General features: G+C 38.9%; 3 protein-coding genes across 5 annotated transcripts; 1 reads left to right on the forward strand and 2 right to left on the reverse strand.

Annotated features, from left to right (window-relative positions):
• Positions 1–6,262: 6,262 nt before the first annotated feature.
• Positions 6,263–53,692, reverse strand: LOC146001292 (choline/ethanolamine transporter flvcr2a-like). Of its 2 annotated transcripts, none has more exons than XM_083138598.1 (8): positions 53,622–53,692; positions 44,269–44,552; positions 25,744–25,968; positions 23,161–23,302; positions 18,685–18,881; positions 16,585–16,688; positions 13,323–13,433; positions 6,263–8,036 (listed from the first exon to the last, which is right to left on the reverse strand). In XM_083138598.1, the coding sequence occupies exons 2-8, from the start codon at positions 44,542–44,544 to the stop codon at positions 7,736–7,738; spliced, it is 1,356 nt and encodes a 451-aa protein (XP_082994724.1). In that variant the 5' UTR covers positions 44,545–44,552; positions 53,622–53,692; the 3' UTR covers positions 6,263–7,735. The 2 variants fall into 2 exon arrangements, with proteins under 2 accessions (XP_082994724.1, XP_082994725.1); XM_083138599.1 differs by having other exon boundaries at positions 44,269–44,555.
• A 4,987-nt stretch (positions 53,693–58,679) lies between these two features.
• On the reverse strand, positions 58,680–71,012 carry LOC146001712 (pfs47 receptor-like). The gene is made up of 4 exons (XM_083139377.1): positions 70,849–71,012; positions 64,069–64,358; positions 63,105–63,248; positions 58,680–60,840 (listed from the first exon to the last, which is right to left on the reverse strand). Exons 1-4 carry the CDS (start codon positions 70,856–70,858, stop codon positions 60,739–60,741), a joined length of 546 nt encoding a protein of 181 aa, XP_082995503.1. The 5' UTR covers positions 70,859–71,012; the 3' UTR covers positions 58,680–60,738.
• Positions 71,013–84,464: 13,452 nt separating this feature from the next.
• On the forward strand, positions 84,465–139,893 carry LOC146001713 (choline/ethanolamine transporter flvcr2a-like). 2 transcript variants are annotated; one of them, XM_083139379.1, is made up of 8 exons: positions 84,465–84,511; positions 99,915–100,201; positions 110,253–110,477; positions 114,662–114,803; positions 115,608–115,810; positions 116,587–116,690; positions 136,336–136,446; positions 137,813–139,893. In XM_083139379.1, the coding sequence occupies exons 1-8, from the start codon at positions 84,478–84,480 to the stop codon at positions 138,102–138,104; spliced, it is 1,398 nt and encodes a 465-aa protein (XP_082995505.1). In that variant the 5' UTR covers positions 84,465–84,477; the 3' UTR covers positions 138,105–139,893. The 2 variants fall into 2 exon arrangements, with proteins under 2 accessions (XP_082995505.1, XP_082995506.1); XM_083139380.1 differs by lacking the exon at positions 84,465–84,511 and adding an exon at positions 89,227–89,320.
• Positions 139,894–144,179: the final 4,286 nt, after the last annotated feature.

Genomic DNA, 144,179 nt, shown 5'->3' on the forward strand with positions numbered 1-144,179 from the left:
TATCATCACTCATCATCTACGCGATTATCAAAAATTAGCAGAATAAGCGAAGTAAAATAAACTCAATCAAAAATTCTAAATCCGAAAGTTTTTTTAAAAAAATATTTTTGTAGTGGACCCTTTATTCCCATTTTATAAAAATAGTATTTCTTGAAAACCTGAAAAGGGGCATGTCGGAAGACTTCAACTGACATGAAGAAATCCCATCTGTTTTAATATACTATGTCAGGCACAGGCATTATGATGTAGTGTATCAGGCAAGTCTAATTGTTAACTTACTCAAAGTTTTATGCTTTGATATGGACAATGCAGGACCAAAGCTTTGCTTCCAACAATCACGTAATAATGAAGATATACAATTGTTTCGAACTGTATAAATGAATTTCCAAACTCTGTCTCTGATAATTTTAAACCAATTTACAATAGTTATAGGTATATTTCATTACTGAATATAGGAAGATACTGCACTGTGATTTTTTATTACAACACACATCCAAAAAACGGAGTGGTTAGCACATCGCGCTACGACGCCAGAGGTCCCGGGTTCGAATCCTGGCCTGGACAGGGATATTTGTGAGTGTCCATTCATCAATTTCATCATATCAACACTCATCCCCATCTTTGCAAATTAGTCAAAAGTGGCACAAAAAAGCGAAGTAAAATAAAGCAAGTCAATCAATCAATCAAATCCCAAAAATACATTTAGATTACATTGTAAACAATATTTATTTGTTAACTGTTGCCTATCTTCATTTAAAACAAATTTAAAGATTATAATAGAGTCCCTGGATGTATGTATATGACGTCAAAGTCCTACATCCAGGGACTCTAGGTCATAACTACATTAAACAATCGATTATCATCATTGTTGGTCTCCAAGACACAGTATGTTTGTTTTTACTTTTCTAATAATTGTAACAATTATCAATAATTAATCTGGTCAGTTAAAGCGAAATACGCGTCTAGGAAAACTTTACGGACTACTTTAAAATTCCGCACTAACGATGAAGAACAGGATAATATAATTTAGCGTGCTGGTGAGGTCACTGAGTATGTGTGCATGCGTAATGTGGCTACACTGTGCACCATCTTAAACCAGAAGTCATTACAAACCGTGCAGAAAAAAGCAATGACAATAATATCTGGAGCAGACAGATGTGTCCCAAATATCCATATTAAAAAAAATGCTCAACTTTGAAACGATATATGACTTCAAGCAAAGGGAAAAGCTCAAATTCTGGACAAAACAACCGCATCATCCGAATCCTACCATTCACATAGCCTAAGCTGTATTATCCAAAAATATATCAATTGCTCAGTTTGCACGGAAGTTGTGCGAAAGGGAAAATCGCCGTAAAACATGTGTCCCTACACTAATGAATAACACGAAATGAAATTTTACATTTCTTTCGTATCAAATTCATCATGCATTGCTCACTGCTGTTTTGTGACTGTAGCCAAATCGTAATTATCCGTTTGAATTCGTACCACATACAAAATTAAATCAAATGCTTTTTCCCCAACGTTTGGAAATTTACATTTCATTTTCTATTAAATGATTTCTAGGTTGTGTTTGGAAATTTACATTTCATTTTCTATTAAATGATTTCTAAGTTGTGTTTGGAAATTTACATTTCAGTTTCTATTAAATGATTTCTAAGTTAACCAATAACAAATATTAAGTTCACTGCTCCTAAAAAAAAAAATCATATTTAAAGGTATCGAAGTGCAATACACGCTGTTGGAATGACTAATAAGTCCTGTGCAATGTCAATTACATTTTGGTAGCACAATCTTGTACTTTTTCCTCTGCACTCGTTACTCAGGGAATTCAAATAATTTCGGAAAAGCAATCTTAGGGTAGCCTACACAAAGAACTCAAAACGTGTCATTGACAGATATACGTGGGTTATAAATAAAGTAGTGGCAACACTGTCAGGAAAAGGTAATGACACCGTGCATGTGCTATCAGGCAGTGAGCAATGTTAGTTTGGAGCCATGCTGATGTGTGGAGTGTCAAAAGTGGTAGGTGCAGCGAGTACTGTTGTGTATGTAGGAGGTTGAAATGAACACCATTTTCTGTACTGCTCTAAAACATGTTTACAAAGGTAGAACAGTGATTGTGGATCAAAATACAGGTTTGATCATGACAAAAATGCACGAGAATGTGATCAAAACTTGCATGAAGCCTGAAGCAACAATAGCCTTACCTGATGGTTGCACAATGGTAACAATATCGGGAACCCAACATAGGCGCCGACTCCATTGGGCTTGGGGGGGGGGGGCTCTCTTGTAAAGTTTACTCTGGATTGTGAAACATGAACTTAACTTTAAATACACATTTGAAATGTGCTAGACCATCAACTTTGTGGGGCTGAGACCGCTAAACCATCAACTTTGGGGGGGTCTATGACCGGAGACAGCAAAACATATGACTTATTACTATATACTAAGTATATAATTATGAGTATTGTAAACATTTTTACTAAAAAGTGTTTCAAAATAACGAGGTAATATGACAATTATACCAGTATGTTTGATGTTTAGTGAATTCTGAACAATTTGAAGTCGTAAACACAACTTTCAGGCAACATTGATATGTACGATATTTAGTTATCCTCGAAATCTCTTCCTCTAGTCCAAAGAATAAGGGGAAAATAATTCTAAAGTCTTTGAGTTTATTTAACAGTGGCTTGCAGTAAAGTACCCAAGGAAAGCTTATGAAATGTCTGAATTGCGAAAGCGGGAACGGCTATGATCAAATGCATTATTGCTAAAGCACGACGTTCTATGTGTTTTTTTATTATTGCAAAATTAAATTTAAAAAGTAAAATATTGTAGGAAGAACAAAAAAGTAAAACTATTTTCCTGCGATTTGTGTTAGCATTTATGTAAATAATTAAATAAACCTGTCATATATCGCAAATATTCGTTATTTTTATGGGTACGTCAACACTAAGGTTATTTGAACCTGTCACATGTCCTTTCTTTACAAGTTTGTTGCGGACATTAACCATCCGTAACCCACGCCTTTTCTAAAATTTTGAATTATTCTCCTTATCAGTGCAAGAATGGTCTGGAGAGCACTAGGAAACTTATGTACACTATTCCCACGAAAACAGAGGCGTTCCAACCTTTTTTTCTGGCGTTTTTCAGTTGTTTTCATGCCTCCAAAGTGACGGTCCCTCTTAGGCGGCACTCAGTACCGCGCGCGGGAACGTTCTTAAATCATATAATAGCAGTCCAGCCATGAATTTGGCTGATATAAGAAGAATAAAACGACGGTACGTTGTTCGGAATTCAAATTAATTGTATGCAGAAACCATTGCAGTACCCATACGAAATGTCGGAGTTGTCAAACTGTATTGAAAAGTGACACTATTGGGTCCGTTTTATTTGCGTTTGTATATCTCTTTTCACACATATCTTGTAAAATAAGAAGAAACAGATTGAGATTTGAAAATTTTAATATTTTGTAAGTATCGTCGAATTGTATTTTACTCATTTGATTGCTTTTTCAGCGAGTCAGCAAGATTTTGACTGAGAATTTTGGAACAAATTGTTCCTTTCTAAGCCCATATAGTTGTATGATTTCAATTCGTTTTGAAAAAATATGTTGAACGTTTTTGAAAACTACGTTGAAAATTTTGTAAATGATGAGTTCATTTTTTAGTTCCTTTATTATATGGTAAAATTATAATTACGCTTATTTTGGGAATAATATTTTGGTGAATTTTCTTCAAGAGTCTAAGCGTGTACTTCTGTGTCATTTCCTCTAATGTTTTTAGTTTATATAGTTTTAGTTTAGCTAATAAAAATGGACTGTTTGCGTTCATATATATATCGCCTGTAAGTGCTAGGGTAATTCAACATCAATTTGCATCAATATTTCATCTAAAGAACGTTGGTTTTGACAGGGCGGCACTGAGTGAGGGACATTTGTGCTACTATGAGGTCGCGGATGACTGAGGGTTAAAACACACCCATGCCCTCGACGGGACTCGAACATGAGACCTCCAGATCAAAGCGAGTTGAGTCGACCACCCAACACGCTCTGCTACCGAGGCCGGCATTAAACTGTTAGGTTGGTCTCTTAATGTAAATACATAGCCTACTTTTCAATAAAAATGTTAATTGTCATTAAAAAAAAAAAATCAGACACGAAATACATAAAGAGACTTTGAAACATTTTTCGTGTTACATTTCATTTGCATGAGGAATATAATAGCTGCTATACGAAGACGTAATTTTTATTTTTAAAAAAGGGAGGGAGGGAGTCATTCATTCATTTATTTCAGTGATCAGAGCCCCCCAAATAATTTTGACAAGTCGGCGCCCCTGGAACCCAGCATAATGCAATTTTCCTCATGTTGAGATTGTTCTCACGGACGCATCGCAACCTCCTAAAGACATGCACTTACCATTATGCAATCATCAGATATGGCTAGGTATTGTTGCTACAGGTTTCATGCAAGTCTTGCTGATATTGTCGTGCATTTTTTCCACAAGCAACCTGGATTTTGATCCACAATCACGGTTCTACCTTTGTAAACATATTTTAGAGCAGTACAGAAAATTGTGTTCATTTCAACCTCCTACATACACCACAACACTCGCTGTACGGACCACTTTTGGCACTCCACACATCGACATGGGCCCAAACTGACATTTCTCACTGCCTGATAGCACATGCACGGTGTTATCACCTTTTCCTGACAGTGTTGCCACTACATTATTTACAAACCACGTATGTTGACTCCAATAACACATTAACGTGTATGAACTGCAAATGATGCATTTTTTGGTGCCTCAAATTCGCACAGAAATGCATAAGAGGGCACTTTCATCAGATTTTGTTCCGTGCGATGCACTAGGAATGCATCAATTGGGAAGATCAGACAATATCATTTCAAGGGCAACAAAATTACATATTTAGCTGTGTCAATTGATGAATTGAAAGTGAAATTTTATTACCTTGTTATCAATTGACATGTTTTGGTTTCTGTGCGTACATGTTGTGGTTATCGCAGTTAGTTCCTGCATACTACTACTGCCTTGAACAAAAAATAACATTCAAATATTCTATGACAGTTACAAATTCGAGTGAGTGAATTGACGACTATCCATTATCAACTTAACAATTATGATAACAAATTTTTATATCTTGGATTTCATATTTTTGCAAATTACTTCTAAATGTGATTCTTAAGCACCATATTTTGTTTAGAGTATAAAGATTCAGGGATGAGGTGACAGGTTAGTGGAGAAGGTTACATAATTTAGAACTGCATAATTTGTATTCGTGCCCAGATATTAAAATAATAACTTACTAAAGGAGACTTAGATGGGCAGGCCATGTGGCACGAATGGGAGAGGAAAGAAGAGGATACAAGATTCTTGTTGGTGGTAAGAGACCTGTAGTAAGACCAAGGTGAAGAGGGAGAGATAATGTTGAGATAGACCTAAATGAAATCGGTAAGGATGGAAAAGATTGGATTGATCTTGCCCAGGATAGGGAAAGATGGAAGGCTTGTGTTGCTGCTATTCTACTTAGAATATTGCCTACACCCACGTTCCCTAAATGTGCCTTCATGGTACGATGCTACATGCACGGGGAACTGTACCTTACTCATCTTCCACTTACTTAAACAGTAACTAAGTTTACACGAGTTTTCAAAATATTAGTGAGAAGTTCAATTGCTTCGTTGCAGTAACAAATGTGCTTGGCAAATGCACACCAAAAGAAAATGGAATAATAAATCTAAAAAAAATTAAAAAATTGAAAATACTATTTCTCGTCATCCCGGGAGACAAAAAAAATTGTCCAGGAAGTCCGAATTTGATTCCGGGAGCGTTGGCAAGCCTACTCACGTGACGCGACATCACAACTCACTCAAATTCCCGCCCTCACCTGTCTTCTTCATGAGGGTAGCTTCCTGACGGTGATTGGTGAACCCCTTCAAAATGTGTCTGGGAAAATAAACGAAAAATTTCGTACCCAACATATCCATTTGCAATGATGCATGTGGCTCGTGATAACAGTATGGCTGCTCAAAGTGCAACATTTGAAACTTTGATTTTTTGTTATTTAGCGTCGCTTTCCTTCCACTTTTGGCCAGTCGAGGCGATTGAGATGAGTGATGATATGCTGAAATTGATAAGGGAGACTCTCAAAAAACAACCCATGCCCAGGCCAGGATTAGGGATGCTGTTAATGTACGCTGTATACTTAACTACGCAAATTGTTCGTATATTTTAAATACGCTAATTTAAAGAAGGGTTAGTTGTTATACTTTTAATTGTAAATTGGCAAACATGAAGGTACATAAATATAATTGCTAAAACTGGATAAAGTTAATATTTTTTTAAAAAAAAAATTACATTTAAGATTCAAAAACCAGTCTTTCATATTTAAATTTGATTCGGAATTTTGATCAAGAAATATGGGACGAATCATAAAAAGGCTTTATTTTTACTATACAGACTTAGTATTGAAATGTAGTTTACCCGGTTATATTTTGGATATTTAGGCCGTAATTATTATTTATAACAATTACAATATATTAATAAAATTATTTGTAATAATTATTCTGTTACGGATTTAAGTCTGAAAACACACCTTCACTTAATTGCCAAACTTCTGCGAGATGAACAGGCAAACAAGACAACTGCTGATAAGCAAGCTTCTATAAAATAAACAGTTGTTCTTGTTCCTTAAGTAGCCGTAATGTTTCTATTGGCTACATCACAGCAACAAGAAAATAAATACAAATACATGTATGTATGAGAAATTTTCATACGAACCTTGTAGTCAGTCAAAAAATTCAAGTGTCATGTATAACATGACGGACTTAATATACACTGAGAAATTGACATTTTAGTTAACTTTTCATGGACTTACCCTGTAGTAATTAGGTGCATTTGTTTATTAATAGATATATGCAATGAAAATGCATAAATTGTATTTAAAGCATTTACTTTGTTATCTGTATGGAATTATTCCAGAGGCATATTAACTTAAGAGCAGATAAACAAACATTATACTTATCTGTTAAATAATTTTGTTTCAAATGTTAATAAACTGTAGTTTATTATATATTTTAAAGTCCTTGAAATTAAAAGCATAACGCTAAATTTATTTTTTTAAAACAGTTAAGTGATCGATATTTCAAAGCACTTATTATTATTGTTGATTTCTTCGCGAATGCCTAGTTCTAATTTTGTGTGGATAACATATGAGTGTAATCTTCACAGAAAAGATTATTGTTGAACATGTCAAGAATTTGATTGAAGTGTGCATCCTTTTATACCTCTCTTTAGCTAGATAAGGTGCATAAAATTAAAATAAGGTGAAACCATTACTAAAATTGAAGAATGCTTCGCCATAAAGAACAGTATGAAGTTGGTACCCATATTACGTCGAAATAGCTTCTTCATGCTTTCATTCCATCGACATTAATACCTCAGATACGAGAGTGTGGTTAATGCATGTTACGGGACGGACTATGGTAGGGTTTGAGAGTTAACGTTTTTAAACACACTTGTAAATATGTTTTTCATTTTTCAGTACACACAATTATTTAAAAAAAATCGATATTGGCAATAGTTTGAGGATGGGTGAAAACTGTTAATCCTGCCAATACGCAAAATAGTCTAGCACTATCAATTCTTGATAATAGTAATTATCGTGCACTTCACGTGCCATTCTATATCTATGGCAAACCAATTTTCGCCATTAATAAATATCGTTCGCTTGTTTATCATGTTCTTTGTCATCCTTCTGCGCCGCCAATCGTCGCAGATCTGAGGTGATGAAAAAGGTGAGAAGTGTTCCAAGGCCCAGAGCTACGATGCTTGTTATATTGTTGGCCATAACGCTGACATTGTTCAAAAGCCATCCCCCCAACACCACAAGGACGATCCCGAAGATTTGGGCAGCCATGTTGAGGAGCCCGGACACGCTGCCTTCGGGTTCTGGGTACGTCACCTCCATTCCGAATTCGAAGCCAACAGACAAGTATCCAGTCATGAAGAACCTAGAACAGGATAACTTATCAGGAAAAGACGAGAGCATCAGAATGTAATACTATAGGCTAGTACAGTGGGATCCATGACTATTGCTCAGCAAATTGTCCATGACTATTTACGTTGGTTTTTATCTTCATCCTACATATTTTTAAGGACTTGGTGTTTTGTGTCAGTTCTTGAAACTCTCATTGCATAAAACAAAGGGAGTAAACGTGGACAACTTGCTTGGTGATATTTATGGATCTCACTGTACCAGGCACGTATCTAGAATTTCTAGAGGGGGGTGCCGAACCAAGTGTCTTACATGTAATAATAATATAATAATGTAATAATTACAATAATAACGCTTATAATCAATAGATTGATAAGATTAAAAGAATAATAATCATATTTAGAGGTAAATTAATTATTATTATTATTATTGTGTAAACAGATAAAGAAAGACATGTATTCTTTCGGCTTATTTGTAGTAAATATCATTAACATTTGTATAAAAACAGTTGTCCTACCATAGAAATTAAGTATTTTTGTTATTTCATTTTGGACTTGATTAGTCTTTCTGGGGGAGTCCGGACCCCATAAATACGTCTTAATGTCCATGGCAAGTACAATGGTATTCAAACTCCCTAGGGAGACGCCGAAGTTTTGTAGAGGAGGCGCGAGACCTTACGAAAAAATCTTCTTTCTTGAAAGTTCAACATTTATTAATAAAAATATATTAATATTTTATTCTGAATTATTGCAGGTTGTCCCGCAGCAATGTCATCCTCTGTGTTATTGAACTGAGACAGGATAATGTCAAACAAATATCAGAAAGTCCAATACATTTTACACAAACTACATGTTCTACAAGGAAATGCTGCCAACATTCTGCACCTATCAGACAAGGTTTCAACCTTCAAAAAGAAGTTGGTGATTTGGAAGAAAAAGATTGAAGATCATAACATTGCTGATAGCTTTCCTACATTGAGCATGTTGTCAAAAGAAATAGGACTACAATTAAATGAAGATATCAAGTCTGTATTCGTGGAATACTTGTCACTGCTGGCTTTGATCAAGTCCAAAGACAGATCAAGAGGAAATACCCAGAATGAGGTGCAATTTCCAAATATACCCCGATTCTATAACCTGTGTGACGCCCAAGCAAGCTAATTTTGTCATTATTTATTATTTGAAGTAGTGTTACACTTAAGCTTACAGTATTTTTACACAGATTAACTTACTATACAAACAGTTTTTTGCCCTACATGAATTAATTTAAGCTATAAAATTCTGTTAAATGTTTATAAATGTATAAAATATGGAAACATATAAATGTACCTATATAATTGAAACACGCAAGGAATAAAAACACACAAGAAATAGAAATTAAGTAAGTATATGCGAAGGAGGCAATGAGGTAAATGAGGCACGGTGTCTGTATTGATAGATTAACATCTTAATTTGTTATTTAAATTTGGCCAATATCCATCCCACTGACTTTGCTTAACATTGCAATATGCTTCTGACTGCCACAAAAGGAGAAAAACATTTTTTCCCTGGAGCCACGATGTTTTATTATGAGAATATAATAAAAACGTTGAAAGCAATATGTTTCTTAATAATGAAATGAAAACATTTTATGTTTAATTATTTTATGTGCATGAGTCATATCTAACTCACTCGATGCTGGAGTAAATTATTACGCTGCTATTACGTGAGTTATATTTGGCTCGCAGCATATTTATTGCTTTATTCTGAGCATTGAGTCTTTTGTTATTTTAACACGACTCTGCCGTATACTATTGTATCGACATCGTTCGAGGAGCTGGCCAGCAATAATTCAAGGCCAAACGCACAATCGGAAAAGCTTGAAAACAGTTCATCAGTGTAAATTGTTTTTTTTTGTTTACTTGTCAGATTTAAGTGACATTTAAAGACAAAAATTAATATAAAAGAGGTTAATGACAGGGCTGAGCCGATACTTTTACCGATTCCCTCCGATACCGAAACTTGAAAACTGCAATAATTGTTTCTATTTTTTCAAAATATTGATCAATATTGATGTGTAAATATTCTTCTCCGATTATATGCATCAATTTCCAAGAAAGTTCCTTTAGAATATTCAATAATTGCATCAGAATATTAAAATAGATATTATGTAATCACAAGAACATAGTTTTTCATGCAAAATAAAAATAAAGTTTGAATTTTGCATAATTTCCAGAATAATTAGACTCCGCGACATCTCGCGCGGCATTTTTGTGGACTCCGTGAAAGAGCAATATGCCGGAATCGGCAGATGAATTTCAACCGATACTTTCAGATACCGATAGCATTGGTATCGGCTCAGCCCTAGTTAATGTACATCTATTAATTTGATGCACGCTTTTTAAATTGTTTGTAATAATTGTAACAATAACAGCATCACTAAATAAGATTTTCACGAAGCATCTGCAAAATGTTGTCCACGGGGCCACTCTTCACGTAACATGTATGTTATAGCATCGTAGCGGGAGTTGCCTGTGCACCACGAGGCTCCAAACCAGTGATGTGCCGTACACTATAAGTTTGCGTATACGTGCGTTCAGTCCCGTACCCAGGATTTGTTTGAGGGGGGGGCAGACTCAGAGGCGAATTTTCATAAATTTTCTCTCATATTATACACTGTATATACACATATGTGGGGGGGGGGGAGAGGGTGGGTAGAGAAATTTGCTCAATTTGCTACGAAATGTTGAATAACAACATTTTCTAACCTGTATGTATGTAACCACGTGACAAATATTTGCAGTTGACACTGACATTTGTTTCTGTCTGAGAGCAAAAAAATATATATACTTGTAGACTACCGTACATGTGCGCAGCCTACGAAAAGCAACATGTGTGTGGGGGGTTGATAGATGAGGGTTCACGCCCATTTTGCAAAATCCCTGTAATGATTTAACATGCTAAAAATAAGAGTTACACTTCAACTTTATAAGTTAATCAAATGATGCACGTTCGTTAAACATTTTTGAAAATAAATTAAAAATAAAATGAAAGAACCTTTTTATAAGCAATATTAGGCTACCCAAAGAGGAAGATTGTTGGGAAGATAAAACGAAACGTGTTTCCGATTACAAATTCTGCCAAGCAAAAATCATTTAATTCCCGACTTTTCCACGTTTCGAAAGCTTTTTTAAAAAATCATTTGCTTCCAATGAACTCAGACCTAGCCTTGTTTTCCTGACTCCTCCAGTTGTCAAGGACTTTGGAGTCAGTGCGAACCCTGTAAATAAATTATCTGAAGGGAACGGCTAAGTGACTTCACCCTGGCAGTGTGTCTGTTGGCATAATATTGTTTCCATGGCGTGTTTTCGCTTTTAGAATCTTATTCGACAGTAAAAATAAATGACAGTGGCAACCAAGAAGCTATTAAATGGGGATCCATACATGTGGGATAGAAAATGCCATTTTCAACGGCTCGTAGCACCGAATTCTTTAGCCTTGATGTCCTCTGCACACTGTGAAAGTTGTCTGTTGTACAAGTAGAAAAGAAGAAAATCTGCAGTAAAACAAATTCCGATTGACAGAATTTAGTAAATAATAATGAACTTAATTTCTTGAGTGTTTTGGAGAAATAACAATATATGTTAAAAGTACTTCAGGCAATTTTTTGCCCCAAAAATCTAGCAACGATTCTGCTGTCAAGTGGATACTCCTATTTTCATAATATTAATTAACCCTAAGCCATTGAGTGGCAGAATGGACATCAGTTGCACAAAAACCCTGATGTTGGAGAAAAAAAAACATTTTTTTTATCCTTCTGCTCAGTGGTGGCGAAAAGGAATCACAGACCTTGCGGTGCGGGTGGAAAGCTAACTGCCCTTATATGGTTGGTTTTGTATTGCAGTCATTGAGGAACCTTTCTTCCGTAATATAAAGAGTATAGAAAATTACCCTCTATTCTAATTATGTAAAACATTATAAGAAACCATTCAATATTTGTCGAATGTCATCAAACAACTGTTTTTGACTCATAAAAAATTCAGACAATTTTAATAATGTGCACAGTATTCTACAGAAAGTCCTACATAACCAGTACAATATCTGTAGTGGCGCGAGTCTTTCTTCCCTTACAGCAAGTCGGGACATGGATTAAAAAAGGAATGGACTGTCCCGACTAAATCGGAATGTCTGATAGCGTTGCATCAATAGTTATAGAACTAAAATAGCACAATATTGCAGACTGCAGACTTCTAGAGCCTGCCTCTCTCCACACGCCTATTCATTTGTGCAAGGACAAATCGAAATTCATGCAAAATTTGAAAAATCATCAACGTAATTTTTGTAGGTTTTTTACGCTCAAATTAAAATTTTTACGTGGCTCGAGGGGGGGGCGTGGCCCCCTTGGGTACGGGCCTCCGTGCGTTATCTACACTTAATCTACGGGTATTTACATTCGGTTGTAGTTTACATAGACTACGTAGATAATCTAAAGCATTAAAATTAATTTTCAAGGCTTTCATGAAAGGAAAGTGACTTTTTAACTATATTGATTCCTATAACGAACTGAAAAGAATCCTATTTACAACAAAATTTCTCTTCTGTTCTCTCATCAACTGTGGAAGAAGATAAGTAGTATGCAAAAAACAACAGATGGCAGTCGTGAGGCAAAATTAGTATTTTTTCTATAAAACACTAGAATATTTCCTAAATTAGGTTTTTCCTAGGTGAGAAATTGTTTGAATTTGGAAGAAAGAACATGAAAAGTTCTCCTCACACATCAGCAACTGATACGCAGTATAATTTTGTTTTACTTCCACGGCTCCCTTTGCTAAGGTTTTGCCATGTTGTTTACATAGATTACGCCATCTACGTGTATAAAATAGTCTACGTGTAGAATGTAGACTATCGTTGTTTACGAGTAGACACACATCACTGCTTCAAACGTTGCTTTGCTTTGCTTTAGTTTATTTTACTTCGCGTTTTGTGCCTCTTGGCTAATTTGCGAAGATGGGGATGAAATGATGAAATTGATGAATGGACATTCACAAACTACCAAGCCCGACCGGGATTCGAACCCGGGACCCTTGGCGTCGCAGCGCGATGTGCTAACCACTCGGCCACAGGGTCGGGCACTGCTTCAAACGTAAAGAGACGTTTCAGTTAAAAACGCTTCACGAGACCCCGGGCGTAAAACTAGCGTGAGTTAAATACCACTCGCGTGGCAGTTAACGTGTTAACATCTATTATCCAGGTTTTCTTACTGCTCGTATTAATTCCTTTTTCTCACGAATGTCTTACCGCTGAGTCAACTGACACCAACTTACCCGAACGCTGCTGCAGTGGCGTATACGATGCCAATGTATCCACTTCCCAGAAGAAACGTGAAGAGAAGCATTCCTATCAAAGACATGCAGTATGTTAAGAACGTGATTACCCTGAAACGAGAGAAAAGTAATTTCTATTAGACTATGAATTGTCACTAATAACCAGAGAACGGATTTACATGTCAATGCAAATCTTCATATGATTAGGGTGATCGTAATATATTGACCCAAAAACGGGACATCTCTCCTGAAGAATCGGTTCGGCCTAATTATAACATTATTGTTATAATTAACGTATTATTATTATTGGAAATATTATCTCCCGTTGTCCAAAAGGTATTAATTATTATAATTTCTGTATGTTTCTTGTCCCTTGTGATCAACCTTTGATGTTAGTCCTACACCGAACTTGAGGAACGCCAGAAGTATTTATCAGAAGAATCAATCTTCTTGAGAGCAGCTTTATTCTTCACCAACCATTCATAAATCTCCCCGAAAACCTTACCTCTCATATCAGACACACAACACCAGATTTGTATTTTGAGTTTATGTCAAGAAGCGGTAACTTAAAATCCTTGTTACAATTCCATATTGAAACTAACTGCTTGAAATTCACTGCTCTACGAATAACGAAACCGACACAAAACAATAGAATATTTTTTTTCAGCATGAAATGTATCTCAACTTAAGACTTGGTTTTCAAGATAACGCCTAGACTTTTATAAAACGGGACAAATGGTCGACAGGACGATATGGACACGACTCTGTAACGGGATTGTCTTGATCAAAACGTGACGTATGGTCACCCTACATATGATGCTAAAATCAATGTTACTTTGTATTATCTTCCGAATTGTGGTATGCAAGCTCGAAAATACCTTTACAAACTCTTTATCTTCTTTAATATCGGCACCAGATATAACAATTATATTTATAATTTTTAGATTATTCCATGAAATTGGGGTAGACATTCTATATTCAATTTGTAATTAGATTCAATTATTTATGACACTTAGTATAGAGCTGGTATAACAGCTAAATCCAATGAAGAGAGAAAGAAATAACCATGTATTTACATATTAGTTTTAACACATATTTTAGTTATTTTTACATATAATTTTGACGACAACGTCATCACTGTTTTAAAGGCGAATTCTGACCAGAGGCGTCTGTCGAGCGTATGCGGTGCATGTGTCAATTGTGGGAAAAGAATGATTACTTTCTTTCACTTCAGATCCAAGAAATAATTCTATATTACATGCACCCCATGAGCTCAGCAGACGCCTCTGATTCTGACCCTCATAAGATTCCCCTAATCGAGGTGACTATTGTGTTGTCTTATTTATAGTTTTTCCATGAGCACAGTGTCCTTAAACAGCCTTCATGTTTAGAATGAGTAATGTAATTTTCTTCTACTATTTGCTAAAGAGAGCATTCATTTCAAATCAAAATTCTAATTCCAGGGTGATATTTTGGGTTCGGCGCAATTATCACTGGCAGTGGCGGTGATTAGGAGGGCGAGGGGAGTAGTGGCCCCCTCAATTTTCGCCACTTTTGCCCCCGTATTATGCTAAATTTTATCTACAAAGGGAAATATACTGTCTTTGCCCCCCTAGTTTTGGTACCTTGCCCCCCCAGTTTTGGGACCCAATTACCGCCACTGATCACTGGATACAATTATCAAACGCAGGTATACTAGTTCCATTTTTACAATCCACCGGCCAAATTAGGTGAACTATTATTCTATTACATGAGTCAAATGAAAATCTCAAAAGTCGGAAAAAGAATTACAGGACAGACTTATACAATCTCATAGCTGCATCACTGATCAAGTGAGCTTCAAAATGCCATTTTTGTCATCATAAAGATGACGCCTCCTCTACTCACTTGTACCAGTGAAAGGGAGTGTTTTCTTGCCCTCTGTCAGCCTAAATTTTACAAACATTTCTCTGCAAGTGATAATTCAACACCTCTGTGCATGCTTACCACACCAGCAAGTTTACTAATGGAGGAGAAAGTTTGACAGTGGCCTCAGTTCGCAGGCAGATGGGTGGAAACACCTTCGCAGTTGCTGCACGTGGATCCCAAAGACTTTTTCTTCTTAAGGTACACAAGCACTAACTCAAAGTTGAAACTATATGTAGATGAGCAATAGGTTTGTGCTAAAATGCAGCAAACTTGTGCAACCCTACATGCATAAATCTACTACAGAGCATTCCCCGACATTCGCTACGAGACTCTGCTACAAGCGGCCCGGCGTCAGCGCTTGTCTTTCCCGGTAAACGGGTCTGCGACAGTCGCACGCTACAGTCTGTTTTTTCTCTCTCCCTGCCTTCGCTCTCTTTCCCTTTCTGTTGACGTTGCAGACTGACGCCAGTATAATCCTCCCTCGGAAGTTGTGTTGTGTCGTGTCCGTGTGTTCAAGATTGTGGCTTAATATGGCACCACAAATGTTTACATTACAACAAAGGCTTTATCTTGTCGAGTGTTACTTCGGAAAGAGGAATTGTGGAGAAGTGCGACGACGTTTTGCAACGAAATTTCCTGGTGTTCCCGTTCCACATAGGACCACTATATTAAACCTCGTAAAAATGTTTGCAGTAACAGGGTCAGTTCTGAATAAAAGTGGAAAGAAAACCCCACGTGTACTTACTGATGAAAAACTACATGAGATAGGAAAAAAGTTAGAATAGTCTCCTCGGAAATCTATCCTCCGCCTCTCACAAGAAACGGATGTTTCAAAAACCACAGCATTTAGAGCCGCTAAAATTCTTAAATGTAAAAATTAAAAATAAAAATAATAATGATCTAAAAAATTAACTATACGAAGACAATCCGTGAGTTAAAAGAGAGTATAGTACGAGAAATCGGGAGAATTACAGTAGACGAACTTGCACATGTAAATGCCAATTTCCTTCGGAGATGCCAGGAATGTGTTGCAGCAGAGGGACATAATTTTCAACACCTTCTGTAGTCAAGGTTAGTACACGATATGAAAACTGTAATTTTAATAACCAACTGAAGCGACTGTCGCGGACCCCGTTCACCGGGAAATACAAGCTCTGACGCCGCGCCACTTGCCGCCGAGTCTCGTAGCGAATGTCAGGGAATGCTCTGTAGAAAAGAAACAAACCCAAATTAAGGTTCTCATTCGACTCTCGTATTTTGCACCGCTTTCGATTTGAACTCGTGACTTTTAGCTAATATTATTGATGCATGTAGGTAATAGAGGAAGTAGATTCATAAAAACTGAAGATCTTACTTGAACTTGTGCGTTTTGTCCAATATCAGTCCACCTAGGACAGATCCAACTAGGCCGCTTAGAACAATCACGAGTCCAATCCTTCCAGCATCTTCTTCTGAACCCTGAAAACAGTAAGACCTTGTTTATCAACGTGTAGGGTTATTCCCAATTTTACCTTTAACAGAAGAGAACACTTGCTTTCCAACACAGCATTTGAAACGCTTTTGAATGATTGGTTGGTTTGGTTTATTTTACTTCGCTTTTCTGTTACCTTTGGCTAATTGTGACGATAAGGATGAGCGATGATGAATCTAATGAAGGGACATGCACAAAGAATCCCATGCCGAGATTCGAACCCGGGAACCCTGACGTAGCGCACTGAGCTAATCACTCCGCCATGGACATCTGCTACATTTGGAACGTGTTCTTCAGGATAAGCAGTGCAAATTATGTGCGTCGCCAGAAATTTTTGTACGGGGATTACACAATTGACATAACATTAAATAGTAAATATAATAATAAATTACAATTTTTAATTTTTTATACATTTATTATAAACATATTTATAAACTAGTTTATTGAAAATATATTATATATATTCGGAAAGACTCTTCTACTGGTTATATAAGTTGAGTGAATATCCAGAACAAACACTTTCCCCCTCCCAAAAAAAAATCAGGGTTGTTAAAATTTACAAGTTAAGGGCACTTTTGTGAGCACATGAGTAGCAAAGTAATAAAGAGCAATATTTGTGATTCGCAGAAGTTATTTCGCAAATAATCCTGGATGCTATTTTCATGGGATGGAAAGCATGTCGATTGTGCCCCCTTTCCAAAGTTAAGCCCTAAGTTCGACCTCCCTCCCCCCGACAAAGTTAGATTCGCCCATGGTACATGCAACATATTGAAAGTAACGGGAACACTAAAAAAAAATAGTAACAAACTGTTACTTTCTTAACAAAGTAACTCAATTACAAGCGTAAAGAACCTTACTGCCACTGGGGCTGCTTCTACAGTTTGTAAAGGACCTTACAGGTTCGGGGGGATCTTACCATTGGGGGAAGCGGTAGCTCGTAAGCACTCGCTTTGGTGTATCCTTCATCTACGGAGGTATCTAGATAAACGTAATCTACACAACCTTTTAAATGAATGGCAACTCGCACATTTTCAGGTTAAAATGACCTAAAGACTGCATTGGCAATGTTGGCTTGAGAGAAAAGCATATTATTACTTGTCTGGTTCTTGAAGAGATGATCAATAAGAGTTTCAAAGTTAACTCAATCACACACACTGTTGTTAGTCTCTTAAAACTGTCTCTTAACTTCTATGCACTTCTCACCCGAACAAACTTTAGAACTGACGACAGAGGCGTCCCGTGAACGCATGCGTCAATTGTGGGAAAAAGGACAGCTTGCTCTGCGACGACATTCATGAGCATTTCTACATTCTAATTTCTTTATATAGGAGAAGTATTTATTTTACACGCGAGCGCTGAACTAACCTTATATTACATTTCTTGGATCTGAAGTGACGCATGCATCAATTGTGGGAAAATAATTATCACTTTCTTTCACTTCAGATCCGAGAAATGTAATATAAGCTTAGTTCAGCGATCTCGTGTAAAATAAATACTTCTCCTATATGAAGAAATTAGAATGTAGAAATGCTCATGAATGTCGTCGCAGAGTAAGCTGTCTTTTTCCTACAATTGACGCATGCGCAGCATGCACCGCATGCGTTCACGAGACGCCTCTGACTGACGATCACTTTCCATAATAGATATCGACTGTTTTTCAAACTAATCTTGTCTCTTTCTTTCACTCTCCCGCTCGTTTCTCCTTCAAAACCAAACCCCACCGTTCTAGTTCCGACTAACTCCTTTTCAAGCTAAACTTCAACTGACTGTTCAAGATTCAACTTGCATCCTGTCCACCTAAGCTCCTCCCACTTTTACCTCTGCAATAACTGGAAAATGCATTATGCTGAAGTTAACACATTCTTTGATGTTTCCTGCTGCTAGATGGCTAAACGTAACTCGAGAAATGAGAGGTACGCTACGACAGTTAGAAGTACACACATTTTCTTTTTGTAAACAAAATGAAGGAATTTGTGCACTTACCGGAAAATATGAAAGAACCACTTGGTTGAGAAGAGTCGAAATAGCGTAGAACACTCCTACGTTGATTCCGTACGTAAGGAAGAGAAGGATGAAGTTTCTGTTTTTGAAAAGTCGTAGGATCGACTGAGCGTAGTTGGTTTCTTCAGAAAGGGCCGCTTGAGCAGGGCTTGGTGGCACCGGAGGCGCTGCTTCAAAAACTGAAAGGATGTAATGAATTTAAAAAAATAAAGTTGATAAAAGATCGGATACGCAGGTGTTATACTTCCATCCAACCGAAGGGTTAAATCGCGCGCTCGCTGGCCGAGTTCGTTGAGTGGTCTACTTGCTATCAAGATTAACAGGACCAACAATTTTTATATCAATTTTTGGAATTAGATTAGTCCAACCATATATTATATATTATCCCTAGTTTTAAAATTATATTGATAAATTAATTCTGCTTTTATAGGAGCCTTGCTCTGTGCATGAAGGTGCATTCATGTCGTTTCCTCTTTGTTCTGTAGCTAGAGTGAGAAGAAAACGTGGTAACATGTATGTTTAGTATAGAATTGAGACATGAGAAAGATACGTTCAAATTTCAAGTTGAGCATTTCATCTTGCATCAACACACACACTGGCGCAGGTTTTTCCCTGAGAGGCCTAGATATGCATAGCTCAGTTTTGTCTTGAAGTTTGTTTAAAGACAAAAATTTGTAATAGGAGGCCATTTTAAAGCGCTGTGGTTTTTCCTAGTTTTTTACTGCTTTCATTCGAGAATTTTAATTTTCTCATAATTTATGGAGGGACTACATCCCCATCAGCCCCGTCTGCGTACGCCAGTACACACTCACACATATACATACATATACACACAAAATTGTGATCTTTCGGAAACTAGACGATATAGTAAACAATTTATTTTGTTCCGTTTGCAGGGTGAATCAAAATCACGCTAAACATGCAATCTTTAAGAGTGGTGCTATTGTTTTGTGACGGACTGTACATACATACAAACATATGCATGTATGCTTTCTTACTTTGCTTTTCTGCCACTTTTGGGCAATCTCGAAGATAAAGATAAGCGAGGAGATGATGAAATAGAGGAGGGAACCCTCACGAAGAACACCCACTCATCCCTGCATTCGAACCCGTGACCTCTGTCGACGTAGCGCGCTGTCATAACCACTCCACCACCGATATAGTAAATTGCCATTGCAATTATGTGATATATGAATATATTTCTACAAAGAGGCCTCCCCGATGACGCAGTGGTATCCTCGTCGCCTTGTAATCAAGGGGTCCGGGTTCGATACCCGGTAGGGCACATAGTGGTTCGGATCCCACTTTAAACTGTAGGTCCAGTCCTGATTAGCCTTACTGTGCATAAAGTGGACTCAAGACACCAAATCAATCCATATTTCTACAAAGTGAATCCAAGCATTATATTGATTAGGTTGACTATGTAATAGCCACTAGTACTTTTAAAACGGCCATGATCGCTTAGACTGCCAATTCTACAGTGAACCTTTTCCAGTGTATTTCATCCTCATCGTTGCGATTAGCCAAAAGTGTGAAAAGCTACGTAAAGTAGGAAAATACAGATTAAATTCTCGGGCATAAGAACATTTTGTAAAGAATAAACTGTAATTATTAGAGAAACAAGGTAACAAAATCAAATTTATTTTTCATGTCTGCTGTTATTTCGTGTCCTTCGTTAAATTATAATTGTTACTATGTGATATGTGGACCTGTATGTATGCTCTATAAAATATGTCCTCCCAATCATTTCAAGCGATATTACATACTACAAATTTTGTACTCCTCTCAAATCAACGCTTGAAGTGGAAATTGTTTGGTGGGGGATGTTTGCTTGGATCTAGGGGTTAGCCGGGGGATGCTCCTGTGTTATTTATAACATGGGTGCAATTGGACAGGAAGAGGGGTTGCTTAAATTTTCCTATCTGTGATAAGTACTTCTTTGCAGCCCCTTCCATTTAGAACACTGAAAAATATTCTACAAACATCATAACATTGCGACGGTATGATTATTTATGAACAAGTCTACTATGTTATGATAATAAAGCATTTCGTATACAATTAGTACTGACAATTTATTTCGATCGGAACACTGTCCAATTCCTATCACCAACATTTCAGTTTTGCTTTCCTTACATGAACTCAATATGTAGTACGCAGTGGTGCCCGTAGATGTCAGGCAAAGTCGATGCATTGCTTGTGACACCTGCAGGGAGAAGGGTGAACTACTTGAAATAATGTCAATGCATTCCTGTGGAATAGGAATACAGAACGACTCTTAGATAAATTATAATTGAAGTAAATATTGCATGGATCGTAGGCTAAGGGCGGTGAGGTGCAAGGATAAATTACCAATTAATGTGCGAGTAAATGGCTATGTTGATTGATTGATTGATTTGTTGCTTGAAGTCCACTTTATTCACAGAAAAGGCTAATCGGGACTGGACGTACAGTTTAAAGTGGGATCCGAACCACTGTGCCATGTGCCTTCACCGGGTATCGAACCCGGGACCCCTTCATTACAAGGGGACAACGTTATCACCACGCCGTCGGGAAGCCCTAAATGGCTGTTTTGCAGATCTTCATGTGAATTTATTTAAGCGATCTCCCAATAGGGAAACAGGGGCCGAATTTATTTTCGATTTCTAATAATTTAACTAAATGTGTGTGTGTGTGTGTGTGTGTGTGTGTGTGTGTGTGTGTGTATATATATGTTAGGGTCGGACGTTACGATTGATTTTTTATTTTGTTATTGTTTAGTGATCCTTTATATGCTTTCAATCTGAATTGCAAGTCTAAGTAACGTACAGTTTTCTTTTTACAGGGGTTTAACTGAGTGAAGTTGTGTCAATGTGCCAGAATGGAGAAAACTGAGGGGAGAGTGGTGATCAAATATTTTGTGAAGAAGAAGTGGACGGTATCCAAAATTCATGAGGACTTGGTGGATACATTAGGGGACAGTGTTCCTTCATACAGTATGGTGAAGAGATGGTGTCGTGAGTTTCATTGTGGGAGAGAGTCGTGTGAGAATGAACATGCAGGTGGAGCACCAAAAACTGTCATGACGACCGAAAACATTAACAAAGTCCACGATATCGTGCTGAAGGATCGTCGAGTCACTATCCGTCATGTTGCTGAGATGTGTGGCCTGTCATATGGCACTGTGCAAAACATAATTACCCAGGAATTGCAAATGAAAAAAAATGCTGCAAGATGGGTCCCTCGAAACCTCACCCCAGATCAGAAGCGCACACGAGTGCTCATCAGTCAAGAACTTCTTGACAAGTTTCGTGCTGATATAGACGATTTCCTTGCCCGATTTGTAACTATGGATGAAACATGGGTCCATCACTTCGACCCAGAAACAAAATCACAAAGCATGGATTGGAAACACCCACATTCTCCACCAACGAAGAAGTTCAAGGTGCAAACGTCAGCCAAGAAGGTGATGGCCTCAATTTTCTGGGACTGCAAGGGTGTCCTTCTTGTGGACTATCTACAAAGAGGCCAAACCATCACTGGCATATACTACAATGACCTAATCTAAAAATTACGTGATTCCATCAAGAAAAAGAGGAGTGGGATGTTGACCCGTGGTGCGCTCCTTCACCAGGACAATGCACCTGTCCACACCTCACGCATTGCGAGGGCCGCTATCGCAGATGCATCGTTCGAATTGCTGCCCCACCCAACCTATTCCCCAGATTTGCCCCCCAGTGATTTTCATTTGTTCAAACATTTGAAGAATGACATTAGTGAGCAAAACTTTTCTGATGATTCTGAGGTGATAAGGGCTGTGGACTCATGGTTGGAGGACCAGTCGGAAGATTTTTTTTTTGCAAGGTATCCACGCGTTGGAGCACCGATGGGAGAAGTGCATTGGAGTTGTAGGGGAGTATGTTGAAAAATAAAAAAAAATTGAAACCCTATTGCCGCTCTTTCTATGTTAGGGTTAGAGCAACCTGATCGCCCCTCGTGTATATATATATATATATATATATATATATATATATATAATATGTGTGTGTGTGTGTGTGTGGTGTGTATGCGCGCGCGCGCGCGCACGTGTGCTTGTTCGTCAGTTTTCTATATTGTACAGATTTTTACTTACGTAACACAGCTAAACCTCACTAACGTATTATAAATCAAAAAATTTGAATATACATCTAAGGATTACATGCTATCATAATCCAATGGCTCCAAAACAATTATTCCACAACACACGTATTATCTGCGACTCTGTATTGTGAACTATTCCATGAAGGGATATGTTACACCAATGTGACAAGCGACAGGTCGCATGCCGTTTGGGGGCAAAACAATCGAATGTAGGCTTATACAGCCTGTTGCCCCGCTACGGTATGAAAGGTCACCATAGGTTGGGTCGTTTTCAATCCTGAACGTGGTAGGAAAACAATACTCTATGCGAAAAGTCGCCCCTTTATCAACTATAATACTTACAAAAAGCAAGCAGAAGTAGTATCACCGACGCATAAATAGCATTAGAATAGTACATGATATTCAAATCATGTCCGATGTCCTCTAGGCTGTCATGGTTCTTCACTATAACGGGCGGAAGCAAGAAGCCCATTGCGTTTCCTATCTGGAATCATTCGTATGAATATCTGTTAAAAGAAAGCCACTGTCACATAGACATTAATTGTTTTTAAATTCGTATGAAACAGATGCAAGCTGGAATACATAGAGGTGGACCTGTCGGACATTCTTTTGTGTTCGCGTCTGGGAATTTTCGTGTGTTGTGGGTTCATATTAAGTCTCGAAAATTTGAAGAAAAAAATAATCCTGGAATGTCTCCTGTCCAATGAAGGTTTTAAGTACCGCATGTACTGAAAATTTGTTAAAATTATACTTCAGAAAATATAGAGCATTCACATAAATTTACTTCAATCTTTGTCGATCAATCCCGGACGAGCCCCCATTCTATGTATTCCACTTTGTACAAAACAAAGATACAGTCTGTTCAAAAAATGTTACGTAGCATTATGAGGGAACGTTTGTAATTATTTCCTTTTATTCCTTTTCTGCCATGGTTCTCTTGGAAGTGTGTTTTCCACGACGACTGATCTCAAGGAGGTTGTGGCCCTCACGGTCCCCGGTTGTAACACTTTCGTGTGGGGGGCACTTAAAGGATGTTTGTTGCCTATGCAACTTATCAGCACAGTATTGAGAATTTCAAGCGAACGTTTGGAACTGTGTCCATGCAATCTCACAGCAAAAATTTCAAAGGATGTTCAAGAACATCTTTCACCGTATCCTTTCGCGTGAAACACAAAATGGCGGCCAGTTCAAGCATTTACTGTGAAACAAATTGTTTCCTCATAAGGCTACGTCACTTTATTAGCACCCCGTACATTAACATTTACACAGACGTCTAGCATCATTCCGGAGAAACAATAGATCGTCACACGTAACAGTGTAGTGACCCTCCGTAGCTATAATCAACAATGAAAACATGACCATTTCCGGTGTTGCACTTGGTGTCTATGAATCACCTCGCTTAATTTCCAGATGTTTTACTGTTTTCCATCCTTAACCCAAATTTCACTTCCATACAGTAGTAGCGGATTCATTTCTTGTTTTAGGGCCTCCCCGATGGATCAGTAGTAGCGTCGTTGCCTTGTAATGAAAGGGTCACGGGTTCGATGCCCGGTGGACGCACATAGTGGTTCGGATCCCACTTTAAACTGTAGGTCCAGTACAGATTAGCCTTACTGTGCATAAAGTGAACTTAAAAACACCAAATCAATCAATCATTTATTGTTTTATATCCTAGAAAATTGTTCCTAATTCCAATTTTACAATTTCAAAACATTATCTCGTTTGAAGTAAATATTTTCCACAACTCAACTGGTCGATAGCCCGAGAAAATCTATTCATTATCTCGTTTATACCCTGTAGTTAATATTATACATATTATGTTCTTCTTGTACACAATTTGAAACTTATATTCTTGTTTTCTCAATTTGAATATCTACTTTGTGCTCAGATAAATTATTCTGTGTGTATATATACGATATTTAAGCATTTCGTTTACACTTGCGTAGGTCAGCGAGCGCTCCAGTCGGTGTGACCTTCCCGCTTGCGTCGAAAGGTAAAAAATATTCCTGGGAACACTGACGTATAGAGAGGGAGGACTGGTGGGCCTTTCAAACAAAAACAGCGAAGAACTGGGGAAAACCAGAGTGGTAACGCCCCTTAAAATGGCCCCCAATTGCCATTTCTTTAGAGTAGAAAGTTCTAAATACACGAAATATCTTATTGTGTATACCGTCCCTTTAGAAATCAGCTTATGTACTGTCCACCCTTGCAATTGCAACCCCCACCGAAATAGAAAAATCCTGAGTACGCCAGTGCCAATTTCGCGGAACCGCCCCTGTTTCTTCTGCCAAGATAACTGTTACGAATCAGATAGGAGAGGCTTTCCACAGCACTAGCGCGACCGACGAAGCCTCCTTCCTAGGTCACTCCCTCTTTATAACGCTACAGTACATGTTCTCGCTCTACAGTCCACACGCGCATACGACAGAGCTCTTCCAAAAATTGCTGCGGATTGGCCAGACCTAGAATACGAACTACTATGCAATGTGCCTCCACCGTGGATCAAACCCAGAACCCCCTTGATTACGTTACCACTGCTACATCACAGGGCCGTTTTCCGTTGTTCCCGAGTATGTTTAAACTCTCTCAAGTTTTCCATTGAAGGTTACATTTACAACTCAGAATTATCCCTTCTGTACAAAATCGCCGACCTCTGTGGCGTAGTGGCTACAGCGCCAGGGATCTCGGGGCATGGGTGTTCTTTGTGAGCGTCTCTTCATCAATGAATTAGCCAAAGGTGGCAGAAAGGCGACGCTAAAGAACAAGATAATTAAATCAAATCCCCCCCACAATAACACTACAACTGGCAACACTGGCACTGACCTACCATCGGTCGGGATACATAAATGTTTATGCCATCACGAAAACTAGAGGAGGTAAGGGGAAAGCATACGTGACCTTGCATAGCTAGATTACATAACTCACCTGGTTTCCGAACACTCCAATTGCGCACGCCGAAGACACCTCGTTGGGGCCGAACCACACGGCGGCCAGCTTCGGGGGAATCCCCAGGACGAACAGCTGTCCGATGGCCGCCACGGTCTGTCCGATGAACGTGACGTAGAATCTGTCCGGAGACACCGATCCTACTTTTATCCAGGCTCCAGCAAATGTCAGAACAGCCCCGAATAGCACCGACGTTCTTAGCCCCTGGAAAACAATAGCACTAAATAATAAACGGAAGAGTGGTATATTGCAGACATGTCATCAAATGACGACACTGCTCCAAACAAAGAAAAGATATATGTACTTTTAGTATAACTACACATATTTTGTGTAGCACATTGATATGTGTGTGTGGTGTGTGTGTGTTTGGAAGTAACTAGTAAGTAACTATTACTTTTGAGGAATTTAACTGTAAAATTTAATGGAAGTAACTGTAACAGAGTTACTTCTTTACAACAGAAGTAATGTTATGAACAGTTACTTTATGACACTTAAAATTGTAGACTTGATAGCAGGGTGCGAAACCACTGAAGACTGGTGGGGGAAAGATCTTAATCTACAAACTCATCCCCACACATATTTATAAATTATACGATATACATATTTATGTTATTAAATGTAAGAATAAATTACTAAATAATAAAAAATACATTATTATTATTATTATTATTAAATGCATATAAAGAAATTAATGTGTTACTTTTATACATAAGAGATATATATAAAGTACCAAACTAATTCCTTCACTAACTGTTTACATTAGGAAATAGTTGGTGGGTTTTTTTCTAAGCTTTTATTTAGTTTTTGCTTTATGTTAATATGAATCAATTAGATTTCATATTTATTATTTGTTTTACTTTTATTGTGCGTATTGATGTAGATTTGTTAATGATCTCGAGAGAGAGAGAGAGAGAGTGAGAGAGCATTCAACACTCACAACCACACTACTATGTGTGTGTTTTCGATATTATTCTTAGTAAAGCATATATTTGAAGTCAAAAGTAATTGCTTATCTTTTGTTTCTTATTGGTGGGGGGATTTTTGAGGCCAAGACTGTTGGTGGGGGAAATACCCTCTGCCCCCCCAGGATTTCGTACCCTGCTTGAAAGTTTGTAACGTGGGGAAAGAGCTAAATTTGGCAACTGTGTTTCCAACTGTCTTCTTTGGGTGCTAAGGTGAAAGGATTTCTGCGGAATCGCCTAAGGCAAGATAGTTAGGTTTCGTTGCATGCTAAAATTAGAACATCCATTGCTTTCTTGCAAATTCGTCATCCAAGTCCTCAGATGACACACCAAGCACTCCTCCTCACTGGTGCAAGTGTGTAGAGGAGGCGTCATCTTTAAAATGACAAAGATAATATGTTTTGAAGTGCTCACTTGATTAGTGTTGCAGTCTTGAGGTCATGTAAATTTGAGGCGTATACAGTCTGCATTACAATTTTTATTGGACATTTTAAGTTGTTGTATTTTTAATTTGATTCTCTCTCGTACAAAGTCTGGTATATTTTGACACCTTCGCCTTACACCTGGTTACAATGTTGATGATTTTCCAATTAATAACTTCATATTTGAAGAATTCGGGAAATGGATGTTCTGAAGCCATTAAATCACCATTTAATATTGCTATCGAGGACATTTACCGTTTGTTTGGGATGCTTTCAATGTTAGAGAATCGAGAAAAGAAATGTGTTTCATGTGGAATGGTGTTTCAAAATTAAATAATTGATCTGGTAAAGAGTAAGCATAAAAGGATTGAGCATTTGAAGATAAGTGCAAGTTCTTTGTTGTGATAGTATTCTTTCCAGCACCAGCCTCTGTACTTTGTCAGACATGTAACGGACATAGAGTTGTTATTCCCCAGCCGTCATCACACATGAACGAGTTTTGCTTTGCGTGTTTGAAACCAAAATATCTTAGCAGATAAGCAGTCCTGCTCTTCGAACAGTTGAGGGAAAACTGGAAAAACAAGGCTAAGATTTCTGTAATAAGTTTGAAATTGAAGAAAGGTTAGAATTTTATCAATCTGTGATACAAACACGGATATTAAGACGTGACTACCGGGAACTCTAGAGTTGCTTGAGAACAAACTAAGAATCCAGCAATGCACAAAGCCAACAAGACTGGACAAGTAATTTATTCCTTGGAAATGTTTATGCCGAGACCAGAACTTCAATTTTGCAACGATAAGAAAGTTATAAAAGGAAATTGGTAAAAGTTTACGTCAGAGTTGATGGCTTCAGTTTTGTGCGGCTGTAAAAGTTCCTTATCAAAATCTGTGTTGCTTCAAGCCATTGAAAGTATACGAGACGAGCCGATACATGTTGCGGTTTCAAGAGAGCTTTGAGGAACTTTGTCGGTGTCAGTTTTATCACTATCTGAAAATGTCGACGTTCAAATCAACACTAAAATGGTGGCAAATGTTAATACGAAGAAATTTCCTTTCTGAATGCAAAATCGAAAGTTGATATTTTAATGACAGTAAGTGATTTAGCTGAATGAACTTAAATTAATTCAGGACTTTAGTGGATGACGAAGAAAGGCAACTTTTGCTGTAATACCCCAGATTCTACAGAGAATTCGCTACGAGACTCGGCGGCAAGCTGCCCGGCATCAGCGCTTGTCATTCCCGGTGAACGGGTCAGCAACAGTCGCTAGAGTCGGCTATTAAAATTACAGTTTTCATATTGTGTACTAACCTTGACTACAGAAGGTGTTGAAAATGATGTCCCTCCGCTGCAACACATTCCTGGCATCTCCGAAGGAAATTGGCATTTACACGTGCAAGTTCGTCTACTGTAATTCTCCCGATTTTTCGTACAATACTCTCTTTTAACTCACGAATGGTGTGCGGATTGTCTTTGTATACTTTATTTCCCCATTTTTCTTTCCACTTTTATTCAGAACTGACCCTGAGTAGGTGGAACCGTACGTTCTGGCTGGGTCCTTTGACCTACTTTTCGCCTTACGACGTTTTACGCACTAAACTAACCTACAATGAGAGAAAAGAGGACAGAAAAAGCTCTGGCATCACTTTTTAAGCTATTTTTTTACCTTCAAAAAAAAAGAGAGAGGAGAGAGAGAGTGAGAGAGGGGGACGAGTTAAACAACCGACAGTGCTGCCAATTTTCTCGCAGTGTTGCCAACCGCTTATTCGAAAAAATCACCAAGGTTTTTGGTCTAACCTAACCTAAAACAGCAAGGAGTTGGCAATTTTGCTTGAGAGTTCAGAAAACCGGAAGTGAGGCTTGGTGAGGCTCGCAGTGTTGCCAACATTTTACTCGAAAAAAAATCACCAAAGTTCTTGGTCTAACCTAACCTAAAGCAAGAAGCTGGCAATTTTGCTTGAGAGTTCTGCAACCGAAAATGGGACTCGCAGTGTTGTTAACTCCTCACTCGAAAAAAATCACCAAGGTTTTTGTCTTGGTCTAACCTAACCTAAAGCAAGGAGCTGGCAACCTTGCTTGAGGCTTGCCTTACAGTGCATAAAGCAAAATTGCCAACCTACTGGTACTTTTGCCATGGCCTTTTACAAAAATGAGAGAGGAGAGAAAGAGGTGAGAGAGAGAGGAGAGAGAGAGAGAGAGGAGAGAGAGGGAAGAGTTAAACAACCGACAGCTGCCAACACCCAACCTAACCTAACCTAACCTAACCTAACCCACTCTAACCTAACCTAACCTAACCTACTCTAACCTAACCTAACCTAACCTAACCCACTCTAACCTAACCTAACCTAACCTAACCTAACCAGGTCTAACCTAGCCTAAAGCAAGGAGCTGGCAAGTTTACTTAAGACTTGCCTTACAGTGCATAAAGCAAGGTTGCCAACCTACTGGTATTTTTGCCATAGCCTTTTACAAAAAAGAGAGAGAAGAGAGAGAGGGAAGAGTTAAACAACCGACAGCCTACCTACAGCTTTTTTTTCTCTTGGTCTAACCTAGCCTAAAGCAAGGAGCTGGCAACTTTGCTTGAGGTTTGCTTTACAGTGCATAAAGCAATTTTTGCCAACCTACATATACTAAACAAGGAGAGCCGGCACTGCCGTAAAAGAGAGAGAGATGGATGGATGGGAACACTACACGGGTTCAACGTCATCAAATAAAAATCGCCTTAATGGTTTTTTCTTGTAAGGCATGATCTCTATTTTTCTGCAGTGTTACCAACTCCTACCTATATTTTTTTTTAGTTGGCAAGGGCTAGAGAGAGAGAAAAACTTATAGCTGGGAACAGTAATGAGCGAATGCGTCATATCGCAATTTTCCAACTCCGGCAATGTTTGTATATTGCGACCTTTGTAAACCTCTCTCTCTCTCGGGGGAACGATGTGCCACACACACACACACACACGCGCGCGTGCGCGTGTATTGTGATGCAAGCAAACAGACAAAATAATAATAATTGTTGTTTTTTTAGGATTCCTGGCCCCCATAACCCCGCCAGGGGTGCGTGGTGCCCAACCAAAAAAGTAAAATTTTCCTGTACGGCCTTCGAACGTAGAATTGATTGACGTGGGGGCGAATCTCTTCGGGGATGTTTTTCAATTTGACCTGCGAGAACAGGTGAGGCATGAAGTTGTCTATGAGTATCAAATTTGCTGCTGCGGGGAATGCGTATCTGCTTTTCTTCTTCACCATGTCGAATTCAAGGTAGAGGTCCACTCTATAAAAATAAACAAACCCGTCCCCTACGTCTACGTTGTATTTGATCTCTCTGTTCACTTTGTTCAAATTTCTGAACATAGGTTCTATTCATATTTTTACTCACGTATAGGCGTACATGATGAATCAGCAAACATATTTTTTCTAAGTCTTGCCGTTTCCAAGATAATCTTATTTCCGCTCGCCATTTTCGATTTCCGAGCATAGGTTCTATTCATATTTTACTCACATATAGGCGTACGTGACGAATCCGCAAACAGATTTCTCCTAAGTCTTACTGTTTCCAAGATAACGCCACTTCCGGTCGCTATTTTCGATTTCCGAGCATAGGTTCTATTCATACTTTTTCTCACATATAGGCGTACGTGACGAATCCGCAAACAGATTTTTTCTAAGTCTTGCCGTTTCCAAGATAACGCCACTTCCGGTCGCCATTTTGGATTTCCGAACATAGGTTCTATTCATACTTTTTCTTACGTATAGGTGTACATGATGAATCACCAAACAGATTTCTCCTAAGTCTTACCGTTTCCAAGATAACGCCACTTCCGGTCGCCATTTTGGATTTCCGAGCATAGGTTCTATTCATACTTTTTCTCACATATAGGCGTATGTGACGAATCCGCAAACAGATTTTTTCTAAGTCTTGCCGTTTCCAAGATAACGCCACTTCCGGTCGCCATTTTGGATTTCCGAACATAGGTTCTATTCATACTTTTTCTTACATATAGGTGTACATGATGAATCACCAAACAGATTTCTTCTAAGTCTTACCGTTTCCAAGATAACGCCACTTCCGGTCGCCATTTTGGATTTCCGAGCATAGGTTCTATTCATACTTTTTCTCACATATAGGCGTATGTGACGAATCCGCAAACAGATTTCTCCTAAGTCTTACCGTTTCCAAGATAACGCCACTTTTGGTCGCCATTTTGGATTTCCGAGCATAGGTTCTATTCATACTTTTTCTCACGTATAGGTGTATGTGATGAAACCGCAAACAGATTTCTCCTAAGTTTTACTGTTTCCAAGATAACCCCACTTCCGGTCGCCATTTTGGATTTCCGAGCATAGGTTCTATTTATACTTTTTCTCACGTATAGGTGTACGTGATGAATCTGCAAACAGATTTCTCCTAAGTCTTACTGTTTCCAAGATAACGCCACTTCCGGTCGCCATTTTGGATTTTTGAACATAGGTTCTATTTATACTTTTTCTCACATATAGGCGTACGTGATGAATCCGCAAACATATTTTTTCTAAGTCTTACCGTTTCCAAGATAACGCTACTTCCGGTCGCCATTTTGGATTTCCGAACATAGGTTCTATTCATACTTTTTCTCACGTATAGGTGTACATGATGAATCACCAAACAGATTTTTCCTAAGTGTTACTGTTTCCAAGATAACGCCACTTCCGGTCGCCATTTTGGATTTCCGAACATAGGTTCTATTCATACTTTTTCTCACGTATAGGTGTACGTGATGAATCCGCAAACAGATTTTTCCTAAGTTTTACCGTTTCCTAGATAACCCCACTTCCGGTCGCTATTTTCGATTTCCGAACATAGGTTCTATTCATATTTTTACTCACGTATAGGTGTACGTGATGAATCAGCAAACAGATTTTTTGCTAAGTCATGAATTGGAGGGTTCTATGACAACCTATATTAATTCTCGTAAGAGAACAGAACGTGTTCTACGGGGCAAGTTAAGGGGGCATGTGCATGGCCAAAGGGGAAGTTTCTTTGCGCGCTCAAGCATGATTTAATTTTATTATATTTTCAGATTGACCACAAAACAAGGTGTTGACAGGCAGTGTGTATATATATTGTAAGAAGATGTTTTATTATCAACCTCTACTTCTTGCAGTACATCCTGGACACAGCGTTGCAGGTTAACAAAGGACTTTTGGTCAGTATATATTTTTTTTCTTAAAACTGTTCGGTTACTCGCTCGTTCCTGACATCATGCAGAAAAGTTTTCTCCGCGATGAGGATGACGCTACACAGAGTGTCGGCAGGCAAGGCATAGTGGAACTCGCACACAATCTTGATGTTGGTGCGATCGTTAACAACCACCTGCCTTCTTTTAGATGTGTTGATGATGAACATGGGTCTGCGAGCTATGAACTCGTTTGGATTGTAGTACACGTCCACGTTACCGGAAGTCACTCGTTTGTAAGCTGTGTACGCCTCGTACAGTTTCAGGTAGTCCTCTTCTGCGATGTTTAGGTTGTAGTTCTCACGTGGGGAAACTTCGTTCCTGCCATTTTTGAGGTAAATGTTCTTAATCTTGCAGTTGTCGAACTGGCTTGAATTTTTCTCCTGATTGTTACCTCTTCCTGTCTGGAAGAGTACGACTGCAAACTCGGGCATGTCGTACCGAATGTTGTTGAATTGCGTGGTTACGTCAAATTCGAAATGATTGCCGGAAGCAGGTTTTTGCACACACTGGTAGCCATAAAACTGAATGGACACTTGAGGATTCTTCAGGATGTCGGCTTTGTACTTGAGAGCATAGTTTGATTCGTATTCTACCACTGGCACGCGCAGCTCCATGGACCTTACAATACACTTGGCAGCGTCGGGTAGTGTGTTGGGAAGCAAGGTAGTCCCGTCCGGGCCCAAAGTGCTGTATCGCATCAGCGCGTCGTTGTCGTTGGCAGCTCTGCGAAAAGTGACGCGCAAACCACCCTTCCACATGATCTCCTTGTAGTCCGAGAAGAAACCGGGCAGCAGACGCATGGGAAACAGTACTGTGTGACTTTGAGTTTTGATTTTTGTACCTGCCTCGAATCCCCCTGCCTGGTAGTATGCTGCATCGGTCTTGGAGAGTTTCAGTGTTCCCACGGCAGTCGAGGTAATCCCCGGGTAGTCAACCCTATCGATGACGGTGCCGTGCTTTCTAACTTCCACCTGTGAGAATAGGTACGGCACAAAATTATCTACGAGTCTTAGGTTTGCGTTGGCAAGAAATGCTTCGCCGTTGTCTCTCTTCACTACATCAAACTTGACGTACAAATCAGCTCTGTGAGGGTGAATGAATCCATCCCCGACGTCCACATCGTATTCTATCTCTCGATTCGCTTCGTTAAGGTTGGCAAACGTGCGACGGTTGGGGGGGAAGGACTGCAACTCGTAACTTTCGATTTGTTCCATGATGGCTATTTATTATATGTTAATCTCCACGACGGTAGTGGTCGCGGCTCCTGCAAAATCAACCACCTCCCTCTTCTTGTCTGTCACTGCTAATTCTATGTTGTCTATGCGATTACGAGATACAGGAAAGTATATCGGTGGGGAGGGTGTGTAGATAATTGGCTCCATGAATTTAGAGTTTGGTTTGAACGTAGCGATAATACCTGTCCGCTTGTGACTCCCTGGGATGCCGTCAGAGGATTTGGTGATCATACCTTGATCATTTTTTTACAGAGCAGTTCGGGTAGGTTGTTATTTATAGACCCCACCCCAATTTTTTTTTTGTTTTGTGTTCATGGCGATGGTCCTACCTAATGCGGCGACCCATTCGCCCAGCGAGATGTCTCTGCTGACGAGTCTCCCGAAAGCTGCGTGCTCTAACTTTCTGTCAGCATCATGACGTACATCGAGATCGGTATTGGTATTGTAGGCAATATCGTGATTCTTGCATGCAGCATCCAGGGGATTCACACCCTTGTCGCCTCTCTTTACTCGCTGTTCGAGTTTGGTACCGGTACGTTTCTCACAACGTTGCAACGTTTAGAAAGTCGTTAATTTTGTTTCTGTATTTTCCGTCGTTGGGTTTCCTCGTCATGTCGATCGTCGCGAATCCGAAATCGTCACTGTTCCAGCCAGAAGAGCAACGTTCCGAAAATTGATTGATCAACAGGCCGTTGAGTTTAGTTCGAGAAAAAACGAGGTTTTCGGATTGTACCCAACCATGGAACTCAACGAGGGGCGTGGTTTGGAAAATCGAAAAATCGAAAGTCACGTTCGAGGGTGACAACGTGAAAGTCAATTTGGGTGAGAAAAACAGCTGGAACAGGTATCCCGGTACGGTTGGACTGTGGGAACTCATCACCAAAAAAGCAGCCAAGAGATTACGCAGACGAAGATTACCAAAGTTACAAGGAAATTTTGATCATGACGGATGCCTTGTACCAAAACAACGACGCTACGCAGAATCGCGTCAAATCTAGCAGCGGCGAAAAAATACAAGAACCTCATCAAGCCAATATGGAACCAGGTCAAAACAGGCAGTGGCGTCAAACTCTACAACAACCTGCCCAAAAAGTTTGTGTGGGTTGACGACGTGCGCAAGCTCATAGACAGGTTGTTGGTTATTGCAGGAGAGGAGAATGCAGGCAACAGCAACTTTCGCAACGAGAAGGTAGGAATTGTGGACATGGTTAGCTCCAAGCTTGCCAACTTCATTGTGAATAACGACAAAGGCATAGGGTACCTCATCAAAATCAACAACACCCTACCTCCGAAATTTTGGAACGTGGCCGAAGGTCGAGGTCTCGTGAACGACAACATCAACAAGCTACCCTTCAAGATGCACTTGCCAGGTTACCAGTACCGCGGCCCGGTACCAAACTCGAACAGCGAGTAAAGAGAGGCGACAAGGGTGTGAATCCCCTGGATGCTGCATGCAAGAATCACGATATTGCCTACAATACCAATACCGATCTCGATGTACGTCATGATGCTGACAGAAAGTTAGAGCACGCAGCTTTCGGGAGACTCGTCAGCAGAGACATCTCGCTGGGCGAATGGGTCGCCGCATTAGGTAGGACCATCGCCATGAACACAAAACAAAAAAAAAATTGGGGTGGGGTCTATAAATAACAACCTACCCGAACTGCTCTGTAAAAAAATGATCAAGGTATGATCACCAAATCCTCTGACGGCATCCCAGGGAGTCACAAGCGGACAGGTATTATCGCTACGTTCAAACCAAACTCTAAATTCATGGAGCCAATTATCTACACACCCTCCCCACCGATATACTTTCCTGTATCTCGTAATCGCATAGACAACATAGAATTAGCAGTGACAGACAAGAAGAGGGAGGTGGTTGATTTTGCAGGAGCCGCGACCACTACCGTCGTGGAGATTAACATATAATAAATAGCCATCATGGAACAAATCGAAAGTTACGAGTTGCAGTCCTTCCCCCCCAACCGTCGCACGTTTGCCAACCTTAACGAAGCGAATCGAGAGATAGAATACGATGTGGACGTCGGGGATGGATTCATTCACCCTCACAGAGCTGATTTGTACGTCAAGTTTGATGTAGTGAAGAGAGACAACGGCGAAGCATTTCTTGCCAACGCAAACCTAAGACTCGTAGATAATTTTGTGCCGTACCTATTCTCACAGGTGGAAGTTAGAAAGCACGGCACCGTCATCGATAGGGTTGACTACCCGGGGATTACCTCGACTGCCGTGGGAACACTGAAACTCTCCAAGACCGATGCAGCATACTACCAGGCAGGGGGATTCGAGGCAGGTACAAAAATCAAAACTCAAAGTCACACAGTACTGTTTCCCATGCGTCTGCTGCCCGGTTTCTTCTCGGACTACAAGGAGATCATGTGGAAGGGTGGTTTGCGCGTCACTTTTCGCAGAGCTGCCAACGACAACGACGCACTGATGCGATACAGCACTTTGGGCCCGGACGGGACTACCTTGCTTCCCAACACACTACCCGACGCTGCCAAGTGTATTGTAAGGTCCATGGAGCTGCGCGTGCCAGTGGTAGAATACGAATCAAACTATGCTCTCAAGTACAAAGCCGACATCCTGAAGAATCCTCAAGTACCATTCAGTTTTATGGCTACCAGTGTGTGCAAAAACCTGCTTCCGGCAATCATTTCGAATTTGACGTAACCACGCAATTCAACAACATTCGGTACGACATGCCCGAGTTTGCAGTCGTACTCTTCCAGACAGGAAGAGGTAACAATCAGGAGAAAAATTCAAGCCAGTTCGACAACTGCAAGATTAAGAACATTTACCTCAAAAATGGCAGGAACGAAGTTTCCCCACGTGAGAACTACAACCTAAACATCGCAGAAGAGGACTACCTGAAACTGTACGAGGCGTACACAGCTTACAAACGAGTGACTTCCGGTAACGTGGACGTGTACTACAATCCAAACGAGTTCATAGCTCGCAGACCCATGTTCATCATCAACACATCTAAAAGAAGGCAGGTGGTTGTTAACGATCGCACCAACATCAAGATTGTGTGCGAGTTCCACGATGCCTTGCCTGCCGACACTCTGTGTAGCGTCATCCTCATCGCGGAGAAAACTTTTCTGTATGATGTCAGGAACGAGCGAGTAACCGAACAGTTTTAAGAAAAAAAATATATACTGACCAAAAGTCCTTTGTTAACCTGCAACGCTGTGTCCAGGATGTACTGCAAGAAGTAGAGGTTGATAATAAAACATCTTCTTACAATATATATACACACTGCCTGTCAACACCTTGTTTTGTGGTCAATCTGAAAATATAATAAAATTAAATCATGCTTGAGCGCGCAAAGAAACTTCCCCTTTGGCCATGCACATGCCCCCTTAACTTGCCCCGTAGAACACGTTCTGTTCTCTTACGAGAATTAATATAGGTTGTCATAGAACCCTCCAATTCATGACTTAGCAAAAAATCTGTTTGCTGATTCATCACGTACACCTATACGTGAGTAAAAATATGAATAGAACCTATGTTCGGAAATCGAAAATAGCGACCGGAAGTGGGGTTATCTAGGAAACGGTAAAACTTAGGAAAAATCTGTTTGCGGATTCATCACGTACACCTATACGTGAGAAAAAGTATGAATAGAACCTATGTTCGGAAATCCAAAATGGCGACCGGAAGTGGCGTTATCTTGGAAACAGTAACACTTAGGAAAAATCTGTTTGGTGATTCATCATGTACACCTATACGTGAGAAAAAGTATGAATAGAACCTATGTTCGGAAATCCAAAATGGCGACCGGAAGTAGCGTTATCTTGGAAACGGTAAGACTTAGAAAAAATATGTTTGCGGATTCATCACGTACGCCTATATGTGAGAAAAAGTATAAATAGAACCTATGTTCAAAAATCCAAAATGGCGACCGGAAGTGGCGTTATCTTGGAAACAGTAAGACTTAGGAGAAATCTGTTTGCAGATTCATCACGTACACCTATACGTGAGAAAAAGTATAAATAGAACCTATGCTCGGAAATCCAAAATGGCGACCGGAAGTGGGGTTATCTTGGAAACAGTAAAACTTAGGAGAAATCTGTTTGCGGTTTCATCACATACACCTATACGTGAGAAAAAGTATGAATAGAACCTATGCTCGGAAATCCAAAATGGCGACCAAAAGTGGCGTTATCTTGGAAACGGTAAGACTTAGGAGAAATCTGTTTGCGGATTCGTCACATACGCCTATATGTGAGAAAAAGTATGAATAGAACCTATGCTCGGAAATCCAAAATGGCGACCGGAAGTGGCGTTATCTTGGAAACGGTAAGACTTAGAAGAAATCTGTTTGGTGATTCATCATGTACACCTATATGTAAGAAAAAGTATGAATAGAACCTATGTTCGGAAATCCAAAATGGCGACCGGAAGTGGCGTTATCTTGGAAACGGCAAGACTTAGAAAAAATCTGTTTGCGGATTCGTCACATACGCCTATATGTGAGAAAAAGTATGAATAGAACCTATGCTCGGAAATCCAAAATGGCGACCGGAAGTGGCGTTATCTTGGAAACGGTAAGACTTAGGAGAAATCTGTTTGGTGATTCATCATGTACACCTATACGTAAGAAAAAGTATGAATAGAACCTATGTTCGGAAATCCAAAATGGCGACCGGAAGTGGCGTTATCTTGGAAACGGCAAGACTTAGAAAAAATCTGTTTGCGGATTCGTCACGTACGCCTATATGTGAGAAAAAGTATGAATAGAACCTATGCTCGGAAATCGAAAATAGCGACCGGAAGTGGCGTTATCTTGGAAACAGTAAGACTTAGGAGAAATCTGTTTGCGGATTCGTCACGTACGCCTATATGTGAGTAAAATATGAATAGAACCTATGCTCGGAAATCGAAAATGGCGAGCGGAAATAAGATTATCTTGGAAACGGCAAGACTTAGAAAAAATATGTTTGCTGATTCATCATGTACGCCTATACGTGAGTAAAAATATGAATAGAACCTATGTTCAGAAATTTGAACAAAGTGAACAGAGAGATCAAATACAACGTAGACGTAGGGGACGGGTTTGTTTATTTTTATAGAGTGGACCTCTACCTTGAATTCGACATGGTGAAGAAGAAAAGCAGATACGCATTCCCCGCAGCAGCAAATTTGATACTCATAGACAACTTCATGCCTCACCTGTTCTCGCAGGTCAAATTGAAAAACATCCCCGAAGAGATTCGCCCCCACGTCAATCAATTCTACGTTCGAAGGCCGTACAGGAAAACTTTTACTTTTTTGGTTGGGCACCACGCACCCCTGGCGGGGTTATGGGGGCCAGGAATCCTAAAAAAACAACAATTATTATTATTTTGTCTGTTTGCTTGCATCACAATACACGCGCACGCGTGCGTGTGTGTGTGTGTGTGTGGCACATCGTTCCCCCGAGAGAGAGAGAGGTTTACAAAGGTCGCAATATACAAACATTGCCGGAGTTGGAAAATTGCGATATGACGCATTCGCTCATTACTGTTCCCAGCTATAAGTTTTTCTCTCTCTCTAGCCCTTGCCAACTAAAAAAAAATATAGGTAGGAGTTGGTAACACTGCAGAAAAATAGAGATCATGCCTTACAAGAAAAAACCATTAAGGCGATTTTTATTTGATGACGTTGAACCCGTGTAGTGTTCCCATCCATCCATCTCTCTCTCTTTTACGGCAGTGCCGGCTCTCCTTGTTTAGTATATGTAGGTTGGCAAAAATTGCTTTATGCACTGTAAAGCAAACCTCAAGCAAAGTTGCCAGCTCCTTGCTTTAGGCTAGGTTAGACCAAGAGAAAAAAAAGCTGTAGGTAGGCTGTCGGTTGTTTAACTCTTCCCTCTCTCTCTTCTCTCTCTTTTTTGTAAAAGGCTATGGCAAAAATACCAGTAGGTTGGCAACCTTGCTTTATGCACTGTAAGGCAAGTCTTAAGTAAACTTGCCAGCTCCTTGCTTTAGGCTAGGTTAGACCTGGTTAGGTTAGGTTAGGTTAGGTTAGGTTAGAGTGGGTTAGGTTAGGTTAGGTTAGGTTAGAGTAGGTTAGGTTAGGTTAGGTTAGGTTAGGTTAGGTTAGAGTGGGTTAGGTTAGGTTAGGTTAGGTTGGGTGTTGGCAGCTGTCGGTTGTTTAACTCTTCCCTCTCTCTCTCCTCTCTCTCTCTCTCTCCTCTCTCTCTCACCTCTTTCTCTCCTCTCTCATTTTTGTAAAAGGCCATGGCAAAAGTACCAGTAGGTTGGCAATTTTGCTTTATGCACTGTAAGGCAAGCCTCAAGCAAGGTTGCCAGCTCCTTGCTTTAGGTTAGGTTAGACCAAGACAAAAACCTTGGTGATTTTTTTCGAGTGAGGAGTTAACAACACTGCGAGTCCCATTTTCGGTTGCAGAACTCTCAAGCAAAATTGCCAGCTTCTTGCTTTAGGTTAGGTTAGACCAAGAACTTTGGTGATTTTTTTTCGAGTAAAATGTTGGCAACACTGCGAGCCTCACCAAGCCTCACTTCCGGTTTTCTGAACTCTCAAGCAAAATTGCCAACTCCTTGCTGTTTTAGGTTAGGTTAGACCAAAAACCTTGGTGATTTTTTCGAATAAGCGGTTGGCAACACTGCGAGAAAATTGGCAGCACTGTCGGTTGTTTAACTCGTCCCCCTCTCTCACTCTCTCTCTCCTCTCTCTTTTTTTTTGAAGGTAAAAAAATAGCTTAAAAAGTGATGCCAGAGCTTTTTCTGTCCTCTTTTCTCTCATTGTAGGTTAGTTTAGTGCGTAAAACGTCGTAAGGCGAAAAGTAGGTCAAAGGACCCAGCCAGAACGTACGGTTCCACCTACTACCCTGTTACTCTAAACTTTTTTACGAGGTTTAATATAGGCGACTGTCGCGGACCCGTTCACCGGGAAAGACAAGCGCTGATGCCGGGCCGCTTGCCGCCGAGTCTCGTAGCGAATGTCAGGGAATGATCTGTATAATGGAAACACAAAAGATTACATATCCACAGTAGATTTCTAAACTATAATATAATCATTTTAAGGGTTGAATCTATCTATACTTTAACAAATTTTCTGTATTTACTGATAATTATTTTGGACATATATTTGATAGTTGTGTGATAATTTCCAATTAAATCCAGTATTAAATTTTAAGATCAAGCCTGCCATGGGCGTCCGGAAGGGGGCAAGGATGGCCGTCGACCCCCTGGAAAATTAAAGTCAACCAAAAATTATGTATTTCACACATATAATTTCATTTTAGCCACAATAATATGTGTTAATTATTGCATGAACATCATAAATTCAAATTTAAGCAATATTGTTTTAGGGAACAACACTTTTGTTGGGAGAAAATGTTCCTCGTTTTCCCCCCTGGAAAAAAATACTTTCCTTGCCCCTCCCTGGAAAAAATCCTGCGACGTCCATGAAGCCTGCAGAGCTTAACACCTTCGATTGCGATGAAATTTGATATATTAATAAGCGTAACCACGAGAAAACAAAATTAGGAGGTATGCTCAAAAATTAATGCAAAAATAGAATTTGGGCTAAATGAGGGACACCCTAAAACATACACAGAGAGTATGATACTGAATAATCAAAGTTTTAAGTCCACACGCGCTAATCATAATGGGCCTACAGTATAAAGTGAGATCCTAACCACTGTGTAATATACATACACGAACATTTCTGAATCATTGCTACCACGTTGGCTTTCAATGGGATAATTACAACCCAGAAGTGTCGGTGACTGTACCTCCACAGGGAATCGAACCTGCGACCCGTTGATTACAATGCGACAGCATTGCCACTACACCATCGGGGAGGCCGGTAATATATATATATATATATATATATATATATATATATATATAAATAACGGTACGAATAATGATAGTACTTCAAATTTCCTGAACGTTTCTCGAATACTTTGATGTCTTTTGCACTGTATTGAACAGAATAAAGGAAAGGTATTTAAAATTCTCCGAAGCGGATAGGTATTCTTGAATATAACATGCTGTATTCGTTCTCAAGGGCACAACCATCAATCATACTGTATCCTTAGATAAAAGTCACTTGTACTTCAGAAACGGACTGCAATTACCTGAACCAGTTTCGACATAATTACCTTTGATTTTACTACAAATCCGGTACGCTAGAAACCACTTCACGGCGCCCCTCTTTAGTGGGTATAGTTGAAGTCCTGATTCGAACGTCGTTTTACTTCAAAGATAGTTCCGCAAGATCAGTTTCTATCTGACAACCATATGTCAAGTTCACGTGGAGCACAGTGAATCTTACCTCAAACCTTTCCCGCCAATAGCGTCCGTTTGAGGAACTGACATTACTTGTCAAGAACACGTGGAGTAAGTGGGATGTTCCCAATTCAGTTTCTTTAGAGATTTCATAACGTGAGGCTGCGGCTATCTTTTCTAGGTTGTGTTAATGTATTGTGCTATTTTTTTACATATAATGTCGAGACCTTGAGAGTGTAACGTCATTGCAATTCGTGTTGGATGTCTAAACACTGCAGGTAGAAGTGACAACAGCGCATCTCACAATAACAGGTGCTGGCTAGAAATCATGCGTCCGGTCGGTTTCCTCTCGAGCAATGTCAAAGATACCAAACTGGCGTTCGAATCAGGACTTAAACTTTAGCAGAATCACTGGCCTGTCGATTCCCACAAAGTGCTAAAATATCTTCACCTGAAGATGAGAGAAGATATGCTCTCTCAAAAACATAGTGTTGGAATAAGCATAGGTAAAAAACTAGGCAATGGATAACGTCCAATTAATATTGCATGCTAATAAAATCGTGAGCCTTTATGCATTATTTTTTAGCTGTCATCACTATATTTTGTCAGCTTTGTCGTGATAACGTCGTTCCTTTTATTGCCGACTGGACCGAAGATTGATTGATTTGTTGTTTTAAGTCCACTTTATGCACAGCAAGGCTAATCGGGACTGTACCTACATTTTAAAGTGGGATCCGAACCACTGTGCTATGTGCCTCTATCGCGGATCGAACCCAGGACTCCTTGATTACAAGGCAATGACGTTACCACTACGCCATCGGGGAGACACGACTGGACCGAAGAAAAGTGGTTATGACTATGGGTAGAAAAATACAAGGCGACGGGTCGCCTAAAACATTCCGCCTGGTGCCTGAATTTTTCAAATTCAGTCTCTTTTTCTTTAATATTTGGTGTTTGGTGAAAATTTCTATTACCTTTCTTCAAATATCGAGAACAGTATGTTTTTTATGTTTGTGTGTTTCTGTATCACGTGTATCATTAAATCAGATTAATAAACATGTAATTATAAATTTTTGCACTGTTACTAGCCGAATTTTAAAATCCACAGCGATATGATAGAGTCGGCAATATATTGTTGATGTTGTTGATTTAGTTTATTTTACTTCGAGTTTTGTGCCTCTTGGCTAATTTGCGAAGATGGGGATGAGTGATGAAATGATGAAATTGATGAATGGACATTCACAAACAACCAAGCCCGACCGGGATTCGAACCCGGGACCCTTGGCGTCGCAGCGCGATGTGCTAACCACTCGGCCACAGGGTCGGGCGTCGGCAATATATTAAAATATATTGTATAGTTATCCATGCAGTTACCAGCACAACCATGTATGTAGAGCTCTTTAGAAAGGCCACCCTGTTGCAACAATTACTTACTTTTAATCCAATATTGTATTAATTAATAAATCAGATGTTGTAAGGTCACATTTCAAAATGTGTAACGTTATCTTAGTTAGATCCATGGCTTTCATAGACTGTATTTGCAAGTAAAACTAATGATAATAATATGTTTATTTTTTAAAAAAATCCTGGCTCCTGAGAAAAAGGGGCTGTCGCCTGAATTATTTTTTGTTTTTTCTGCCCCTGGTTAAGACTCACACTAACCTCCTGGGGTAACTGTTAAATGCTTATTTTCACTCGAACCGATATGAATATTTATCACTATGGCAATGATTTTCATGACTTAGCATATTTTCTTTTGGTAAGGGTTCCCTAAATATATAGAAATTCATATTATGAAGATACTAATTAATTTAAGGTGCTTTTTTAAGGGTATATTTGGACATATTTGGCCATTTCTACATGATAGAGCATATTTTGATAGATTTTCGGTCATATTCAGCTTATTTTTGCTTTCTCAAGGAATATACAGCCATTTTCGAAATGAATTAGTTCTTACTCCCATATTCACTCAAGTTGTTGATTTTTTTTACAATTATACGTCCCAGTTTATTTCCTGGAAAATGGTAAAAACCATTCTCCTTTTCTAATGAAATGAAATCGGAAAATGGACTTTGGCCCAAAATAATTCTGAGAAACAAATTGTATATAGTTATACAGAATATAGAAATTACAAATGTATGTAATTTTTTTAAAAAAAACATAAGTAGTAGTAGTAGTGATAATAATAACAATAATAACAAAATAAAACAATAATAATAGCAGTCATAATATTATTATTATTAATAATAATAAAAGCTTCTGTGACTGCCCCTCCTGAGAAAAATCCTGTGGGCACCCTTGATCCTAGCCCAATTTATCACCCAATTTTTGGAGTTTCATTGACAATGTTAATATGACAATCTTTGTCATAACTTGCGCGATTAATTTCACATGGCACATACCTTAACATTGAGGAACCAGGATGCAGGAAAGATGAGGGGGATGTAAACAGCCATGTAGATGAGGGAGAGCCAATCCACGGAGTAGCTTTCGACGCCATAGTATTTGGTGACGATGTTTGCGATGATGGCATAGTGGATCCAGTTGAAGGCGTTGCACATGGAGTTCAGGACGAAGAGAATTAGCATCACCCATCTTTTCCTGTAGACTCTCCACTCCACCTTCACCTCTTCGGGTTGTGTAGCTTCGCATGCTGGAGCGATTTTGTTGTCACGCATCTCCTCACCTGCTGGAGCCAAATGCAATGGAAAGAAACAAATGAATGGCCTTTTGGAGGCACTGGGGCTTGCTTCTTTTGTTTGTTAACGTCGTTTCCTACATACTTAAGTTATTTGTGATATTGAGAATGAATGATCATTAAATGAAATTACAAAAACCACACCTACTGTCGGATTAGAAATTATAGATATTACAGTTTGGAATCCAGTAGAAAATTAACGAGTAGACCTACAAAAATACAAGTTACATCAAAATTTAGCATATTGAATTCTGCATTAATCTGTGCTAACAATTTGTTTTAGTATGCTTTATATTTTTTATCGCTGTGAGAACAAAAAAGGCAGTTTTTTTTTTTAGTTTTACAAACGATGGCTCTTTTTGAAATTCTATAAATCAAAAATTGATTGTCCAATCATGAAATTTTATTATGGCGCAGGCAGAAACGTTTTAAACACAAATCTTAATTTTGACATTTTAAAAGTTTGTCAAAAAACAGTTATCATCAATTTCGCGAAACAACTCTTTTCTTAGTATTGGGTAGTCCTACAAATACAATATTGGTCTTATTTTGAAGCTCCTTGCATCTGTTTTTGAAATCCATTATCATTGTCAATGCACATTGCGAAACAGATTTTTATTCAGCGGAGTAAAGGTGAACGTGAAACGTGGCAACACGTCAAGCACCGACTCACAGTGCCAGCCCGCAGTTACCGCGGTTCAACGGACATCGCTGTGTGCGGCGTTGCCACGTTCCACGTACAGATTTACTCCACTGAATAGAAATCTATATGAAATCTGTTTCGCAATTTGACTTGACAACGATAATGGATTTTAAAAAACAGATAACTGGGTAAATTTCTCGTATCGGACAAACGGCTGAAATTTGCTAGTTCATTTAATTTGAATATTCGTACTTACGTATTCTGCATTGAGAAACATTGCTGAAGGTGGCATTTCGCTTATTTCACGGAAATGAGCTCTATTTGCGACATATCGAGTAAGTTTTCTTCGTTTCTTTTTGCCTTCGGTAACACGCAAAATGGCGGTCACAGTTTCACTACCGTACTCGGCATGCAGTGTTTCCACCCCACAGCACCCAAAAATACCTACGTAGCCCCACAAAGCATTGACGCATAGCCCCACGAACCATTCATACATAGCCCCACGAACCATTTCCGGTAAGGTTAGGTTAGGTAGGGTCACTATAGGTTACAATAGTGAAAAATTGGTTTCGAAAAAAATATGCGTAGCCCTACACACCATTCTCGCATAGCCCCACGAACCATTGACACATAGCCCCACGAACCATAGACACATAGCCCCACGAACCATTTGCGGAAATGTACCTTCTTCAGTTACAAAAACACGTGTTTGGAAACACTGACCGGGATTACGTCATCAGATACAGGCTACATCCACCTGGAAGTAAATGGATGCAAGAGCTTTCGTGCATCGGTCAGACATTTATATCGAAAAATAGATGATTTACCGGCAAAATTGAATGAACGATGCGAGAAAACACTTCCCCGAACTTCCACAAGTCTAAAGAAACTGCATTCGGTAAGTAATTTCTCCTGTAAATTTGAAGAAATCCGTTTGTCCGATACGAGAAATTTACCGATAACTGTTTTTTGACAATTTTTTAAAATATCGAAATTAAGATTTGTGTTTAAAATCTTTGTCTGCGCCATACTAAAATATCATCACGATTGGACAATCCCTTTTCGTTTTATAGATTTCTAAACTTTAAAAAAAACGGCCTTTTTGTTCTCACGACGATAAAAAATAGAAGGCATACTCGAAAAAATAAATGGTTAGCATAGATTAACGCTGAATTGAATAAAAGCTAAATTTTGATGTAACTCGTTTTTATGTAGATCTACTGGTTAATTATTAATTGGAGTCCAAACTCTAGTATCTATAATTTTTAATCCGATAGTAAGCTCTTCCTGGAACTCATAAGTAAGATCCAGATTTTTCAGGTGGATCGAACACTCAACTAACCCGACCACTGAAGTCCAAATTAGTGCTTGTAATTACAAAGCACCTACCAGCAAATGTAAACAAGCACAATAACCTTAAAAGCATCTCGACAATTTACAAAACAACATATATCGTACAAACACTATTTACAGCCTAAAGTGTAAATCAGCAACCCTGAGACCTTCTGTAAACAAACCGTCTCACCGATTCGATGTATCACTGAACACAGACCTTCCCGCACGCATAGAACTCGCCATGTTGAAAGTGGCACTACTTCCTTGCTGTTCACATGATTATTTTTAGAAAATAACCAATGTTATAAAATATCATTATGTACACAAATCTCTAAGCTCATTGAAATTTACAATGCATATTCCTACAAAATGTTCACACTTATATTGCCTTGCCATGTCACCAAGTTATTTTACGAAGTGCACTATGTTTGGCGGAACAAAAATCGTTATTAGGATGCTTGTCAAAGTTTCCAACCGCAATAAATTTACGAACTTTCTTTGTCTTGTTTTGATCATCATCATCAATATATTTATTGGACTTACAGCAATGCATATGGCTGTTTATGCCCATTATATATTTTATTTACATAAGATACAATTTACATAAAATCTAGAAACAAATTTCAAATACACTCCTACCTATATCAAACCTTAGAAATATACATTACCATGTTATGTCATTTTGTCTAAAAAGATGCAATTAAAGTATATTCAATTCGCATGCAACAAAGAAGTCAAATTTATGGGAAATGATTGCTGGTGCAAAGAGTTGACCGTAAAGGTGAAGCAATAAGTACAAAAGAAAGAGCATTGGGTTTAAAGTGAGACGTAATTTGCGGCAGCGTATCCCATACTACAAATTGGCCGTTGCTTTACCTTACGTAATGAATCCTGTGACAACGCTGGATTTTCGTGTGGATTATTTTACTTCTATGAGTTTGCAATGCTTTCTGCATGCACGTGGTTTTGTTTACAGAAGGTCTCAGGGTTGGTGATTTAAACTATAGGTTGTAATACACAGCACAACAAAAAAATATAATGCAATATTATGTACAGTAAATAATATACAATTTACTCTATATTATAGTTTATTTCCTGAAGTTCTTTCAGGATATTTCTTCATACTACCGTATTCCTTAACGTTCAATATCTATATATTAATCTTGCAAAGAGTTATTCAGATGTATAACGACAATGCTGAATTCTTTAACTTTATTTATGCTTGCATTATTATGTCACATAGTTCAGAGGCTACTCGTCTATACACACACAAACGCATGCACACACAGTTCTGTAATGATTAAATTGCTGAAAGAAAACAATTTAATTTCAAAGATTCATTTCTCTTTTATTTTTAATTATGGCTAAAACTTTGATTCACACTATGTAATTGTAACACATATTTTTTGCTCCATCTTGTACTATCATATTTATTCCTGATTCTTTATTCAGCATGTAATTGAACTTTAAAATTAGAATGAATCGAAGAATTTGCAAAAAAAATTATGATCTTACACGTACACATTATAAATATTATCAAAGAAATGCAATTCAGATTTAATTAAAGAGAAAATATTGGTCGAAGCAAATGTAAACTGTTGTGGTTTCGTATCAAAGTTCAAGTTTTGATTGCACATTTAAAACAAACCCATCAAAAACTCATTTTTCCTTGTCAGTTATCAATTTTATGAGCTCATTCTGAGTCAAAGTTCAATATCTCAGTTTAAGTTCACTGATCTTTGAGTGTTTTTCGTCTAATTTGTTAGCCGACCTCCGGGGCGAAGTGGTTATCACAGCGCACGACGCCAGAGGTTCCGGGATCGAATTCCAGCATGGATGTTCTTTATGAGTGAGTGTCCATTCATAAATTTAACCATATTATCACTCAGCTTCATCGTCGCAATTAGCCAAAAGTGTCAGAAAAGCGAAGTAAAATTAACGGAATCAATCAATCGTCTATTTTGCAAATGTATCTTTTTTTTATATATATATATTTTTTTTCTCCAAAAAGCAGGTACAGAAATTTCAGTTCCTGTCAGAAGACGCATAATACTTTTCTCTGTCCTAATTTTACAAATGTTATTTACCAAAGACTTCTTGACTAATTCTTCATGAAAATTAAATGCTCTCTAAATGGTTAAGTGTAGTAATTTTATTCTGAAAAATAATGATCTAAAAGCATGGAAATCCGGAAGGAGGGTCAAAGGGGGCGACGCTTCCCCCTGGAAAATGAATGTCCCACATATAAATTCATTTTAGTGCAAGTAATTATTATAAGGACGTTGTAGGAGCATAATATCTGCAAAATGGAGTGATATTTTTTCTAGGGAACACTTATGGTTAAAATATGCCCCCCCCCCCGAAAAAATCAAGATTTCGTCCACGTTTGGAAGTGTAGTCATAAGAATCAGAAATGCCCATAGGAGGGTTTCATGCGTCTGCGTCTTGGGAATTTTTGGGGGGGACAAACATTTATACCAATTCTATATATCTTCACACAAAAATGGGGGGGGGATCGTATCGTTTGATTGACTTGTTATTGATGTTTAGTTTTGGTTATTATGTATAGTTCTTCAACCTACCTGTGTGTGATCGCAGCCTTTAGAATCGGTTTGGATGGAGGGGGTGGCGTGGTATTTGCATTAATACGTACAAGGTTAGTCGAGCAGACAAACTGCAGAATAAGGTTGACTTTGGCAGTGAGCCTAAGGTATCTAAAGTAAACATATATTGCTTAAATATGTCTGTATTGTACAGTTCAATTTTAGGGTAGCAAGGAGGGATAAACATTGACGGGCAAGACCACCTGCAGAGGGGCCACAGAGGAGCAATTACCCCTTCAATTTGAAATTTTATGCAAATAAAAATTCATTTTATAAAATGTTCTTGCTTGCTTCGCTCGCATTATCTGCTTTTCTCGTTTTCGTCAAGTTCAGAGCTGTAGCTAGGTGCGGCGGGAGTCGGCCATGGGCGCCGAATGATCTAAAAAAAAAGTTGTAAAAGAGAGAATGCCATGGCGTCCAGTGAAATTATTTGCGCCCTATTAAATCAATATTGTTTTCAATTGCAAAAATTAGATTAAAAATTTTCTTACTCGCTTCGCTCCCATTATGTTTGTTTTCTGTGATGTGATGTATTTAAATAATATGTGTTGTATATTTGTATTGAATAAGCTTTGAATACGTACACAATTTAGTGTTAGCTTGTTGCATATGTATTTTCTATTTTATATGTCGCTCCATGTTGCATATGTGTGAAACATATGTTGTACATGAAATTTACACATGTATCTTCGGAATGCATTTATCATTCATTTTCTGTCATTCCAAAAACAGTTTGTGTGCTTGATTTCCATTATTAGCTAATGTGAAATTGACGGTGTTGAAAATATATTTCAAATAGTTTGTTCCAAACAAATGCTTTAGCACAGACTTCTACCCCCCTTTTTGCGTAATTTATGGGGATAATAACGTCTTTCATACTACTACTACTACTACTACTGGTAACAATAATAACAATAATAATAAAGCCATTATTATTATTGGTACGTTTATCCTGGTACTTGCCACCCCCCCCCAGACAATAATTCGTGCGCCTCTGATATTATATTTTTCCGCAAATTTTGTCCGACAAAAATAATTTGAGTAATTAATTCGGCATAAACGGAGGGGGGGGGGTGTTGTACCTCTTTTGGGGGGAGTGCGTCATGGGCCTTGAGGGGGGCACCCCTGATAAGAATGGCGTAGTGGCTACAATGGTTGCAAGGACGCGCTAGCAGAAAAGTTCACTATATTAGCCTATTAAGGAACTAACCTTGACTTTCTTTGGCCCTCGCAGATATTACAGTCTCCTACTAAAAACTTCATGAATTGTAAGCGAAGCCCCTCACTACTTATCACATTCCAACACGCATGACAAATGTATTTGGTTCGCGTCATATTCCAGGAATGTGCATTGTCGTTTTCGAAGAAGCACAAAGTTTGTATTGTTAACAGCGTGAACGATTTCCTTCCACATTTCAATTTAATAAACTCTTAAGTGTTTGTAAATTCTCTATCAGTTGGAAAACAAGCCATAAAAAAGTTATTTTGGAGGCTAATGAGGGCAAAATATGCTAGAAAAACGAGTACGAAGACCAGAACAAAGTCCGTTATTTGTCACCTAACCTTTGCACCAATTCGAAATGCCATTCTTCAGAATTGCGACGTATCTTAGCTAAGTTTGTTGTTGTTATTCTGTAACAATATTGAGGCATGGAATATATTTAGATCTAGTTTGTCAGCTCTATTACTAATGTTTTATCCTTTCAAATCAAATGTTAACGACTTTTTTTACACACTAGCTTAACAATATTTTTGATTCAAATCTCACTTTTAATAATCACGTAGAACAAATAATTAGTAAAGCGTTCATGAACCTTGGGTTCATTCTTAGAATGGGGAGGGATTTCAAGAGTATAGAGACACTAAAAGTTTTGTATTATTCATATACAAGACCAAAACTCGAATATGCATCTGTTATGGAATACAGACACAGCAAAGTACAGTGAAGCAAGTGAAATAGTCCAATCAAGATTTCTTAGATTTTTAAAATACAAATTTCAGAAAGTTTACCCCACATTTGAACACTACGACAACCTAATATATGAAAGTCGGTTTACAAAGCTGTATCATAGAAGAACGTTACAGGAAATAGTATTCTTGTGTAAGTTGTTAAATCACGAAGTAGATGCTCTGCCAGATAAATTTTCGAATCCCGTCGTCGAAACCTAGACTCAAGAATGAAGATTTTCTTATAAAGAAGACCATATAGGAAATTAAAAAGAAATCTCCATTGTGGAGAATGTGCACCAGTTACAATAAATTGCTAATCAAGAATGACACCATTGACATCTTTTCTATGAACGTAAGGGAGCTCAGTAAAGCCACTATTAACACAATGGTTTAAGCTTAAACACATAAGTTCCTAATGAAATGGCGTGATAAAGTGTGTATATATATAAATAATTTTAAATATTTTAATATTATATATATATATATATATATATATATATATATATATATATAAAATTTCTATTTCTATATTACAGAAATGTTTGTAATTATATTCACTATGTATCCTTCATATGGTCTCTGTAATTAGGTATATACCTGTTGAGTTCAATAAATAAATAAATATAAACAGTTTTCCTTGAGGTTAGCGAACATATTTAGAACAGGCTGGGAGGTACAGTGGGATCCATGAGTATTACCGTGCAAATTGTCCATGACCATTTTCATTAATTTTTCTCTTACATCCTATGTGTTTTTAAGCGATGAATTTTTATGTGTCCTGGTTCAGAACTTGTCAACAGCTTGTTTTGAGTTTTCTTTTAATTCTTGAAGCTCTTATTGAGTCAAATAAAGTGCGCGAACATGGTGATGGACAATTTGCAAGGTAATACTCATAGATCCCACTGTACATGGTGTTAGTTAACCCATTTAGTACAGGTTTCTTTTATTATTATTAATTGATTTAGTTTACTTCGCCTTTGTGCCACTTTTGGATAATTTGCAAAGATGGGGATGCGTGATGATATGATGAAATTGATGAATGGACACTCACAAATATCCATGCCCTGGCGTCGTAGCGCGATGTGCAAAACCACTCCCCCACGGGGGCCGGCATTTAATACAGGTAGGGAGATAGGTGAGTAGAGAACAGTTTAAAATGAAATCTTTACCAATGCATTTCAAACAATTTAGAATAGCGTAATGCTGTAGGTTCGAAAACAGAATGAAGTCATTCTACATACTTCATTATTCATTCCCGTCGTCGCGAATGACAGGAATAGAAAAGCGAAGTAAACAGAAATAATTTAATTTCAAATACCGGGAACAGAACAAAGATCTCTTTGCTGACAAGATAAAAATGACCACACTATGAAAGTGAACGTATGTTTTAGGTCCGTTTTATGCACAGAGGCTAATCTGGACTGGACCTGCAGTTTAAAGTGGAATCCACACCACGGTGTGGCTACACTGGATGTCTCGTACCCGGAACCACTTCATAACAAGGCGACTACGTTACCACTGCGGCACCTGGGAGTCCCTAACTAAGCTGACCATAACATACACAATACGAGTACCGGGTTCAATCACCTTGTAGTCGCTTCTATTCTTGTTATTTTGCGTCACTCTTGGCTATCGCGACAATGAGAATGAACAATAATCGAATTATATTAATAAAGGAGCATTTACAAACGATCATAAAAGTCCAGGGTGGAACTCGAACAAAGTTCCTTCTGTATCGAGGTCGTGAGTTGACCGGTCCAGAGGTAGTTGGTAGTTGCCAAATAATCGAAAAGCTCTGATTCGTTTCCCAGTTGGCAAACATTTCAGTGCATCGGATACCACTTTACCCTGCATGTCCAGGCCATATTATCCTATCTGTGCATAATTTTAAGGAAGGTTTTACCAAAGTGTCGACCTCCGTTGCGGAACTTTGTCCTGGACTTACTTGCCAGTCGTTGCGTTGTTTTAAACAGGGTTGTTAAAGGTCCAGGATTTTTTAAAAAATTCTATTCCGGTCCAGGAAAGAAAACCATCAAGCGCAAATGGGTTCTGGACCGTAAATATCCTTTTTATTTGTAAAGTGTTTACAAATTGAAAAGTGTTTCAATTCGGTTCAAGAACCTTTATTTGAGATAAGTTTAAATGCGGGCCATGAAGCTTCTTTCTCAATGAATTTAAATTCGGTCCAGGAACTTTTTTCCAGATCAATTTAAATAATGTCCAGGAAAGTTTTTTTAAATGAAACAATACCCTACTGGTAACTTTACACTTGGAAAACATGCCGTATGCAGAGAACGAACGGGATAGGCCTATTTGCTTAAGCAGTTAAACGTTCTGACTGTAAGACGAAGTAACTGTCACGCGTTACATTTTGTGAGTATCTTGCCGGACTCTGGTAAACAATTACTTGTATTATCAGCATATAAAATTGTTTCCCTGGTAAATACCCTGATGAATCAACGTATTTGCGGCCAAGTACATGCACATCTATTAACACCAAGCAAAAATAGAAGTTTTATCGCCTACCTTGCGTTACACCTGCACTCGGCTTATCACCTGCGTCCCTCGATGCCTGTGTGAAGTACTTTCTGCTCCCACTCGTGGACAGCGTCGAGTGGAGTTCGCAACGTACCCTCCCCTCTCCTCATCTCCCTATTACGTCACGCAGTGTTCTCCTACCACAAAAAATTGTCAAGTTTATCAGAGTGCATTTGTTGTTGTGACGTGCGAGAGGCGAAGAGGTCCGATATACTGTAACACTGTCGAGGCTATCTCTGGGGAATCGAGTGGGCAGAGCGAAACAGTACACGCTGCTGCAAGGATTAGTAACCGTAGTCGCTCTCACCTCCACGCAATCCCATTCCCTCTCACGTGTTATTTGGTGGAGCCGTCTCGCGTCGCTACTTGCACTGAGACCTGGTTCCGTTCGCTTGCTCTAGGCTGGGACTGAATGTAGGGATTCCTTAGAAATGGAGCAGATAGCGTAGTGCATGACGCTCACGCTCAAGAAATACCGCTTGGATTTTCCATAGAGGCAAATCGCACTGTGAGCCGGATTCTTCTTAAAACTGTAGGTCATGTCCCGATTAGCCTACATACCCAATGGCGTGCGTACAGGTAACGCTGTCGCCTTATAATTAAGTGGTCTCGGGTTCGATGCACAGTCGAGGTTTGCACAGCAGTTCGGATCCCACTTTAATCTGTAGGTCCAGTCCCGATTATCTCATATCCCCATTGGCGTATCGTCCTGTGTTTGAAGCCAAATGGAGGTAAAATGCACAATAGTTCGATCCCACTAAAACTGTAGGCCCAGTCGCTATTAACGTGCATAAACAATGGCGGAGGTGTAACGATGCCTTGTAATTAAGCAGTCCCTGCTTCGATGCCCGATGGAGCTAAAATACACAGTGGTCCAGATCCCATTTAAAACTCATAGGTCCAGTTCCGATTAGACAATATCCCCGATGGCGTAAGGGCAACACTGTCACCTTGTACTCGAAGGGTCCTGGATTGGAGGCACATTGCACAGTGGTTCGGATCTCATTCTAAACTTTGGGTCCGCCAACCTCTGTGGTTGAGTGGTTATCACATAGCCATATGACGGGTCCCGGGTTCGAATCCCGGCTTGAGCATGGGTGTTCTTTGCGAGTATACCTTCACGAATTTCATCGTTTCATCATCTTCGCTATTAGCCACATGTGGCAGAAAGCTAATTTAAGAAAAAAACTGAAATGAACCAAAACCTTCATTAATTTCGTCATATCATCACTCATCTTCATTGCCGCGATTAGCCAAAAGTGACAGAAAAGCGACGATAACTATTTTAAAGAATCAAACAAACTGTATGTCCAGTCTCAGTTAGTCTGTCTGAGAATAAAGAAAAGTTAGATTCTGACTTTGGAACCAACGAAGATTTTCGTCGATTTTCTTTTCGCATCCCGTACACCGCCTATTTCTAAAGATTAACTTCTGTTTAATGTCTCTTGTTTCTTCTACTACATACGTTAACCTGCTGCACTTTAGGTAAGGTAGTTTTATGGTTTCTTATGCGTAGCGTCGTTGCCTTGTAATCAAGGGGTCCTGGGTTCGATACCCGGTGGAGGCACATAGTGGTTCGGATCCCACTTTAAGCTGTAGGTCCAGTCCCGATTAGCCTTACTGTGCATAAAATGGACTTAAAACACCAAATCAATCAAATCGATTTCTTATGTTTCCTTAAAAATTGCTTATCGTGGCAAATAAATGCAGCAGGTTGCATTAGTTTACTCGTGTCCTTCAGATAAAGCTGTTCCTTACTGGAGGTGCAGGAAAGCTGGCAGGGAGGAGGTTAATTTCTGGGGAGAGGTATAGTTAGGGACATTGAATTTTCGCGATGCGCGAAATCGCAAAATGTGAGAAAAATATGCAATTTTGAACATTCTGAACGTAACTACACCCCCAATGATGAAATATGCATGAGTTTTATTCGCCAAGTAATGCGAAATGTGTGCTTTTCCACGAAATGAACGCTTTTTCGCGAAATAACCGTGAAATATCATCAAATTAAGTAGAAAACACGCAAAACCCGGCATTCGAGGTTGTGCGTGCAAACTATTCATTTGTAACGAAACGTTTGCCTAAAGTTTCCTACCACTTGCAGCTGAAGAACGTTTTATCTTCGATCACATCAGGAAGACGCTGCAAATTTGAATTTCCCATGCACATAATCTGTTCGAAAACTTCGCTCCCTGTCAAGCTGCATCCCTTTCTTCCCCCGAATGTCTACTCAACTTCCAGTTTCATTGAACTTGCTAGCTGTAGCAGCGATAAGATTAGTCTGTTTTTTTTCCACCGCTGGTATATACCGCTGATCTAACATTTTATTTACCGCTCTCCTCAGTTGTTATTTACCATAAATTTGTCTCCCTAGGTATAGTACACCAGGATACTTTTTTCAAAAGTTGTTAAAGGTCCACGAATTTTAAATAAATTCAATTCCGGCCAAGGAGAAAAAGTCAAGAAGTGTAAATGGGTTCTGGCCGGTAAAGGACCTTTTATCTGTAAAGTATTTCAATTCGGTCCAGGGACCTTTTTTCCGGATCAGTTTAAGTATGAAATGAAACAATACGCAACTTGGACCAAATTTAAATTATGCGAGAAAAAGGTTCCGTCCTATTCTGGGACTCAATAGAACCCAATAGAATTTATGGATTCCTGAACCTTTAACAACCCTGCTTTTTTCGGAAGATACCCAAACACGAAATGTGTTGGAAAATGATTAATGAAAATTATCAGTAAACATCTTGCAACGTATCCACCACTGTACGAATTCGTCTGAATAATGTACACTGTGAATTCATAAAACACTAGTCTTGATTGATTGATTTAGTGTTTTAAGTCCACTTTATGCACAGAAAGGCTAATAGGGACTGGACCTACAGTTTAAAGTGGGATCCGAACCACTTGTGTCTCCACCGGGTATCGAACCCGGGACCAAATTTACGCTTTATGTGCCATGGATTTCTTACAAACGCATTTTACACTTCTAGTGTGATTTGTGTTTAGGTTAGTGTGTGTGTGTATTTGTATTTCATTTTTAAAATTTTGTGTTGTGGATATTCGTGTTTTAAGTGCGTGCTCATAATTTTACCCGGGCAATCATTCTTTTGTTCTTTTGTATATGACTGCTTTCTAAACCTTGTATTATGTATACGGTGTTTTTGTGTGACTGCGATATTATATTTACGACTGTTATTGGTTCACACTCTATATTTGAACAGTTTTACATTTTGTAATTATGTAGTTGCAGTATGAAATTTACTTTTTTCAACAAGCGATGATCTCTAAGCGGTGATAGTAAGTGTTGAACCAGGATGTAGACATCTGATCAGAAATTATTTGTTTCGCTCTTCACGTTCTTGCATTTGGTTAGTTGCCCAATCCCATTGGGATTTTCTCCATTGTTGTTAGCTTCTAAACTGAAATTTCAACCTAAACAAAGAAGGCTTTGCTTTCAAGATCAGCATTTTATACGTCGCAAAGCATATTGAAAACATCCTAAATGCGTTGATCAACATTTGTTGATATTTTGGCAAATTCTCGGAAGGGTCCTGAGCCCGCTTGTCCCTGACCAGTGGCGGCGATATCAGCTTTGGAACCTCGTGCAGAACTGAAAAATGGGGTCCAATGCCAATCGCTTTTCATTCGGCTTTGCTGTGGTTTCCAGTAAGGCAAAGAACATAGAAGTAAGGTACACACTACTTCATTTCCCACATAAAATACAGGGTATCTTTAAAAGAACTCCTGGGTTTTGAAGCTAAATATTTTATTAAAAACTGAAACTCAGGAAAAAGTAAATACACATTTTTGAAGGTAATGTTATCAAGTTTTGTTTACAATTTAGTAAATTCCAATGTGTGCCTCGTTTGTAGCACGCACACAACCAAACGATAATCAACTTCTTGCCACCTCCTGGCCAACATGTCTAGGGTGATGGTTGCCACAGATGCGATAATCCTTTGCCTTAGATGGTTGACATCTTGAATTTTCTCCGCATAAACCATGTTCTTCACATGTCCCCATAGGAACAAGTCTAAGGGAGTAAGGTCCGGACTTCTTGGAGGCCATGGAATAGGCCCTTTCCTTCCAATCCACACTTCCAGTTTCTTTTAACGCCTTAAGCCATTGACGAATGGTTTTGTCCGAAGGCTAAACACCACCATACTCGCGTCGAAAGTTCCGCTGTACAGTAATAACAGATCCAGTTTCTACAAGCCATATCACACAGTGCACCTTCTGTTGCGGCGTCGCCGTTGCACTGAACTGCACTGACTGGGTTCGGCTCGGCTCGGCCACTTCAAGGTCAACGCTGCGCAGCGTTGCCAACCTTTGTTGGAATAAACTCCAAACGGCGTGAATAAGACTTGATGAGCTACTGATATCAAAGTAATTAACTAACCTGAGTTACCTAGTACTGTTTGCGCGCTATCATTGTTTAAAACGGCGGAGTTATTTTATAGACACCCTGTATAACGATAATTTAACGATCAGAAACATACAAAAAATATGCCGATCTACGTGGCGGAGTGGTTAGCACAGCGCGCTACGACGCCAGGAGTCCCAGGTTCGATGGTTGTTCTTTGTGAGTGCCCCTTTATCAATTTCATCATATCACTCATCCTCATCGTCGTGATTAGCCAAAAGTGGCAGAAAAGCAACGTTAGGTAACAAAAATTAAATAAATTAGACACCATTAGTATGCAAGAAACATGTAATAATTGAAGTAAAAAAACAACATTAATATGGTTAGATTTTAGGGAGCTTTCAGACCGAAGTGACAATCGGCATGTGTGGAAATGAACCGCCTTTCGCACTGAAGTGATATGGCATCGTGTCGCCTAGGTCTGGTGGTCGCGCATGCGCAGTGAATGAATGCTTTCTTACAGACTGGGGGAGACCGTGTCGCTTGTTGTTTTGGTGTGAAACCCCTGTGTCACTTGTCACTTCCTGCCACGTGTCGCTGGTCGCTTCGGTCTGAAAACTGCCTTACATACGCTGTGATGAATATTATAGAATAAGTTGTTGGATAATCAATAAGTAACGAACTTCTTTTTGCAACAAAATATATTTCAGGCTTAATGTTTTACATAGTACCATACCTTCTCTTGTACATATTACTTTCATACTCAATCGGTGTTAGTACTGGCATTTTTTACTTTATTTTATCAAGCCGAAGCAACAATCTGGAACAACTGTATAATGAAGAAATCATCTAAAAATAGCGAGCTTCACCTGTGGTCTAGTTTCACAGTCTTACATTAATTGGTTCTTTTCCTAACATTTTACAAAAGCATTCTCTCAACACCTGAGACAAATATGCAACCTTGGCAGCCTTTAGTTGGCTATTTTCATCCCGTAATTGTGTGTGTAAGCATGTTGGGTTCATGACATACGACTCAGAAAGAATCAACAGAAATTGTATAAACAGCACCGTATACTTACTGATAGGTCTCGGTTATCTCAAAGATGAATAAATGCGACGTAACATAAAATGCAATACAATATTACTTACTTATGTACATCATAGTCTATAAAATGAATATTAATGCCCGCATTATCTGTTTCTGTAGCACATGCAATAATCATATTCCATTATTGAAGGATTACCGAGTAGACTTATGCTTATAATATTATTGAAAAGTAAGATGCACAATATATTTCAGACACTGACGTACGCAAGGTTATTTTTTCGGAGGGGGTTGGAATTGTAAAGGTATAGTTGAGTTCCAGGGGATGATGGCTCGATACCTTATAAAATATTTCGTATTTATCCTCTTTAACCTTTGTTTTAAAATTATTCCAAGACAATAATGAAAATCGGGGGTAATTTTTTAAGGGGGTTTGCATTTCTTATTCATGCCCCCCCCCCCTCGAGTCCTTTACTGCATTGAGCTAAAAATTTTGATTTGTTTTTCTTCTTTTTTCGCAACTTCGGGAGGTGCTGAAGCTCCATCAGCTCCCCCTTGCGTACACCAGTGATTTCAGATCATTGACTATGCAAGGAACGTGTGCCCTGTATTCTCGTATAAGTTAAAAATTTGCCCGAGAGATGGTGGTATAGGCGTTTCATTTTCATTGGTCGTTGCTGCTCCCTAGCGCTCAACTTGTGAACTAACCATGCCATTCGATATATTATGATTGAAGGATATGGTAGCAGGATTAGGCCAAAGAAAGTGCAAACTGATCTTAAGTCAATTAGATTTTTGTTAAAAAATAATAATTGGGGCATAGGTTGAGAAAAGGGGCATAAATATTTACATTCCCTATCACTTATTTCATCAAGAGGGGAAAATTCTTGTCCTTTCGAATGTTAGCTTCAATCCTACAAATTGAAACTGAAACTTTTTGGATAATGTGGCAATGTGTTGTAAATACTAATGAGAAATCTAAAAACACGATTTAAATATTTAACAAATATTCTTTACATTCAAATTCGTTTTTTCACATTTTTCTGTTTTTCTTCAATCATAATTCTTTATTGCGATTAGGAATTATGATCACACTATCAGTAAAGAGCATTTTAGCTTTTACACAAATCACTAATTTAAATAAAGGAAATATTAATTGTTCAATAACCGTCTCAACTCTATTATTTTGACTGGCTTTTGTAAACGTAGTGTTCTTGGAATTCTTAGTGCTTAAATAGGAAGCAATAATGGCATGTCATTATGTAATTCACTCTTCTATTTGATTCCCAGGGAAGGGTCGTGTTCCTTCCCTTTCAACCCTTCCAGGTGGCCAAGCATAAACATATATACAAAAATAAGCTTGAATTCCTTCGCTATCACTCTAGTAACGTAACCTATTCACACTTCGTAGCTACTAATGGGATCACATACAAGATCACGTGTTGTTACCTGCACTCCAAGCAGTACACAAAGAATTTGCAAAGTAACTTTAACCACATTGTGTATTGTAGGTAAATATGTTAGTCCCTCGAGATGAAAGCAAAGCAAAGAAGTGTCAATGCAGTAACATAACTTTGGTTAAATCTACTTTAAACTCTCCATTTTTCTCGTTCTGAAATTTCTTTATTTATAAACTGTCATTTGCGTAATCGTTCAGGACAAGAGAGCACAAATTCCTGATTTTTATTCCAGGTGCATTATTCATCAGACGGTTGTTTCACTACGAGGACTTCGTACTCGGGAAATGACAGTTCGGCTCCATCAAAGGGGATGTAGCAGACACCGTGGCTGGGATGCACCTGCAAGTATGAAGAACATTTATTGGTAAGTGTTTCTTTCACATTTTAAACATTTTGAAAGTGAAGCTCATTTCTTGGTCTGAATGGTTTTTAAATTTCATGAAGTGTACATAAGTATAATGAAAGCCTTTGTTAAATAAAATGTACATTTGGACCTAAAAGGGATGAGGAGACAGGTGAGTGGAGAAGGTTACATAATTTAGACCACATAATTTGTATTCATGTCCAGATATTATTATAACAATTAATTCATGAAGACTTTGGGCAGGTCATGTGGCACGAATGGGGGAGGAAAGAAGAGTTTACAGGATTCTTGTTGGGAGACCTGTAGGAAGGCCAAGACGAAGATGAAGGGATAACGTTGACATGGACCTAAATGAAATCGGTAAGGATGGAAAAGATTGAATTGGTCTTCCGCAGGATAGGGACAGATGGAAGGCTTGTGTTGCTGCAGCCATAAACCTTCGGGTTTAAGAAGGCTAGAGAGTAAGTTAGTTAAATTATCTTTAGAGCTGTTAGAAAGTAATTCTAGTATTTCTAAGACACTGGAATTATCAGTTTGAAAGTTATTTGCTCATGAAAATTAGATTGCGCAAGTAACAGTTGTTCAAAGCCATTTTTCATGTAACAGAAAGTTCTATGTACTACACATGGTAGATGAAGGAATGTCCGGGAATACAAAGACAAGGAAGGTTTTGGGGGAAGAGGGTATCTTCCGACAAGGCACCCAAGTGCCAACCTTTCCTCCATGTAGTACACCTGGGCTGCACTCATAAGAGTATAATTTTCTGGGGTAGCGTGCGGTTGTGCCGTCAATGTGTGTGTTTGTAATATTCTCCATCTCATCTTTTTGCCGCTCGTCCCCATCGTCGCGACGTATAATAAATAACATTAGCAACAACAGCAAGGAAACTTAAGTAGGCTCAAGACGAAAAATAACACTATATAGATGGTGTCCGGAGTGGGCTGACAGTTTTTAAAAGTGTGCTATTTTTATATGGTAAGAAATAGCTTGAAACAAAAACATACATTTTGAAGGCACTCGCCAAGTTTTATTGGAAGCAGTTACAGCTCAGTATAGCTCCACATAAGCTCCGTTCGTTGCACGGAGAATGTCCAGCCTGCATTCAAGCTCCCCCCACTTGTTCTGTAGCATTTGAGGAGTTAAAGAAGCAAGAGCATTCGAATATGGTCCTCCAGTTCTTGTATATCGTTTATCTTTTGGCCAGAATACACCATGTCTTTGGCATACCTCCAAAGAAAGAAGTCTAGAGGGGTAACATCAATCTTCTGCAGAATGTCAATGGCAAACGAATGTCTTTTCGGCCTGTCATCTGGCTTAATTTCGTGCAACAAGTGTATGCGTACAAATGTAACCTTTTGTGCACGACTTCGTGAACAGTGGACTTATCAATTCTTAGCTGCCTGCTCGCCTCTCGTATTGACTTCCGTGGGCTAAGCGTGCTTTTTTCTGTACCGACGACATTTTTGTTTGAGCGACACTAGCGCCGCCACCACTAGTTGTACAGTGGGATCCACGAGTATTACCGTGCAAATTGTCCATCACCATGTTCGTGTACTTTATTTGACCCAATAAGAGCTTCAAGAATTATAAGAAGACTCAAAACAAACTGTTGACAACTTCTGCACCAGCATATATAGAAATCCGTCGCTTAAAAACATGTAGGGTGTAGAAGAAAAATTAATGAAATTAGTCATGGACAATTTGCAAGGTAGTACTTGTGGATTCCACTGTACATCTATGATTAAATTGGTGAACAAAACTCACAAATGTACTATTGCTTATGCAATTCTTTGTTAACAAAGACCTCGGTTAGTTGAAATGTAATAATTATTTAAAAACTGTCGGTTACAATTCGGACACTCTGTATAACTAGTCAAAACTACTCAAAAAAGCAGCCAGCAATCGTGAGTCGAGCTCATATCGTATTAGACATATATTTACGATTGAAATCATATTTGTTTTATTCAACAACTGTCAGATGAGTAACCCAGTTGTTTAACTACAATATTTCAGTTTTCTTATTCGAATGTCATCCCAAAATAGTATTGGCTCATAACTTTTTAATGGTGCTTTTCCTGACCGGGGTGCCTTATCTCATATTGGTACTTGGTCCAGTCTCCATCCACCCTGCAAATTTGAATCAAGGTCACGGAAACACCCTGTATATGTTTAGAGCAGTTATATTGTCTTACGAAAAGATGTCATATTACGTTAAGGAAATGCTTGTAAATGATCTTACCTTTCCAGTGGTAATAGTGCCAGCATGTGCCACCCTTCCCACGTAGAGGGGCTCCATTAATTCTGTCTTTCCAGCCTCTAAGGCCCCTTCTGGAATTTGACCTCCTGTTTCCTTCACCCATTCAACCTCACACCCACAAAGAACCTGGAAATACGAAAAAAAAAAAAAGTAAAATACCTTATGATTATCTCAAGTCAAACAAGCTCTCTATATAAAAAAATGACGGTTATCACTGCGAAGTTTTAAGCACAAATATTTATTTACTCTTACCAACGTTTCAGACCAGCCCCGGCCCGTATCCAAAGTTAGGCTTCACGTTTTTGTGTGACGTGTTAGCGGTAAAGTGAATGCATCGCTTGAATGTGAAGCCACGTGAAGCGACGAAAATACGATGTTGCAATATGCAGATATTAAGCACCAAAACAAGAACAATCTCTAGGTTTACCAAAGTCCGTGGAAAAGGAGATGCTGTAGCCATTAGCGCCGTCAAACCGTTCGACGGGAACTTGAAGTTATAAAGCCATAGACCTCGCCTAAAGAAACTTATATAGTAATTTAGTAAACTTCATTACATATTGAAACAGAAAAAATCGAATTGCTTGAAAATGCCCGGGCAAGTAAATTTATGTCAAATAGATGAAGAATTCAATATTTATTGAATATCAAAAAAGGACGTTAGATCCAGTTGACAAAAAGTATGCATATTATTATAAGTAGTAATAAATCTTGCATAAATCTTCTTTGATACTGTCATTCCAAGTCGTCTGGTCTTATAGTCCTTGCCTTCCAATAGGCTCGGCGAAAATTAATAACCCTCAATTAAACAACAAGTACAGAATATTTTCATTATTTAATTTCGTATTATTTCATTATTTTCATTATTTAATTGTAGTATTTATTAAGTCTTTCGGGAGGGGTCCGGACCCCCTCAACCCCCCTTCCCATTGAACACGTCGTTGCTAACCTGGTATTCGCTCTTGGCATGCTCGGCGCACCCCCAGCACACGAAGCAGGCCTCCTTGGAGGGCAGTACCTTCCCCGGCAGGAGGTCGTTCTCGTGGTGGGCCCTTCCCACGTACATGTCGTTGCCGTCCTCGTCCTGTCCCCCCACGACGGCCCCCTCCGGGACCTCTCCGCCCGAAGCGTCCGTCCAGGTGTAGGGACCTTCTGGCTCTTCGGTCTGCTCGGCCTCCCCCTCGGCTGCTTCCTCCTGCTCCTCCGGCTGCTGCTGCTGCTCTTCCTCTGCGTCTCCGTCTGAAAATACAGAACAGGGTGTCACACAAAAGCCAATACGTTAAAAAAAACATCTGTGCTTTCTTGATATACAGGGTGATTCAATGAAAGCGTGCAAAAATGAAACAGGAAATAGGTGATGCACCACTGAACAATTTGAGATGAGATACCTATACTCTTATCTTGGGAATCTCTGAAGGAAGGCCTCGCATAATGGAGGAAGCGAGTGGGAGGAGCGAAGCAGAACATGCAGTCCCTTCCTCCATCCACGCAATCCCTTTCCCTCGCACGTGTTCATTGATCAAGCCCTCTGCGTCACTATTTGCGCAGAGACTTGCTTTCGTTCGCTCGCTCCAGATTTTCCCGGGAAAAAGTCGGAGAAGCCAGCGGACCGAGATACGGAGTACCACCTCACTTCGGTGTGGATGTCCGCAACCATCTGGATCTTACTTTTCCTGTTCGCTGGTTTGGATGGGGAAACTCTATTCCCTGGTCTGTGAGGTCACCCGACCTGAATCTACTCCATTTTTCGACTGGGGATATCTCAAATCACTTGTTTATGAAGCGGCAGAATCTTCTACACTGCTGTGTGCCATAGGCGTGCGCAGACCCTCTGATTAGGGAAGGGGGGGCAAAAACCTTGATGAAAATTCAGTCGTGAAAGAAAAACCTCATTTTATCTCACTGTTTTAGTTTTATTGCATTCATGGGTATGTGTGTGTGCGTATAATGTAACATATTATTTAAATACATTACATAATCAATTCATCCTTTATCTCTCCCATTCTTGAATACTGCTCCCCCATCTGGACTATGGCTTCTAAAACTAATCTTTCCAGGATTGATTCTGTCCTCAGCTTTTTCCTCGCCATTGCTCGCCATAGAATTCCTTCTCTCAGACACCTCCATAAAACAGATAATATGTCTATTTTGAAGATCCAGTCACCACACACTCGTCACGAACTAGCAGACATGAAATTTTTGCATAAAATCATTAATGGCAAAATTAAAACCGAATTCCTTGTCAACCAATTTCATCTACGAGTACCCTCACGGCCAACCCGCAACGTAAAGCTCTTTCACATTCCCGTTACAAGGCTCTCTCTCCTACAGTGGTCTCTTTACTATAGGCTCCCACACTTATATAATAACCTGCCTGTAAATACCGATATTTTCTTGTCAGAACACAGGTACGTGTAACAATTTCTTCTTTTCGTCTGCCATCTTGTATTGTATTTTTTTGTTGTTGTTATTTTTATTTTCATTATTGTTTTTATTTTCTTCTTGTTGCTACAGTTTCAGTATAAAATGGTCTTTCAGTGCTGTATCTGAAACTTTAATTAAATAAATAAATAAAGTAAATAACAAACCAACAACAAAAATGATATAAATTGTCTCTGAAATGTGCGCACTCCTTTCCTGGAAACCAAACTGTTATAGCAACAACTGTCTGAAGTACTTAGTTGTTCTTACTTCTCTCTGGCAATTTAAAATTCAACATAGAAAACAAATTGCGAGCGAAGCGAGGAAGAAATTTTTTTAAATTCAAATTTTGGCAAATTGAAAACAGTATTGATTTAATAGAGCGCAAAAAAATTAACGGACGGCCATTCTCTTTTACAATTTTTATCATTCAGATCGTTCGGCGCCCAGAGAGAAGACTCCCGCCGCTCTGAACTTGACAAGACTGCAAGAAAAGCAGATATTGCGAGCGAAGTGAGGAAGAAAATTTTACGAAATGTATCTTTATTTATATAAAACTTGAAATCGAGGAGGAAATTGCCCCTCTGTGGCCCCCTGCAGGTGCTCCTGACGTCTGGAAGAAATAATGCAAGATAGACGGGAAAATTAATTCCATCTTGAGTATCCATTTGTCCTGCTACTCTTAGATTCTGCTAGTCTTCCTTTCTTTTACTTCAATGTTTACCCCCCCTAGAATTGATTTCCGTCCAAGGTTGGGATAAGGCAATACTCCCTGCCCCCATGTGGTTGCGCCACTGCACCCCCTTCTCCTGTAGTTGCAGTGAACTTTCATCGGCTTGAAAATACGCCATTTTCTTTAAGAGTATAATATCGTTTAATAACAGCGTTAAGATTCCTCTACACTAAATTTCTAGGTGAAAGTATAATAATATAGGGGCATGGAACGTCTGGAAAGAGGGGTCAAGGATGACCACACCTCCAATTCGAAAACGAATGTCAACCTTTAAGTATATATTACACACGTATAATTCGATTGTAGTCATAGTAATTTACATTAAATATTATGTGATGGGGACGCAGGAATGCGATAATTTCAAATTGAAGTGGTGTTTTTTGAGGGGGCAACACTATTATCGGGGTAATATGCCCCATGGAAAAATACCTGGCTTGTCCCTTCGTGGAAAAAATCTGCGAACGTCCGTGATTAGGGGGGGGCAATTGCTCCCCCTTGCCCCCCCCCCCTCCGTGCGCACGCCTATGCTGTGTGCTTGCATTCTATTGGTCGCCGTCATTTTGAACAACTGTTTTGAGAGGCATAATTGCACGTTGCTAGCACCTGTTTGTCAAAGCTATGACACTAGTTTCAAAACCTCAAGCATGTAACTCATACTCGTAAATCAATGTCACTACTCATTGCACGCCTGCACTCACTTATTTGTCATTCCTATGGACCATAGTACATGCTAGAGCTCGATATGTTTCAGCCCATTCTCACTATGCTGGCTTCACTGATCCTACGTTCCCTATCTCAAATTGTTCAGTGGTGCGTCACCTATTTCCTGTTTGAATTTTGCACGCTTTTACTGAATCGCCCTGTATACTAAATATCATGTTGATTTATTTATCTAATTATCTATTTAATGATAATAAGAGATAGTACTAATAATAATAATAGTACAATATAATAAATACAATGATTCCTGTGTGTATATGTGTGTGTGCATTAAGGCTCGACCGGACCATTCGCCGACTCCAGAGCAGTTGCTTTCGAATCTTCCTCTCTTTTCGAAGAACTGCTATTAGAAAATCTGAAAAATTATGCTTAGAATTTCTTCTATAGCATTCATATGAATCTTCATGTAGCTTGCTTCCGCTGTTGCACATATTAGTAATAGTTTAATCAACTCAATAAAGTTTCATTGGACTTACAGCTTCACATGTGGCTGTTTATGTCCAGCATACTATAGTTTAATAGGTTGAAATACATTAATACAAGCAACATGCCCTAACTGGGTATACATATTGATTTGATGATAAATAGTTACAGTCATCTAAGAAATGTTGTTTCTTCACATTTTATATATATATATATATATAATTATATATAATATATATATATAATTAGACTTTATACTTTAAGAACTGTTAAAAACAATTTTATAACATGGAAAAACTCTTCTCTGTCCAAACCTTATGTTAACTTTCCGTTTCGATAGAATCATTTGAGTTCACATTTGCAATATGCCACTTTCGTGATTGTCCCACCTATATGACACTGACTTATGTTGAGCTTGCGTAAAGTACTTGCAGACAGGTAGGACATGTAAAGAAATGCAATCATAATCCATAACTCATGACAATTCGTCACCGAGAAGTCTATGTTGCACCTTCCAATCCAATCCTCGCTTTGCTTTGTTTTCATTTGTTCTTTTTTCATTTGGTATCCAGGATGGCCGTTGTCAAGGTTATGACCAACTTTCGTGTTATTTTGGGGTGGTACTAGATCGATGCTCTACTTTCCTCCTAGACGTTTCTGCTAATCAATACTTGGTACGGGCCAGGCTTGGCTTACTGCGTTCTTCCCCTGCACTGAATTCCTCGCCACAGTTCGACTCCCGGAAACCTCTATTTCAGAGGAGAGTCTTTGGAAGGTTCAAGACAATAACCCTTATTAACGACAGGGTTTAAGAAGTTCAAAACCACTCACGTCCTTCTAGAAAACCTTTCTTAAAATATAATTATTTAATCACATAAAAAATATACACTTTAACGCTCTCTTTTATAATCTTGCTACTTATAAAAAGATAAATTTGTATCCATTATTTTTTTCCGTTATCGAGTGAGGATTAGCTTCTAATGTTAATGCGAATGTTCCGATACTGCAGTTAAGTTCCCAGTAAATCCCTATTTGATTTGATTCTTGTTACTTGGCGTCGCTTTTCTGCCACTTTTGGTTAACCGCGGAGATGAGGATGAGTGATCATATGATAAAATTGATGAAGGGTCACTTACAAAGTACACACATGCCCAGGCCGGGATTCGAACACGGGATCCTTTGCGTCGTAACGTACTGTGGTAACCACTCCCCCATGGAGGTCGGGTAAAACCCCATTGAAAGCGTGTGCACCAAGTAAACAGAATTCACGAAGGGAAAATATTATTAAGCAGCAATGAAGAATGATATAATGATGTTCTGGGCGTTGGGCATTTGACAGTCAAACGAACTCAATGCATATAAATTGACTATCTTGCCTATTAAACGAATTGAATTTAAACATTTCTTTCGAATTCGCTACTTTATTTTCATTATCGAAAAGATGATGAGTAGAAATGGACGTAAGAATGAGTGATACAAAAAAACGAGAGAATGGGGAAGAGAAAATAAATCGCGAGGAAAACTGGAAATGATATAAAACAACATAGATAAGAAAAACTACAATAGAGCAAAGAAAGAAAGGTAGAATGAGATAAAAAGAAGAACAGCGAGTGAAAAGGAGAAAGAAGACATAAGAGGAAGGAAAAAGGGACATGAAACACGAGAGAAACAGAAGAAGAATGAGAGTAAATGAGTGATAACGTGTGTGTGTGTGAAACATACATAAAGTATACACTTCGCACCTGTCCGCCCTATGTATTAATATCCACCATCTGTCTAACAGCTAAATGTCTTCCGGCGTCCCTGACCCGTAAAAAAATCTCAATAATCCGCCATATTTTCTTCTCTAACTGAAACAAAATGGACGTGTTATGGAAAAAGTAGATACCAAATCTTAAGAATCCCTATATGTAAATCTATGGTCATTCTGTGCTAACTTATGAACATATCCTCCTATGGACAATCATGGTGTTGTAGTTGGTTATCTTACGTCGCTTTTCTCACAGTTTGGCTGATCGCGACGATGAGGATGAATGCTGAGATGGATGATGAATGAAGGGACAATCACCAACACAAACCCAGTAGAGGATTAGATATAATTTGCTCCAGTCGCCAGAGCCTCGTTGGTCTGCAAGAGTGTAGTTTCCGGGGTGCAGCACGTAGAGTAGGGAGTGACATTGGAGTCAGTGCTTTTCCATAGCGTCATTCGTTACACCCATGAAATTGAGGTTTGAGACTGGCTGAACAGGTGTATTTCATACACTACCAAAGAGCCCCAGGGCCATATTTGGTAGCCTGGTCCCAAACTTGGGACTGCTTTATTACAAAAGACGACAGCGGTATCAGTACGCCGTCAGAACTACCCTCGAAAATCTTACTAGCAGTTGGCAACACTGCAAAAGTGTGTGCGGTGTGCCAGTTACTAATGAACCCATTCAAACTCGTTATTAAACCAACATGCAGCTAACATATGATGTATGAAATGTTTTAATGAAATTATATGAGGGTATGCAGTGAAGGATAAAGCATTTAAGAAATGACTAAAAGTGGTAAACGTTGTAAGTGCCAAAAGCGAAAGTGTTGGGAAATCGCATCGTTCCGCACATCAGCCCGTAAGAACGTGCACACTAGTGACCTCTTTACACGCCCTCTGAACTACTTAGAGGGCTACCAGCCACATTTCACGTTTACTACATTATAAAGCATGACACATTTCACAGTTTAACGTGGAAAACGGTGTTTGAATTATTGTGGCACTTACAGCGTTTACCAATTTTAGTCTTCAAATCATTATTGTATACTGAACCAAAATTTCTAATGCAAAACTCAATGAAGTTGAAATATGTGTCTCATGACGGAAATCGAAAACATTCTAATAAACTTTGGTGCTCTTTTTCTGTTCCGAAAAGAAGAAAATATTTTTCGTGCGACTACCTTTTAGGGAGTTGTGATAAAATAGGACAGTGCGTGTCTAGTGACGTCAATCTTGGATTTATGACCTCAGGCACCTTTTGCTTTAACCAAATTCGCACGGATCTAATTTTGCGACATATCCGTACCATCATTGATTATTGGACATTTGGGTACAATAAAATGTGCTTTGCAATCCTGACAGTACAATTTCGAAGGCTCGGCTGGGCCTTTGGCTGACGCGAGGGCAGCTTTCTTTCATTTTTTTTCGATAAACCGCTGTGTTATTCCAAAATACGAAAAATTCTATCTGCTTGGAATTCCTTCCAGAGCATTCATGTGAATCTTCGTGTGATATGCTTTCGCTATTGTCTAGATATTATGAATAGTTTAATAGACTTAAGTAATCACGAAACTATTGAGATTATCTAGACGCGTATAAAGACGCGAAACTTAAAAGCCGCAAAAGCTGTTCCTAAATATTCAAAGAGTGCTCAAGCTAAGCAGAGGCTACATACTTACTTTCAGGCATGTTGCTTCCCGAGCCGACTTCCTTCACAACGAAACCCAACACTGAATCTGATCGAGGCCCGACCGAGGCGTCGCCACGAGGGGGCGCATGTGCAGCTGCAATGCGACGACCTTCCGGCGCATTCTTCTTGCTATCGTATCACCGGCGACGTCACAATGCAGGTTATTGCAATGTCCGAATTACAAGAAGATGACGAAGGCCTCTGTCCCACCCGCGGCACTTGGCACACCACGGAACAATTACCAATGACGTCATCGCCAATTGTCTCTTGTTACGCTCTTGTTGTGCGCATATTTACGCGATCCTACTGCATTACTTTAGGGGGGCGCACTGTTTATTCGTGTTTTGTAAACATAATAGCATTTCCTGTATTGTTGGAGGTCAATTAGTGTCTTAAAACTGTAAAATCTTCGTTCTTGGGTTCGATCAATGGCATACACAGTCGATGAGGACCAGTGTTGAACCCAGTCACTTTCGTCAGGGAGGGTGCTGTAGGCAACAAGGCATAATACTAATAAAGAAATACTAATATTATTACATTGACCCTTATCTCTAATACGTAGCTAAATTTAGTATAATGTCGTAAGACTACACAAGCACTTACTACCATTCCTCAGCAAACTGTTGACTGACTAACCGTTAAAATAGCTGCAAGAATTTGAAATTCGTTGCAACAATAGAAGCTGACATTACACCACCCATGCCGCTCTTAACGTTTCCATTGTTGAGTTACAATAAAATGGAATTTTATTATCAAAACGGACGATAATTTAAATTCGTTCATTATTTTTACTTTAAATTATAAAGAGGATTGAGACATTGTTTATTATTGCGAAAAAACAGAAATAGTACTTCCTACGATAAATTATAGTGGATGAAAAAAAACAAAGTGAACATGGTTGCCAAATGCTCTGCCAGGGTATTGAAATGGAGGGGGGGGGCTTTTTGGTTTCCTAGTGGATTCCCCCTCACTCCTCCGGACCGCGCTTTAACTTTTTCCAGTCAACTTGTGAATGTGGGTTCATTTCTTGCTCTCTGATTGGCTGTTGGAAAGTTACGGTGCTCTGATTGTGAGAATATCTTATTTGCGCTGTACGTTAGGTTAGGTTAGGTTAGGTTTGTTAGGTTAGATTAGATTAGAAAGCAGCAAATTTGCGCTGAAAATTAGAAATAAGATATTCTCACAATCAGACCACCGTAACTTTCCAACAGCCAATCAGAGAGCAAAAAATGAACCCGCATTCTCAAGTTGACTGGAAAAAAAAATTCGCGGGACAACCTCTGATGTCGGCGGTTTGATTCAAAAGTGGGGTTTCCTTTGGGCGCAGCTCTTGTGATCTCTCTCTTACTTTCTATAATTCTCTCTCCTTCTCTGTGGATCTTTATCTCTTCCCCATTCTGTCCCTCCTTCCCTGCTCTCTTCCGTTTCTTGTTTCTCTCTCTACTCTTTCTGTTTCAACTCTCTCTCTCTCTCTCTCTCTCTCTCTCTCTCTCTCTCTCTCTCTGTACATTTCCGTCATTCTTTCTGTCTGTTTTATCTTCCTCTCTTTCACTCTATTTCTTTTCGTTCCTATCTCTCCTTCTCTCGTTGTGTGTCTCCTTCACCTCTCTCCACTAGGCTACGCAGGGGAGGAGCTACGCCCCTTCCCAAAATGTCCATTGATTGATGGATTTGGTTTATTTTACTTCACTTTTCTGTCACTTTTGACTAATTGAGAAGATGCGAGGGGGGGATGAGTGATGATATGATGAAATTTGCGAAAGGACACTCACGACTCAGAAACACCCCATGCCCAGGCTGGGATTCGAACCCGTGACCCCTGGCGTCGTAAGCTAACCACTCCGCCACGAAGGCCGACCGAAATTTCGAGAAAACCAAAATTTTGAAATGAAAGCAGGGGTAGCCAAAGTGGTAAATGCAAACCTCTTTAAAAAGACTTCCGATTACCATTTTGGTGTTTGAATCTAATTAATATATAAAAGTGGATGTATGTGTGTATATGTGTGTGTATGTTTGTGCCGGCATAACTCTCGAACGCCTGGAGCGATTTCAACCAAACTTGGTACACGTATCACTTGCAATCTGGAAAGAAATACTGTTGGGGTAAGACACCCCTGGCACCCCTAGGGGCAGGGTGGGGAGGGGTGACATGCAAAAATAATCGAAAACGGCCGATATTAGTGTCGAATCCATAGTTTTCGGAGTCGCTAATTTCTTTGGTAAACCCACCCTTCAGGAAGCAACACCATAGTTAGAATTAATTATTTTCCTGTCTAATAGAAGATTGGGATAAATAAATACCCGGGCAACGCTGGGCAATCAGCTAGTAACTTATAAAACAAAGGTTGAAAACGGTAAAATACGAAATATTTTATTGTGTGTCCTTCCCCCTCTCCCCAGCTCCTAGTACACGGCTATGTTTACAATTCCAGACCCTCCCGAAAAAATAAAAGTCCTGGGTATTCTTGTGCCTCTTTCGATACTCTATCTGCTTCTTCCTTTCTCTCTCTTTCTAACTCTTCAGCTCTTCTTACTTCCCTCTTCTGTCTCCATTTGTTTCCTTCTTCCCTTTTTCTTTCTCACCCAATTTCTTCTTTCTTTCTCTCTCTCTATCTCTCTTTCTGTCTCGTATTGTTCGCCCTGCCTGCATACCCCGTCCCCATAGGCGTCCGCACGGGAGGACAAGGGGGCAGTTGCCCCTCCTAATATTCTCACTTACAAACTTAGTGTACAGAAAGCTTATCGCCGTTATTAAACAATAATATATTCTTTAAAAAAATAAAGTATTTTCAAGACGATGAAAGTTCCAAACAACCACGAGGGAGGATGTTGATTAAATATTTTCTACACTGCTGGACAAAATAAACCGGACACTTGCATTTTTTGTGATAACGCAATGGGTCGATAAAAGCTCTGATTCGAAGGCTAAGTAAATGTTGCAGAAACTGAATTAAGTACGAATGCATAAACAAAGTCCGAGCCTATGAATGGTGCATATGGTACTACATGATCTGCCAAACATTCTGTAAAATACCTGCGAGCTGTCATTGCAATTCAGATGTCAAATATTAAGGTGTCTGGTTTTCTTTGTCCAGCAGTATATATAATTGGACTGTATCGCACTTCGTTTTCTAGCAAATATCTTGTTATGAACACTCCCGCGTACTATATTCGTTAATTGTGCTACCTCTACGTGGCTGCAAAATAAATGTATCATTCAAATTGATATGAATAAATTATGTGTAGTTGTTTTGAATCTGTTGAAAAAAATTCATGTGCAATGATTTATCCTCACACCTCCAACCTCCCCCCCCCCACCCAAAAGTTTCCTGAATACTCCCCTATTTTTCTTTCACAAATGGTATGGTTGTTTTTGGCTCTAAGTTTACAATTGCAACCCCTTAAATACGAACTTACGCCCCCGTGGGCGTAACTTAGGGCCTGACTTTGGGGATGCAGAATCAAACTTGGAGCTTAACTTTGGCGAGACAGGATCGATAAGTTTTCATCCAATGACAATAGTGCCTGGACTGTTTTTCTAAAGAATTGTTATATTTGAAGAATCATAAAAATTACCCTTCATTTCATTGTTCCTCAGGACCCAGAAGGTTAACAAAAATGCTTAACTTCTAAATTTTAAGTAACCTGAAAATTTTAGAAGGCAAGTGTTCCCTTTCCCCTATCAAGTTACTCCTACGTAATCACCCCCCCCCCAGATGGAAAATTCTGAGATTTTTGATGGATAATGACTAGAGGCATGCAAATTTCATTTTTGACGAAAACACGAAATATGAAATAACATGCTGTAATGTTCATTTTTCATGTTTCTGAAAGGTCTGAGGTGCACTTTTCTACCCTGTTTTGTCACGAAATAATGCGAAATGAACTGCAAAATGCGAAATTTACTCTTAAACACGAAATTTACCGTTTATATACCGACGCGACACTTTCTGAAGTCTGAAGTATCCTGTGAGTTATGCAATTCACGGAAAATTGATTATTTCTGCTGTAAATATTTGAGAAGCAAAGATGGACCCCTTTACACAGGAATAAACTTAATACTCTGGTAACTACATAAATGTGCTATTAGAAGGGATAAGATTATTTTGTGTAATAAGTGCAGTTTTTAAATCAAATTTATATTCACAATTTTAAAACCAAATTGTCATTTTATATAGCACTTTTAATGTGATTATTCACCGCTATAACACCGAAATTTTATTTTATTTACCGCTTTTGAACCCGAAATCTACTCTGTTTTTGTACCGAAATTTTGCTTTTTTATTTACCAAAAATATGTGCCTCTAATAATGACACACTATACATGCCCCTGTTTTTCTTTCCCCGAGTGAACTTTCATCAGGGCTTTTGCCCCCCCTAATCAGAGGGTCTGCGTACGCCCTCCCGTGTGTGTGTGTGTGTGTGTGTGTGTGTGTGTGTGTGTGTGTTTCTAGCTCCACTCTGAGTGACAGCTTATCACTAGGGAGCGGATTGTTAGGAAAATCATTTCTCTTTGTTGCTTCGGAAGTCGGCCATATGACCATATGGCTGCCACGTATCTGCTAAGTTTTATTTCCAGTGGCGGCGATTAGGTTCCAAAACCGGAAGGACAAGGTCCCAAAACTGGAGGGGGGGGAAAGACAGTATATTTCCATTTGTAGAAATGGTTTAGCATAATGCGGAGGCGAAATTGGCGTAAAGTGGGGTAAGCCTTGTTTCCATGATATGAAAAACTCAATATGCTGACCAAGGCAGTAATTTATTTTATTATAAAACATAAACTAAACGTAACGTTTCAACCTTCTAGCAAGGTCTTCTTCAGACTCTGCACCATTTGTACTTTGGTGCAGAGTCTGAAGAAGATCTTGCTAGAAGGTTGAAACGTTACGTTTAGTTTATGTTTTATAATAAAATAAATTACTGCCTTGGTCAGCATATTGAGTTTTTCATTATTTCGATATGAAAGGATGCATGCAACATGCTCCCCCTTAAAATAGGCACTAGTCAAGTTGGATAGTTCAATAAACTAACCGATTTGTAACTACGTACTGGGTAATGATCAGGCTGTAAATTTCATATGAACTAACCGAACTATTATATAGTTCGGTTATATATATATATATATATATATATATATATATATATATTATATAGTCCTGATTATATAGTCATGAAACAGAAGGGTTGGTCATGGGAGATTCACTTTTATTCACGACTTTAAATTTTCTTCCCATTCTTGTAGCTTAATGTTCAAATGGTGTCGTGTCGTTTGCGCCGAGGCTTCTTACCGGTTCATTTCCGCCGTGACACATGTCAAGACCTTTCTTGGCTGGTTTTCCCACAATCCAGTGTGTCATCACCGCCGGGCGCACGTGTGTTTATGGCCACATGGTGCATAGTGCATAAAGTGGTCTTTAAACATAAAATCAAACGTGTGTTTATGACGATGCACAGCTGTGTTTACACTGAAATGTTAATCCTATCCAGAGTCAAATATGACTTTTCTTTATTAATTTCAAAAGACGTTACACAGGATTACTTGTATCAATTTTATTCCACAACACAAAATACATAAATCAGTATCAGCCTATTAACTATTAATCATTTATCGTTAATCGTCCAAAAAAAACATTGTAAATACAGTATTGTTAAAATATTGAAAGCATTTTACAAGTACTACGTAAATGTACCTTTGGAAACAACATAAATGTGCCAGTCTATTACACTTAATTATTATACACTACATAAAATCGTCAAAAACATAAATAGAGTGTAATTTTTTGCAAACATTATACACTCTGTAAAAAAAAAATAGCATCACTTCATTATTTTTGGTCGTCAGCATTTCGTTCGTAAATTATCAGTCGTTTTATTGATTTAATTTGATTTGTCGATTTGTTTTCCTAACAATTATATAAAAGACTATATCTGTACAATATATTTTTATTATTTAAGTCATAGTTGCATACATAATGCACTTTACAGAACTAATAACAAAATTATTGCAAATATAGCTTGTGGAACGTTATCGGACAAAGACAATTTTTACAAGTAAAAAGATTGAACAAAGGTTTTAAATGCATCATGATATGTCAATTTGTAATGATAGTAAGTAAATACATTGACTAGTACTTAGTGTGGCCACCCCTGGCCTTCCTAAGTGCTTCCAACCTTCGAGGCATGCTATGAATGAGATGTTGACAATATTCGTCCTCAATTTCATTCAAAACATGTACAATTGTTGCCATAAGTTCCTCTTTTGACTTGTACGTCTGATTACCAAGTTTTTTGCACATCATAGCCCACAGGTTATCTATAGGATTCATGTCTGGAGAGTTGGGCGGCCACCAAAGTCTTTCAATATTCATATCATGAAACCTGTTATTCACCACCTGAGCACGGTGACAGGTTGCATTATCGTCTTGATTAAATAAAGTAGTCCAAATTCTGTCCAGAAAATGATCTCCTGCAGTTTGTAGAACTTTCCGATTCAGGATTTCCAGATATTGATCAGCCTTAACGGTCCTTGTGCAAATATGCATTCTGCCAATCCCTTTTGCAGAGAAACATGCCCAAATCATAACAGTGCCACAAAACTTTTGAGTTTCTAAAATACAAGATTTTGCAAGTTCTTCTCCCTTCCGCATCCACAGTTTAACTGAGCTGTCACTCCCCAGCAATTTAAATCGTTTTTCATCAGAAAAAATCACATGTTCCCAATCTGTATCATTCCATGCGCCATAACGTGTGACAAACTCACGTCTAACTTTTGCATGTGCGTCAGTTAGTCTGGTTTTTTTACATGGGATGTGTTTAGAACAGGCGCGGAGCGTCCATGTAAGCCGTGTAAGCCGGGCTTACACTTTATTAATTCTAGTAAAATGTATGTAATTATATGGCAAAATTCGTAAAAACTTCAAAGTTCATCTCGGCCTGATACCAGTCTTCGAGATCCTGTTTGTTAGATTGCAACACTTCACACCAGAAGGCACATGAGAACTCCCGCCTTTTGCTTGGGGAAAGTTGTAAGCCGTCTGAATGTTGCCTTACAAATTTCTGACCGCGAAGGAGCAGTGCCTACTGTCGCCCACCGTATCTGGAAGGAGAAGAACAAGGAATATAGGGAGAAGAGCGCGTCGAAACCCTAGGTGTGTAAACCTACGGGCAGAGGCTTACAGCAGCGTTGCAAACCTCATGTTTAGAAAAAGTGTTGTTCATGGACGTCCGCAGTATTTCTTTCCACCAGGGAGGATTAAGCAAAGTATTTTTTCAGGGGTTGGGGTAAACTAGGTATATTTCCCTTCTCAAAATATACTAATTCAATTTGAAGTTAACATTTTTCTGCAACGCCCTTACAATAATTAACAATTTGATGTGACTGAAATGAAATTATATGTGTGAAAATGGTTGACATTCATTTTTCAGGAAGTGCCTCCTCCCCTTGCCCCTTCTGGACATCCATGGTGTCGTTTAAACTCCGAAATTATGCTACATACTACTAAATTGTTCTGGGATTTTCATATTATAAATATTAATTTATAACAAAAACAAATATAAATTTGAATGGTTCAACCAACGACATAGGTTCCACGTTATGTGAAAAGTTTGAGAAAATTCAACCACAACGAAAAGCGGCCCTGTTGTTTTATTTATATCTCCAACTTACAAACGACTTTTTAAACTTGTGCGAGATTTAGCACCATTATGCTTGGGTTGGCTTCACTGAATACGCGCCAGCGAGAGACAGGCCCTGTAAGAGGAGGGGCTCCAGCGTTGTGGGGTATGAATGGTTGGTTGACTGTAAAGGAAATTTGAGCCGGTGGTGCTTCAAGGAGGTTTTTTTTTTTCCAGGAACAGGGAATTCTGAAGCAAAAAACTAACAGGAAGGGGAAAAAGGAGAAACCTAGAAATGAGCGGGATACGGGAAAACTAGATACACATTGATGTGCTAAATTCTTGTTGTTTCTGTTTTTCGCTTGGAGGAGAGCATAAACATTAGACATATTAAGACTCTGTTTTCCGTTTATGTATGAACTCAGCTGGTAATAATTGAGCTAAAAAGTGAAATAAATAAGTAAATAAATAAATAAATGTTAATGAAAACTGAAGATTGAACCAATTTTACAAATTTGATGTCAAATGTGAACCAAATATTATTAATTACATAGTCCGTGATTCAAACACTCTTCGAACAACGTACAAAAAGCCTGTTTATGATCTTTTAGGTGCTAGATTTGCTTTTACACTATCCTAAGAAAACACTTACATGTCCTTTGATAGAAATTTCTGGATATATCTCTACAATTTGTGAGCATTTCTTTTATATTTTATATTGTATTTTTTTTTTACTAAATATAGGGAATTTTAAGGCAAGAGAGGGAATTTATTTATATCCGAAAGGGATATTCCCCTCACAGTCCGAAAGATCACTGCTTTGAGCAGTGACCGATTTTGGATCTGGTTTCCTTTTGTTTTCCCCTTCTTGCTGTGTGTTTGTTAAAGTCTCGAGGTATTGCTTTTGCGAATTCCATCTATTGAAAAGCGGACTGTCGTCCCTGTGCTGTGGTGTAATACAGTAGTGAAGTGCATTATGGAATAAAATGAGTGTGATTGTGCGGTGGGGTGGAGAACTTGTTGAAGACGCCGTTGTCCAGCAAGGATTTTGCTACCAAGAAGAAACTTGTGGATATAGGTAGGGAGGCCCACCCCTTCCTTCTCTAGCAGACATAGTAACAGAAACGAAAAATAAAGTGCGCCGATTTTGCGATTCATGATACGGAGCTGATACTTGGTTATGCGGTTGTAAAAAGTATTCAGCACTTTTCTGTTTCCTTCTGTTTTCGTTTGTTTATTATTATTATTATTAATTTTATCTAACTTTGCATATTTTTTATCGTTACGTTACTCATTGTGATAGGAATAACACTGACTTAATTATCAGATATCCAGAATTTTTAATTTGGTGAAAAATTCCAGGGAAGTGTTCTGAAAAAATTCGGGGGGGGGCGGGGGTCGATGTGTGTGGATAAATCACTAACCATGTCAGCCCAAAAATAAGCACAACGGTAAATAGCCATCGTCATGCTAGGCTTACACTGTTGGAAAGGTCACGCTCCGCCACTGGTTTAGAAACACCCTGTTTCTTTAGTCGGGATACTACAGTAGCATGAGTACGATTTACTCCCACCTCATTTTGAAGTTTATGTGCAATTTGGCGTGAACTCATTCCTCTGTTCTTCAGTGCCATGTCCTTTATCATACAATCCAGTCGAGGTGATGTCTTTTTCTTTCTGCCACAGTGACTTCTCAGTGATGATTTTCCATGTTCTTGTTGCTTTTGCAGGCAGCGGCTAACTGTGGATTGATGCATTTGAAGTTGTCGACCAATTTCTCTGTGAGAATGACCATCCATATGCAAAGCAAGAACCATTCCTTGCTTACGTGGTGAAATGTCACACTTTCTGCCCCTTTTTGTCAAGAAAAAACGCTCACATACACTACACACCACCAGAACACTTCACAAATATGATAACGTATCCAAACTGTCAATAATGAATATGTAGTTTGCAACATAAAACACGTCACAAGTTGCATTACTAACAATCGTTTTACAGATTCCTGACAATTGATTACAAAGCTTTGCAGCAGTAACTGATTGCAACACCTTCCAGCGGACAATCCAAACACTAAATCAACAAAAGAATAACACCACACTACGCAGTGATAACAGACCAATGCTTCATTCAATTGATTTCAAGTTTTGCAGGAAAGATGCATGCATGTGAAACTCAAAATTGTCAGCATCCGTAATAAGAATACAGTGATGCTATTTTTTTTTTACAGAGTGTATATAACGTGTATATATAAACACAATATTTCGATACACTTGCACAACAACAATACAAACGTTATTTGGATTGTTGTAGGTATGCAAATGCTCGAAGGCATTCCATGCGTTGTTTCTATCATTTCCATATATTCTCAGCCATCTTGTCGTCTCTCACAAGTCTCAGTTTTACGTAAATACTAATTTCCCAATGTACAAGTATATCCCTCATATATACTTTCATCTTACATTTTTTTTTATCAATCACCTTCCTTTTCAATCGAAGATAAACACAGCTGAAGCTAGGCAACGTCATAAACACACATGCGCGCGGCGGTAATGACACTCCGGATTGTTGGAAAACCCACCAAGGAAGGTCTTGACATATGTCGCCGCGGAAATGAACCGATAAGAAGGCTCGGCGCAAATGACTCGGCGCAAGCGACACGGACTCGTTCACACATCTTTCGAAGGGTGTTGGTGACGCTTCTGTGTCAGCTAGGAGAAAGCTGTGCCATATCTTTCATCGATGACACTTTGTAATGTTTTTTTTTTTTTTTTTTTTGAAGGTTCGATTCCTGGTAGGGTTGGACTTCCATTTTAAACTGCAGACATTTTCGTTTTTAAGTACGCTTTACAAAAAGGCTAATCGGGAATGGGCCCACAGTTTAAAGTGGGATCCGCAACACCATGTGTCGCCACGGGACCCCTTGATTGCAAGGTGACGACGTTATCACTACGCCTTCCGAGAGGCTAATTGTGCCAGAGGGTCATCCAAAAGTTTTCATCGGGGAGTTAAGTCCTATTTAGGAGGACTGTAAGTGTAAATTTAGAGCCAAATTGGCCATAAATTATGCCTTTGGAAAAAAAAAAAGATCAGGGGTGTTGTATAAATTTTGCGGTGTGTGGATAAGCAATTGGACTAAGCTATCTATGCACAAAATCAACTTCTGATATAGTTTCAGGAATCGCTCTACCCATCACAGAGTAAGCACGATATCCACCTTACAAAGAAACGGCATATTTTCAGTCATCAATTGGTGTGCATTCTCGTGCCAGATCGTACCAGCGTGTCCCATATTTTCTTTTTCTAACGGTCTGCTTTCGCACGCTACAAGTGACGTAAGGGGTAATAAAATCGACAGATTCCAAACTTATTTCAGATATTGTAATAAGCTCTAAGAAAAGAAAGGAAATTCGTTCATTGGTCGCGAGAAAGCAGTTCAGGTCATGCTGGACAGAAATGATTGCTCAATTTTTATTCTCGAAAAGTTTAAATCATCTGCACAATCGCTCATTTTCGCTAATTCTCAGATTTGGAAAGTTTGTGATATTGTCTTAAAATTTATATGCAGTCGAGACGTTAGTTATAGTTGTGGTAAAATCAAGCAGAAATGCAGGAAGTCACTAGTATTCTTCATATTATCGCATTGGCATTTTATCATATATGTGTTGTAAAAGTTGATTGGTATGCATGGAGGGTTCATTTTCCTTTTCTTTCAACATTGCACCCCTTAAATTACATTGCTCACTCCCTCAGCACCCCTAGACGATTAATCCTGGAGCCGCTGTAAGCACGGATGCCCAGTGTGGGGGAGTGGGGGGGGGGGCATGACGCGCGTTGTTTCACAGAGATTTTGGGGACAGGGTCGGCTCTACCGTACGTGCAACACGTGCATTTGCACGGGGCGGCAAGCTCAAGGGGGCGTCAAAATGTATAAAAAGTGGAAGCTGCATTATTTGAGGCAGTTTGGTCTTCTTGGGGCGGAGAAAATTCAAATTAAATCCATTTGTCAAGTCGTCGTAAGAGATTTAAAAAATATATTTGTTGCATTTGTGTAATGGTAAACTAAGGTATGTCTGATAAAAGGGGGAAAAAAACCTCTCGGGTGCAGAATATCGTAAACGCAAACGAGAAAAAGAGCGCAATATAGAAAAACAAAGTGGAGCTTTGCACAAATTTCTGAAACTTGAGGCAAGAGATGTAGTGAAAGCCGAAGAATTCGAAACCGGTGATCCTGAACTCGTTGCAGGTTGTTCTAATTGCGATCGTGATGATAATGATATATTTCAGCACAAAACTGTCACTGCTCAGGATGTAGTGGAAATGTATGAAGAATATACCTAGGTACAGATCCAGCGAAATTAGACTATGGTTCTGTTATTCGCGACTTTGCAAATAGAAAAGCTAGAAAAGTTAATTTTTAAGCTTTCCAACTTAAGGGGGGAAAGGTACAAAGTGAATAGTTTAATCATGAAGAAATCGTGGTTTACGAGGCGTTCATAATTGTACATGCATAGTTTATTGTAAATAGTGATGAAGTGAAGATATGTTGCTTCATGTAAAACGTTCTGGAAAATGTACATATTTATGTACAGTATAGATAGTCATGAAGAAATAGTGAAACAAAACAGGATAGCTGAGAGTTCTGCACGTCGGCAGAAACTATGGAGAGTAAATGCAACAGATATTTTATTATTATTAGGCTTAAATATATATTATTTTTTATTTGTGAATAACTTATCTTCTTACATTATGTAAGGTTATACCATGTGAAATTGCCACGGATAGTAAGCTTAGTTGTTCATATATTACGTTTTCTTTGTACGTATTTTGGGGTGGTGGCGGCAAAATTCCTAGGGCCGGGGCTGTTTGGGGATACAAAAATAGTGGACTCTTGGTAACATAACATGTTATGAAGGATTAGCCTACGTATATTTTGTTTGTATAATCCAACACATCAAGTCCTTATCACACCAATAATCTTAACTAAAACACCTGACTTCAAAGTACGTATACAAAACAGCAAGTTAGGTGCAACTGAAAAAGAAAAAATTAAACGATCCGTTTCTCTGTGAAAGTACTGGCAGTATAATACATTAATATTATTGTCAGTTTGCAGAGAAGTAAATAAAATAGCATTCTTGCTTGCAGAATAGTATATCACAATAAAACTCATTACGCCGATCTACGTGGCGGAGTGGTTAGAAAAGCGCACTTCGACGTCAGGGGTCCCGAGTTCGAATCTCGGACCGGGCTTGAGTGTTCTCTGTGAGTGTTCATCAATTTTATCGTATCATCTCTCATCCTCATCTTCGCGATTAGTCAAAAGTGGCAGAGAAGCGACGCTAAATAACAGAAATTAAATCAAATAATCTTTATTTATCCATTTTAGGTCATTTATTATGTTGCACTCCAGCGGTTCTTACAATTATATTTATCTCTCTCTCTCTCTCTCCCCTCTCTCTCACTCATTCACCCCCCCCTTCCACACACACACACACACATAATAAACTTATATTTACAACAGGGTGTGTGTTGCCATGCTAGCATGTATTTCGAAGCTAACAATATACTACCCGTCGCTGTTTAAGTATAGGGTGGGGTGCACCATAGTAATCTAAAGATACTAAAATAGGTTTGCCTAGACCAATAAAAACATTATAAAATGATTAGAACGTCCTAGACCCTGCGTCGTCTCAAATAAAACTTAATTTTAACGATGAACCCTGAAGGTGTGTATTGGTGCACTATGTAAATATTATGTTCAGTATCTTTTCCTTTGATAATTGTTGCAATGTGCATTATGTGATTTACAACAAATGCAACTCCTTGCGCTTACAAGGATTTTACAATTGTATAACTCTTATCTTTGCTTTACCTCAAGAATAATCCTTAGCAATTAAGAAGGGATTACAAATATGACGTGTTCTTTCAACAAGCTTTAAACAGATCATAAAAACTGCTCACTCGGTTCAGTGTTGGTGGAAGTGTCCCAGTGTATCCTCACGATGCAAGTAAGGTTGGCAGAGTGTTTAAGAGCAGGTAGGGGTTTAACATTATCCTGGATTAAAAACCTCCATGAGAGTCTTTGATCTTGAAATCTACTGATTGTCTGTTATCATGGGTGCCTGTGGAGAGAGTAAAGGGTGGTTAATTGACCGCCCCCATCGGAATGAGGAAAGATCATGTGGTTTTTCATTTCAAGTAGCTTTACGTCTTACAACGGCAGCGCCTTGAATAACGTAGTGTGGAAAACGGCACGCTTCTGCGCTCTCTGGCTGGTTCCACTCGACAATGATACCGCTAGAGGCGCTGGTGTTGGACCAGGTGCTTGGTATTCGTCTGCTTATAATGGATGTAAATGGAGTTTTTGCTGCAATGTCTGATTCTTTTACATGAAGCATTTCTATGAATGTGACAATTGCTATGATATTTGGTACAGTAGTCGCGAAGATAGTAACGAACATTCTAGACAGTCAACCACGTCCTGTTATAGTCATACTTTCGTTAATAATACGGGAGAAAAAATACGTGTGGAATGCTCTTGGCAACTAAATTCTTGTGTATGAATTAGGTTCATTATTATTATCATCATCATCATTTCTTTTAAAGATATACACACTGAAGCATTTGTATTTTTGATACTTACTGTCTCTCTTCTTCCGCTTTAAACTAATCGCGGCGATGATGATAATGATGATTGCATGAAACGACAAGGGGAACCCCACAAAACTTTCTTAGTGCCATCGACATGAGTGTAAGGAAACTTTCAAACCAATGGGACAAGCGACACGGGATGTTCACATTGTCACACTAGTGACACACACTTCCAGACTGTAAAATAGCATTCATTGCACATGAGGGTCCAAACAGCAAACGACACGTTCATATGGCTTAATCGCGTACTACTTGTTACTTCGGTCGGAAAGCTCCTTAAAGGAAGGCCGCTGAGACCGAAGCGACGCACTACAGGGGGAGTTCCCAACTAAGTGACAAGCGACATGGTGTCTTCAGTCTATTAGCAAGCGTTGCTTGCGAACAACAGATAGGTGACACTATAAACCGCACATTACAACAACAGATCTAGACGACACAATAAGCCACACGTATCGCTTGTGCGTCGCTCAAACTGGGCCATTTCCTCAATACCTTGCAACATGTTGTCGTGGTTTGTTGCTCGCGCATACGCGATGCAATGAGTGTCTTGCTTTAGTGAGATTCGCACCAAAGCGACAAGCTGCACGCGACACTTATCGCTTGAGGATTTCAGCAACCGAACGCTGGCCCGTGCTTCCCGTCATGCCGCTACGATGTGAAATGTTGCTTTTGATTGGCTCGTTTCCAAGCCACATGTGTCGCTTCAGTATGAAAGTTGCCTTGGACCAAAGACCCGTGTCGCGTTGGTGTGAAATCCTCGTATCGTTTGTCGCGTGTCGCGTGTCGCGTGTCGCTTTGGTCTAAAATCTCCTTGAGGAAACGGTGCAGTCAGAGCTTGTGTCCCTACGGTTCGAAAGGCTACATTGATTACCGACTGCTCGCTTTCAAGCGACACTTGTGGTTTGTCGCCTCGGTATGAAATATCTCTCAAGATACAATTTATATTCTAATAACATATAAAAATAAACTCTTATACACAGTCCAAGACCTGACGTCCGGAATCACATTGCGATGTTTCTTCTGGTGTTACGCATGCATGCTATTTATTTATTAATTTTATTTTACTTTTCTTTCCAAATTAATGCCATTTCGCTACTGCAAATCACTCCACAAATATAACTGTTTCCATCAATTCACGTACCGCCTTTCAAGACAAACAAATCTACATAATATATTCCAAAAACTAACAAAGCCGCATTACTTTCATAAGAAAATTAGCACCGATTCTGATCGCACTGCCATCTATGTTCTCATCATCTCGGGAACCAGTTTCTTGCGTAGTTTTCCACACTACGTTATTCAAGGCGCTGTAGTCTTACTTTCACAGCCTCCGTATCTTTCTTCTTGCTCACTCTTCAACTCTCGCCTTGAACATTTCTTTTTCTCCTCATTCCTCCTGCTTAATGTCATTTTTATTTACTCTGCCTCTTTCTCCCTCTTAATCTTTCTATCTTTCCTTATTAGGGTGACCAGAGTGCACCCCCTTCCCTCCTCTTTGGCAAGAATAAGTCATGCTGCCTACATGTCTCCTGAAATATTACACAATTCTCTTTAATGTGTTTTCTTCTTCATTTGATTTTTGTTATTTAGCGTCGCCTTTGTCACTTTTGGCTAATTGCAACAATGAATATGATTGGTGATATGAATAAATTCATGAACGGACACTCAAAGAATATCCATGCCCAGGCTAGGATTCAACCGCAGCATCCCTGGCATCCTAGAGTTCAACCGCTCCACCACGGATGTCTTCCCTTTTTATAAATTTCACTTTTCATTTCTCTCTTTTTCGTTCATTCTCTTGTTTATCTTTTTTATTTTACAGATTAACCTTCCTATCTCGCTCGTTCTTATTGTTTTTCTTGAGTGTGTTCACTTACTTTCTTACCATAAAACATCCATACATTGTGAAATAACATTAAAATATTAATTTTTTTTCTTGCCGCATTTTCTTGGGGAGGGGGGAATTAAAAATTACAAAAAATGTAAGTACTGAACTGAAAATGTAGTACTTTCGCATGACCTAAATTTCTAAAGTGAGGCAATATAAACAATGAAATCACAAATCAAAATTGTATAATTACAATTTATTTCACAAAAACCCAATACTTATTGATGAATTGAAAGAAATTAAAGACACACCATACAAATAAGAATCCTTCATAGTAAGTGTTAAATGTGAAAATTGAGGCCGATCTGCTTCTTTTATTCAAGTTGGAATGTCCACTTCAATTTCTGTATTTGAAAGTCTGAGAAAGTGAAACAGTGAAGAATCCCCCAGTCGGCTTCTGTAGCTGTCCTTGATGAACTTCATTGAAGAAAAAACACTTCACACTTGTATGTGCTGCCGATCATCGATGTCATTCTTTGATAGAATCTTCCTTCAGTAAGAATAGAACGTATTTTAATAAAAATACATGAAATTAATGTATTTTGCAAACTGGATTCGCGGGCCGCAAAAAAGGCATCGCGGGCCGCCAGTTGGAAACCCCTGATCTATCTCATCAATGCATCAAACATTCAAATCCACAAAATTGGGCTATTTCCAATTTCCAAAGCGCTCCTGCATATAGTCATTACTTGGTATCTTCCATATCATTTCACGAACAGACTGCATGCAATATCTGCTTGTAAGCAATAAATAGAAGCTTTACAATAAGACCAAGGTCGCGGGCGAGGCGAACGCGAAATTTTTTAGATCTACAGTACAAGTATTTCTTTGCAAACTAACACAATATTAATAATTTAAAAGGCACTAACAGTCTGGTGTTTTGCAGGGCATTTAGCAGGACACTTGAAAAATAGGACATAGTTGGTTTTTTTGGAGTAGCATCGCAGGCTGCAGGACATGACGCTCAAAGAAAGAACTGTCCCGCGAAAATGAGGACGTCTGGTCTCCCTAATCTATATGCATCTCCTCTGTCCATCTTCCTATCTCCTAATTTCTCTCTCTCTCTCTTTCATTCTATTTCCTTCTGTCTGTATTTTTCTTTTTCTATTTCTCTCTGTGTGTCTGTCTGCCTCTCCCTCTTATTTTCCTCTTTCTCTCTCCTTCTCTGTCTCTTTCTCCCTTTCCTTGGTGACCCTTTCTCAAGATGCACAAATGTTAACCTCACTTCCTCGTAGAATACTTGGACTGAATTTTGAATACTTACGAGGCTTTGGCGTCAGGCTCCATGAAATAAATTAATTCATTCATTGATTCTCCCTCTCTTTCTGTCTGCCCGTCTGTCTGTTTCTCTATCTCCGTCTTCCTCTCTCGCTGTTTTCTCCCTCACTCTTTGCATATGTACCCAGACGATAACAATATGGACAACAATGTCCAGATAACGTCCAACTTGATGTCCAAAACATGTCCAAAAGTGATCCCGAAACGTCCATAACATATTCATTTCTGGACATCCCCTGGATATCACATATGCGGACAAATGGACATCCAGGGGACATCCAATGGATGTATATTGTATATTCCTGGATATCTATTGGATATCCAGAACTTCCGACCTGAATATCCAAGAGATATCCAATGGATGTCTTTTGGAGATTTTCTCCTTTTCACCCTCTCTAGGTTAATCGCGACGATGCGATGTGGATAAATGATGAATTGATGAAATTGGCCATGAAACAAACACATATCAATACAATTGGCGACGATTAGGCGGGCGAGGGGGCAGTTGCCCCCCCCCAACTTTGTCCCCTCACTATACTAAACCTTATGTACCAAGGGAAAGTGAACTGTCCTTCCGCCATAACTTTTTGCAGCTTGCCCCCCTAGTTTTGGAACCCAATCGCCGCCACTGATCAATGTCATACTCGAGATTCAATCCTAGGCCCAATTGCGTCGAAGCACGATACACTACGCGTATAAAGAAGTCAGTATATTTTCCTTTTGAGCTTCTGGAGAATCTATTTCAACATAATTCTGATGTAGGTATAACATCGAGGAGATGAGGAAAGTGAGGTGAATGGATTCCTACCTCCCTAGTATAAAATGTTCGAGAAATTCAAAACCTTCCACAATTCCTGCGAATAACTAGGTTCACAACAATCACGTGCAACACAACAATTACCATGGATAGCTAGTAACAAATGCTTTTATGGAGTATAAGCAACCACTTCCAAGAGAGCAGATTCCATTCTGCAAAGGTGGAGAGAAGGCATGTGCAAAAGCCGGTGAAGAACTTTGGATTCTCTCAGGTGAGTAAAGATTCTCCAACTGTCTGAAGACAGTCCACATGGTTTGAGTTTGGTGTTAAGTCCATTTTAAGCACAGGAAGGCTAATCGGGACTGAACCTACAGTTTCAAGTGGGATCCGAACCGGATATCGAACCCGGGACAACTTGATTACAAATGACGACGTTACCACTGCGCCATCGAGGAGGCCACAGTCCAAATGGGTATCTGAGTTGGAATAAGCATCGTTGTATTCGTGCCCTCATAATAGTTCATTCGGTAGAGGAGGTGTGGTTAAAATACAGGGTGAGCCTAAAGGACCTAGACAGATTAAACGCTTTATAAATCGAGAACTGTTTGTTTTATTAGGAAGCATTTAGTATTGTTTCATAGAGAAAGTCTTCAACTTTACGAACTCCACTTTTCGTTTGTTTTCCTGACGTCAGTCGAGCAATATGGCCGATAGCCAGGTAGAAAAGGCTTTCTTTGTGCTTGAATTGGCAAAAACAAATTCTGTTACTGTTGTACAGCGTTGTTTTAGAAACGGTATGGCAAACAAAAACCCACGAGGCAGTCCATGTACGATTGGAAACAAGAAATTTCAGGAAACTAGTTGTCTGTGCAAGGGAAAAGTCCTGGGAGAGGAGAACTGGACTATCGCATTGATATCTGTCGTGTTACAAAAGGGTCACACAGAACATTTGTAACTTAGGCACGTAAACTTCAGGACATACTCTTTCAACCATGCGAGTATTTCAGCCATGTTCTTAAAACTTGTTTCTGTAAAACTTAGAAATTTCCTATTACTTTTAGGCTCACCCTGTATAATATAGATGTTTTAGCCTAGTTGTGGCATGACTGAAGGCGTTATTTGACATTCAACCTGGTCACCGAAGTTCCCGAATTCGAGTCCCGTCCTGAGTATTGTGAATGTCCCATCGTCAGTTTCGTCGAATCATCACACGTACTCACCGTCGCCATTAGCCAACAGTGGAAGAAAAACGATGTTAATTAACGAAATAGGAAATACTTTATCCATGAACAGCAACCAAGCCAGCACTTTGTCACATTAAAATAGTAATAAAATAACAACACAGGAAACATTTCATTTTACCTTACATTACACAAGACAAGTAATTAATAATGAAAATTTCACCACAATTCAACCTTATTCTACAGTACGAAGAGCTTTTAAAAGCATTGGCTTTTATACCTCCATATGAAATCGTTCACTGCTCCTATCCGCAATGCATTGCTATGAGGTTGTAACAAATTAAACGAATGGTTCCAAGTAGTGACGATGTAATAGTTGTGCTATGTCTTAATCTTCATGACATAAACAGAAATACACAATCCAAGAGTAAAACTTCGTAAATAAGTATATTTGAACTTATAACAAGATGAATTTACATTCTAACACATAATGGTAGACACAAAATCACACATAAACAGAGTTGATAATAGTTGCTATGCACACACTGTTACAATTGGCCATAGCCGCCAGTAACCATGTAATAGTGACAACATATTTAAAATGTTATGTTGTGATATATAACAAGTTGTCTACAATATTGCTCACTAATTTCTGTGTATGTTAAATTGTCATTTTACGAAGTCATTCCCTTATTCAGACTAAACCAAAATATATTGCCCAGATATCATACGGGATATCAAAGTATTCCAGACAAGTTCCATAAATGACTGAAGAATAAATTTCGCATTGTCCCCAGCCACTATAGTCCGCAGGATTATTTTTATGAGGGGGCTTGAATTGTAAAGGCGGGTATTACATATCTGCGTTCTAGGGGTGGTGTTATACTATAAAATATTTCGAAATTGTCATTTTTAACCTTTGTTTTAGAAGTTGTCCAAAGACAAGAATGGTAATTGGAGTCAATTTAAGGTGAGTTTGTACTTACTACTTTGTTGTTTTTTTTCCTGCTTTAATTTAAGCATTTTGATTTTCTTAAAATTTCGGGAGGGCTGTAGGCCCATCAGCTCCCTGCGCATACGGCAGTGCCTCCAGCTTGATGAGTTGCAGCTGCTCATACATATTTCTAGTACCCGGTTTTCACTATCCTTAACGTATATCTATCATCTAAAATAACTTTTGTTTGTAGAAGCCTCCTCGATGGCGCAGTGGTAGCGTCGTCGCCTTGTAATCAAGGGGTCCCGGATTCGATACCCGATGGAGGCCACTTTAAACGGTAGGTTCAGTCCCGAGTTGCCTTACTGTGCATAAAGTGAACTTAAAACACAAAATCAATCAATCAACATATTTCATTTATGATCGTGCTGTCAAGAAAGTGTGTGTATACATTTTTAGCCATATCCACAACATTTTGTTCAGACTTTCCAAGCGTACTGGGAGCGTGAGCTTATGTCAGCCTTATAAGCAGGATACGCCGCTAGCAGTGAATTATAGTCCGCACCTTTGTCGGCCAAGAAGGGTAATGGAAAGGGCAAACACATTGGTTGGAGAGCTTTCTAAGAAGTACCTCCTGAACATTACGTGGAGCAAGACAGGTGCGACAGGGGCCCAGGGATCGAATCCTGGCTTGCGAATGAGTATTCTTTGTGAGTCTCCCTTCATCGAATCCATCATATCATCACTCATCCTCATTGGCCACAAGTGGGAGAAAAGCGACGCTTAATTACAAAAAACAAATCAAAATTCAAAATATTCTGTCCTGGATGTCTCTGGAGCAAGCGAACGAAAACAAGTCTCTGCGCAAGTAGTGACGCGAGACGGCTCCACCAATGAACACATGAGAGGGAATGGGATTCCGTGGAGGGGGAAAGCGACTGCAGTTATCAGCCATCGCAACAGCGTGTTCTGTTTAGCTCTGCCCACTAGATTCCCCCCCCCCTCTCTTCTGCTATGCGCAGCCTCGCTCCAGATGTAACCTGGACAGAGTATGGAAGGAGGCTGTTTCCACTTTTAGTAAATTAGAAGGCAGACTGCTACATTTTAGGTAAAGTACATCGTGTCCACAAGAAGATTCTGTGATTATAAACGACCACAACATTTTAATTATGTATATTACGAAATTTATACCAATTACCGATACCATTCAAAAGAACAGCTCAAAGAACTTTACCGGATGTGTTATTGTTGGCGTTAACTACAACAATAGACGGCATAATAATAATAAAAGAATGAAAAAAAGGAAGAAAATTAGCCAAAAGTAGCAGAAAAACACATTTTAGGATGTAAGAGAGAAATTAATGAAGATAGTCATGGAGAATTAGCACAGTAATACTCATGGATCCCACTGTACAATGCTGTATGAATGAGTGTTGCAAAGAAACTTCAAATAATAATAATAAGAAGAAAGGTAATGGTGGACAAGAGAGAACACACCAAAAGATCTTTCGATTGTTAATGTGTTATTGTAAATGGCATTGTTGTTAGAAGCAACTGTTGATGTTTACTGGATGTTTAGGTTTGTACAGTGGGATCCATGAGTATTACCATGCAAATTGCACATTCCATTAATTTTCTCTTACATCCTAGAATGTGTTTTTCTGTTACTTTTAGCTAATTTTTCCCCTTTTCTTCATTCTTGTATTGTTATGCCAACTATTGTTGTAGTTAACGCCAACAATTACACATCCGCTAAAATTCTTTGAGCTTTTCTTTGGAATGGTATCGGTATAAATTTCGTAATATACATAATTAAAATTTTGTAGTCGTTTATAATCACGGAATGTTTTTGAGGACACGCTGTACATTGGGATCAGATATATACATCGGGTATCAAACCAGGAACCCCTTAATCACAAGGACGACCTTACCGCTTCGCCATCGGGGACGCCTCCAACCTTGCTCTCATGAGGAGCTATGCACCTCAAAGTTTAATGTTCTTTGGATATCCTCGCATCGTTGTAAAACCTGCGGAAAGATTACGTTAAAACGTAATACGTTGCCTGTAATCGCAGAGAACAATGCATTGCGCGTGATCCACGTTCGAGCATAGAAGGTTTTCCTCTTCAGTGTCCGATAAGATTTCAGTGCAACGAGTGGATTAGCTATAGTTTCAGCAACTGAATACGTGGTGGCTGGTGACTTTAGGACTGTGTTATATGTAAGTACACGCAAATCGACTGATTTTTCATGTCTTTATGAAGGAAAAAGTATGAAAAATATTTTTATCTTTTAATACATGCTTTCCTCGAACCTGCCCAGTAGAATAGTAATTAACTTTGTCGTCATTGTATAACTAACTAACTCTCTAGCCCTCTTAAACCCGAAAGTTGATGGCTGCAGCAACACAAGCAATACATGCTGGGCAAGATCACATTAGGTCCATCTCAACGTTATCTGAACATTACTGAATATTCATATAGGCAAATTAGTGTAAAGTAAACTAAAAGCTTAAATGTAACCCAACTTCATGTAAATAATAATAAAAATCATAATAATGATATTTATAACAATAATTGTAATGAATTGTTCGCGGGTTCAATTCCCAGTGAGAGTGACACTTTAAGGTCTAGGTCAGTGCTGGAAGTGGAAATTGTTAGCTGTGGGTAGGGGGCTTCTTGGATCTTGGAGATAATTGGACACCTGGGGTAAATTTTCCTAGCTGGCGAGATCTCCCCGTCATCCTGTCCGCCTAGCCCAGATACAGTCACGATTAGCCTCAGTGGGCTATCTATAATTTCGCAACTAAACAGAAATAAATAATTCATTTTTAACTGCCATAAAAGCATTTTTTTTTATTCCAGTTAAATAAAAGGTGTTGTACAGTGGCTAGTTTGGACTGGGCTACAATTTTAACATGTGCATTAGAAGCTTCTTGTGGTTTTTGAAAATTTTTCAATAATCATTACGATTAGGACTGAGCCGATACCGATTCCGATGTGTCAGTATCGGCCGATACCCGTGGTATGAGTATCGGAAAGTATTCGGTGGAATTTATTTACCGATTCCGGCCGATACTTTTTTGGTCTTTCACGGACTCAAAAAATTGCTCCGCGACACTTTCACAAAGTCTAATTATCCTGGAAATTTTCCAAAATTTCAAGTTACTTTTAATTTTCCGCCAGTTTTGAGTGACAAACTGATTTCTGTAATAACATACGTGTAATTTAATATTCTCATGTAATTCTTGAGTATTTTAAAACAAATGTGTTGGTTAAATTGATTTATATAATTTGAGTGGAATACTTACATACATATATTAATCATTCTTTTGAACAATTTCTAATTATATCAATTTTCAAGTACCGGTATCGGTATTGGTTGGAATCGGTTAGAGTATCGGCATCGGTATCGGCATCAGTATCGGCATCGGTATCGGCATTGGTATCGGTATCAGTATCGGCATCGGTATCGGTATCAGTATCGGCATCGGTATCGGTATCGGTATCGGCAACGGTATCGGCATCGGTATCGGTATCGGCATCGGCATCGGTATCGGCTCAGCGCTAATTATGATTGCTATTGCTTTATACTCCACTTTATGGTAAGATGTAAGAGTACACCCGAAAGATCACTCACAGATGGAACTCTTCCTCAGCTAAGAAAACAATAAACATGAAATGTCTGTCTGCCACATGTTCTGAATTATCCATTGCCTGGCATTTTCCATCTGCTACCCTATGGTTATTTATGCTACCGTTCTAGGGTGTGTGTCTGTGTGTGTGCCCACATCTTGCCTCCCTCCTCAAAAGTATTATGAAGTTGGCGCACCTGTCCTCTACGACGCCAGGGGTTGCGAGCTCGAATCCAGGCTTGTGTAAGTGTGTTTTTTGTGAGTGTCCATCAATTGCATCATATCATCACTAATCCCCATCGTCGCGATTAGCCGAAAGTGAAATGAAACCAACATAAATAACAAAATTCAAATCAAAGCAGATTAATTTGAAATAAAATCAAATCATTTTCTTATAATAATCTTCATTCATTTACGTATTGTTATGACGAATTCAATGTAGCTATCCATTGCGGTTATCATGAGACCTCCATCATTTTTTCTATGCCGGTCAAGGCAAAATTATATTTTTACAGCCATAGAGAATTCGGGAATTGCGTTTCACAGAAGTATTGGTTTTAGCTAACACTACACTTTTATAGTTTCTGAGGTTCTGGGCATAGAGTAAAAAGATAAATCATTTCAAAAAAGGTATCAAAGGTAATGCTCTTACAACTGCATGGCAAATTAATAAACAGGAAACTTAAAATCACCATACACAAAACATAAATCAGACCAATAATAACATATGGGTCTGAAACAAGGGTAATAAATACAAGAGGAAGCATTGCGCAGATTTGAGAGAAGGGCGATACGCAAAATTTATGGACCGATAATTGAGAATAATTTCTGGAAAATAAGGACTAATGAAGAAATTAACAATATAATAGAGAAAGAGGATGCAGTGAGAAATTATTAAATCTCAACAAATACGATGGCTGGGTCATGTACAGAGAATGGGAAAGGATAGAATGCAAGGGAAAGTGACGCAAGAGAAAATGTACTCAACAAGAAGAAGAGGAAGATCAATGAAGAGATGGGTGGATAATGTGTCCTGGAAGATCTGCGTCACTTGAAGGTGAAAAGATTGCAGAGAACAAGGACAGATGGAGACACATAGTTGAGGAGACCAAAGACCACGAGGAGCTGTAGCACTATAAGGTAAGGTAAGGTACAACTGAATGGCAAGTATTCGTAAGAAGAAAGTAATTACTGACCTCAGAAGTGTGAGGAGTGCCTGTGTTTCTTATTTCATCATATTTACGTTTCTTAACGGCACAGGCGCGAGTTTTTCATCCAGCAGCATTTGTTCCCAGTGTACGTATCACTCGTACATTCTTCCATTCTGGAGTCTTGGGTTTTCTCGTCTTCTGGTTTTGAAGGGTCTGGCACTGGCTCCGAAACATCCGCTGTGGAAGTAGCTTCCTTTGATGGGAATTCCAATGCTCCAGTCTTGAGCCGCCGATCCATAGCGAACTCACGAATCGCCACTTTCCCTGAATCAACTGAAGCCAAATGAACTGCAGAGACGGCAAGAAACTGGAGTAATAGTCGTGGTGCAATCATGTGTTTTAAATTCCTACAATCGAGCATAACAGAAGAGCGTCAGGGAAACTCTGCTTAGCAGTACGTAGCTAGAATTGATCTCCAGTGGGTGCTTTGTAAACCAAGTCCATTTTCAAAAGTTTAACAGTATAAAATGAAGGTAAATTATGTGTGTGGGAGGATGGATGATCATTAAGTTAATGTAAAATATAAAATTTAGAAATGTCATACAAATACTGCACTTTTTTCTATATCTTCTGAAACATCTCTTGCAGTGTTAATTGACTGCTGCTGATATCATTCCTTACTACACATTCCATACCACTTTTGATGATACAATCAATATATCATGCAATAAAAATGCACAATAGTCAATAATAGTTCCTACCGCACATTCCGACCTCGGTTAAGCAATAAAACTCCCCTTCGTTCCCAAAACTTGGGAGCTGTTGACCTTTGACGCAGATGTGGAAGAAATGTGGATGATGACGTCAAAGTCAGATTTCTGTCTAAACGGGAGGCCGCAACATGAGCAGAGAAGTTACAAATACAGAAACTCCCCCATGAAAGAACTTTCGAAAGTCTAGAGGATATTCTAAATACTTTCTGCTACTTAGACTTCGGCTCATATACAAGATGGACAAATGTAATAGCTGTTGTTCATGCTCTGTGAATCCTTCACCAAGTTGTAAGCAAAATATAATATATGCTATCTACATTTTCACTCTTCACTTAAAATTATACATAATAGTTTACCTAATGTTAAGGGGGCTTACGCCAGTGCCAGAGGGGTCTACTCGGGGTCAGGGCGTCGCGGAGCCCCTTGGACTCCATGGAGCACACTTTGAGAATCACCGTCTCTATAGGTATCCTTGGTTGTCATGCAACCCGTCACACTATACTGTACTGTAATATTGCCTGCCAACAATACAATACAAGGGCGAGGGTGTTATTTCAATTGTCATTAACTCCACTCTCTTTTTACGTTCACTTCACATGTTTATATTGCGCATATCAGGAACCGTGTTGTGGAAATATACTAATGACGTCATGACAGTATGATGCAGTCGAGCCAAGAAAAACATTTGCTACCACTTGTGGCCTAGCGACATTGGGAAGTTTTGTCATTGGAAGTGTTTTAACAGCGTTTGCCTAGTTAGATAAGCGAAACGAGAACATTATCATTCTTTTATCATACTTTCGGCTCATCAAAGGCACACCTCTCTTTGTGTTCCGAAACTACACGAGGTTCTAGCTACAGGTACGTACGATTAGTTAAGATCTTGGTTTGTGATTGTTATTTATTGTACAGTGGGATCTATGAGTATTACCGTGCAAATTGTCCATCACCAAGTTCGTGTACTTTATTTGACCAAATAAAAGCTTCAAGAATTAACAGAAAACTCAAAACAAGCTGTTGACAACTTCTGCACCAGCATACACAAAAATTCATAGCTTAGAAACACATAGGATGTGAGAGAAATCTTAATGAAAATAGTCATGGACAATTTGCACGGTAATACTCATGGATCCCACTGCACCACAGGATATTGAGAACATGTCGAACGATAATCTCGATCTGTTTCATTCAGAATATTGTTGTTTTTTTTTTGGGGGGGGGCTATTCGCGGCTAGACTGCACTGAATTCGTGCCTCGATTTGGCACTGTGCATTTTTCAATTAGAAGTTCCTTCTCTGTGATATAAACTTTCTTACATTACTTATCATAGGAGTTTTCCTTTATTCTATTTCCATTTGTAAACACACAGTATTGCCAGGTCGAACTTTGGATCTTAACGTGGATATGTATGCGAATTTCCACTAGGATTCAACTTTCTTTATTTCGTTTTTTCGTCCGCATTTATGATTTTCATTTTATTTTTGGATATGGAAGTTTCTACTTTTTAATAGATGTAAATTATTTCCGTTAATTTAAATTCAATTTGTTTGGGAAATATATGGTTTTTGGTGATTTTATTGTTCAAGGTTGTACTAGCGTTGTGCTATAAGGGAGATCCTCACAGTTCGCTTGTCTCCCTTATCGCACAAAGTAAGAACAACCTTGCGTTGTGACGTCACTCGAGGAATGCCTACGATGTTAGGTTAGGTCTGTTAGGTTTGGTTCTCTTAGCATAAATACACTATAAATGTATTATTTATGCGAAGATAACTAAACCCAACAAGCCTAAAATAACAAATTAGGCATCTAGCCTTTCATCTGAACGTAAATTAGGCTCATTATGTTTCATTTATAATGAATGTTCCACAAACATAATACTAGTTTCTTTTTCCATTTCCAATTGTTTCATCACCTTAAATCCTACATTTCTGGAATCCTTGATTTATATCCTTTCCAACGATGTATCATACATATTTCTATTAGGAAGGGTCGATTCGACATCCTTACCCTATTCGCGACGAGGAGGGATGATTAGATGAAACCGATACCTACCAAGAACACCCACACCCAGAGCGGGACTCGAACCCGGGAGTTTCGGTGGTGAAATCGAAAGCCGATCACTTGGTGCGCTCGGCCACCCAGCTTCTTTGGGAATGGGCGTGTCTGTCAAGCCCATCATCATCCTCAATCATACCGATTAGCTCAAAGTAGAAATACATAAAACCCGAATCAAATCATTTTCAAAAAGAGAATGCTGCGCCCACTTCACAACATTTCGCAAAGAACGTTAGCCTCCACGATAGCGTAGTGGTAACGCTGTCACATTTAATCAAAGAATCCCGGCGGACATCCGTTGGCGGAGTGGTTAGCACAGCGCGCTACGACGCCAGGGATCCAGGGTTCGAATCCCTCCCTGGTCATGTGTGCTCTTTGTGAGTGTCTCTTCATCAATCTCATCACACATACTCATCTTCGAGATTAGCCAAAAGTGGCAGAAAAGCGAAGAAAAATAAACCATCATATATCATATTGTCGTGTAAGAACCAGAGGGACTTAACTCCAGTTTATCAGATTTACAGGAGACAGAAAATAATGTATTGTTAGGAATATGCTCGACTCTGAAAAAGAGTCAATAAGTTAGAGATACGTGGCTTTTCCTTACTGCTAACGATTAGAGGTTTAGATGTCTCGACCCCACTCCAAAATAAACCTCTCCAGAGTTTGTTTAAACAAAACGGAAAACAGTGTTTTTAGAGTTATGTTCCTCTGCTTCTCATACTGAGATTGATTGATTGAGGTTTTGTATTAAGTCCACTTTATGCACAAATAATCGGGACTGGACCTACAGTTTTAATTGATTGATTGATTTGGTGTTTTAAGTTTACTTTATGCACAGTAAGACTAATCCGGACTGGACTTACAGTTTAAAGTGGGATCCAAGCAACTATGTGCCTCCACTGGGTATCGAACCCGGAACCCCTTGATTACAAGGCGGTGACGTTAAACTACGCTATCGGGGAGGTCCTCTGCTTCTCATACGACGATATACGAATCATATATAATTTAATATCAAGGTATCCCGGGTTCGATTCCAGTGGAGAGACAGCTGTTCCAGTCCCGATTAACTTTTCTGAGCATAAAGTAGTCTCAATCTTTGCCCACAAGTTCAACCACCCTTTCTTCCCATTCCAGCTGCAGGTATGTGCCATCGCAAGGAGGACCTTACCATCGCCACGGAGACACCCCCGAGGCTGAAGGAGGAGGACTGCCGGGTGTACCCCAGGCGCTGGCTGATGCTCGCCCTGTTCGTCCTCTGCTCCATGGTGAACGCCATCCACTGGATCTACTACTCAATCATCGCCAACATCGTGGTCAAGTACTACGGCGTGGAGAACTACGCCGTCGACTGGACATCCATGATCTTCATGGCGCTCTATGTCCCCTTCGTGTTCCCGGCCAGCTGGATCCTCTCTAAGAAGGTGAGTTTGCGTTCCCTTCTCGAATGGACCGATTGTAATTTCTTCAGGGGCCTGCGCAGTGATAGCGTCGTCACCTTGTAATCAAGGGGTCCCCGGTTCGATACTCGGTGGAGGCACATAGTTGTTCGGATCCCACTTTTAACTGTAGGTCCAGTCCCGATTAGCCTTGCTGTGCATAAAGTGAACTTAAAACACCAAATCAATCAATCAATCAATGATTGTTTTGCCAACACCCCCCCTTGTCTAGCTGAGTTTCTAACCTTCCTCTTTACCCCACCGTTTTGTTTTAGTGTTAATAAAATATTTGAGCCGCTAGGGAGCCTTCGTTGAAGCCCCTTGCTGTCTGAGTCCATGGGAAACCAGTTTTTACTGAAAATCCGGTATCCAATATACCGTTCCATGAAGAGTACCTTTTTAAAATGTTATAGAATTTCAATTTTTATAGTTTTATAGAATCTCAATTATTGAAAGAAAATATATAATTGTAATAATTGAAGATTTGACGTTTTAGACCATTAATGTGGTACATTTTAAAAACCCGGTCTCTGAGACCTTGCGCGACCATCGACGTAACTTTTCTCGCGCAACCCACTGATACGCTTTGTTTATTTTGACCATACGTAATATTTTATTCGTTTTCTGTTAATTTCACATTTGATTTATTTGTTAGTTTCAATACTGTTGTTTGATATTTTGATATTGGCTTAAATTTGTAATTTTAATTGTACATTTGTTACACGCAATATCGGAAGCGGAAGTCATTTCCGGTTTGTGAAGATGTGTAGAACTGTCCAATCTTTTATTGATTCGGTTGCGAGGACAACAGTGCAAAAAGAGAAAGAAATAAGTTGAGTTGCGGAAGATGACGTCTATTTTGTGAAAAACGCTGTTTTAAAGAAAAAGCAGCAACTTAATTCAAAAGTGATTGTGTTGGTGAATATTGTTATTAATTTGCAGTGATTGTTTAAAGGTAAAATGTTTTATTAAATTTGTAAAATAGTAAGAAGCTAATTTTTTGTTCAAATCGTTTCGTCCTGAGAATCAAGTGTAGTATACATTAAGGTGAGTCTCATAACTCCGCCGCACAGGGAGATTGGGTAGCTACCGTGACGTAGTAATCCGTGATCCAGTGGCGAACACCAGAAAGGAACGTCACAGGTAAAATTGGCGACCAACGTGAAGGCCCCGATGATGTAAAAGGATAAATGTAACTGTAATATCGTGTGAAAAAACGTGTGTTTTGTGCAGTGTGAAGTCATGAGGAAATTGTCGAGCGTTACAAAGTCTGATAACACATAGATGTAAGTCATGTGATTGATTTTGCAGAGATATCAAGGTATGAGTAGGAAACTTTTGAGAAGCCAGAGCAAGAAGAAAATGGATAAATTGAGTTGTTGTGATGATAAAGATAAGCCCTTGGACGAAATATTTCAGTGCAGGAAATGCGAGGCGTATTTCCATTTAGGGTGTGCAAATTTGCCAATATCCAGAGAATTTCTTCCTGATGGTGACTTAGTTTGTAAAAATTGCAAATCGCATAGTGCTACTTTAAATATGGAGGTACTTTGTGGCTGGTTAAAGAGAATTGAAGAAGGAAGGAAAGAAGATCAGAATGAAATGATAAAGAGGTTTGAAGAAGGAAGGAAAGAAGATCAGAATGAAATGATAAAGAGGTTTGAGAAAATGGAAGAAGGAAGGCTAGAAGATAAGGATGAATTGAGGAAGATCATTGAAGAAGGAAGGAAAGAAGATCAGAATGAAATGATAAAGAGGTTTGAGAAAATGGAAGAAGGAAGGCTAGAAGATAAGAATGAATTGAGGAAGATCATTGAAGAAGGAAGGAAAGAAGATCAGAATGAAATGATAAAGAGGTTTGAGAAAATGGAAGAAGGAAGGCTAGAAGATAAGAATGAATTGAGGAAGATGATAGAAGAAGGACGGAAAGAGGATAAAAAGGAACTGATGAAGATTATTGAAGACGGAAGAAACGAAACTAAAGTAGCTTTCAGGAACTTAGAGGAGGTATTTAGGAATGATAAGGAGGAAATGATGACGAGAATGAAAGCAGACCGAGAAGAATTGATGAAGAAGATTGAGGATGAGCGGAAAGATGATAAAAATGAAATGATGAAAGTAATAGAAGACAGAAAACAAGAAAACAAAGAAGAATTGGAAGCTGTGCGACGTGATTTGTTAAAACAAATTGATGAAGGGAGAGATGCTCTAAATAAGATAGAAGAAGTCTGGGTAGTAGACAGACGAAAAGTAATGAATGAATTGGACACCGTAAGGGCAAGGATAGAATCCGTCGTGGATCAGCAAAGTACTTCAAGGAATGTGTGTATGCAGGACAGTGAGAAGATGAATAAGGAAATTAACCAGAAGTTCTATTTTATGGAGGAATTCCTTTTAGGGAAGTTGGAGAGATTACATTTAGAATCTGTGCAAGGATATCCAGGAATGACTGCTGGAAATACTGGCAGATCTGTGGAAAATATTCGATGGGTGAGAGATGATAATGACCCTTTGATTTCCGGTATATCTTCAACAGAATCTGTATCTTCTGCTGAATTGGTGACTAAAAGGAACCGTAAGAGGAGAAGACGTATCCAAAGTACAAAAGGGATACCCAGAGAAGATATTGATAAATCTCCTGATGTCTCTCATAGTCCATCTCACACTGGACATTTTTTTAGAATGTCGGATATTAACTCTGAGCAAATTTACCAGAGAAATAAATTCCATATCAGCGGAGCGTTATTTGGAAGAACTGAAAACGTCCATGGACATAATGAAAATGCCTATGCACTATAGATTAAAGGTGCTTCCTTCTGTAATGAAAGGGAAAGCTAAAGCCTGGTTTATTGCCAACGAGAGAAGGTGGAAGTCTTTTGAACAATTTTGTGCCGCGTTTAAAAAACAGTATGCCTCTGCAGAAGCGAAGCAGAGAGAGATCCAGATTTTAAGAAACAGAAGATATTCCAAATCCTCAGGTCTTTCTATGGAGGATTATTGTTGGGACGTCTACGGGTCATACTGTAACTTGGTCGAACGTGTGGACCAAACAGAAGTGTTAAGTTTAATTATTCATCAGCTCCCATACAGAATACGGCAGCTAGTATTAACAAGAGATCCTCGAAACATTGACCAGTTGACCAACTTCTTGGGGAAGTACGAAGCCTCAGAACAGATAGATGGGTGGAGAGGCGACGGAAATAAAGCAGAAGAAAGGAGACCTAACCAACCTCGAGTTCGCAGAGTACAGATGACAACTTCTACTAATAATCCTGGAGGATCCCGCAGCGCAGAGAGCGGAAATGGGAAGGAACCAATCACCAGAGAAGGACAGCGATTCCCGGGTGGAAGGTGGAAGAATAGAAACTGGACAAGTAACAGACTTTATAGAAGGACTACGCCGTACACAAATAGTTGGAGAAGAGATCAAAGAGCTCCAGAACGAAAAGAGTGTGCAATACAGACGGAAGAGCTACCTTCCAGTAATCTTAGAGTTACAGCGTCGCCATGGGAAATTAACTGCAATGAAGTTCTGGGTTTAGCCCAGCGCCCGTTGTAAGCGGTACTCTTACGCTTGCAATGAAGGGCATGCAAGTACAAGAAAGTGACGAAAGTGAAGACCCATTCCTAACAGAAGATCCGTTAGAAGTATTGTTCTTGAATATCGAAGCCACTCCTCTAAATTATTTAAAAATTAGAAAGACGATAATGGAAGAAGATAGGGAATGTGAAGAAACCTGAAATTTCAGTCGAGGTATTAGGATTCCAAATAAAATGCACTCTGGACACGGGTAGCGAATGTACCCTTATGAATTATAATATTTGGCTTCATGTACGAGAGCGATTACCAGGTCTTAAATTGCAGAAGTGTCCAGGCGTAATATTAAAAGATTTTGCTGGAAAAGAAAGATCACGGATAGCTGGTTGCAGGCGAAAAAATTTTGAAATTGGCGGTTTTATATTTGAAGATTTAGTATATGTGGTCAAGTGCTTAGAAGCTGACTTATTATTTGGTTATCCTTTCCTTCGAAGATACAAAGCCACTCTGGATGCAGGCGCAGAAAAATTGTATCTGATCAATGGCGGACACACAGTAGAGCAACATTTACTTCCTAACGCTGGAGATTCAGAGAAGGGCGAGTCGCGGGAGAAGACAGCCTTAATACAGTGTACGAAAGCGGAGGAAGAAGCTAACGCTGATGAGTGGACTGCAACAGAATCAGACATAAGAGATAAAGCCTTTGCTTCAGATGTTTTGAGAGTTGAGGAAAAGGAGCAGCTATTTAATTTATTGTTGAAATATAGAAGAATATTCGCCGACAAACCAGGATTATCTAGGAATTCTATCTGTGAAATAAATCTGACCAGTGAAGAACCTGTGTTCTCCAATCCTTATCCTGTTCCGTTGTCCAAGAGAAAAAGCTGGAAGAAGAATTATTGAAGTGGCAAGAGTGGGGAGTAATTATACCTTGCAACTCACCATATTTAAATCCCTTATTAGTAGTGGATAAACCGGACGGGTCGGTTAGACCCTGCATTGATTTTAGAAAACTAAATAAACAAATTGTAGCTCCCAGGAGTACAGTACCTCAAATTCAGGAAGCTCTACAGAAATTTAGAGGGAAGAAGTATTTCTCCTGTTTGGATCTTGCTTCAGGATATTTACAAATTCCAATTAATAAGAAGCATCAAATATACACAGCCTTTACATACAACGGAAGATCTTGGTGTTTTACGAGAATGCCTTTCGGTTTGACCAATGCAGTAGCTGTATTTATGTATTCCATGCACAATTTGTTTAATCCATCTACTGAGAAATTCTTGACAGTTTATATAGATGATCTTTTGATATTTGATGAAACGATTCACAAACATTTTCAACACTTATCATTCGTCTTGGATACTCTTCAGAAGGAAGGTTTTACAGTGAAACTTAAGATTTGGTTGGTTGATTTGTTGTTTTAAGTCCACTTTATGCACAATAAGGCTAATTGGGACTGGACCTACAGTTTAAAGTGGGATCCGAACCACTTGTGCCTCCACCGGGTATCGAACCCGGGACCCCTTGATAACAAGGCGACGACGCTACCACTGCGCCATCTGGGAGGCCCATACAGTGAAACTTAAGAAGTGTGAATTCGGAAAGGAAGAAATTAAATATCTAGGCCATATTATATCCGGAACACACATCAGGGTTGATCCTAAGAAGAATGAAGCCATTTTGAAATTTCCACGTCCCAGGAACAAGAAGGATTTGCAACAATTTCTCGGGCTGATTAACTGGAGACGTCGTTTTGTTGAGAATTTGGCACAAAAATCTACCCCTTTAGAACAATTGTTGTCAAAGAATGTTAAATGGGAATGGACCAACACGAGAGAAAACTGTTTCAGAAGATTGAAACAGGAACTAGTGCAACTGCCGGCGTTAGCGCAACCCGATTTTTCTAAGACGTTTTGCATAATGTGTGATGCTTCTTCGTTAGGACTTGGATCGGTTCTATTTCAAGGAAACCACGAAACTCCTATAAATCTGACTGAGATTCGCATTATTCAGTATGCCAGCAGAAAATTAAAGCCCCATGAAAAGCATTATACAGTGCAAGAACTAGAGTGTCTAGCTGTGTTATTTGCGATAGACCATTTTAAAGTTTATCTGTATGGTCAGAAATTTTTCATCTATACTGATCATAAAAATCTAATATGGTTAGAAAATAGTCGTAACTGGAATGGCAGATTAACGCGATGGGCTCTGAAACTTCAACAATATAAATATGAGATCATTCATGTGGAAGGAAAGAGTAATAAGATCGCTGACGTACTAAGTCGTTATCCTGTGGCTGAAGGGGTTCTGGAGACAGAAGGCAACACTCCTACCATTCTACAGGTGTGGTCAGCTAAGAAAATTCTCATGCCTAACCAGGAGATCCAACTGTGGAAGGAGTCCCAAAGTCAAGATCCAATGTGTAAAGATATATCAGACAAGTTAAATAATGGAGATGAAGAGGCTAAATATTTCTTGAGGGAAGACCTTTTATTTAAGAATTCTAGAGGTAAAAAGAAATTCCATTGTATAGTGGTTCCGCAAATTTTAAAGGATAAAGTGTTGGAGGCTGAACATGATAACACTGGCCATTTTGGGTTTACAAAAACTTATCAGAGAGTAAGAAAAAGGTACTTCTGGAAAAATATGAAGTCTGACATTTCACGATATATTCAAGAGTGCTTGATATGTTCAAAGAACAAGCCCGATAAGCTTGGGATATGTAGAGAGAGATTGACCACGACCCAAAAGAAACCACATGAAGTTCTGTCAATAGACATCATTGGAAAACTACCTAAGTCTTCATCGTTCTACTATATCCTGACCTTGATTGATGTAGGAACCCGATACTTAACAGCCTATCCGTTACGAACAGCCACTACTGGTGAAATTATTAGGAAGTTAGAGCAGGGATACTTCACCCATTATCCGAAACCTAAGTATGTGCTGTCCGACAGGGAAGTCAATTTCTGTCCAAGCAATGGCTACAATTTATGGAAAACCACTCTGTTAGACCCATCAGGACCACTCCTTATCACCCAGCAAGCAATCCGATTGAGAGAAGCAATCAGGAAATTGTAAGACTTCTAAGGACGTTTTGCAATCGGAAACACGACTCCTGGTGTAAACAAGTGAGGACTGTCTGTTGGCTCATCAATAATTCTATATCCGAGGCTACCGGTTATGCCCCAGTGGAGTTATTTTATAATCGACCTGTAGCAGCTAACTTACTGCAGGAATTAGACTGGCCTGAAGATAGTGAGTGGAAGACTCTAGCCTGGGAAACCAAATTATTCATCGCAGAAAGTCGAAACAGCCGACAGAAGAACAAAAAGAACATACGGATCAATCCCCATTCGTTCACACTAAAAGAAGGAGACCTGGTTTTAAAAAGGAACCACCGGTTAAGTTCAGCTAAAGATAAAGAAATATCCAAGTTCTTTGAATACTTCGTTGGCCCGTATGTAGTTCAGGATGTTAAGCACAACACAGCTAACTTGCTGGATCCTTGGAAGGACAAATTAATAGGAAGGGAAAATTTTTCCAACCTGAAGAAAATTAATTGTTCACCCGAAAGAACACAGGAATTATTGCAAAGATGGCATCACCAGATGAAAAAGGACTAATTTTCGTAGCAAAGAAAATTTCGTACATAAACATTACCTCAATTTTCTTTGTTTGTATGGGAGGAGAACTTGATACGCTTTGTTTATTTTGACCATATGAAATATTTTATTCGTTTTCTGTTAATTTCACATTTGATTTATTTGTTAGTTTCAATACTGTTGTTTGATATTTTGATATTGGCTTAAATTTGTAATTTTAATTGTACATTTGTTACACGCAATATCGGAAGCGGAAGTCATTTCCGGTTTGTGAAGATGTGTAGAACTGTCCAATCTTTTATTGATTCGGTTGCGAGGACAACAGTGCAAAAAGAGAAAGAAATAAGTTGAGTTGCGGAAGATGACGTCTATTTTGTGAAAAACGCTGTTTTAAAGAAAAAGCAGCAACTTAATTCAAAAGTGATTGTGTTGGTGAATATTGTTATTAATTTGCAGTGATTGTTTAAAGGTAAAATGTTTTATTAAATTTGTAAAATAGTAAGAAGCTAATTTTTTGTTCAAATCGTTTCGTCCTGAGAATCAAGTGTAGTATACATTAAGGTGAGTCTCATAACTCCGCCGCACAGGGAGATTGGGTAGCTACCGTGACGTAGTAATCCGTGATCCAGTGGCGAACACCAGAAAGGAACGTCACACCACGAAGGGTTAAACTGTAGGTCCAGTCCTGATTATCCATACTGTGCATAAAGTGGACTTAAAACACCAAATCAATCAATCAAATTTCTTCAGAGAATGTTTTAACCATTTTATTAACAAGTGTTTTCAGCTTTGTGAGAAGACTGCTAAGATTTTTTTTTTAGTTTGTCCTTACCTTTATAATTTGTTGTGTACAGTAGCGCCAACTTTAGAGAAACTCTGATATTTGTTTTAAAATTTACGCAATAATACTATATGTCATTCGTAGGCTGAGAATTCGCCCTGAAATGCCTCTTTTGTTTCTTGTTTTGTGTTAATATTGTTCCAAATGAAATGTTGTATGGCTTAATTGTCTCCATATTAAGATAAGATATAATAAATAAATAAATAAATGTAGGCTTTTACGTTTAGTAACAGTTTCAGGCCATTTCCGAGAGGAATACATGAATTTTAAAGTGGCTGTTTTCTTCCTGTTTTAATCATAAGTGCCTATTTGAGGATCATTTCTTTTTGAGTTCCTTAATCCGGTAAATGATGAAAAATCTGTCGATGTTCATCAATTTTAATGCTTATTTTGTATTTTCGATGCTTTTCTGCCTGCTCATCTATACGCATCCTGTTTATAAGCCCTTGTTTTTCCTCCCTTACTGTGCTAATAACGATGTGAGTCTAGAGATGGACGATATCGGAAATTTCATATCGCGATATGCCAAGAAAATATCGTCACAGACGATACGATTTGAATTTTTTTCCGTATTATGATATCGGCGATATATCGTCTACACGATATAAATCGCCAAATATCGTGACGATATATCGCCTAAATATCGTGACCATAGTTGATATCGCCTGGACGATATTTTTCAATATCGCGATATATCGTCTGGACGATATACAGGGTGTCTCATAAGTAATAGTGCAAACTGTCACAGGTGAAAGTGCACGATAATATAAGCAAAAAAGTCTCAGTAAAATGCTAATAATACAGTAAGAAAAGTGACTCCCACAGTTCGATTAGACTGTGTACTGATTGTATCCATCCTGTTTGATTACAACGCCAGCTCTCGGAAATGTTTTGTTTTGTGAACAAAGAGAAAACCTCGGAACGCGCAAGGAGTAAAGCACTCGGTGTTTACAAAATGCAATCAGTGACGGCTTCCAACCACACATTCGCACACATTATTAGCATTTTAGCAACTAGGACGACGTTTACAAACATTGAAGTCAGTGGCGGCTTGTAACCACATATTCGCAATAATATAGCCCGGGTTCGATACCCGCTGGATGCACTTAGTGGTTCGGATCCCACTTTAAACTGTAGGTTCAGTCCTAATTAGCCTTACTGTGCAAAGTGGACTTAAGACACCAATTCAACCAACCAACATTCGCAATTATCTCGAAAACGGCTCGTTTGTAGACCCATGTTTACTGAGACTTTTTGGTTTCTATTATCGTGTACTTTCACCTGTGTCAGTTTGCGCTATTACTTTTGAGACACCCTGTATGGCCCAACACTAGAAGTGACCACTGATGGTGTAAATAATACAGGACAGTGAAAAGTATCATATCATATTGTAGTGTAACAAATTATTATGAAATATTTTGATAACACAATCAGTAATTAAGTTTTGAGAATTCTTTATGTGTATAATTATGAAGGATTTTGTTTTCTTAAGCACGGGAACTTTATTTGTAAAACAAAATACAATAACAGGTAAATTATTAGGTGAGCTCGAGCCTCATAGGACCAAAGAAGTTGGCACCACTGCTAAAAACTCCCAAAAGAGACATCCAAAAAGGATTTTTTTTATTTGTATGTACGCATTGCAAGTTACATTTGAAACAATAGTTAAAATTTTATTTAAAAAAATACAATGGATCTTGATCAAAACACACTGCTTGTTTCACAGTTAAGTTGCTATGATACAGCAATGTAACATTGACAAGATCCATTGTATAACTTATTTTATTTGTTAAAAATATTAATCATTGTTATAACTGTAACTTTAATCAAACTAAAAATAAATGTCTCAAGAAGCGAGCGTGTGTTCTCCTGAAACGTCACAACGAAAAACTGTGTTTTTATGCTTGTAATAACCGTAGACTACAAGAGAAATAAAATGACAAAATAGACGTTAAAATTGAATGAGATTTGCTGAATGTGGTAAAAAGAAGGTTGGTATAAGTAGGCTGGTCATTTCAGTAGACAATGAATACATTGCTTCAATTTTAGGGCTTGCGAATGTCCCTTCTTCTGGGTATAGGGATCACAACCATCGGCGCCTGGATCAAAGTGTTTTCGGTGTCGCCCGACAGGTTCTACGTGACCTTCTTAGGGCAGACGCTGGTCGGACTGGCTCAGATCTTCACACTGGGAGTCCCTCCCAAACTCGCTGCTGTATGGTTCGGGCCGAACGAAGTGTCGCTGGCCTGCTCTCTTGGTGTGTTCGGCAATCAGGTAAAGGGTCTCAGATACTACTACTACTACTATAATTATTATTATTATTATTATTATTATGCTTGAATTATACTGCTGAAAAGGAGCTAAGGAGCCTTAGTACACCAGTATGTACATGTAAGGATATACAGGGTGATTCGTAATTCGACCTATTCCTGGAAAGTGGTAATACTAGAGCACATTTGCAACAAATTTGACCCGATGCACCGGGGGTCGGAAATCAATGGGTTTAGAGTTATTGCAGTTTGTAGATTTTCGTGACATATTCCGACTTGCGACCCAAAACTCCGACGAATGAGTGACTACTGGGAAAAGAAATTCATGCCCAAAATTCCCATACCCACAGAAAGAAATAGTCATTAGATCACACGTCATGAAGAAATTTGGAAACTATCGTTTAAATCGAAGAGGATTACTTAAAAAAATGGTAACATACTTAGCGTAAAAGTTGCGGAAAAGACATGCTCGTTTCATAAGCTCTCCAAAAAGATACAAATGTTGGCAAATGTCACAGGGGTTGGGAAAAAAAAATCTGAATAAAAAGCGGAGAAGGCGCGTTGTAGACCTCTTTGTAAAGTAAAAAAAAAACAAAAAAAACTATGTCGGTTTTGAGAAATAAATTAACGAAAATGAGTGAAGTAATAATGTTATTTACCATTCTCATGATTCCATGTTCTCAGAATTAACTGTTACAAAAACTACAAATCCTGTTAAAATTCCCTGCCCCGCATACATATGCAAGCGCGCAGCCTAGGGCGTACTTCAGATACAGTCGCTCACGTTGACACATTGTCTCTTATGTATTGGGCGGCTGCCACAATTCTCTCTCTCAACTCTTCTTGGGAGTCCACTGGTATACTGGTGTACTCTTTCATGTGACCCGAAATGTAAAAGTCGCATGGCGTCAAATCCGGACTTCTCGCCGGCCAGGTGTTCGGGCCGCCTCGACCAAGCCATCGCAAGGTATAATTTTTGTCCAGCCACTGTCGCACACCCCGGAAATAGTGGGCTAGGCAGCCATCATGTTAGTAAATCATACCCCTTCTTGTGGCGAGCGGCACATCCTCCAGCAGCGTCGTCAATTCTTCCCTTAGGAAGTTTTCGTAGGTAATGCCGTTTAGGTTTTGTGGCAGAAAGAAGAGCCCGATCACATGATTGTGGATGATTCCCATCCACACATTTAGTGAGAATTTTCTCTGGTGAGCCGTTTCTTTAGATTTTCTTGGGTTATGACCCTTAGGGGCCCAAAAATGCGCGTTGGAATTTGGATCCGTCAGTCCACAGAATTCTTGTCAGATGATGGGGGTCTTCAGTGTCGGTATTTAGTAAAAATCGACAAAAATCCATCCTTCTGACAGGATCTCCCTCCTCTAATGGTATGCGTGTGATGGTATGGATACAGTCCTGCTTTATGCACAGTGAACCAGAATTTTCATTGAGTCAAGCCAAGTCGCCTCGTTACCGTTCTGCTCGAAAACACTGCACGATTCCCTCCTCTTCGACAGGATCGTGAACTCGGGGTCTGCCAGCATCGCCTTGGCGTCGTTGAACCGATCCCGTTTCTCGAATGCGCCGATATGTCGTACCAAATACGCTCACGTCAGGTAAATGACGGTTAGGGAAACGCCTGTGGTAGTATCATCGAGCTGCAGCGTCGTCGTCATCACAAAACCCGTAACAATAAACAATATCCGCGTATTCTGCATTTCCGAAAGCAGCCATTTGACACGAAAGCTGTTGTGGGCGTTTAGTTAACAACGAGACGTCCGAACTCCTAATGGTTGAAGGTAACTGATTACGGAATTGAGCAAGAGAGTGGGCCTGGGTTGTGTCCCCGAATATTCCCGCGGATTCCCGAATACTCACGTAAATGAAAAGAAACTAAAATCCGATACTTGCTCTGTAGTTTTTATTCAGATTTTTCCCACAACCAGTGTGACAGTTGCCAACATTTGTATCTTTTTAGAGAGCTTATGAAACGAGGAAGTTTTCTCCGTAATACTGTATTTACGCTAAGTGTGTTACCATTTTTTTGGAATAATCCTCTTCGATTTAAAGGATAGTTTCCAAATTTGCTCATGACGTGTGATCTAATGACTGTTTCTTTTTGTGCGTATGGGAATTTTGGTCATGATTTTTTTTCCAGTAGTCACTCATTCGTCAGCTGTTGGCAACGTGTCACTTAAGTGTAGAGGGTGGAGTAGTTTTTTCACAAGTAGTAGTTTTTGGTCGCAAGTCGGAATATGTCATGAAAATCTCCAAACTGCAATAACTCGAAACCCATTGATTTCCGACCCCCGGTGCATAGGGTCAAATTTGTTGCAAATGTGCTCTAGCATTTCCCTTCCAGGAATAGGTCGAATCACAAATCACCCCAAGGTGTCTAATAGAAGATTGGGATAAATAAATACCCGGGCAACGCCGGGCAATCAGCTAGTGTGAAATAATTTCTAACAAACAATGCCATAATTGATAGTAATAGTAGACAAGGTGTATTTTTACAGAACTTCCCATTCGATAAGTCATTGTCACAGATAACGGGCAAATTGGTGTTCCGTTTTACATTACAAAAAACCGGGACGGAAACTCAAAAAACAGGACTGTCCCGGCTAATAGGGGACGTCAGGTCACCCAAAGTCTCACTGTTTATACAAGCTTGTCAGCTCTCTCTCTCTCTCTCTCTCTCTCTCTCTCTCTTTCTCCTTCTCTCTCACTCTCTTTCTATTTCTTCTTCTCCTTCTCTACCATCACTCTTTCCTTCTACTTTGTCTCTCTCTCTCTCTCTCTCCCCCTTTCTCTTTGTTCTTCTCCTTCTCTTTCACTGTTTCCTTCTACTTTGTCTCACTCTTTCTCTTTGTTCTTCTCCTTCTCTACTTTCACTCTTTCCTTCTACTTTGTCTCTCTCTTTCTCTTTGTTCTTCTTCATTTTTACCTTCACTCCTTCCTTCTACTTTGTCTCTCTCTTTCTCTTTTTCCTTCTCCTTCTCTACTTTCACTCTTTCCTTCTACTTTGTCTCTGTCTTTCTCGTTGTTCTTCTCCTTCTTTACCTTCACTCTTTCCTTCTACTTTGTCTCACTCTTTCTCCTTCACTCTTTCCTTCTACTTTGTCTCACTCTTTCTCCTTCACTCTTTCCTTCTACTTTGTCTCACTCTTTCTCTTTGTTCTTCTCCTTCTCTACCTTCACTCTTTCCTTCTATTTTGTCTCACTCTTTCTCCTTCACTCTTTCCTTCTACTTTGTCTCTCTCTTTCTCTTTGTTCTTCTCCATCTTTACCTTCACTCTTTCCTTCTACTTTGTCTCTCTCTCTCTCTCTCTCTCTCTTTGCTCTTCTCCTTCACTTTTTCCTTCTACTTTGTCTCTCTCTCTCTCTCCCCTTTTCATACTTCCTCTTCCTTTCTCTATATTCCTTTATTTTTCTATTTTTCCCTCTGTTTCTATATCTTTTCCTTCCTTTTAATGGTTCTCTATATCTTTGTCTCTCCTTGCATTTCTCTACTTTCTTTCTTCTCATATTTATCTCCTTCTATTCACTTTCTCTCTGTATTTATTTCTGTCTCTCATTCTCTCTTCCTCCCTCTCTCTATGTTTATCTCTTTGTATGCTTTACTATAAAAGATTCTTAAATATCATTGTCAGCATCATCATGTGTGTCATTTGGGCACATATTCTGCAACACCTCAACCACTTGTGGCGAATGCTGGTGCGTTAACTTCAAAGATGTTTATCAAATTATCGTTTTGTAAGAGTAATGTAAGATTCAATAATTGAAACGGTCACACTAACGTTGTAACCATCAAACACCAAATTTAATAAAAGCAGGCAGGGGCAGGAGGACAGGGGGGTGCACTGTCCTCTCCGAAACTTTTACTTGCACCCAAATTTCCCGTGGCTTAGAGGAAATTTTACTTTAATATTATAAGAAACCCTCCTAATTATTTATTGAAAAAATCTACAGGTATATTACCATCAGTTTCATACCATATCTGAAACTACTAGTTTACATCAAACTTAATATGACACGTAAATTATGTATATATTATGTAATGCATATTTTTAACATGCAGAAATGTTGCTTTAAAATAAAAGTCGATGTACTTGAATTATTATTATTCGAGTTCGCCCCTTAATTGTGAATGAAATGATAAAGTATTGTTATGTCCTGAAATCAATACTCTTTCTCAGGTCGGCATAGCTCTGGGGTTTCTTCTGCCTCCTGTCATCGTGAAGGACCACGACAACCTTGATGACATCGGTCACGATTTGAGCATTCTCTACTACATAACTGCTGCAGCCCCCACCGCTGTTCTCATCCTAGTGTTTTTCTGTAAGTACGTGTTTTTTTCTGTAAGTTCGTTTGCAATCTGTCTCTCTTTCTGTTTAGTTTGGTCGAGTTTAACTTCATCTCTGTATGTAGGTATCCGAAACTACATGATCTATGGTGGCACATCACTCAGAGTTGTATAATACTAATACAAATAATAAGGGATATATTTTTATTGGTAAATCTAGGATTTTGGATCGACGATTTTTGCAAAATGTAATTCACTAATTTCACATTTCGAACTTCAGAAGCAGTTTCTCTTCAATTTTGACTAAATATTTCTCGAGAAATGACTAAATTTGTTTGAAACTTGAGAAGCAGTTCCACTCTAATTTTGACTAAACATTACTCGAAAAATGACTAAATTTGTTTGAAACTTGAGGAGCAGTTCCACTCTAATTTTGAGTAAACATTACTCGAAAAATGACTAAATTTGTTTGAAACTTCAGAAGCAGTTCCACTCTAATCTTGACTAAACATTACTCGAGAAATTACTAAATTTGTTTGTTAGAAATTTATTTAAAACTTGAGCAATAGTTTCTCTTCAATTTTGATTACATGTTACTGGAGAAGTGAGTGAATTTATGGTTATCACAGCGCACTACGACAGGGGCTCTGGTTTCGGGTCCCAGCCCGCCTCGCCAAGAGTGTTCTTTATAAGTGTCCCTTCATCAGTTTCATCATATCATCACTCACCCTCATCTTTGCGATCAGCTAAAAGTGGCATAAAAGCGACGCTAAATAACAAAAAAGTAAAGTTTAATCAAATCCTGTGACGTGTGCTGCCATCTGGTGCTTTCTTTCCAGTGTTCCACTCTCGACCACCTCGACCGCCTAGCCTGGCGCAGGCACACATCTCCAAGGAGGAGACGTCCGATTACCTGCCGTCCGTTCGTCGCCTTCTGACCAACAGGAACTACGACCTCCTGCTGGTTGCCTACGGAATCAACGTCGGCGTCTTCTACGGCGTCTCGACGCTGCTCAACCAGGTTGTCCTCTCCTACTTCCCGGTAAGTGATGCTCACGTAACAAGTCATCAATACTTGCATTGTATACATGGGCGTCGGGAGTGAAGTCGAACCGGTCCCTCCACCACCCCTGGATATTGTCATAGTTTGTTTCAAGCTACTAAAAAGCAGGAAGCTTGTTACTTTTATTGTTCATAACAGTTGTTAGTTAGTACTCAAACGGAATAACCAAAATAAAAAATACGTTACATCAATAAATTGAGTGTAAAATGCAGGAACCAGATTGTGTTTTCTCATATTCTACTATTTAATCCAAAGGATAAATGGTTCCACAATTTTTCAAAATTCCATATATATGTAAGAATTCTCACAACATAAACTTTATGACAAAAATGTCTCCATAACTTCTATTTTTTTTCTTTGAAGGAGGCGTGTACAAATTAATATGCATGCATGAATTTAATTTCAGTACGCCAATTGTATGTAACAGAAAAATAATTAAAAAACAATTGTACTGCATATTCACTCATTTGGTGTATCTCCTAGAAGTCTCCCAACAGAATATGATGATGATGATGATAATAATATATATATTAGTAAAAACAAATTTGTAATACATTGTTTATTTGATTAGTATGACACATGATAAATGAATAGTAACAGAAGACAATATAGCTCGTAATCATTTGTTGCCTGACAAGTAAAAGAATAAAAGTCCCTAGTGTTCCAAGATTCTTCTGATGTTAATTACATTAAGTTTTCATGTACGTTTGCGCACATGATATGCTTGTCTATAAACAGAAAAAATGTTATTTCAGGGTCTATCTGAAGATGCTGGACGAATAGGGCTCGTGATAACTCTGAGTGGAGTGCTTGGTTCCGTCGTTGGAGGGTTTGTGCTGGACAGAACTCACAGGTTTAAGTAAGTATTACGCTGAAACTTTCTGTAGAAGTAACAGCGGCGTATACTCTGGGTCATCTAGGTAATCGCAGATGACCCGGCTGTATTTCTTTTTTTTTTTTAAAAAAAATATATATATATGTATATACACTTCTTCGCAATATTCTTCTAAACCAACTTCGATACATACATTTCTTTGCTTCCAGCGCGCGAATGCTTCCAACCGTTTGCCGCTGAATGTCCGGGAACCTTTCTCCAGCCGGTGGAATGACTTCAGGGAATCTCACCCTGACGTCATTCCTCCCTCTTCCCTTACAACCCTTGGCGAGGAGGGAGGAGAGAGGAAAGAGGGAGAGGAAACACTGCTTCTCAGGCGCGGTGATTCCGTGCCCAGGGTAACCTCCTTCTTGTGAGAGTCCACCGGTCGCACTCTCAACCTTCAGAGCCTTTACCCTTCCCTCCGCTGAACTAGGGAAAACATACCCGGTAGAGTGCGAAGAACAGGAAAATTGAATAACATGGGCAAACCAATTCTACGCTAATTTTCACTTTACATTTGCTTCTGTCTTGCTAATTTCTGTTACTTGAACATAAATTTATCAAAGGGAAAAAGCTTAAATATTGAAGATGAAGCAAACTAAATTAAAATTCAAAGCTTAAGCAATTAAAGCACCTATATGCTGACTCCCCCATCCTTGTATTTACAAAAATAGTAATTGTTTCTCCTCTCTAATCTTCAAAAGCAGCGAGAATACTTCTTTCACAGAACTGAATATTTTTTAAAGGGAAAGATATCAAAAATAAATTATATATATATATAAATGAGAAGAAACAAAGTAGATGTTATGGGAATATCAGAAGTGAGGTGGGAACAGAATGGTGAAATAGTGAGTGATGAGTTCAAGATGTTTTATTCTGGAGGTGATCAACAAGGAAATCGTGGTGTGGGAATAGTGCTAGGACCACGTGTGAAACATAAAGTTATAGCAGTGCGTTATGTGGATGACAGGATTATAATGGTGAAATTTCAAGGAAAGAAGAAAGACTTAGTGTTAATTCAAGTGTATATGCCACATAGTGGGTTGTCAGAAGAAGAAGTGGAGGAAAACTATGAGAAGATAGAGGAACTGATTGAAAAAGAGAGAAAGGGATCGTGCATTATCTTAATGGGTGATTGGAATGCTGTAGTAGGAGAAAGGCAGGATGGAAGTACAGTAGGAAGATATGGATTAGGCGAGAGAAATGAGAGAGGGGAAAGCCTGGTAAATTTCTGTAAAAGAAACTCCCTAATTGTTGGAAACACACTGTTCCAGCAACATAAGAGAAGGAGGTACACCTGGATATGTCCAAGAGATTGTAAAAGATACCAGATAGATTACATACTGGTACAAGAAAGATTTCGAAATTGTTTGAAAAATGCGAAGACATTGCCAGGAGCTGACATTAATTCAGACCACATCTTGCTAATAGGAGAAATCAATCTTACATTGAAGAAGATAACCCAAAACCAGGTGAGCAAGAAACCCCACTTAGAGAAGCTAAGGGAAGAAGACGAAAGACAAAAATTTGCAGAACATTTCCAAGGAAACTACAATAAGTTTAAAGCTAGTTGTAACAATAAGGATGAGATGTGGGATGGAATAAAAAGCTGCTTACAGAAGGCAGTGGATGAAACAATAGGCTACAGGGAAAGGAAAAGTGCAAAGAAACCATGGATTACTGAAAGTATGCTGGAAAAAATGGAGGAACGGAGAAAATGGAAGAATGTAAATACAGAAGAGGGAAGACATAATTACAAGATACTGAATAACCAGCTAAGAAGAGAAACTGACAGGGCAAAAGAACAATGGATGAAACAAAAATGTGAAGAAATTGAAGAACTGGAAAAAAGGGGAAGGTATGACTTGATGTATCGTGAAGTAAACTGCTTGGGCTTCCAAAAGAAGAAATGGAAAACAATGTGGATGATAGAAGACGAGGAAGGATGTGAAATCACAGACAAAAAAGGAATATCGAATGTGTGGGGAAAGTACGTTGAAGAGCTCTACCAGAAAGAGAATCGCCCAGACAGTCTGAATGTAGAAAATGAAGACGACGTGCCTGATGATGAGAAAGGATACTATATCCTGAATGAAGAATTTGAGCAAGCACTCAAAGAAATGAGGAATGGGAAAGCAACGGGCACTGATGAAATTCCTGTTGAACTTATCAAATGCCTGGGAGATGGAAAAAGAGAAATACTGCACTTATGCAATGAAATCTATGAGAAAGGGGATTGGCCACAAGATTTCACGGAGACTGTTTTGGTACCTCTGCAGAAGAAAAGCAATGCCAGAAAATGTTCTGAGTACAGGACAATCAGCTTGATATCTCACTCGGCAAAAATTCTTCTAAGAATTCTCAACAGACGCCTATACTCGAAGGTCAGTGGCGAGTTAGAGGAAGAACAGTTTGGTTTCAGGAAAGGAAGAGGTACAAGGGATGCAATTGGTTTACTGAGGACCATTGGGGAAAGATATTTAGAGAAAGGAAAGGAGGTGTTTGTAGTATTTGTAGACCTGGAGAAAGCCTTTGATAGAGTGAATTGGGTTAAACTTTTAGAAATTCTGAAGAAAATTGGCGTAGATTGGAAAGAGAGAAGACTTCTAAGCAACTTATACATGAATCAACGAGTTAAAGTGAGAACAGGAGACGAAATGACAGAAGGCTGTGAAATTGGAAGAGGAGTACGACAAGGATGCTGCCTATCGCCTACTTTGTTTAATATATATTTAGAAGATATAGTGAAAAATTGTTTCCAGGGCACAGGAGGTGTCAAATTGGGAGGAAGAAGAATAAACTGCATAAGATTTGCTGATGACATGGCATTATTCGCTGAGGATGAAATAACCATAAATAGTATGTTAGATGTGAGCAGTATGGAATGAAGATTAATGTAAAGAAGACAAAGGCAATGGTTATAGGACGGAAACCAAGGAATATTAATGTGAGAGCAAACAGTGAAAGAATCCAGCAAGTGGATAGCTTCAAGTACCTCGGATGCACTATAAGCAGTGACATGAGCTGCAACCAAGAAGTGAAAATGAGAATCGCAATAGCAAAAGAAGCTTTCAATAGAAGAAAAAAATATTTTTGTGGACCCATGGACATAGGTCTAAGGAAGAGATTAGTGAAATGTTTTGTGTGGAGTGTAGCACTATATGGTGCAGAAACCTGGACGTTGAGAAGAAATGAAGAGAAACGACTCGAAGCTTTTGAAATGTGGACATGGCGAAAAATGGAGCGTGTAAAATGGACAGACAAGGTAAGAAACGAAGCCGTACTGAAAAGAGTTGGTGAAAAAAGATCTATACTGGAGACCATCAAGAAGAGGAAAAGAAACTGGTTAGGACACTGTCTAAGAAGAAACTGCCTGCTAAGAGATGCCTTGGAGGGAATGGTTGAAGGAAGAAAAGTCCGTGGAAGAAAAAGATATCAGCTTATGGATGATATTAAATTAACTGGGTCGTATGCTATTACGAAGCGTAAGGCAGAGAATAGGGAAAGCTGGAGATTGCAGTGAAAAACCTGCCAATTAGGCAGAAAACAATGAATGAATGAATGAATATATTAGTTAATTTAAGTTGCTATATTCCGCCTCTTTAGATTAATAGTGATAAAGATGAACGAATTAAACATAAAACGAAAAAAAAAACACATCAGGCACGTAGCCAGGTGGAGGACTCGGGGGCTGAAACCCCCCTCCCCGAAATCCTACAAATATCTAATTTAAAAAGTGTATAGTGGTAATTAATTTTACTTCATTAGCAGGATTAAACACCTTGCATAATACGTTGTAATAATCTGAGATTCATCTTCAGGACTTCTAACCCCACTGTTTCAACTTTCTGTGGCGGCTGCTAATAAGGGATGATCCCCATCCCGAAATAAAATTCTGGCTCTGGCCTGCAATGATTCGAACTTTTAAAACCTGTCATTTCGAGCTCGGAAAGGGATTTTTTTTGTCATTCGTAGGGAATTTCATTCTGAGCCAAGAACACAACAACAGAAGTTTGGCGCGTGAAACTTAATGTGTGTAGTCGTTCCTTTCGTGCTGTGCTTCGTGTTTATTATTTATTTAGGTGTTAGTGTTTGTCGTGATAGTGCTGTGTTAAAGGGTAATGGATGTGATACAAGATTTGCTGGTGTAACCTTGTGGAACAAGATCTTTTCAGGAGAAGTTGCAAATTGTTAATACAGGTAGGCCAGTGTCATCGCTTGAACTTATTTCTACACACAAAGACAAAAATCGGGAATATGTGAGGCATTTTCTCAAGCAAATTATGACAAAACACCATGGTTGACAGGAAGTATAAGTGTTAATAAGCTTTGCTTTTTTGTTGGCCGTGCTTACTTTTCGGGGCTGAAAATGTATGGACTGAATGTATGGACGCGTGTAATCTTTGCAACGCTTGTGTCAAACATGAAAAATCCAAAAGTCACATAACTTCCTTTGTTAAGCTGCAATCTTTCGCACAGACATGTATTGACGTGCAACTGGACAAACAGCGCGCTTTGGATGTGGTATAGCACAAGTAATCGGGTCCTGGAGTAAGTTGAATTTTGCACTTAAATTAATATTGCGGGTTTTTATTTCACTAGTGCACGTCTTTCATTTTATATTTCACAGGTTGTTTTTTTATAGCTTTATAATACTGTCTTGTTTTATTATTTGAAATTCTACACGTATATTAAACTGCAATAACGAGAATTAATTGATTGTGGTCGTAGCAATAAGACACAATATTCCTAAATCCAATATGGATCCTGACATAAATTGCACGGAAACTTTTGGAGTTTGAGGATCAAGGGTCGGAGATTACCCACTCTTTAGAACCAGAATACGCCACTGAGAAGTAAATGTTATCGTCACTGGAACTCTGTTTCAGAAAATGTGTTAAGGGGAAGAGTGACAATTACGCACCAGTTGTGCATTTATTTCAATATCGTCGAAATAGGCACTACTGCTATATATATATATATATATATATATAAATAAAACCTTGACTATACAAGAGAGTATGAATTTCTCCTGCTGCAAAGTTGTGGTTTTCTAAGGTGATTCTTAAGCTAGACACAATGTTTGAAAAATATGATCAATAAGTATTTACAGAATCCTATGTATTCCTTATGGAAAATCAACTTCAAGTTACGGCTAATCAAGTGGGAGACTCAACTTTTCCTACGACTAAGACATAGTTCAACGTGTACTTTTTCCATCATTGGATGTTTGATATTTCCGAGAGAACGAGTAAAATAATGGTCCCATAAGCCTAATGTATTTCTCCTTGCCTCCTACGATCATCCTAGCAGTGTTGCCAATCCTGATGTCCATGAAAGAGCTAAATTTCACCTTAAATACAGCTAAAGATGTCTTTCAAGGAGCTAGATTAACGAAGTCTGCATAAAGTGCCTCCTAGAGTAATTTTAGGTGTCAGAGGGGTGGGGGCATTGCTATTACCTTTAACTTTAAAGTGATGAGAATTTATTCTTAGTTTTCACCGTCTAGATTTGGCGGCATCACCCATCTCAATAATCCACCAATGGTTGCATGAAATTGGAAATAAATGGAATCCCGGATAACAATATTATGTCTTCTTCACTTCAGCTACGGCGCTATAGAAAAGCAGCTGTTGGGGTGACGCAGCCAATATAACCAATATAACAATATCACATCACGTACAAAATATATACTCATGACAAAAGTTGGTCTTTGTCGGCCGGAGCCAGTGATGGCACCATAGAGGGGCAGGGGGCGGGTGCCACAGTTCACAGCCAAACGAATGCACCAAAGAGCAAGATCTGGTTCCAAAAGAGCGAAGCTGGCAACAGTGCTCGGCAGTTGCCGCAGAGAGGAGTACCTAGGGGAAAATGTTCCTCTCGCCCTTAAGGGTGAGCCTAAGTCCTGTGAAACCATCTTAAAGGAGTTGGTGACTTGCAACAGTGCAACAGTTTATGGGAGGGTTAGGGGGTTATTTTAAACAATTTGTGTACGGAATATATACATTTTTCAGAATTGTTATTTTACAAAATAATGTGTGTGATGAAAGTATACATTTTAAGATAGGTCGTTAATTTTTCTACATCCTTGCTGCCAAACTTTTTTTAATATTTATGTTTGGTGATAATTATTAGATAGTTGATAACTAAATATCAATTTTACATCCTCTTTCATTATGTGTACCTGTACGTACAGGGTTTTATCTAGATTTTCACATTTGGGAGTGAATTTAGAGTCAAGGCGAATAAAATGTTGGCCTTTGTGAAAACTTTTACAAGGATGTTGAGGAAATTAGGGTGTGTTGGGGGTTTGTACGAGATCCGAAAACTTTATCAAAAGCGTTCGAATAAAGAAAATCATGGTGTGTTCTTTAGGTGACTGTAAGGAAGGAAGCGAGAGACTACAGGTAGGAATTTACATATTGTGGTGATCCTATATGCTGCCAAATTTTAGCGTTTCCGACAGCAAACATTTATTATACACTGCTGGACAAAAACAAAGAACGGACACTTGCATTTTTTGTGGTAACGCATAAATTCTTATTCGAAGGCTAACTAAATGTTGCAGAAATTATTGGAAATAAGAAAACCTGAATATATTCAACAGAAAGCAAATTAAAATTTATTGTTAATAAGTTAAATTAGAACATAAACGAAAGTTACAGAATACTACCAAAAAAAATTAGGAAAAGAAATCTTAGCAATATTTTTTTAATATTGTTAACTGGTACTAGTAGTAGCTGTCTAGTAGCGGGTGTTACCTCCCCTGCCATCAATTACAGCTTGTAACTGCCGTGGCATACTTCAAATTAAGGTTGGCAATCACTTCTTGGTCCAATTGCTCCCATTCTTCTTGAATAGCACGTCTTAGCTCTTCAATTGTTTCTGGAACTATTGCGTGGCTTCTGATATGTCGTTTCAGTTGATCACAGACGTGCTCTATCGGATTTAGGTCCGGACTTTGTGGTGGCCATTCTAATCGCGTAATCGCAACTTCGTCCAGGTACTCCGTGACAATATTCGCAATTTGAGGACGCGCATTGTTATGCACAAAAACAAAATCTGGGCCTATGAATGGTGCATATGGTACTACATGATCTGCCAAACATTCTGTAATATACCTGCAAGCTGTCATTGCCCCATTCTCTACAAGAACCAACTCTGTACGTCCTTGTAAAGAAATACCTCCCCAGATCATGACACCACCGCCTCCAAAGGGTGTTATTTCAACGAAACAACATTGTGCATAAAGCTCATTAGGTCTTCTATACACATGTTTGATGAACGTAGGTTGAATTTTGACTCATCGGAGAATAAAACCTTTTCCCATTGCTACACATTACAATGTAAGTGTTGTGTAGCAAATTCCAGTCTTCGCTTCCGGTGACGTGCTAACAACCTGGGACCTGTAGCCGGCCTCCGAGATGATAAACCACTTTCATTCAGTCTTCTACGAACTGTTCGTGAAGAAACCACAGCTCTATGAACATTTCTCAAACGCCGTGCCACAATATTTGAGGTCATACGAAGGTCTCTTAAGACTATGATACGCATGAAACGATCTTCCCGTGCTGTTGTGCATCGTTTCCGACCAGAACCCGCTCTTCTACCATAGGAACCATCATACCGTCTGAGAGCTTCATGAATAGTACTTCGTGCTATATTTAGCACCCTAGCAATATAGCGCACACTACGACCATCATCACGAAGAGCTACTGGAACCAAAATTCATGCCTCTCTAGACATTAAACAAAATAACATCAACAGGAATTGAAAATCAATACATTAAAACAAAATTACATGAAATTAATTTTGAGCCTACTAGGTGTTCCAAATAAGTAAATACGAGTAAATAAATAAATAAATAGATAAATAATAAACTGAAAAACTATGGAAAATGTTCAATAATGAATGTTCAAATGTTCAATACTTAACTGAGAGCGTAATTTTTAAGTAATTGCAATTCAGATGTCAAATATTATGGTGTCCGTTTTTTTTGTCCAGCAGTATATTTAGTTGGCTATGAAGTGAATTCTGTGTGTCTATGAAAAGTAAATTTTCAGGTTAGATTAATAGTAGCAAATCTTCCTTATGCACACCGTATTATCTTCAGATACAATGTTAGTTCATAAGTATATTGCAATCATTTGAATATACTATTAATGAAAGATTGGGTATCGTAATTAATGCACAAAGTTCCCCATTTGCCTCACATGGGGATAGTAATTGGAATTTTCACATTGAGACATGAAAAAGTTGTGATAGTATTAATAATGAAAACTTGGCATCGTAATTGAGATGCAAACTTCTTAAGACTATTATCACTACACTCGAAAGTTCAATGTTCGAAGCATTTATTTCCTTTCAGTGTTTCTAACTGGGGCAACAGGAATAGTATGGTATTTGTGTCTATTTAAATGAAGTTAATGTAGTGAGAAATTTTGCTACTCAGACACATTGAGAGAAGAAAGCACATCAACTCAGTGATGGAAGTTATGCAAAAGAATGGTTGCCAGACATCCTATTTTTTACAGGACGTCTTGCATTCCACAACCGTTTCCATGCCCTGTAAACGTGTATATTATATCTTGTTTGAATGTAACATACATATAATTTAATGTGTATTGGAATGTGATCTACATAATGCATAAAAACTAGATTTTACACTCCCTGTATCGACAAAAGAACAATATAACAATATAGTGGAAGTAAAGAAACATAATCATATTAGTTGTTTATAGTTAGAGTTTGGATCACTGGTCGCTGATCTAATTGACCTTTACTCTTGTTTTTATCAATATGCCCTATTTTGAAACCTAGGAAAAAATATGATACGTGCGCACTTGAGTTTCTTCTAATTGTCACTTAATCTGAGAGTCGCTTTGTTGTTTCAATTTCGATGATAAAGAAATAGATAGTTCTTCAAACTTCCGCCTGATAAGATAAAGATTAATCAAGTTCAATAACAGTACAAAACGTACATAGAATTTAACAAGTAATAATTGATTGTTAATTAATGTACTATTTAATCGTGATAGAACCTTTCATCAGTTAATGTGGATTTGTATGAAAACAAAAGTTATGTGAGAAGATTAAATGTTTCTGAGACCTCCATACTGTAATTTTGACAATGTTTTGACTTGAGCTACGTAGAAACACAAAGCTTACTACTTTTATGACATTAATGGTTTGGTGGTAGCTTCAAAAAGATAATAAAATTTGAAATCATAATTTCAAAAGTTCAGCACATAAAATTATATTTAAAACGATGGTTTAGTAAAATGTAAAATTCTATATGTGTTGGATTGCCTGTTTTTAACGGTCAGTGCTATCAGTTCTCTATTGAACAATGTTTGGAAGTAACAGTTACTCTTTTATATGAACTATAACTATAAGTAGGCTACTTATAAAAGTAAGTTGCTGCAACTGTAACGGAGTTACTTGAAGGTTACGTCATCAACAGTTACTTTATCAGTTACTTTAAGGCACTTAAATTATTATCTTGAATATTTGTAATGTACGTGGAGAGATACATTTGGCAACACTGTTTCCAACTATGTGTCTTCTCTGGATACTAAGGTAAAAGTATTTTCGTGAAATCGGATAAAGCAAGGAAGATAGGCTTCGTTTCATGCTACATTTAGAAAATCCACGCTTTTTTGCAATTAGATATTTCTAATTGCACTTGAAGACTTTAGTGTTTTGTTCCATCCTATTTTTTGTGGTAATATATATAATATTAATATCTGAAGATTTATGTTATGTACAGTGTCTCTCAAAAGTTTTAGGACAACGACATTTTAAAGTAGGCAACCCAATTTACACAAGCCGTTGGTGGGTTGCGTGCAGAGTTAGGCTCAATTTCAGAGTTGCCACATGCACAATAGATATTTATAAAATACGCGAAAGAAATATAAACAAGTATTATTGTATAAAATTATTAAAAATATCACTATTATATCGCAAATGACAAAATTCTTTCTGAAAGAAAAAAATAGGTTTTCTAGTATTTCATCGGTGATGAGTCTACAGTAAGGAAAAGAGGTGAGCGGAAACGAAAGGTTACAAAGGAGAGGAGAAAGAGAAAGCGAAAGGAGAAGAGGAAAAGTAGAGGAGAGAAGAAAGATAGGATAGACGAGGAGAGGAGATGTAGTGAGGAGAATGGAAAAAGATTCGAGGGGAGATGAGGAAAAAAGAACAAAGAAGAGAAAAGAGGAGGAAAACGAGAGGAGAGGAGAGGAGAGGGGAGGATGAGACGAGAAGAGGGAAGTGTAGAGTAGAGTAAAGGAGAGAAAAAGAGAATAACGAACAAAGAGAGAATAGTGCAGTGGAGTCGGAAATCTAAGACAGGAAAGGAGATAAGAGGAGTGGAGAAGAGTGGGATGGAGATAAGATGCGAGAAAAGTAGGGAAGGCGATATGAGATAAAAGCAGAACGGAAAGAGGGAAGAGAAGACGGAGAAGGAACTGGAGAGAAGAGGTAGTTGCAGAAAATATCGTCTGAGCGTCAAGAATGGATGCATTGGTCAAATTATCGACATGAAACATTCAATAACATTTTGAAATATATTGGAGAATATATTAGATCGGTGCGAAATGCCTTTTGGCTGAGTTCAGAGCAAATTAAAATCTTCCATGTAAGATCTTTGATTTTACCTGCGATTACACCACTAAAAAAATGAACGTAATTTTTAAAAGAATTATTCAATTTTTCTCCACCTCTCGGTTCGTTGAAATGGAGATTTTGTAATTCAATATTTCCCCTCCCCCCATCGTTAATTCCAAACTGAATCATTCCGTTTCACACGGCGTGCACAATGAACACAATGGGATATGTCTAAAACTTACGAAAATTTTCTGCCACCGGAAGGGTGACACGGTCGTGCCAGATTCAACTATAGCATATTAATATCCATAAGAATAGATTTATCTCAATACAAATTGAGAATGAGTAACATGAGACTGTATATCGGTATACACGTGATACCTCCCAGGGCACGGGAAAACATTAAGATTTGCAGTAAATTAACAAACTCAGGACTTACGTGTTAACATCTAGGTTCAGAATATATTTATCTTGATTATCCAATTAAGAACAACATTTTACATCATAACGAAATGCACTAAAAATCATAGTAACAGCAGCACAAAAATTATCACATGAACTTCCATTAATCTCGTAACTTCTATTCCAAGATTCATATCTATCAGGCGGGATGATGTACTTCAGCAGACTGTTCATACGTCCGGGAAGGACATGTCAATCGCCCCCTCCATTGAGAAACAAAATCGACGACGACTCGTGGAAGCACTCACAGTCTATGAGATTTTGGATTCAACCTTCTAAAAGTATTTTCCTCATGTCTGGAGAACAATTAAAAATCTTCAGATTGTCGAAATTTACCTTGCACACTTCCTTACGAGTTTTTGTGTCCAATAACACTGCCGTGTTGAATTTCACTTGGGTAGCTATGAACGGTCCTGTCCACAAATAAAACAACTTGGAAATGGTTCGGTTAACAGCTGAACTTGGACGATGACTTCTTAGCAGCACCAGGTCATCCTCCTTCAACTGCAAAGCATGGCACTTCTGCTTCAGTTTCCGCCTCTGCACAGAATATCGTTCCCTTAACTGCACTTGAACAACCTTACTCTGCCAGTCTCTCTCGCCTTCTTCGGATTCGGGCTGGAAATTTAGTACAATCTTGGATAGAACTGCATGTACAAAACAATTTGTAATTGTTATCAACCAATGAGGCAATGTTGAAGAGCCTTTTGAACAATATCAGGTAGACACACTGGCAATACACGTGAAGAAAACGTAAGAATTTCTGCAACTCAACTAGATAAAGTCCTTGACTCACTGGAACGTCACTGGACAGACGAATGTCACAAACTAAGCCATTTTCCGTGCCAGGCCTCTCTGAAAACACCTTACTATGTGCAATAAATATCTCGAACAATTCGGCTCTTTGTTCCTTAGCCAATAATTCACTGGAGTTAATCTTCTCCCTTATATCCTCTAGCGGTGTAGCCCATATATCGTAGCTAGCTTCAATCCTCCGGACGCTCATCTGCTTATCAACGGAATCATCATCATCTAGCTTTTGCTCAATTGGCTCTCGATCCACCATTAGATACAACTTTTTATGCTTGAGATTGATCTCTGCTTCATATTTCTGCAGGAACGAATAACCCAATAATACGTCTGAAGGCAAATCCTTCACAACAAAAATTTCTAAAGGTATGGTGCTCTCAGCAATTTCCAGCACGATTCTGCGCTTTCCCACAACTCGAGTTCGACTTTTTCCAGCGAAATCAATAAGTCGTACCTCTGGAGTAGCTTGTAACATGGCCCCTGGCAAATTTTGCTTTATTTTCTTCCAAATCTCGAGACTCAGAACAGATATTTCAGCTGCAGTGTCCACTATACAAGTGATATCAACATTTGCTACACGTGCCTTGAACTCAGGCGCTCTTCCAAAGTTTTTAGACTGACTAGCCTGACACAAATTGTAAAGAAACTCACTCTCTTCATGATTAATAACAAACACCAGCTTCAGATCATTACTTACAGACTGGGAATTATTTTCTGCAGGCCCCAGTTCTATCCGAGACCGCCCGACATCAGAAGGGGACGTTTCTATGCCAGGCGTGGGGTAAAATCCCGTACCTGGTCGAGATTTGCTCCATTCTCCCAGCAAAAATTTCTGGTCAGCTCAACGCTCTGTTGCTGCTCGTTACTAGGGTACGACACTGCAGCATCTGTTTGTAAGCCACTGCTCGCCGCTTGGAATCGTGGAGAGCTACGACCTTCCCTCAAAGGTTCACTGTGCTCCGGTGAAGATACACGGTTCTCATTTCGTGGTCTCTCACAAGGTTCGTATCTGGGAGCAGCATACTCACGTCTCTGCCTATTTTGGCTTTGTTGACGATAACGATTGCCGTTTCTATATGGACCTGCAGGGCGATTTTCACGGTAATTATTCTGCCTCTGGACCATACGAACCCTCGGGTTTCTGTTTGCCGAGTTGCCTGGAATATCTCTGTTGTTCTGGTGAGTAGGATTCTCCTTCCTCCACGCAGTTCGCCAAGCATCCTGCTCTTCCGCTTGCTCGTATCTCTTAACAAAATCTGCAAGCAAATCTACAGTTACGGGAGCGTGGGCCATACACAATTGCTTCACTCTATAAGGCAATTGGCCGATTATGAGGTTTACCACCTCCTGCTCTGTGTAGTGGCTACTCAGGTTTCTGTAAGCAGAGTACACAGACCAAACATATTCTTCCAAACTATTGTCATTGTTTTTATTGTACCGTTTGGCCCTAACAGATGCCAACTCCCTTTCTTTTGCCTCTGAAGACGCAAAACGCCTCTTAAACGCCCTACGGAAATCTGAATATGTGTGGAAATCATTCTTATGAGAGTAGAACCAATGATAAGCCAAGCCCGTTAGCAAACGAGGAATAATCTCCAGCCTGTATCTATGCGGGATCTGAAGGATCTCAAGGTTGGTATCTAATTCTTTGAGATAAATCACAGCCGAAGTGGCTATAATATTTCCGTCGAATTTCCGCATGGAATTCAGGTCAGCCATCCGGGGAGTCATCCCACCACGCGTAGCATTGGTTCGAGATTTTCTTTCTTTTCTCTTTTCCGATAAAGTCGACTCGCTGCCTGAAGAACTGGAAACGATCTCTCTGTGGCGTCTTTTTTTTAAATGTGTACGGTTTCGTTGCCCCGAAGAGACCTCAGAACGACTAGGAGACAGTAACCTTCGAAAAGGCGCGCCCAGCTGGTCCACCCGCGGTAACTCTGGTTCACCGGAGAGTGGCAACTTGCTTAAAGTGGTTGAAATTTGAGCCACTTCGTCACAAAGATTACGCATGTCTGAAGAAAGCTTACCTTGTTTGGATTCCATATCATTTTTCCACTCTTCAGCATTCTCTCTAGGACCCTCTGTGCCTTTAAGTTTTTCCGCCACAGTCTCTTCAACTCGCAAATTCAGGTTTTCTCTCAGCTGATATGCCATATTGGTCACCTGGTTGTCCAACTCTCTGGATATTTCTTCTCTGAAACCGCTCTGCGTTTCACTGATTTCCTTTCGGAACTCCTCCTTGGTCTGCTCAGCTTCTTCCCTCAACAGAAGAACTGTTTCATCGAGTTTAGATTCCAGCTGCTGAGAATTTGACTGACATGCTTGACGTAAGCTCATCATCTCAATTTCAAGGCTTTCCTTCAATTTCTGCTGTCCCTCAGACATTTGCAGAGTCAGTTGTTCGATCCTCCGTCCCATCTCTGAATTGGACGCAGCGAGTTGTGAACAACTATGGGCCAGTTTCTCCTCCATCCTTGCTTCTAGCCGGCACTCAAGAGTTCTACTACTTTCTTCCAGTCTTAGTTGTAAACTGTGCTCCAAGATATTCATATTTTCCTGAAGTTTATCCTCTAACCTCCTAGAGTTCTCATGTAACTTAGCCTCCAAGCTATCAGAATGTTCCCGCATTCTAGATTCTAGATTATTAGCATTTTCCGTAATCTTTTCCTGGATTCTAAGTTCTAGATTACTAGAATTTTCAGTAATTCTTTCCTGTATTCTAAGTTCTAGATTACTAGTATTTTCAGTAATCCTTTCCTGGATTCTAAGTTCTAGATTACTAGAATTTTCAGTAATCCTTTCCTGTATTCTTAGTTCTAGATTACTAGAATTTTCTGCCATTTTAGCTTCCAGATTGCGGGAATTTGCCTCCAGCATTCGCTGCAATGACGCAAGCAAATCAGTAGTAACTGGAACAACAGGAACTGCAAGTTTTTCTTTGCATGCGAGACATGTTAATTCACAAGGAGAATTACTTTCCTTTGGTGACTTTAGCTTTGCACAATTTAAATGAAAAGTATTGTGACACTCAGTGCAAACAAACGTATCATCAAGCCTTGATGTAGTCTCACAGCAAAACACATGAACTGTGCTTTCGTCAACATTTAACGCTTTGCTTCCACTTCTTAATATTTTCTTTTCCATTGTTGCGCATCAAAAGTTCTGAGTCAACTGCAAATCTAAAACACGTTACCAAAGATTAACGTAACTAATGCACAATGTGTTCGTGGCCCCACGTTCTGTGCGCCAAATTATTGACACGGTCGTGCCAGATTCAACTATAGCATATTAATATCCATAAGAATAGATTTATCTCAATACAAATTGAGAATGAGTAACATGAGACTGTATATCGGTATACACGTGATACCTCCCAGGGCACGGGAAAACATTAAGATTTGCAGTAAATTAACAAACTCAGGACTTACGTGTTAACATCTAGGTTCAGAATATATTTATCTTGATTATCCAATTAAGAACAACATTTTACATCATAACGAAATGCACTAAAAATCATAGTAACAGCAGCACAAAAATTATCACATGAACTTCCATTAATCTCGTAACTTCTATTCCAAGATTCATATCTATCAGGCGGAATGATGTACTTCAGCAGACTGTTCATACGTCCGGGAAGGACATGTCAAGGGTTTGAACCTACGACCATCAGATTGACAATCCTGGACGGTAGCCACTACCCTACAAGTTTCAGCTCCTTAAAACACGTAGAAGAACCACTACACCACGCATTTACCTTCGAATGAAACAACAATTTTTTTTTAAGTATTCTGTCCCTCCAATATTGTAAATGTCGTTTGGTATACGTGTAGTTGAACTTTTACTTTAATTTTGATTTGCTTTCTTGTAGTATAACCGATATCTTCGAGAAATAATTTTCGAAGTGATTAAAAACGAGAATATCGGTAGTTGTGAAAATGCGAGTTATTTCTTCTAACTTATTATTGTGATTAGACATTACGTACTAATGGAAAATATCTAGAGGCTTGAACATTACAGGACGATGTTCTTTTCCTGTGATACTGTAACAGACAAAATGCTTGTTTACTGATGCAAGTCTTGTGTCCAGAACAGTCTTATGAAATGTATTTGCTGTTGCGTAAGATAACACGAAATAATTACACCGTGTGCGAACTACCAAATCTGTGCAACGTTATACGTAAACAGTAAACAGGCGGAAAATTTTATTCATAAAATCACTTCACAATTTACAGTGTTAGTCAAGAGAGACTCGTGGGACACTGTGTTAAGGTGCTGGACTAAATCCTTCTAATTTTTCTTTCTCGAAGAACAACAATTTCTAAGGAAGAGCAACATAATGATCTTTCTTATTTCTTTTAAATGCTTACACTTTCCTTTAATTGGGTTAAAATTAAATAAGAATATTGCTTGCATTTCTGTCATTGACGTAGACCAGAGAGAGAGAGAGACAGACAGACAGATATTACAAAATAGTTCAAATAGTGCGAGCACCATTAAAAAGTCATGATAATTCTATGCTGCGTACTTAGAATTATTCATACAATATAGAACATGTCTAATTGTGAGTTAACAAAAAAAAACAATAATAAAGAGACATTTTCGCATCACGATTGCAGTTCGAAAAAGTCGGGACAGGGATTGAAAGTAACGCACTGTCCTGACTAAATCGGTGAATCGGACGTCTGGTAGCCTTGCATCAATGATTATAAAACTAAAACCACCAAATATTGCAGCTTGAAGACTTTCGCGCAAGAAACAGATTCATTTATACAAAAGCAAAATTGAAATTTTTACACATCCTTGCATGCTTGCATTGAACTCAAGTGGGAAAAGGGGTAAAATTAGCATGTCCTGAATTTCCACACATATAAATAGTTATTTCATTAATATTTGTTAATGTCTTTGAAGCAGTACACAATTATCGTTAGAGTATCATAATTCATGATCTTATATACAAAAATATCCCGTTGAACGTGTGTCAATTCATTTATTTCTTTATATTTTTTATAAATTCGATATGCAGACCAATGTAGCCACTACATACTGCTATTACAAATAATGTTACCATGCTCTTGTTTAATGGAAGGGATTCTTTTTTAAGGAACATCTAGTATGGAGGATCGAACGTGGGACCGTAATGCTTTCAAAACTCTAACCAATACACTACGCCCTTTGTTTTCTTGGAGCTACTGTTCCTAATTATTCTGTCGCCTCAATATTGTAAACGTTATCTGCAAAAAAGAAGTTAAATACTCAGATATAGCTCCGTACTTCTAGAATTACTTTATACACATGCATTTGAAATTTAACTCTGAATTTCTTTCTTCGTATTAGTATATCTAAGCTTGTGAATATATTTTATTTGTAATTCTATAACGGTTTCATGAACATCTACGAAATAGTTCCTTATAACTTGGAATATAGTGAATAGATATGAAATGTCTTGAAATTAATTTTCGACCACTAGATTTTGGCAAGGGAATTATGTGTGATCCGTTTCCAGTTATTCATTGCTTAAACAAACGTTTTAAAACTATGTGGAATTTTCATTCTGGGATAAGTTTCTTTACTTGCTACATGTATGTATTTGGTAGTTCGCACACGGTGTAATTATTTCGTGTTATCTTACGCAACAGCAAATACATTTCATAAGACTGTTCTGGACACAAGACTTGCATCAGTAAACAAGCATTTTGTCTGTTACAGTATCACAGGAAAAGAACATCGTCCTGTAATGTTCAAGCCTCTAGATATTTTCCATTAGTACGTAATGTCTAATCACAATAATAAGTTAGAAGAAATAACTCGCATTTTCACAACTACCGATATTCTCGTTTTTAATCACTTCGAAAATTATTTCTCGAAGATATCGGTTATACTACAAGAAAGCAAATCAAAATTAAAGTAAAAGTTCAACTACACGTATACCAAACGACATTTACAATATTGGAGGGACAGAATACTTAAAAAAAAATTGTTGTTTCATTCGAAGGTAAATGCGTGGTGTAGTGGTTCTTCTACGTGTTTTAAGGAGCTGAAACTTGTAGGGAAGTGGCTACCGTTCAGGATTGTCAATCTGATGGTCGTAGGTTCAAACCCTTCCGGTGGCAGAAAATTTTCGTAAGTTTTAGACATATCCCATTGTGTTCATTGTGCACGCCGTGTGAAACGGAATGATTCAGTTTGGAATTAACGATGGGGGGAGGGGAAATATTGAATTACAAAATCTCCATTTCAACGAACCGAGAAGTGGAGAAAAATTGAATAATTCTTTTAAAAATTACGTTCATTTTTTTAGTGGTGTAATCGCAGGTAAAATCAAAGATCTTACATGGAAGATTTTAATTTGCTCTGAACTCAGCCAAAAGGCATTTCGCACCGATCTAATATATTCTCCAATATATTTCAAAATGTTATTGAATGTTTCATGTCGATAATTTGACCAATGCATCCATTCTTGACGCTCAGACGATATTTTCTGCAACTACCTCTTCTCTCCAGTTCCTTCTCCGTCTTCTCTTCCCTCTTTCCGTTCTGCTTTTATCTCATATCGCCTTCCCTACTTTTCTCGCATCTTATCTCCATCCCACTCTTCTCCACTCCTCTTATCTCCTTTCCTGTCTTAGATTTCCGACTCCACTGCACTATTCTCTCTTTGTTCGTTATTCTCTTTTTCTCTCCTTTACTCTACTCTACACTTCCCTCTTCTCGTCTCATCCTCCCCTCTCCTCTCCTCTCCTCTCGTTTTCCTCCTCTTTTCTCTTCTTTGTTCTTTTTTCCTCATCTCCCCTCGAATCTTTTTCCATTCTCCTCACTACATCTCCTCTCCTCGTCTATCCTATCTTTCTTCTCTCCTCTACTTTTCCTCTTCTCCTTTCGCTTTCTCTTTCTCCTCTCCTTTGTAACCTTTCGTTTCCGCTCACCTCTTTTCCTTACTGTAGACTCATCACCGATGAAATACTAGAAAACCTATTTTTTTCTTTCAGAAAGAATTTTGTCATTTGCGATATAATAGTGATATTTTTAATAATTTTATACAATAATACTTGTTTATATTTCTTTCGCGTATTTTATAAATATCTATTGTGCATGTGGCAACTCTGAAATTGAGCCTAACTCTGCACGCAACCCACCAACGGCTTGTGTAAATTGGGTTGCCTACTTTAAAATATCGTTGTCCTAAAACTTTTGAGAGACACTGTACCAGAGATATAAATAAAACATATACAAGTCTTCCTATATTTATTTATTACATTTAATGATCATTGATTTTGTGTAATTTGTTTGCAAGAAAATTTCCTGTGGAAAGTAACTGTAATAGTAACTTTCAGTTACTTTTCAAGTGCCAGTAACTGAGTTACTTTTGCAATGAGTAACTGTAACTTGGTTACTTTTTAAAGCAAGTAACTGTAGCTCAGTTACTTTTAAAAGGTAACTTTCCCAACACCAGTGGCGGCGATTAGGAAAGCAGTCCCCCCCCCGTCTTGCCACTTTTTCTGCAACACTGCGGCCTTGTTTACCAAGAAAAACTAAACTGCCTTCTCCCAACCCCCATCTTTGGCCCCCCCTTGCCTCTACTGGTTTCTGTAGTTGATAGGAGTTACCCGATCCTTGCTGGATTCTAGTCTTGTTTGGCGATTGGCTGTTACAGAGTAGCATTCGGTTCCACTTGTTACGAAAAATATTGTTATATTGTAAATTGTAAGCACATGTATGGAATGAATTAATATCTTTATTTTCTCCACCCAAGGCAAACCACTCTTGTCGTCTACCTCATGGCCCTGGTTGGTTTGGTCGCCTACACCTTCACACTCGACCTCGGGTACATAGAGATTGTGTACGTCACGGGAGGAGTATTGGGGTAAGTACGATATGTATATGTTTTACATTATAAGACCGGATAAAACTTGAAGAAACTTTCTTCCTGGAAATGATATGAAACTGTTAATAGCACCCTTGTACCTTATTCTGAACGAAAGAGATTTCTCCATCGACCACCACTACGTTTTCCTTGTGGGTGTTCTTACATATGGAAGAGACATGTGGTGGTCACACACCTCTTCAAGATGTGAGGAAATTAAAATCCAATTTGTCCGGAACTGTATGGTGAGCAAGTAGAAATTTGTTACATCTTCCTCGAAACTATAAGTTGAGTATATAAGCTTTTGTGGTACGTTTAGTTGAAAATAACGAACCTGAATAATGCTGTGTATAAAAATGATTTACTTACTGAACGTAGTTAATACCGCCAACAAAAAATTAATAGACCAGTGGCGTATTTACGTTTTCATTTCCGGTATTAATTTATTTTTAGCAGTGCAAGTTCGTATTTATCTTTAATCCCAACTCTTCTCACTTGGATTTGCAGTTTTTTCAGAATTTTCAAGTCGCTAAGCTATTATAATCATTATATTGTTTTTGTTTAGCCCCCATTTAAATGTACCACTGGAAGAAACCTCCTTTTCTACATACACATTGGCTTCGCGAGCATTTTTCCTGCTCGCTCGGAACATGATTTTCCTCAATGTTTGATTGGAAAGAAATAAAAACAGATCACACTTCCTTAAACAGTGGAGAGAGAGAGAGAGAGAGACTCAGAGAGAGATAGAGATAGAGAGAGATAGAGAAAGAGAGAGAGAGAGAGATAGAGATAGAGATAGAGAGAGAGAGAGAGATATATAGAGAAAGAGAGAGAGAGACAGAGACAGAGAGAGATAGAGATAGAGACACACAGATATATATATATATATATATATATATATATATATATATGAGAAAGTCGTTAGAGCAATTCCTTGCAGGACAAAATTTTGATCCCATCACTGAAGCGATCTTCATGTTTATGCTTAGAAACTCATTTCAACCGTGAATATTCATTTCCGTCAATTTCTTTCGTTTTGTCATACTTTTTCTAGCATTTCCCGACAACTCTTGCGTGCCTTGTAATCACGAGGCATTGGGTTTGTTTTACGATACAGGATATGTGATTCAAGGTAAAAACTCAAGTATTGATTAGCCTTTATCACAGCGTAGACTTTTCCTTTGCCAAAGCATGTAATTATACTCATTTTACGCTGAAATAGTGCACTACGATGTGTTAGAAGGCACTGTGTACGTCCTTGTAGGCTGAAAGTTGCATTTGGACAAGATTAGCTTAAGATAAGAAAAACAAGGTGTAAGTTGTTAATGCACATGAATACTAAGTTGGCGTTTACTCTGCTTTGTAGATTCTTCATGACTGGATACTTGTCGATTGGTTTCGAATTCGGATCGGAGCTGACGTACCCAGAACCCGAGGGAACGGCCTCGGGGCTGCTGAACTGCAGCGGACAAATCTTCGGCATCGCCCTCATCGTCCTCTGCGGACAGCTGCTACATGACTATGGAGACATCGCCTGCAACGTCACACTCGTCGCTGCGCTGGCCGTCGGTTTCCTCCTCACCTTCCTCATCAAGTCTGATCTCCGGAGGCTCAATGCTCAAGGGAGGAGCGAAGTGTCCCCGCCGACCGTTCCTTGACTTTAATAAGACTCTGACGGCGACGGTAGACTAGCAATGGGCTTGAACAGCTCGTCGAAGGAATGCCACAGTCACGAAGTGCGACAGTCACTCAGTACATGCGGAAGTAGATTCAGCAATGCTTGCATGTGACTCGCCAATTCATGAGTACGTTTTCCACCTCTTAGTCTCGCTAATGCTTGTGTGAACCAGTCTAAAGTGTGGCCTCTTGGGAATTTGCCATGACTGCATGAATGAGTAATAAATGTTCCGTTTCTTGGGTCAAGCTAACTTGTCATTGCCTATGAAAAGATCTTGATAAGTCATTTCCTGGTTGACATCAGTGTTGCAAACCTAACAAAGGTGCCACTGAAAGGAATTTGTTCCAAAATAAATGCCCAAGTAGCTTCGGAACGTACTTGAGCCGGAACCAGGGTGGCTTTTGTAGGGGGAGTGACACAATCCCACTCCCGCACTGAAATTTTTTCATATGTCACACTGGACTGAACAATGTATGGACAGTCATGGACACTTCTGAGTTGTAATGACCCCATTGAAAGTCAATGGGCTTATTGCAAAGCAGAAGTAAGTATCCGTAGCTGTACAGCCACATGCAATAAAATGGAACACCTTGCTTCCCTGCAAGGCGTTATGTGTGTTGCCTAAATCGACGGCGGTGGTAGAAGTTGTCATTGCTATTAAAATCCACTTTTCGCCGTAGAATTAGACAACACACATAATGCCTTGCAGGAAAGCGAGTATTTCAAGATCTGTGTCAAATTGTTATTGGCTGTGACTGTACATTGAAAGAATGTGACATGTTATCGTGTTCGTAAATACTGAAATAAATATAGAAGAGATACAACGGTGAATAAGCAGCGTTGTATTGGTAATTTGGCAGTTATGGAAATGTCAGAAGACCTGTTTAACTAGAGATAAATTTAGAACGGCTGACATTTTCTGTTTGTAAATTAAATGAGGTATAGAGGTCATTGATATGTTACTTTCTCCCTCTCTATTCTCATATCCTGTCTGTCAGATCGATTGCCAAAAATACAAGAATCAAATGCCTTAGCCTCAGTCCGTCACTGTGAACAAGTCAATCTCACCAAATAGGATTCGAAGCAATGAACTTCAGTGAATGTTGACGAAGATGTTGAAAGTATGAGCATACGTCTTGTTAAGCTCTTGTTATTATTGTAAGCAAGCTCGTTCAAGCTACTTATTCACAAGTTCAAAACATTCAGGTGTCGAGTGAGAATTTCCTTCCTCAAGACGGATCTCACCACTTTCACCGCCAAAGGTTCTGGATTCGAGTCTGTGTCAGGACATGAGTTTTCCTTCATTACTTTCATTTGATCATCATTCATCTTCAATGTCGCGATCAATCTAAACAGGTAGAAAGGCTGTTTAATGACCTAATAAGGGGTCTCAGAGATATTTTCGTTTTTAAAACTATTAAAATAAATACTTTATTTTTTTGTATAAAGATAAATTTATTACCAAAAGAAAGCTTAAGCATTAAATTTTTATTTGTGGAAAAGAGTATATGGACAAATGGTGACCGTTCATGTTTTCACATTCAATTATTCTTGAACTAAAGTTTTCGATCATTCGCCGAAGCATTGCACGAGGAATTTCGTTTTTGAATCCGCCTTCTGGGTAATGCTCAAACTGTAACTTCTGAGCGCTACTGCCAAATGATTAGGACTTTTTAACTCCTGCAATTCAGAACCATGATGGCTACAACAGAAACACGTTTTTCCAGCAAGATGGGGCAACTTCTCACGTCACCAATTAATCACTAAATGCTCTTCATCAGTCGCAGAGGGGACATTAACTGGCCACCGAGAAGTCCCGATTTGACACCAGCAGATTTTTCTTATGGGGTTACCATAAGAGTAATGCCACAATAACCCAATGCCACAAAATTTGAGAGAATTGAAGCCAAGAATTACAGATGAAATCAATGCTATTCCTCGTGCCATGCTTCGGCGACTGATCGAAAACTTTAGTTCAAGAATAATTGAATGTGAAAACACGAACGGTCACCATTCATCCAATACTCTTTTCCACATATAAAAATTTAATGCTTAAGCTTTCTTTTGGTAATAAATTTATCTTTATACATAAGAAAAAGAAAATATTTCTGAGACACCCCTTACAAACGAACAAAGCAAGTTGGATCTGTGAGATCTGCGAGGGCATGATAAGTACCTAATGACCTCATAGTCAACCCGAAAAATTGTAGTGTGATTAGTAACACATGCTGCATGCATATGCCTCTGTTGTGTTCCGCGTAGGTCCCATGCACGTATGAAGCATTGGATATTTTCCCTATTCATAACGTATTATTGTAAAGAGCTGTGCTGCTTCAAATACGTACAGAACTGGTGAAAAAAATCAGCTTCAACAAAGACCTGTTGGAACTGCTCATGCAGGTAGTGAACAAGACTTACCTTAAATTTCAAACTTTAAAGCTGTAGCTGAAGGTGTTGCTACCGGTATTTAAAATTGCACATATTTGAAATGAGATTCATACTTGTCACGAACAATGTGGATTGAAACCGTGATGTAACACGGTTTGAATTATGAATTTGAATCAATCAGATATTCCCTGGAGGTAAGTAATTCAAGAAAGAACTAATTGATACCTTCATTTTGTAAAAATAATGTGGTAATATGATACTATTTTTGATACTATTACAAAAGGAAGAAATAAATATTTGCTCTTGTAAGTGTTTTGTTTTTTTAATCCCTATTTATATTTTTGCTTTTGTTAACAAGCGTCGTCAGTACTCAGCAATTCGTCTACATTTTCTATCGTCTATTTATTCAGTTCTTATGTCCACATCGGTTCTTTGCCATGGTAAGATACAAGATTTTATTCAAATCGAGGTATTTTGTTTATCTATGTTTTTATTATTTTATTTCCGGAATATCATTAACAGGGATTTTAAATCGCTTTACAAGTAAAGGTTCATTGTTTATAAAGTTAGACTGTATAGGTTAGGCTATTTCTTCTTGCCAAACTCCATGGTGGTGTAGTTATATCACAGCGTTCTACGACGCCAGAGGTCCCGGGTTCGAATCTCGGTCTGGAAATGGGTGTCCCTTCATCAATTTCATCATATCATCACTCATCCTCATCGTCGCGATTAACCAAGAGTTGCCTGAAAAACAAAGCTAAATAACAAATTTAATTGAATCAAATGTATAGTTTCTTAGAATTGGGCTACTGAAGCCGAACTGAATGTTGAACCTTGGGATACTTCCTTAATAAGACAATAGCCGTGGGTGTCTGGACCACGACACCACCCCAAAAAGTGAATGTGGTGTGAAAATTACAGAATTATAAACAATAAGCCGTCTTTGAAGGGGGCAGCTCTGTTTTATAAAAGTAAGGTTACCTAGCCATGAAAAAAAAATGGACGTCTTGAAAAATAATTTTTGTTGAAAGGTTAACTATTTAATTATGTTAGACTTTCTGCTTTCGGACAGGCCACTCACTGTTGGTTGTTCTAGAACACTGGCTCTCAACCTTTTTCAGTCCAGGACCCACCTTTAAGGGTATTACACTTCATGGGCGCCGGCAGAATTACTTGTAAGGTACATGTGTGTACACAGTTTATAATCATATTTTTGCTCAGAGGGGGGTCACTCCGCGACTTGCACGGTATTGGCTAGTGCTTGTGACGTCACCAAGAGGACACGAGCGGAAGAAATCATTGCGGAGAGTAGATGGCCCATGAAACGCTGTGTTTTCATAAATCTTTTGATATTATACACCAAAACCGTTAATTTAATTTGACAACAAGAAATGAAATACGTGATAGGAGAATACATTTATTCCAAAACAATGCATAGTTTATTTTTCAGACATTATTTGAGTGATATCTTGTCCTTGTAGTCGACTGCCGGCTTTTCTTTCCAGCAAACCTATTGCATTTATTTTAAATATCTAATTCTGAGGTAAGTTCTTGTCCGGGCATATTCTGATATGACTTATTCCTGAATATCCTGGAATTTCCCTTTAACATTTTAACGTTATTTTTAGATTGTCCAAGTTGATCGTAACGATGAGGATAAATTTGTATTTGTGTTTTTGTTTATTGCGTCGCTTTTCTTCCACTTTTGGCTAATCGCGACGAACAGCATGAGTGATGATTAGTTTAAATTGATGAATGTACACTCGCAGAGAACACCTGGGACTTGAACCTGCGAACTTCGGAGTTACATTTGTTGTAAGAAAATACTTAATACATTAATTAACTTTATATAAATATTACATTATCCGTTGTTTTTCATAATTAAATGTCATATCATATCCAACACACACATAAAATGTGTTTTATTAATAATAATAGCAGTGCGCAATTAGAAAATAAGACTTGTGAAGAAACACAAATATGGCCTCCCCGATGGCGTAGTGGTAACGTCGTCGCCTTGTAACCAAGGTGTCCAGGTTCGATACCGGATGGAGGCACATGACACTGTGGTACGGATCCCACTTTAAACTGTAGGTCCACTGACGACGCCAGAGGGGTGCAGGTGCGGACGCCCCCGAGTCAGAGACCCCCCCCCCCTTAAGTTAATTAAATATCGAATAACAAGAGAGTTCATTTGTAAGAGTATGACGATTTTCACCTTTTCTAAGTGTAGTATACTGCATGATATCACTTTTCCTGTTAATAATGCCAACTTGACTTACAAATATTAATTTTGTTTTAGTATATATATATGTGTGTGTGTGACTCTCGTTCAAGATTCGAGCGCCGACCTAGGCTTAGGCTATTTCTCATTTATTTATTTATTTTTATTTATTCCTTGCTTTGGATGGTGAAGTTAAGGCACAAGCCTTTTCTTTCACTAAACCATCTCTAGTTTACATTTTATAAATTGATTTTTATAGCTAACTGTTTGTGAAATGTATAGAAACCAAAAACCTTAAGATACCAAATAATGAAATATATAAAAACTAAGAACATGAAGATACCAAAAAAGAAAAAAAAACACAAGAAAAATAAAAGAAAAACACGCAAAAAACATAAAAATAAAAACAGAAAAATACATTCACTATAAGAAAAGTAAAAAAAATACACGTAAAACATGAACACATTTCATTTATGTCCCGTAATCGTCGCGATTAACCTAAGTTTTAAACGAGTTTTAAGAACTGTATAGAAGCGTTGTATGTGGATGGTTTTAAAACATCACGAATATTCTGAGGACCACAAAACATCATCTGTAGTACGGGAAAGATATTCTAATCGAGGGCCCTTAGTGACAACGTTAATTAGTAAAAGACATTCAAAGGTGATTCAAGATTTGGTTGGTTGGTTGATTTGGTGTTTTGAGTCCACTTTATGCACAGTAAGGCTAATAGAGACTGGACTTGCACTTTAAAGTGCCTCCACCGGGTATCGAACCCGGGACCAAAGGTGATCCAAGAAAACTGACACTACATGTCAGTTTTGGATGCATCGCGGTTTCTTACTATTCAGGAACTTGATTTTCGAGATGATGAGTCTGATGCAAACCTTAACAAAGGGAATTTCTTCGATACCATTGAAGTGAATGTATTGATCTTGAACCTTAAAATGCAAGTTACACTCAAAACTCCATAGGTGCTTGTAATTGTGTAGCACAAACATACGTTGGAGTGGTAGAATGAGAGGTGCGTGTGCCAGAGTCAGTATATTTCTTGAATAATGAGAATACTGTAACCTTTTCCAGTTTTTTATTCGTGTGATAACATTTCCCTGAATGGTGAATCGCAGATTTTGCCCAAAGCTCTTCAGCGTTACGAAGATGGAACCAAAGTACTCCTCTTAATGGATTTCTTCGAAATCCTAGGAAAGTATACATTGGCATTTCACAAGGTTCACACTGTTGTCGTATTCTCTGTAACAATTCCAGTTTCCAATGCAGCGTGTGAAAGAACCTTATCGTCTTTGAAACCGATGCCTGCTGCCTCATTTGGCTGTTCTTGCTATTGAGAAGAAATGTCAAGTCCTGGACGTACCGAAGATGTGCAAAGTACATACAGCAGAATTTTCCTACAGGAGAATTGCACTTCCTAAGTGACTTTCGTTG

This window comes from Lepisma saccharinum, chromosome 17, assembly GCF_977018435.1.
Source record: "Lepisma saccharinum chromosome 17, izLepSacc3.1, whole genome shotgun sequence".
Taxonomy (NCBI): domain Eukaryota; kingdom Metazoa; phylum Arthropoda; class Insecta; order Zygentoma; family Lepismatidae; genus Lepisma; species Lepisma saccharinum.

Excerpts from the sequence above, each read along its gene's own strand:
- LOC146001292 (XM_083138598.1), bottom strand. The coding sequence starts at position 44,544 with ATGCGTGACAACAAAATCGCTCCAGCATGCGAAGCTACACAACCCGAA. Across the intron at positions 13,434-16,584 it reads GACAAAACGCACAAGTTCAA|GGTAATCACGTTCTTAACAT; the intron begins GTAAGATCTTCA and ends CTCTCGTTTCAG. Across the intron at positions 8,037-13,322 it reads GCCACTGCAGCAGCGTTCGG|GTTCTTCATGACTGGATACT; the intron begins GTAAGTTGGTGT and ends ATCCTGTTCTAG.
- LOC146001712 (XM_083139377.1), bottom strand. Across the intron at positions 63,249-64,068 it reads ATGCCAAGAGCGAATACCAG|GTTCTTTGTGGGTGTGAGGT; the intron begins GTTAGCAACGAC and ends TCGTATTTCCAG. Across the intron at positions 60,841-63,104 it reads GCACTATTACCACTGGAAAG|GTGCATCCCAGCCACGGTGT; the intron begins GTAAGATCATTT and ends TCATACTTGCAG.
- LOC146001713 (XM_083139379.1), top strand. The coding sequence starts at position 84,478 with ATGCAAGTAAGGTTGGCAGAGTGTTTAAGAGCAG. Across the intron at positions 110,478-114,661 it reads TTGGTGTGTTCGGCAATCAG|GTCGGCATAGCTCTGGGGTT; the intron begins GTAAAGGGTCTC and ends ACTCTTTCTCAG. Across the intron at positions 116,691-136,335 it reads GACAGAACTCACAGGTTTAA|GCAAACCACTCTTGTCGTCT; the intron begins GTAAGTATTACG and ends TCTCCACCCAAG.